Source organism: Lontra canadensis, unplaced genomic scaffold, assembly GCF_010015895.1.
Source record: "Lontra canadensis isolate GAN:19392208 unplaced genomic scaffold, GSC_riverotter_1.0 scaffold9, whole genome shotgun sequence".
NCBI lineage: Eukaryota > Metazoa > Chordata > Mammalia > Carnivora > Mustelidae > Lontra > Lontra canadensis.
In genome coordinates this window covers 37,324,987-37,469,165 of record NW_022631003.1, presented here as the reverse complement: position 1 = coordinate 37,469,165, position 144,179 = coordinate 37,324,987, and the positions used below count along the sequence as shown (strand labels likewise).

Below are 144,179 nucleotides of genomic sequence, written 5' to 3'. Positions count from 1 at the left end.
CACACAAGAATCAGACGGAACGTTCGGGACCGCACCTCTTACAAGAGAGGGCGACCTCTCTCTGTTTCACAGACTAGCTTCTAAGGGCAAAGGCCATGTGGTTGGGCCTGGCCACGCACAAGTGGCCAATAAAATTGTGGTCAGAATTGGCACCCAAAAGGTGCCCTGAAGACGGGGCTCATACTCCTTGGTAACTAGGGAGACAGTATGCGCACCCCCACAGATCAGATGTCTCCACCTGGCTTGACCCACCCTTGTATTTGGGCTTTGTTACCTGGGGCTGGTTTCCGGAACTTGTTTTTGAGTAAGTCCCCTGGGGGAAGGGGAGCAGGAACAGTTTAAGTGTTAAACAACAAGGTTATTGTTTAATGGATGGATGGAAGCACTCTGGCTAAATAGGTCCTTACACTCACCATAATTTTAACTATTCATCTTAGCTGTCCATTACTTTCTACTGGACATGGACATACTTTTATGAAGATCTCTTGATTGTGATTATTAAAGATAAAATAAAATCTAACCATTGAAAAATTAAGTACTCTGTGGCCTGTAGACTGTCATTTAATACAGACCCTAACAAAGTCTCTACTGTCAGACTACAAATGTAAAGAATTAAAGGCCCCAATGATAGTCCATCTTAAGATCAAATGAATGGAAAATTAATTGTCCCCAGAAAGAGACTTTGAGGTAGAAATAACTTACCTAATACCAATTTGGAAATCATCGTAAGGCCAGCATCCTGCTACTGCATGAGTCTAGAAAATGCCATTCCTTTTTGGTAATTCCTACACAGTGATTCTGAGCATAGATAGCATGACAGATCATATCTGATCATATTTATGTACTGATTGATTATTATCAATCCCCTAGAATATAAAATATAAGTCAGGGGCCCAGTCTATCTTATTCTCCACTGTGTTACAGTGCCCATAATCATGCCTACCACATAGTAAGTACTCAATTAAAGAAGATACCAATGTAAGCTTGGTTTAACACCAGATTTTTTTTTCAAAGCCACATATTAAAAAGTACAATATCAGCCAAAAAGAAGACATTAAACAAACTTTTATATCGTCTCTACCACAGATGCCAGGTTTTAACATCACTTTCTCATTTTAATAAGCCATTTTTAAAATAGTACTTCAAATTCCCTAAAGGCAAGTTCAAAACAAGCAAAATTCAAGCATTTTCTTCTCAAAACAATTTTAACTTCAGAAGTATATTTTGGGTTTATTCAACAGCTGAGCTCTTCCTCTTCAATATGCTTAATTGGGAATATGCTTAATTGGGAATATTTTTCCAGTGTGTAGATATAAGCACTAGCAGGAATCTAGATTTATATACAAATGGAATCATCTTATACTACTGCTCTATAATTTTTTTCTTTATGCTTATAATGATATATATCATGAACATTCTTCACTTTCAGTACATGTTGATCTTTCTTATCTTGTTTTTGTCCAAGCATTTTCTGAGTAAGGGAAATTACAGATCATGGACAGATCATGACATTGTTGACTAAAATTTGAGAACTCTCTTCACAACTACCCAACCTCTTGTGCCCAACCCTCTACAAAAAGGAAAAGATATACCTCACTAGAGACAATAAGTATCAATTTTGCTAGAATCTCCCATTCTATCTCAAAGCAGCCATTTGAGACCTTATATCAGTTTGGTAGGGACACCATAGCAAGTACCACAAACTGTGTGGCTTAAACAATAGAAATTTGTTTCTATACTGTTCTGGAGTCTACAAATTCAAGATCACGGTGTTAGCAGAGTTGTTTCTTCTGATACCTCTTTCCCTGGCTTACAGATGGACATATTTTCAGTATAATTTCACATCATTTTTCCTCTGTGCATGTCCACGTCCTAATCATCTTTTCTTCTTTTTTTAAGTTTTTTTTTTTTTTAGAGGTGTAGAGAGAGAGAGAGAAGGATAGAGAGAGGCAGAGGGAGAATCCCATGAACGCTCCACCCTCCCAGCACAGAGCTCAGTGCAGGACCCAGTCCCACAACCCTGAGGTCGTGACCTGAGCAGAAATCAAGAATCAGACACCTAACCGACTGAGCCACCCAGGTTCCTCCTAATCTCCTCTCCTTATAAAGATACAGTCATATTGGATCAGGGCCCACCTTAATGACCTCATTTTACCATTTTAAAGATCCTTTTTTCAAGGGCCCCTCAGTGGCTCAGTCAGTTAAGCATCAGCCTTCAGCTCAGGTCATGATCCTGGGGTCCTGGAATCCAGCCAGCATCAGGCTCCCTGCTCAGCAGGGAGTCTGCTTGTCTCTCTTTCTCTGAGCCACCTCCCCCATGTTCTGTTGCACTCACTCTTTCTTTCAAATAAATAAAATCTTTAAAAAAAAAAAAAAAGATCCTATATTCAAATACAGTCACATCAAAGGAACTGGAGGTCAAGACTTTAATAAATGAATTTTGGGGGACATAGTTCAGCCTGTAACAGACCTGTGTTTAAAAATATATTCATGCTTCCGTAACTTATACATTCAAACATTAATTTTAACAATAGGAACTATGAGACTACAGAATTTTATCAAAATTCTAAATTAAGTAGTATGTACAAGGGAACTACAACTTTGATTAGAGATTCTAGTTATTGGCAGGAATAGAGATGGTTTTGTTAATTATCATTTATAATTTTTTTAATTTGGATTTGCTGCTCAGCTATGCTTTTATTTATCAGAACAGATGCTTACTGGAAAACTTATCTTTCTTTTTTTTTAAGATTTTATTTATTTGACAGAGAAAGATACAGCGAGAGAGGGAACACATACGGGGGAGTGGGAGAGAAAGAAGCAGGCTTTCCACTAAGGAGAGACCCAGGTGCAGGGCTCTATCCCAGGACCCTGGGATCATGACCTGAGCCAAAGGCAGATGCTTAATAGCTGAGCCACCCAAGCGCCCCCAAAAAACTTATCTTACATGTGAAATCTTCGTCAGAAAACAATGGCATCAAGGGCAGCCAGTTGCAGTTGAGGAGACATGATTGTCTAGCTTACTGCACTTGGTAAAAATGAAGTATTTAAAATGCTTAATATAATCACTTATCATTCTGTCATCCAGGCGTTTCCATTTCCCAGTGAGACCTAAGCCTCAATTTCATCTTAAATTTATGCAGTATCTATCACCAATGCCATTTGATATGGCACAACCTTTTCACAAAGTACCTGCTGGGGAGTAATTTCTTCTTGCATAATTTCTACATTGATTTCCAAGACACCAATGGCCTGAATAAAAATCAAGGTGCATATTAATCTCCTGCTTACTTGAATCCTTTTATTCAGGAATTATTTTCCTGTATTAACCTTGGTGTGAACAATTTTCAGCACCCAATCTACAAAAAGGCAATTACAGAGCCAGAGCTCACAGGCAGGTTTGAGCTGGCAGGAACCTCACTCATTTAAGGTCACAATGGGGTCAATGGACCACTTGTTTCAGCCTTTTCATGTGAGCTCAAAGAAAAAGTGGAGATTCTCTACTTATTCTAGCTTAGAAATAGACTCTCATCCTTGATAAGGGAGACACAACCCTCTAGTCTACAGTTGTTGTTTAATTTCCTGTGTGTATGTGTGATAAACATAACTGAGGCTTAGAGTAAAGAACATAGTGGAAGAAAAAGTTCTGAGAAAATTTTTTTCATATCAGAAGTGGTAGTCTGCACAGAGAAAGATTTCATTTCTTCATTTATTTTAGAGAGAAAGAGAGCACAAAAGACAGTTGGGGTAGGGGGGAGGGAGAGGGACAAGCAAATCTTTCACACTAAGCAACCCTGAGATCATGACCTGAGCTGAAATCAAGAGTTGGACGCTAACCAACTCAGCCACCCAGGCACCCACCATCTGTCTTAACACATTGATTCAAGATCTCCAGTCCTTGAACCTGGGATGGTAGAGCAAAAAAGATTTTTCCTCCCTGCAATATCCAGACACACACATATACATGCTGTTATACACACTCACACACACACACACACACACACACACACACACCCTACTCAAGTAGAGACAAATATATATAAGCAGACATACACACACAAACACAGGTGAACAGACCCAGACTTACACAAAGACGCATGCATATGCAATAAAATCCTTACAAACAGACTTAACCAAATTTTTTCACTCTATACAAAATGCCTACACACTATATTCTCTCTTAGAGATGTATAACTTGCTTTAAGGGATTTTATATAAAGAAACGAGCTTAAATTTGTTTTCCAAAGCACCTTACAAAATTATTTGAACAGAACATTTTCACACTGCATTGAGTGTCTTAAAGAACAGTCTTCTGTGGGACGCCCGCTTGGGAAATACTGAGCAGATCTTCCCATGAAGTAGGTACATCAGATTATTTTAGCCCAGAGGGTATCCATATCACTTGGAGAGATTTTTCAAAATTCAGAATCTCAGAATCCATCCCAGATGTATTAAATTGAATCTATGCTCTAACCCATTATGCGTTGATCTCAGCACTAAAATTTCAGAAAACAATGCACTTCTCTAATTTCCCATTTCTCAGCTGGCATCTCACTATTAATCCCACACACATACAAAACTCTGGAATGTCTTTCATGCGATGCTCAACTATCTGTTTCTGAGTTCAGATGTCACCATCCCTCTAAAGCCCTACACTGGCTTATACAGTTGGTCAATCTGATTCTTCTTTCCTATGATGTGGTGTCACTTTACCTTGTAATTTTTTTTCTACTCCTATGTCTGCTATCCTTCATCATAATTATTTGTTTACATGTTTCTTTTATCATACTGCTGTTCTTTGCAGATAAGTTGTCAAATTTATATCTTTATATTCCTAGTGACTTTCAGTGTGTTTAACAAAATATTCAATAATTTTGTTGTTGGTTTTGGTTTGTTTAAATTAAAGTGAATTGAAATCTACTCATCTTATTTGATTTTGAGGTAGTTCTCAGTTATTTACACCTTACATCCACCTACATTGAATCCTCTATGTAGCACATATCACACTTAACATATATATATGTCTCATAGTCATCAGCTCATCCGTGTGTTAAGGACACATTGTTATGGCCCATCCTACACAATTGTGTCAAAATGTATACAGGGATATGACCACAAAGATAATGTTGAATAAGATGTCCACAGTAAGTAAGCATTCAGAACACTATGTTAGTATTTGAATCAGATCTTTGACTCCTAGCTCACTGCTCTGCCAATGGCTACCCCCTCCTGACTGAGATATTTTAGCCATTAGAGAGTTAAGAAGAGTCCAAGTACCAAAAAGGCAACACCAAAGGTTAAAATAATACTAATGCAATAATATAAAAAGACTAAAATAATAATAATAATTAACACTTATCAACTCTTTTTTTTTAAAGATTTTATTTACTTATTTGACAGAGAGAGAGAGATCACAAGTAGGCAGAGGGGCAGGCAGAGAGAGAGGGAGAAGCAGGCCCCCTGCTGAGCAGAGAGCCCAATGTGGGACTCGATCCCAGGACCCTGAGATCATGACCTGAGTCAAAGGCAGAGGCTTAGCCCACTGAGCCACCCAGGCGCCCCCACTTATCAACTCTTACTACTTGGTTGAATGCTCTACATATATTAATCTCTCCTTAATCCCTACAATAACCTTATGATATAGTTATTAGTGTCAGGGCAGAAGAATTTCCTCTGCCATTCAAAGGCCCTTCAAGCTGGAAGAAGATTCAAATTGGCATGAGACAGAGTAATTGGAGGAAATAAAATTTAATAGCATAAGTATGGGGAATCCACACAAACATGGAAATTCCAAAGATAGTTAGGCAAGCTGATGCTTATATGAGCTAAGGAGAAAGGGTCTGAGAATATAATGGGGAGAGAGACCATTAGCAGGAAGGTGAAAGGAGATGTTTGGAAAACAAAGGTTTTCCTATTAAGTTTCCCAGGTAAAGAATCTCTGTTAATAGCTCTCTTCCTCATACAATCAGGCAGTTGACAGGGAAGTAAAAATTTCCTGAATCTGCTGAGTATCGATTGCTTATAACTCAAAATAATGTTTATGCCAGGGAACCTGAGTGGCTCAGTCAGTTAAGCATCCAACTCTTGATTTCAGCTGAGGTCATGATCCCAGGGTCCTGAGATCAAGCCCTGTGTCAAGCTTCGTGCTCTGCATGGAGTCTGCTTGAGATTCTCTCTCTCCCTCTCCTTCTGTTCCTCCCCTGCTCACATTACCCCTCTCTAAAGTAAATAAATAAAATCTTTAAAAATAATAATAATAATCTTCATGCCATAGTGGCCCATGTTGGGGTGGCCTGCCCTTGGCTCCTACATTAGATTCCTCTTTTTACAGATGAGAAAATCAAAGCTTAAAGAGTGTTATGGACTGAATGTTTCCATTCTTCCAATTTCATATGTTGAAGCCCTAACCTCTTTTGTGAAGGTATTTGGAGGTAGGGCCTTTGGAAGGTAATTAAGCTTGGGTGAACTCTTGAAAGTGGGGCCAACTGATGGGATTACTATCCCTGTAAGAAGATTCCTTAAAATGCATTTCATCCTGACCTTTGTCTTCCTGGCCTCTGACTTTCCTTACCCTTATCACATATGCTACATTTTACAATGAGCACCATCATTTTTGCAATATTTAATAAGTATTTATTGTGATCTTCCATTCCAGATGTTGGCCAGATTTGGGGGGGCATCCTCTGTATCTCCTTACTCTCAGCCCCCAATAATTATTATTTCTCCGGATGTACTGTTTACACTTTCCTTAGCAAACAATCTCTCTGAATTGATTCAGCTTTAGAACTTTCTCCTACCTAGCTACACTGTCTTCATACTCAGGGCTTCTATCAAACCTTCTACTAGGATGCTTCCAGATACAAGTATGAACAACAACAAAACTGATTAATGGAGGCTTAAAACAAAAAGATATAACTCATAGTCAACAAAATTCTAGGTGTAAGTGGAACCAAGCAGTTTAGTGACTCAAAGCTGTCAGTGTTCTAGGTTAAAATCTCTGAGATTCTCTTGGCTTTTATGATAAAGTAACAAGATGGCTATTATTATTTCTGTTAGTACTTCCTCCCACTGGTCTGCTGAGCAAAATAGACCCTAGTACCTTCTCACCAAGTGGTCTCTCTGTTAACAAGGAAGAACATATTTCTCACGTATTTTCAGATGGTTTCCCTTATATTCTTTTGCCATATGTAGAACTAAGCCCATCTTCCCACCGGCAAAGAAAAGTGATTGGCTTAGTGAGTTATGGGTCACCTCTCTCAGCAATGGCTGGGCCCCACTTCCCTGAGCCCATTGCTACCTGTCCAATACCACAACAAGGTTCAGACAGCAGGAAGGAAGAGAGGCAATGATTGTTGAGGAGATAAACTGTTGCATTGGCCACAAAACCACTCAAGCCTCCAGAAGCAGGAACCAACAACAGGGCAGCCAGTCTCTATCTACATCACATTTTATCTATCACTTCAGCCCCTTAGGTACTTAGGAATGTTTTGAGTGGATGAAAGGCGTAGGATTGACTTGAAGAGGACGGCAAAAAACAAAAATAGTATTTTATTGCCTGTACATGTGGGGTGTGTCTGTGTGTAGCAAGAGGTATTACGGTTGGATACAAGAAACATGAGTCACACTGATTTCTGAAAGACTGAATTTTTTAAAAGTTGAACAAAAACATGTAATACATGCAAAAGTATATAACAATGCTTATAACTTTTAAAAGTCACATATGAGTATGGAGTGGTATATTATGTGATGATTATTTTTAGGAAAAACTTCCTAAAGAAAATGAATTTTCTAAGGGAGTCCAGAGGAAGGAAAAAACAGAAAGGAAACGAGTGAGAAGAGCACCCAGGGAAGAGACTGAACAAGAATCAGAAATGCCAGTAAAGACTGTTTTTACCCCCTTTATTTTTTTCCTTAATGTCGTTATTCCTCTCCTAGCAACCTCTTTTCATTCTCTGCCAAACTTCTTTTATAAATAATCAACCCACGCTGCTCCACACTCACCTCCTAGTAATTGCTCAATACTGGGCAATTCAGCTTTTAGCATCATCGCTGTGGTACGCAAGCATAGAAAGGAAATACTCTTGTTACCTAGTCTAACACCATCTCTCCTCCTCTTGCTCATCTACCCCAAGACCTGGAATCTTAGGCCAGTGATAAGATGCACAGAGGAGTCTTCCTTTGGATGAAAGTAGGTACTGGAAGAAATTTTGAGTTTTCCTTTAAAAAATGTAGAAAATCCTTAGTCTATCCCATGCTGTCAGTAATAGTTTTCATCCCCAGTGCCAGTTTTACTTACCAAATTTTGCCCATTAGCCTTTCACATTTCCTAAATTGAAGTAATTAGGGGGGGCACCTGGGTGGCTCAGTCGTTAAGCATTTGCTTTCAGCTCAGATCATGATCCCGGGCTTCTGGGACCGAGCCCCGCATTGGGGCTCTCTGCTCAGTTGGAAAACTGATTCTCCCTTTCCCACTCCTCCTGCTTCTGTTTCCTGCTCTCGCTGTCTCTCTCTGTCAAGTAAATAAATAAAATCTTTTAAAAAAAAAAATGTTTAATGAAGTAATTAGGAAAGAGTATTAGCTCAGCATATTTTTAATGGAAAACAATCATGAAGATAGAAAAATACAAGACACAAGCCCAAGACCAAAAGAAGTGTAGAGTATTAGATAGCATTCCAAGAGATTGAATAAATCCCTCAAATTCTTGGGTCTCAGTTTTCCCATATTTAAAACAGGAAGGGAAAAGGAGTTAAAAATATCTCTATAGGATTTTTCAGCCCAAAGGTTTGTAATTGTATCAAAGTTCTGTCTCAATATATCACCAATAACCCTTCTAGCTGTTACATCTAGTATTCTTTGATCTTTTCTGATTTTGCGTTGCCTCTGCAGCAGTTGGTACTTTTGACCACATTTTCTTCTTTCCCTTGATGTAAGTGAAGGGTTGTGATTTCCTTAAGAACAAGTGACACTTCAGAGCACTGCATATGGTGGTGTATGGTGGGTATTTCCCAACCCACTACATCCAAAAGGCATTATTCCACTCAAAGACATCGCATCTATGCATATATTATAAAATGTTTCCACTGATGACAGTAAATGTTCCTGCCCCCAAAAAATTACAAGTGTATTATGATGATTTTCTTTCTTTTTTTTTTTTAAGATTTTTTATTTATTTATTTGACAGAGAGAGATCACAAGTAGACAGAGAGACAGACAGAGAGAGAGAGAGGAGGAAGCAGGCTCCCCGCTGAGCAGAGAGCCCGATGCGGGACTCCCAAGACCCCGAGATCATGACCTGAGCCTAAGGCAGCGGCTTAACCCACTGAGCCACCCAGGTGCTCCTATGATGATTTTCTTTAAAGATAACCTTTTCTAATTCATGTGAAGGGTCTTATAGGCTGGCAGGACATGGTAGCAATGTTGATGGAACAGAATGAGTTCAGTCTCAGCCCAGCTATTCGGACTTGAAATTTTACTGTCATCTCTATTTCCTTTCCTCAACAAATGACCAGTATATATTCAATTAACTTTTTTTGAGCATTCACACTTTCTAAATTTTAAAAAAATAAATAAAAGCAGTAGTTCACACAAGCCAACCCTATTAATTCTACCTTCCTCTTCATTTCTCCAGCCACAGTATTTGTCTGTCTCCCTGCCTTGGTCTCGTCTTCCATGTATATGTCTTCCATACCACTACCAGTTATATCTCCCCAAGACACAGACCTGATCCTGTCTTTTATTTTCTTGACAACAACCACTTATTGCTGAAGAAATGGTAAGAGTCATCCATGATCTGGCCCCACTCTAGTCTTCCAGCTTTATTTCATGCTTAGTGGATCCTTAATATATCTTCATCAGGAGAAAAAAGTTCAGAATGACTTGGGAAAAGGACAATTATTATTGATGTATTGATGTATTAATGTAAATGTTTATGGCCTAAACAGATAGAGTTTTGCTCAATCCATTTTAACATCCAATTGGGTAAAATAAGTGAAAACTCAATCCTCCTATTTGGAGTCTTTAGATAATTTCGCAGAGATTTATAAAGTTTCCAGTATTTCAACCCAGGGACATGTTCTGTTTAAGGCAAAGCAACCTATTATTTCTCATTTTGGAATTGTTTATTACTGAGAGGCTGAAGAAAACTACTCATCAAACTCTCCCTATTATTCACTTATGAATGGGAAATCTAGAGGATGCCTCATCACTTAGTCATTCACAGATTTTAGAACATTTAACTCAAAAAAAGACGCTAACTCATATAAGTTCTCTCCTTGTTATTTCTGATCATTAAATTGTCTGTGGCAATAAATCCGTGACCCACCATATCAGCTGACAGCTGTATTTAGTTTTCGTATAAATTTTCCTTCTGCCAATTGCCTAAATATATCAGGTTTCTACTTATGACTTAAAATGAGTAAGCATTAAGGAGCTAAACTGAGGACTGGTTCTTGCCCCTACTTAGAAGGAGGCTAAATCTAGAATTTGAAAATGCAATATATTCCTTTTTGTTTTCAGAATTTAAAAGCATAGGATAGACATAATGAATAAAAAATAAGAAAATAACATCTAAGAGACACAGGAAGATAAGTAAAGAGCACTTCCCTGTGAGTGGTGGTTTTGTTGTGTGGTTTTCACCTCAGCACGGGTAGCCCGAGAACAGTGGCTAATGGAGAGGTGCATGCAGATGGTCTTCAATCACAGCAGCTAGTTTCCCATTCAGAAGGATGGTCCCATGGGGTGCCTTGGCGGCTCAGTGGGTTAAAGCCTCTGCCTTCAGCTCAGGTCATGATCCCAGGGTCCTGGTGATCGAGCCCTGCATCGGGCTCTCTGCTCATCGGGGAGCCTGCTTCCCTTCCTCTCTCTGCCTGCCTCTCTGCCTACTTGTGATCTATCCGTCAAATAAGTAAATAAAATCTTTAAAAAAAAAAAAAAAAGAAGGATGGTCCCTGGGACCAAGGATAATCCCATTTTTTTTTCTATTTTTCTTTTTTTTACAATTGAGTGTTTTTTTCTTCCAGTCTGTTGGAGCACCACAGTCCAAGTAACTAAATACACTTCTCTTGTCCACTTGCCAATTAGTTGCCCAACTTCCTCCTCTTTTGTTTGTAATTTGGGTGTGTCGCATTCTGCTTAGCAAATCCATTTCTTTAAACAGTGTATATCAAATTTTTATAAACCCAGTCATAGTATAAATATACTGGTGAGGTCATCATTTAAAGAAAATCTTTGATGAATGCTATTATTCGGTAAAAATCCCAAAAGCCACCTCTTAATTCCCTTTTACTATAAAATCCGATTTCCACTTACTGAGTTGCATAAAGCGGGGTAGATCAATAAACATTTTTGGTCGTTGGAATAAGAAAGCTTTCAAATCTACTTTTACTTTAATCAAGACTTTTTGAAAGTTCTTATCCTTTAGATAGATACCTAAGTGTCAGTTCACCACAGATGTTTATGAAAAGGAGCGTTCACCTTCATCTTGGTCTCATGAGTTTACTTGGCACACACCCGAAGTATTCTCATTTCAGTCAAGTTTATAGTGGTTCCTCGTTTCATGAGTCACATTGTTTTAAGACATTCAGTCTTTGCTTCTGTATTTCTTTTTTTTAAGATTTCATTTATTTTGAGAGAGAGAAAGAGAGAGAGAGAGAGAGAGCAGGAACAGAGGAGGAGGGGCAAAGGAAAAATCAGACTCTCTGCTGAGCAGGGAGCCCTACTGAGGATTTGATCCCAAGGTGCTGGGATCATGACCTGACAGGAAGGCAGATGCCCAACCAACTGGGCCACCCAGGCGCCCTGAATCACATTGTTTTAAATATACGGATAGTTTCATCAGCATTATCATAGTTTCTGCATGTAGAGTTGAGTTTAGACTTTTTTTCACTTCACGGAAACCACCTGGTTCTAGCAATAACTAAACAAAGGTGTATGTATTGGATAGCACTCAAAGGATCACATGTCAGGATCAAGTTTTATTTGTTGTTTTTTCATTCTTTCAGCATTTCTGGTGAATGAGGTATGCAGAAACTAAAGAACAAATTGTCTAACTGGTGAGGTGAGGGGGAGGGAGTAAGAAACAAACCCCTGTTTAAGTTAATTCATTTAAATATCAAAGTCCCAAATAAAAAGGAAGATACCCTATAACAACCACTTGATGTCACTGCTGTATCTTATCTCCAGCTTCAGAGGCGGCTAGAAGTTGGCTCCTCTGTAAATAACCAGAAAAGAAAAAGGAGACAAATGGACTTTTAATCTTTTTTCATGGACATTTTTAAAAAGCTGATGATTGTTTCAGTTTTAAATTGGGTTATTCCACCATGCTTTTTTCTTTTCTTGCTCTGCAGAGAAAAGGGAATTCTGTGTAGGGACTGAGCAGATACTAATCGACAAAGACAAATACATCATTCCCATGTCTACTGTTCTCAAATTAACCATGTATCAAAATTCATCTAGGGATCTTTGTAAAAACACAGCTCACTGGACTATACCCAACAGTTATAAAATCAGAATCTCTGGAGCGAAGCATAGGCATTTACATTTTTATAAGTCTCTAAAGTAATCCGAATATCAGCAAGGTTTGGGAATTTCTGTTCCACTTTGTGCTACACTTCTGATTTATAATATTAGGGAATGTAAGCTGACCTTGTTTTCTATATAACTAAAACAGTTCACATTTTCACATCCTTATATGTCACTTAGAACCAACTTTTGGGATACACCCTATCCCTCATTCAAACCTCTCTTTCATCTCTTTACCTTGATATCACCTCTTTATTTTTCTTTTCCTTAAGTGTTACACAGTATATATTCTCATAATTGCAATAATTATATATTTTGCTTTACTTACATGCCTATTTTTCAACTGAAGGAAAGCTGAGCTATGTTCCTTTGCTATTTTATCCACCCTTTTATGATAAGCACTATACTAGTTCCAGCATTATTCCTAATAATAAAAACAAACTCCATTACTAAATTTATACATTGTTATATGTCAATGTATTTTTTAGAAAAATAACTCCCTTTTCTGGCCAGTTTTATGCTTGAGCCTATGTAAACATTTCACACATATTTGTACATTCTCTCATAAAACCCTATGTGACTACCATTAACAGATCTTTACAAATGAAGAAATTGAGGCCAGAATTTTGTCTCCCACCCACACACCCCAAACTTAAAGTCAGAAATTCTAATGCAAATACCTTCTTTGGTTTTTGCTCTCTTTTATTTATTTATTTTTTAGATATTTATTTGTTTGTTTGCTTATTTATGTGTGAGAGAGACAGAAAGAGCACAAGCAGGGGCCACAGCAGAGGCAGAGGGAGAAGCAGGCTCCCCTCTGCACAGGGAGCCACACGTGGGGCTCCATCCCAGGACCCTGAGATCATGACCTGAGCCAAGAGCAGACACTTAACCGACGGAGCCACCCAGGCGCTTCCATCTGTTTTGTCTTATCAGATGTATGTTCACCGTACTGCTGACCGATTTTTTAAATACTCACTTTGCCAACTTCAAGGAAAATTAGACTACAAGTTAAATATAAGAGCCCTGCATAATGATGTAATATGCAATCTTCTTGATGAGACATATCATTTCTGGTTAGTAGGAAAGACGAGTCAATGACAAACCCCAGAACTGTGAGTCAACTGCTGTGTGACAATCCAACACATTTAGGACATTTCCTAAAATTTTGCAGAGTGAGGGACAGAAAAACCCATACCTTGGACAAAGAACATAATTAGTGGCCCTGCCATGAGCTGATAAGTTGAAGACTGTGATGCCTTCTCATGTTCTTTCAACAACTCAGTGGCCTTTCAATTCTTCTGTAGAACACTTCAACGATCTCAAGTTTTTTCTTTGCTTTTAGACTTCAAAGGAGATTTGTGACTGAAAACAGATCATTTATGTAAGTAATACTGATTCAATTTAGCATACTGCTTAATTCTGCCTTTTTCCTGACATAACAACTGGGAAGAATATCAAAGCAAAAATTGCATTGCTAAGTCTGCGAATAGCCAAAACAATGATTATACTAGTACCAGATACTTGAAACACTGCCAACAGAAAGAAAACAGATATCATTCATTTTGCTAACTAGACTAAAATTGAAAAAGAAATTCTGAATCTATGCTAGATACCAGGTCCTGTATCTGGTAATCACCCAGCTATGATTTTTTTTTTTTTAAGTTTAAGTGAAATCGTGTAACATAAAACTGATTTAAAGTGAATAATTCAGTTGTATAGATTACATTCACAATACTGTTCAACCTCCATTTCTAACTAAATTTCAATGTCTTTTTTTTTTTCCAGTTTCAACATTTTTATCACTCCAAAGGAAAACTTTGTACTCATTAAGAACATTCTCCTCTTACCCATCTCCCAGTTCCTGGCAACAAACAATCTGCTTTCTGTCTCTACATATTTACATATTTCCGATATTTCATACAAATGGAATCATACAATATGTGACATTTTGTGTCTGACTTCTTTCAGGTAGCAGACTGTTTCAAGTTCCATCCGTGTTGTAGCATATATCAGTACATCATGCCTCTTTATGGCCGAGTAACATTTTATTCTCTGTGTACATCATGACTTGTTTTTCATTCATCTGTTGATGAGCATTTGGGGTGTTTCCATCTTTGGCTAATTTGATTAGTGCAGCTATGAGCATATATGTATTTGTTTGAATAGCAGGGTTTCCTTTTTTTTTTGAAGTATAGTTGACACACAATGTTACATTAGTTTCAGGTGTAAAACATAGTGATTGAACATCAGTATACATTACGCTATATTCATAACAAGCATAGCTACTACCTGCATTGTACGACAATAATACAATGACATTGACTATATTCCCCATGCTGTATGATTAATCCCCATGATTGATTCATTCCCAGGCCATTCCAGAGATTATAAATAAAGAGATCAGAATCTCAGATTCATACCTCAGAGCACCTTTACTCGCCAAAACTTTCTATGAATGACTCTTCACTGACTTCTACAGTTTTTTCATAGGGTCCCCAGAGACACTTTCCTTTAAAAAAAAAAAAAAAATTCATACATTATTTAAGTTTGAGATGTGGTGTTTGCTGTATAAGGCACAAAATCTACTCCCAACATTAAGGCCTTTGTGAATTCAGACCTCAACTACATTTCTCAGTTTATGGCCTGCTAATCCTCTTTATCTGTGGTTTCCAAACTTGGCTGTTGATCAGAATCTCCTTGAAAGCTCTTTCATGCCCACAGATTCTGATTTAATTGGTCTGCACTGGAGCTCAGGAATCTGTACAATTTTTTTTAAAGATTTTATTTATTTATTTGACAGAGAGAAAGAGAGCAAACATGAGCAGGGGGAGAAAGAGAAGCAGGCTCCCTGCTGTGAGGCTTAATCCCAGAATCCCAGGATCATGACCCGAGCCAAAGGCAGACACTCAACCCACTGAGCCACCTAGGCACCCCAATCCATACAATTTTGAAATTTCCTCCTTGAGAATGTCCAATGGAAAAAAGACAGTCTCTTCAACAAATGGTGTTGAGAAAACTGGACAGGCACATGCAGAGGAATGAAACTGGACCATTTCCTTACACCACACACAAAAATAGACTCAAAATGGATGAAAGACCTCAATGTGAGACAGGAATCCATCCAAATCCTTGAGGAGAACATAGACAGCAACCTCTTCGACCTCAGCTGCAGCAACGTCTTCCTAGAAACATCGCCAAAGGCAAGGGGAAGCAAGGGCAAAAATGAACTATTAGGACTTCATCAAGATCAAAAGCTTTTGCACAGCAAAGGAAATAGTCAACGAAACCAAAAGACAACTGAGAGAATGGGAGAAGATATTTGCAAATGACATATCAGATAAAGGGCTAGTATCCAAAATCTATAAAGAACTTATCAAACTCAATACCCAAAGAACAAATAATCCACTAAAGAAATGGGCAGAAGACAGGAACAGACATTTCTGCAAAGAAGACATCCAAATGGCCAACAGACACATGAAAAAGTGCTTCACATCACTCGGCATCAGGGAAATACAAATCAAAACCACAATGAGATACCACCTCACACCAGTCAGAATGGCTAAAATTAACAAGTCAGGAAACAACAAGTGTTGGTGAGGATGCAGAGAAAGGGGAACCTTCCTACACTGTTGCTGGGAATTCAAGCTAGTGCTGCCACTCTGGAAAACGCATGGAGGTTCCTCAAAAAGTTGAGAATAGAACTATCCCACAGGGGCACCTGGGTGGCTCAGTGGGTTAAAGCCTCTGCCTTTGGCTCAGGTCATGATCCCAGGGTCCTGGGATCGAGCCCCGCATTGGGCTCTCTGCTCAGCGGGGAGCCTGCTTCCTCCTCTCTCTGCCTGCTTCTCTGCCTACTTGTGATCTCTCTGTCAAATAAAAAAAAAAAAAAAAAAAAAAAAAAGAACTATCCCATAACTCAGCAATTGCACTACTGGGTATGTACCCTAACGATACAAATGTAGTGATCCAAAGGGGCAAGTGCACCCAAATGTTTATAGCAACAATGTCCACAATAGCCAAAATATGGAAAGAGCCTAGATGTCCATCAACAGATGATTGGATAAAGAAGATGTGGTTTACATATACAATGGAATATTATACAGCCATCGAAAACCATGAAATCTTGCCATTTGCAACAACGTGGATGAAACTATGTTATGCTAAGTGAAATAAGTCAAACAGAAAAAGACAATTATCATATGATCTCACTGATATGAAGAATTTGAGAAACAAGACAGAGGATCATAGGGGAAGAGAGGGGAAAATGAAACAAGATGAAACCAGAGAGAGACAAACCATAAAATACTCTTAATCTCAGGAAACAAACTGAGGATTGCTAGAGGGAAGGGGGTGGTTGGGATGGGGTAGCTGAGTGATGGACTCATTTGGGGTGTTTCCCCAAATGAGGGTAGGGTAAGTGCTACAGTGGATGCTGTGAATCGTGTTTAAGACTGATCAATCACAGACCTGTACCCCTGAAACAAATAATACATTATATGCTAATAAAAAAGTATCCTCTTTGATTCTATTTTTTTAGATTATATTTTTATTATTTACTTACTTGAGAAAGAGAGAGTGAGTGAGTGAGTGAGTGAGAGAAAAAGAAGGAGCTGGGGAAGGGGGTAAAGGTGGGGGAGAAGCAAACTCCCCACTGAGCAGGGAGCCAAACCCAGGACTCCAGGATCATGAACTAAGTGGAAAGTAGACACTTAACTGCTTAACCCACTGAGCAACCCAGGCGCCCCTTCTCTTTGATTCTAACATTCAACTGGTTTGGGAACACTAGCCAGATTTATTCTAGTCAGACTAGTTTCTTTATCAGTCTTTCAACAATCACACTTTTCCATCTCCACACTTCTATCCACTTCTTAAAACGCTCTGCCGCTTTCCACGTAATTAAACCCTACCCACCCTTAAGATCCAGCTCAATGAATACCCTACCATAATCTCTATACTTCTTGCGCAAACTAGAAAGCAATCTCTTATGCCTGGGATTTAGGAATACTGTTTATCTTTCCAATTTATTTGGCAGACCATCCTGTACCACCTACTTTATTGTTGCTTTGAGTAATTTTTGACATGCTATTGTTATTTAACTTTTAACATGGTTTTGTTTTATCTCCCTATCTATGATGGAAGGGCCTCTAGGGCAAGAATGTGCCTTATTCTTTTTGCATGCCAAGTTCCTAGCTACTATCTTGCATACTGCTGGTTTTACAAAACAATCTGTTACTTTGATGGCATGTATCTAAAAATTCTAAAATATGCAAGGTAATATGTAATATTCACATAGTGCTTTACAGTTTATAAAGAATTTTCCTGCTCCTTTGCTTGTCACATTAACCCTAATAAATATGGTAATATTTATTACCCCCCTCTTCAAGGCAGAAACTAAGGCTTAGAGAAGTCTAGTAACCTAACTAAGGTTAAATAAATATTTACTTCTAATTTAATTCTCATGAGGTAAAACCAAATGATTCTAAGGAGTCTGGGGGGTGAGGCATAGGAAAACCCATAAGAGATGAAGTCAGCCTTGTTATGTAGAGGAAACATTAATTGGACCTTAAAAGACAGGGTAGACATAAACTACACAGTCACTGAAGATAAGAGGAAATGAACACCAACAACTCAGGGAGTGAAAAGAATTTTAGCCTGCCTGCTTTAGAATGTTTGTTCTAGAGTTCCATACTGTCAGATAAAGTCAACTTGGTAGTGTGAGGCTGATGAGAAAGATCTTGAATGCCAGGATAATTAATGCTGGCTTGATTCATCCTGCAACTGATTGCTGATGGGGTCACTTTCCCACTTAAGTACTGTCCTGATAATGTCTTTAAAATTTGACTTACTGAGTCAATAATTGCGTTGTTATTTGTGGTCTCAAAGCTTGATGTTTCTGCTGAAATATATGACATTAAAATATCAGCAAGGCCGTTCAAAGTGCAGACCAAAACATTCTAAACATTTTCATGGAAGCTCTTACACAGTCATTATTTTAAAGGGACTTCCTTTCTTACCTCCTCTTCTGTAACACAGGACAATCACTAGGATTACTAGTTGACTTTGTTTCTATGTCCAGAATATTTCTTCAAAAAGTTTCCAGCTATCTGAGCTATAACACATTAAGCTTAAAAAGAGCAGAACTATGGGACATGTGAGTGGTTCAATCAGGTAAGCGACGGACCCTTGATTTTCGTCCGGTCTGGGGTATGATCTCACAGTTGTGAGATTGAGCCTCCAGTCAGGCTCCACACCGAGCACGGAACTGGCTTAAAATTCTCTTTCTCTCTCTCTTTCCCTCTGCCCCTACCCACCTCCCCGCCCCAGCGCTCCCATGCTCTCTATTTAAAAAAAAAAAAAAAAAAAAGAGCAGAACTGGACAGGAATTTTAGTTGCTGCAAGAAACCTTGGGTTGTAAAAATGAAACAAGGGACCTCAGACATGCAGAAGTATGTGTTCTGTCTAGACCTGTTCCTGAAACCATGGAAATCCAGAGCTTTCCAAAAGGCCTTTGCCCTTTACAAAATTGCCACATGATCCCTCACCAAAAGGGGATAGCTCTAGGAGATTTGCAGTAAGCTCTGGGTTTCAGGTTCCAGGAGCAAAACAAATTGTGAAAACAGATGATTTCTTAATCTTACCTTCATTTAACACATCATTACTCAAAGCTTTAAGTTAAAAAAAAAAAAAATGAATGGCGATTCACAGACCTGTACCCCTGGGGCTAATAATACATTATATGTTTATAAAAAATATATTTTTTTTTGAAAAAATGAAATAAGTAAATCAGAATCCCATCTTTCATTATAAAGCTTTTTTTTTTTTTCCCACAAGAAAAAAATAAAAAAAATTTGTCCTTACAACTGCACTATATTAAAGGGGGTGCCTGGGTGGCTCAGTCAGTTAAGCATCTGCCTTCAGCTCAGGTCAAGATACCAGGGTCCTGAAATTGAGTCCGGAGTCAGGCTCCCTGCTCAGTGGGGAGCCCACTTCTCCCTCTCCTGCTGCCACTCCCCCTTCTGTGCTCTCTCTTTCTCTGTCAAGTAAATAAATAAATAAAATCTTTAAAAAATAAATAAACTGTATTTAAGAAAACTAAAATTAAAATGTATTTCTATTATGCATTCATTTAACAAATCCTGTGAGTTTACTATACATATAGATTCTCAGAATTACAGAAGAATTGGTGAACAAAAAGTTTCTAAACCTATAGAACTCTCAAGTCAACCACCAGATCACGAGAAAGAAATCATTGTTGTTTTAAACTCTAAAATATTGGATTTGCAACTGTGGATAACTGAACTGAGTGTGGACTAGGAGATCTAAGTGTTTTATATTTAGTATCTTGATGAATCTTCTTAACAACGCTGAGAGGCCAATACTATCAATGACAGGACACTCCAAATAAATAACTTGAAACTCAGTGAATTTAAGTAACTTGCCCAAGGTCACCCAGTAAAGCAACAAATCAGATCCAGTACTGTCTGGCCTCAAGAACACATTACATTCCCCTACCATTCTATGAGGATGTTTAAAATGTCATTCTATGATGATGTTTGCAAAAGAAAAATAGTAGAGGGGAGATGGGCTTTCAAAATCCAAGCCAGATTATTAGTATTATTTTTTAACACAGAATGTAATATTTCCATTTCTAGAATTTCAAGGAAATAATAATACACATGGAAAAAAGACACAAATTAAAAATGAAGATAATTTATGAATGAAAATACACATGTATGAATCAATATCTTATAGTCAAATAATTTCCAAAGAATCCAAAAAACATATAATACGGTAATTTTTAAAATTTAAATAATGCATGACATTGTTAGATCCATGTGATGTTAGATCTTCTACAAAGTTATAGAAAATCATTTTTTCTGAATTTATCTGATACATTCATAAAGTTAAAAATCACTAAATGTAGGGGTGCCTGGGTGGCTCAGTGGGTTAAAGCCTCTGCCTTCAGCTCAGGTCATGATCCCAGGGTCCTGGGATCGAGCCCTGCATCAGGCTCTCTGCTCAGCGGCCATCCTGCTTCCCCTTCTCTCTCTGCCTGCCTCTCTGCCTACTTACGACCTCTCTCAGATAAATAAATAAAATCTTAAAAAAAAAAAAAATCACTAAACGTTGTTCCTGTCAATCCCAGTTACAACTGCATCCAAAACCATAAGACACCTAGGAATAAACCTAAGCAAAGAGGTAAAAGATCTATACTCTGAAAACTATAAAACACTTATGAAAGAAAATGAAGAGGACACAGAGAAATGGAAAAACATTCTATGCTCGGCCTCTCTGGCCATCAGATGAAAGTAGTGACAGCCATTAATGTAGCAGCTGTGGTCATTACCCCAAGGAGGTACTGAGCTCATACATGCCCATGAGTCATGATTTAAAGGAAGTGTTTCTCTCTTTTTTTAGGTAAACTCTACATCCAATGTGGCACTTGAGCTCACAACCTTCAAGTCAAGAGTCTCAAGCTCTACTGACTGAACCCACCAATCGGCCCTAAACAAACGGTCTTGAAAGCCTTAGTAACTACGAACAAATCACTCATTGCCAGCCCTTATGGTTGCCCACCTGGTTTCCACCTCTCACATCACATTTGGGGTCTTTAAAAAGGATAATTTCAACCTACATACTGACAGTGTACACCAAATAGCAGACAAGATGAACATCTGCATTAAAGATAAACATCTTAACCCTCACTGGCATTAAAAGTCTCCATCCCAGAGTGGTGTTCCACATGTACATGCTCAGAGCTTCCTTTTCCACTCCTAATTCAGGTTCATTGTATGTGGCTAATGAGAAAACTGTTACCCATTGCCTTGGCAACATACCTATTTGCTGAAGGGAGAAATAAAACCTGAGGTTTATTTTAAATTTTCTATCTGCCAGGTCTCTTACACTAAATTAGGAAATATTTTTTTAAAAACAGTAGATATTAGGGCACCTGGGTGGCTCAGTCTGTTAAGCATCTGACTTGGGCTCAGGTCATGATCTTGCAGTCCTGGGATCAAGCCCTGAGTCAGGCTCCACAATCAGCGAAGAGTTTGCTTCTCCCTCTGCCCCTGCCCTTGCTCTCTCTCTCAAATAAATAAATAAAATCTTTAAAAATAAATAAATAAAAGTAATAGATATTAATAGGCTACAAATAGTAGCAGGAAATTGTTTCATTCATGAAAATGTGTTAAAGCTTTTTTTAAAAATATGAATCAAAGAGTTTTGATGCCATTAATATTTTAATGAAGAACATTATAGAATATTTCTGTTCTAAAATTTATACTATAGTCTTCTAGTAACTTCGAGAATTTTGTGAATATTGGAATTTCCCATATTGGAATTTATAAATGGTAAAAGAAAATAAAGGTTACTCTGAGGACACCCTAACTGTAGATTTGAAAACAATAAAAGATTAGTGTTTTAAGGCTATAATGTATAAATCAGATAAAAATTCAAATTTAAACTCAAGAATTCTTTGAATCCTTATTGCAGATTTTTCAACAGAAGTAACCTAATAATTCAGTTATCTGTTATTTATAATCCACTTCAACATCTCTATGGTTTTACTTTTTTTCCCTTTGATTAATAAGTTTCTATTGATAAATGAAAAACAAAAGAAATGGAAGCATTTTCAAAACAACCAAAATACTAAAAAGTAGCAGATTGCAGAACCCTAGCCAAATATCACAAAAATATTCACAGGACTTTATTTCCATGCCATAATTTGTTGGCCAGAAGCTGCCCTTAGCATTTAATCTTAGGGCTTGCTCACAATTTAGGAAGTCAGCTAGGCAGCATTCCCAGGAAATGCAAAGAATATGACAGGACTAGTACTCTGTTGGAGAAGAAACACATCTATTCTGTGTTTTGGGGGCACAATATCAGAATCTGCATACTTCCTCACCCTGTAGTTAACTATTGCTATTGCAATAGGATTCTCACATCCAAAGAGATCCTTTTAATGAGTTTATATGTTTATCTTAATTTCAAAGAGGTTGTTATACTGAACCATTGAATTATGAAAGTATTCAAAAAATTATTTTAATTTAGTTTGTTATTTATTTACAGGGAATATTACACAGCTAATTGGTAGGATACCTAGAATATATAATGATATCTAAGTGACTTTTTAAAAGATAACAAGTGGGGCGCCTGGGTGGCTCAGTGGGTTAAAGCCTCTGCCTTCGGCTCAGGTCATGATCCCAGGTCCTGGGATCGAGCCCCACATCAGGCTCTCTGCTCAGCAGAGAGTCTGTTTCCTTCTATCTCTCTCTGTCTGCTTCTCTGCCTACTTGTGATCTCTGTCTGTCAAATAAATAAATAAAATCTTTAAAAAAAAATAAAAAAAATAAAAGATAACAAGTTACCAAAAGAGTTCGAAAGCCTAAATAATTATTGCTGACTAACGGTTGTGGCGTACTCACTACATACCGTGTAAAATATTAAGTGCTTTTAGGCAAGATTCATTCATTCATTCACTCAACATATATCTGTTGTCTCCTGTGTGCATTATTCTAGGCCTGGAGAACAGCTGTGAACAAAACAACATCCCTGCTTTCCTGAAGTTTATATTCTAGTAGGAAAAAATCAACAATTAGGTAAGTAAGACATAAAGCATGTTCAATGGAATAAGTACTACGGGAAAATAAGCAGCAAAGGGAGACAGTGAGTAATTCTGTGTGTTTGTGTGTGTAATCTCATTGAGATAAGTTGACATATGAGCAAAGACCTGAAGGAGGTGAGGAAATCCAAACGTGGATCCCAAAAGATATTTGTTAAAGAACATTAAATAAGTACTTATTAAGTGCTCTTATGAACCTCTTATTTAATCCTCACAGCTGCACTTCATGGTAGGTACTTTTATTGCTCCCATTTTATAGGTAAGAGAATTGAGGCTCAATAAATATAAAGAAACTTGTTGAAGGCTGCACTATTCACAAAGGCAAGATCAGATCTGAACCCAGATCTGCCTCCCCCACAAAGGGTGAGTGAGGCTTTTAGCCATCTTCCTCCTGTCGAATCACCTGCATTACCCCATAACAAGATTTCTACAAGTTCAATATCGGTACCTACCTAAGAAGATAGTGAATTACAACATCAACTTAAAAAAGAAAAAAAACCAACTTGAGAGGAAAAAAGTAAACGAAGTTTGGTTCAGTCAAATAAATTTTTAAAAATTCCTCTCTAGTCCCTGGTGAGGGGTCTAGATAAAGGCAGAGCTGTCCTTGTACATTATGGCTCTCCAGGCACAAAATCAAGGATACCTCAACGGGTCTTATGAAGGCTGGTACTGAAATGTCTTTCAGTGCCGCACTATCAGGGCTGCAAGAAGAGGCCATGAGTAGGGAGAGGGAGAGAGAAAAAGGAGAGGACGGGAACTGAGTCTGATGTTGGAAGTCTCTATCACCACTTCCCCTTCAGTTCGCTGATCTTTTCAATTGAATCTCAGCACCAGGGCTGAATGTTTACATCTGGCTGTGGAACTGAACCCTTCACAAGGTAAAATCTACTTCAGGAAGGTCCTGCTGTGAGGAATTAAGATCATCCACAGGACTTCACTTGAGCATTACATTGCCCAAGGCCTTAGGCTTGTGGCCAGCTGAGAAAGACAGACAGAACTATCACCACTCTACTGTCTAGGCTTTGGGCCCCTTGATTCCCTCTTCACTCCCTGGAAGCACATGTACCTGTGCGTGAAGTGTGTGTGTAAGGGTAGAAATGTATGCACAGAAGGGGGAAGCTGTGTTCTCCAGCCACTCCAGACCTGAACAAATGGAGTTTTGCAGTAATTGAGTGATTTGAGGGAAAGTGAACATACAAACCCAAGCAATTAAGGGGAAGATTATCTTACTTAATACCAGGGATAGATGTTTTTCTTTCTGCCTCTCAAGTCCGAAGAGGAAAATCAGGACGAGTGACTTGCTGTAAACTTTAAGGTCAAGGACCCTTTCTGTTGAGCTTGGCTCTCAAGTTCTCAGTAGTCAACCGGGCGTGAAACATAATTAATAGCAAGATAAATATAAGTTGTGGAAGATACAATGGAAAGTCAGAGGCCACTTCCATGGGCCCTCTACAAAAACCCCATCATAAACAGACTTAATCAACGTTAGCAGGGCTGTTAAACAGTATCACCTACTAAAAGCATGCTCTTCTCTAGAGCTCCTATTGGAGTTTCTCTCTGTGGGCGTGTTCGTAAGGGAGTGGGTGAGCAAGAGTGTACTGGGTACAATTTGTGTATTTACATGAGAAAACAGAAGCTCTGAATGAGGAAGAACATATGTTTCTGGGACTGCATCTGTGCAAAAAGTACATAGCCCCTGAAGTTGTACGGGGGGAAAAAAAACAACTTTAAAAAAAGTCTTTTATTTCACACACATCATCTTCTTGGCACCTTCCCCTCCTACTGCCCTTCCTGCCTGACCTTTCTCACCCTCAGGTCCAGGAAAACCATGAAATGTTGAACAGTTTGGCAGAGGCTGCCTAACCAGATAAACTGCTCACTCGGGGATCCCACAAGCAAATCTTAGCACAGGATCATAAGTGACTCTCCAGGGCGCACCTGCCTAGAGGGCGGCCGCTTCTGCAATTAAGCGGAAATCACATCCTCTGCCAGCGCGGCGCGGACGCGGAATGCTGCAACCAGAGCCGGGCGCGGCCCCGGCGGGCGGAATCCTAGGTGACTCGGTGGGTTTGCGCGGCCCCGGGCGGACCGCACCTCGCTCCCATCTTGCCCGCGGGGCGTCCAACCCGCCAGGTGTCTGCGCGCGGGCGGCCCCGCCCCCGCTCCCAGGCCGAGTGCGCGTGCCGGGCCGGAGCCGCGCCCCCTGCCCGGGTGGGTAGAGGTGGGGTTGGGGGTGGAAATCTGGGCCTCTGCTCTCGAGGCCGCGCACTCCCCGGCCCGGGCCTCTTACCAAGCGTGGGGGAGGCGGGGCCGGAGGCGGGGCCGGGGCGGCGGGGCGGGGCGGGCTCGCGCCAGTGCCCGGGGCTCCGCGGCAGCTTCGTCCGCAGGTCTCCCAGCAGGCAAGCGGCTTCGTCGCCCCCTCCGGCCCCATGGCAGCCCCCGGCTCCCCGACTGAGTGCGGCTACATCCGGACAGTCCTGGGCCAGCAGATCCTGGGGCAGCTGGACAGCTCCAGCCTGGCTCTGCCCTCTGAGGCCAAGCTGAAGCTGGCGGGGAGCAGCAGCCGCAGCGGCCAGGCGGCCAAGAGCCTGCGGATCCAGGAGCAGGTGCAGCAGACCCTGGCCCGGAAGGGCCGCAGCTTGGTGGGCAACGGTGAGTGGAGCCCAGCCACACCCCGCAACGCCCCCATCCCACCCCTTATCCCTTCCCCTTCCCCATTCTCAGCGCCCTGTCGCTTCGACTCCCTGCTTTCTGAGGGCGCGGGACCTGGTGTTCTGCCCACCTGTTGCCCGCGGTCCCTTTGTATGACCTGCCGCGCCTCCAGACTCAGACCCACTTACTTCGGGAAAACACTCTTCTAAAATAACCTCTTTCTCAGCTTCTTCGTATACGCATCTACATATATTTATATAAATATGAAAGATTTCAATACAAGATTTTCACCCCTTCCTTAACACTCTCCTCCCCCAACCCCCACCACTAGAATGGTGGACTTAATCTGGAGGCTCTGGGAGTCTGTAAACACTTTGAGATTCTATGCAGAAAACTGGTATGCTCATTTTTTCTGGAGGAGAATGCTCCTAGCTTTTATTAGATTTTTAAGAATCCATACCTCTCTATGAATTTTTTGAAAGAGAAAACCTGAAAGTACTGGCCCTCCCTTCTACAACCTGTAAATTGAGATTGTGGTGCCTCGCCCAGGTATTTCGGGGCGCTCCACCCTGTGTACAGAGAGAGTGGTTGGTCTAGGAAGTGAAAAAATTTGAGTAGGAGGCTCTGGGCCAGGGAACAACTACACCATCCCGCGGAGGAGGAAGGGGACTTTGGCCCCGCCAGCAGCAGCCTTGCCCGCCTTGATAAGGCGAGCAGACGTCCTCTTGGGCACAGCCCTGGTCTCTCCAAAAAAATTAAACTTGGAAGTGAAAGGAGTTCAAAAAACAATAGCACTACATTAGTCATTTATAGGGGAGATGGAAGGGAAGATGGTAAACCAGCTGCGAAAATTAGAGAACATGATATTATCACTTTCTCCTTTGCTAAAAGTCAGATAATCAAAGTAGTAACTCTTTTATTAGTATTTTGATTTATTTTCTTTATTATAAAAGCATTATAGGCTTATTATGGAAAAGAGAAGAGAAAACTAATTGAACAATTAAGTTGGGATATCTGTTTCCTGCCTTGTTGAACTCTTTCTTGAGGACCTAACTTGGGCAATGGCAAATGTAGAACCCATGAGGGAAAAAACCCAGCATACCCTGGGAGGCTATATTGTTTTCAGTTTGTGAAAGAATCCTAAAGAATCAGGCAGTCAATATTTACATACTTGAAAGATAAAGAGAAGATATTTAGTGATCGCAGTTAATACAATTCACTACTGTGTGCCAAGAATTGAACTATGTAGTTTGCATTCATTGTATCAGTAAGTTCTCAAAAAAAATACTTTTGTCTTAGGTGTTTTAATCTCCATTTTACAGATGAGGAAACTAAGCAGTTAACACTCAAGTAAGTAGAAGAATTGGTATTAAAACCACCAAGCCTGAATTTTTAAACCACTTATCAGTTATATTGTTAAGCTTTTTGGTTATTAATACAAAGTGGGATTATTATTAGACCCTGAGGTCTCCCTGGTCTCTTCTCACTTTCCTCTAAGTAAAATTGAGGTGGTTCTGTGAGTAGGGAGGTCTAGACAACACTAAACTGCCACAGTACATGGAAAAAAAGAACCTACATTTGCATTTGAGAGTGTGACAACTGAGGCTAATTTTTGATGAGTGGCGACATTGCACCCCGTTAATCTTTGCAGATTCAGTGTTAAGCTGAAATCAAACAAGGGCGTTGTGCTTGGGGGACACAGGGGATGCACATTAAATGTTATTTCTTACCCTCTGAAAATGGCTAACCAGAAGAGCAACTGGACAGCCACTATTCAATGAGTGGGGAAAATCAACATAAGGAAAGGGATCATCTTGCTGAACATCTACTGTGTGCTTAACACTGTTCTCAAATCTTCATATGTTTGCATTTCATTAAATCCTTAAAACAATTGCATATAAAGAATGCATCAGTCTCTCAATATTTATTGGTTTCTTTGCCCCAAACACACCATGATCTGTCCTCCCTATAACATGGCAAATTCATTTTACTTGATGACTTCAAGAACTATCAAACGAGTCTGTTCGTCATGCAGGGCACTGTGCAGGGGCTGCATTAAAGACTTGTACTTGCTTTTAGGCAAGAAGTTTAAAGTCGAAGAAGGAAACCTCTAAAAAAGTGTTATCACATAAAAAATAGCAAGCAACCCAAAGACGAGCAGCTAACACATTGTGGAGTTTAGAAGTACGAGTCAGACTACTAGCTGAAGGGAATTTTGAAAAGCTTCTTAGAGGAACTGGGATTTTAAATCTCAAAAATTCAGAAGGACTGGAGAGGGGTTGGTGACTGAAGGAAGACCATTCTAGGAGAGAATAGCGGGAATATTCCCTAGTTCAGAGAATGATGTGGTAGGGACAAACGATGTCTTGGTGCTTCAGCTCGAATGCTTAGGGCAACTTCTTGAATGGTTCTGCCTACTAAGAAACAAAGTGTTTGAAATATTTTGATTACAGCAGGAGCTTCCCTGCAAGCCGAAATACACTCAGCAGCCTACACAGAACTGCAAGTCAGGCAGAGAGATAAGGCCACTAACAACACCTACTTACTCCAAAGCCTCGGCTTTCTGAGACTTAAAAAGGAAATCGGCTTCAAAGGAATTTAACATTAACGTGCCATGAAACAATTACCGAGGGTGGTTCGTGTTTGTTAATTAAAGTTCTTTGGAAAGGCCTGGGGGCTTGTGATGGTTGTGAGTATTGTTTTTATTATTTCCGTATTACTATCATGTCTCTAAAGTTGGAACAGACAAGCGGTTGTTGGAGTAGGGCTGGTTGGAAAGAGTCCTGTATCAACACAAGAAAAGTCTGGGAAGAAAGGGCCCCGGTGTTAACTGTTGTTAGTCCCAGAGCCCTGGAGAATTCTGAATTGTTGACATACCTGCAAGATTGGGGCAACAGATAATCTGCTGAAAACAGAGATGTGATAAATGAGGCTGATTTGTTGATAAATATCCTGCAAGGGCCTTGAATACCTCAGTGTATAGGTGGGTGGTTTTCATTGTAAATCATTGTAACCTTTGTTGCTGTTTTAAACTGTGCAGAGCATTTTAAAGTTGGCTGTAACTCTTGGAAGTGTCGAGTGTGAGGGGGCGTGGGTTAGAGGGCAAGGGGGTCCGAAGTGTGTAGCAGCATTGTGAAATGAGTGAGTATTTTGTAGGGAGTTTTAAGACTCACTTTGTAAACAAAACAGAGACATTTAAGAACTGCAAGTATTAGCAAATGAAAAAGTTTAAAGTGTCCATATCCTACTTATTACACTTACTTTGAAAGTACTACTATACTTAACGCACAGTCCCCCCAGGTGCTTGAACGGGGAAGAAAGTCCTGTTTTAAATTGTTTTATGTAATATTTGTAAAACACAGTGAACAATATCCTAATAAAATTTGCAACTTCTTTGGAAATCCACCATAAAAACTTGAAGCACGTCATTTACTTAGTTTCCCTGGCCAAGATGTTTTGAGTATCTGTGAACAGAGGAAATTCTGGAGAAGGAACTGAAAATTGGTTAAGGAAGCAAGAAAGGTTATTGTTAATAGGTGTTATTGGGGAGAGCGGAGTGAGGGGTGGGAAAGCTGTTCGAATCCTGTATGCATTATTTGTTTGCCAAAAAGGAATTCCAGGAATGAAGCAATTCTGGGAGCAAGGTGGCTAGTCCTTCAGAAAGTGGGAGGGATCAGGAGTGGGGGGAGGGGGGGGGACAAAAGAGCTGGATGGTGGGGTGGCAGAGATGTGCCCAGGCTGCTCTGAATGTAGTTATGTCACTAGCGCTACCTGATTTAATGTACCTCCATGTCTGCCTAATATTGCCCATGGGCTACTTTTTGTTTAATGTCTAGCAGATCAATTACAGTGAGTACAGAAAAAGTGTAGGTTTTTAGTTTAGTTTTGTGGTTTTGTTTTTTTTAGTAAAGATTTTTATTTATTTGAGAGAGAGCATGAGCATGCACAAGCAGGGGGAGCAGCAGAGGGAGAAGGAGAAGCAGGCTCCCCACTAAGCAGGGAGCCCCATCCGTCCCAGGACCTTGGGATTATGACCTGAGCCAAAGGCAGAAGCTTAACCAACTAAGCCACCCAGGTGTCCCTTGTTTTGTTTTTTAGAAATTCTTCTGATTATACTTAATAAAAGGAAATAGAGTCTTAGCAAAATATGGTTACAAAAACTATATACCATACCCCTAGAAATAGTGAGAACACATCCTTTATGCATAAGGTCTTGAGTGAGAGTGTAGTAGAAATCTTTCAGAATTAGTGAAACTATAACAATGTTTGATTCTGATTATAAAAATTTAATGCTCTATGTGCCACAGATAAAATGCAAGACATTCCCTTCAAGAGAAGACTGTTATTTAGGTTTTTTAAGAGGCTCCTTTAATGTTATCTATGCCCTGTGCTAGGGATTCCAATGATGGGAACAGAGGGGAATTCATCTGACTTACGTATTTGTGGTATTGTTCACATTGGCTCATTCTTCTAAAGTGTTGTTTTGGTTATTGGCTTTAAAACTTATTTTCTCATGTATTAAAATAAGGATATATACATATGTGCATTATTTTATCTTCAGATACAGTTAACTGATTTTATACTAAAATTGAATTTCTGGTCTGGTCAATAAAAGCTTTCTTTTTTCTTCTTTTAAAGATTTTATTTATTTGAGAGAGAGAGAGAGCTGGTGAAGTGGAGGGTCAGAGGGAGAATCAGACTCCCTGCTGACCAGGGAGCCTGATGCGGGACTGGATCCTGGGACTCCAGGATTATGACCTGAGCCAAAGGCAATCACTTAACCAACTGAGCCACCCAGGCGCCCTATTTTTTCTTTTCTAAGAAAATAAACATGTTATTGGCAACCTATCTAAGAATATAATGAAATATGATAAATACGTTGCTAGAACTTCTGGAATATATAAACCAGACTTGATTAATAAGTCCCATAAAAGATCATTTGTTTTCATCAGATGATATCCAAGAATTTAAAATTATACAGTTCTTAGACAAATGCTGGACTCTAACTATTTTGTGCATGTACACAAATGTATGAAGATGTAAACCATACTTTTCCTGGGGAAGTAAACAGTAGAAGGCAGCGTTGCTAGTGGGAGTAAAAAAAAAATGAGGAGAAAATCTTTGTATTAGAGTGAACCATCTTGCTTTCTTGACTTCTTACGGTAGGAATAACAGAATTTCAGATCCTATTACAATAGAAATATTTAAAAATCTATTTTATATCTTTTGTGTAATGTCATTAGTGGTGATTGGATATTGAACATAAAAAGAGTTGTTATGTTCTTAAGTGCTTAAAATGAGGTAGGGAACCCAATACATTGTCTTAGATTGAAATGCATAATTTGAAGAAAAAAAGCCTTGAGCATTTGAAAACGCAATTTGCCATTACTATTAGAAGAATCCGCATACTTGGGGCGCCTGGGTGGCTTATTCATTAAGCATCTGCCTTCCTCTCAGGTCATGATCCCAGGGTACTGGGATTGAGCCCCATGGGCTGCTTGCTCAGCGGGAAGCCTGCTTCTCCCTCTCCCACTCCCCTTGCTTGTGTTCCCTCTCTTGCTGTGTCTGTCTCTGTCAAATAAATAAATTTTAAAAATCTATAAGGAAAAAAGAAGAGGAATCCATATACTTATATTCTTAGAATAATCAGATTTAGGCTTAATGCTGTTAATCCCATGATCAAAGTACTGAAATCTCTTGATTTCCAGGAGAAAACGTTGCTTATTGGAAGCTTAATAAATTATTCCCACTAAATCTTGAATCTCACTAATACATCCATAGGATGGACATAAGGAGGACCACATCAAAATTATTGTATTGTTACCTTTGTCTCTGATGGAGGAAAACAAATGGGAACTTTTCTTGACAGATAAGGAACTTATAAACCACCAAAATATTACAGGTTAATACTAAAGGCATACAGATAAGAGAGTAACAATAAATATTCAGCATCCAGATGTAGAATCAACCTTGCTAAAAGGAACATATCCTGTCTACTCACTCAAGAAGAGAGAGTCTGCCTACATTAGAGGCAAAGAAATTTTTTCTCCTCTCTATATTCCCAGAATGACAGACACAGGAGAAAATATTTGAACACCTTCCATCCACACCAAGGCAAGAGCAAAGTGTAGGACTGCCGTCCTCCCATTTTGACTCCACTGTGGTGATTCAAAGGATAGATGTGGGCCCGAAGCACTCCGTGCACACTGAATTGGTGTAACTGGGATATTTCAAATGGATAAGGACATATGCCTACTTAACAATGAACTTGTGAAGTGCTGATGCAGGGCTCTGCTAGAAACAGTAGTACAAATGTGATTCTTTATGTCAGGATGCCTAGAAGGTAAGACAAACTCTTCCTGCTTGAATCTGGCCTCACTCCGACTCATTTCTCGCCTCACTACTGGAGTAAACTTTCTGAAGTCTCACTGCATCATTTCTTGATTTGAATTCCTTCAGTTCCTTGCTGCTATCAATGTAGTTATTCCACTACGAGTAAAATTTTCATTCAGCATGACATTCCAAGTTCTCCATGGTGTGATGCCTGCAACTTCTCAAACTTCATCTTATCACCCCTACTCCTACGCCCCCACCAAACAAACACGTGTGACTTATCTTACTTGGTGTTCCTATTTCTGCCACCCTCATTCCTCCCTTCTCCTGGCCTGGTTAACCTCTTCTCCGCCCCCTCAAAACTCAGTAAAGTGGTGTTGGATAGACACTATCTCAGAGGGTAGAGAGAGATCTTGAATGCAAGTTAAAGATTGGAGATTTGCGAGTCACAGAAAATGTTTCAGTAAGAGAGAAATGTGAAAAATGCAGGGGATTTCTGAAAATACATCTGGAAGATTTGGTGCAAGGAGGATTTTAAAGGAGAAGGGACAGCAGCTCAGAATGAGTTGGGAGGGAAGAGATTCGTCCTAAGGAGGATTTTAAAGGAGAAGGGACAGCAGCTCAGAATGAGTTGGGAGGGAAGAGATTCGTCCTGGTACGTGAAAGGGAAGAGGAGGAAATAATGACTTGAGACTCATTACAAAAACCTGTAGTGAATTTTTAAAAGAAAAATAATTAAGTTTGTGAGTTGTGTAAATTCATCTTTTTGACCATTGTGAGTATAATATGATATTTGACCATTGTGAGTATAATGTGATATTTGTCATTGCAGTTCTCAAGTCATTATCAGATATCTCAGCAAATGAGTTGGCAGGAATGCCAAAGTAAGGAGACACGTGGCAGGAATTGATAGATTTAGAAATTTCCAGGATGGATCAACGTAGGACTTCATCAGTGTGCTTAAAATCACATATTCTATGACGACATATTCCGGCTACTCAAATGAAATGCATGCTATAGACACCTGCAGTATATGAGTCCTTTTTAATATGTATTTTTGTGGTTATCTTGAGCAGTAATTTGAGGATTATCTCCTACATGCCATAAACAGATCTATTGGAGGATAACCTGAAGCTGCTTGGGGAGGCTTCTGAAAAAATAAGGCCTTCCTTGGGGCACCTGGGTGGCTCAGTGGTTTAACATTTGCCTTTGGCTGGGGCCATGATCCTGGGGTCCTGGGATCGAGTCCCACATCGGGCTCCCTGCTCACCTGGGAGCCTGCTTCTCCCTTTCCTTCCGGTGCTCCCCCTGCTTGTGCTTTCTCTGTGTCTGTCTCTCTCTGTGTAAAAAATAAAATCTATTTTAAAAAATTGGGGAAAAAAATGAAAATAAGGGCTTCCAGTGGCTGACTGGTATCTGGTGTGAGGGAGAGTAGCCCCAGACTAGTTGCACAGTGGTACATGGCACATGTGGCCCATCGTGTGAGGAGAGTGGTTCTGTCCCTGGCATATTCACCTTCCCACTATTTCCCCAGTTCCGATTCCTGGAATATCAGCTTTGTAAGAAAGTCCCAGCTCAGCCTTTCCAACCGTATACCCAATATATCACTTTGTTTCTCATAGTCAATGACATAAGTTGTGTTACCTGGTCACAATAAGCAGCATTGCACAGTTTTTGTTAATTTTTCAATCAGCAAGAGCATGAATAGACTTCGACCTACTTTGAAATATATCTTTGCCATGGTCTTTAAACCAAATTTCATTCATTTTCCAGCCTCAGCAAGTACTCACCTGATTTCTACACCTATACATGCTGTAGAATTGTGGTTTCCACAAATATCTGGTCATTTTTCTTAGAAAGTAAGAACAGAAGTTAAAAGATAAAAGAGATTGTTGTTGTTATTGTTGTTTTTAATGTAAATCCAGGGAAATAAACCTTGTGTCATAGACACACACAGGCAAAGAAAAATCCTTCACTCATTCCTGATTCCTGAGTCCTGTTGTATGGTTCTTGATGGGTCCTAATGTAATTCATGTTTTAAGCTCCCACTTTTGTTAGTAAATGACTTTAAGGAGCCATTTAAATATGAATTTCCCTATACAGATTTCTTCCAGTAGGTTTCAGGATGCCCTTTCTCACCTGCAATAACATACCCCCAATTTTACTCTTAAGGAAGGAGTTAAATCTTCTTAAGGTATGTGAAGAAAGAGAACTACTATTCCCAGAGGTTGCTGCAAAAAGGCCAAATAAAAGAAGATGATAGCTCTTAGACTTCTGGGCTCTCTTCCCACCAAAAGACCTTTGTCAGCCGACACTGTGAAGGCAATGTCTTGTGACCGGCCCCACAATGAAGTGTAGCATTTAAATCAGTATCAGCAGTGAATGCCTGCTGATGTCTATGTATACATCTAACCATACCTGTTTTCATGGGAATTTCTTCTCTTTCCAGCTCTACAAATTGTCATCTTAGAGCCTAGGGTGAACTAAATCAGTTTTTTAACCATTCCCAGAAAGTACTAGAAGCTTGAGAGAAATTGTTTTGTTTTTTTTTTTTCTTTTGAATTTGAATGCTATTCTAATAGAAGCAAGTTATATAAAGGTTTTGTTTGCTTGTTTAGCAGTTCTCAATCATCTATTTACCATAAGGGCAGCTGTAGTTGATTTTTTAAAACATGCTCAGATATAGCTAAGAGTCACAGAGGCTTGTCAGTTTGATTTTATAAGCGTATTAAATTTAACCAATTAGGTAACAAATCTGCTCACAAAACCTCCAAACAAACAAACAAACAAAAAACTGATTATGGAAGTCAGTTTATTTTTAATCCTAACCATAATCCATTTTTTTGGACAATACTGGCATACATAACCAGAAACCAAGATATTTTACCCCTAACAGCTACTTAGGGAGTCCTATCATTCAGATTCACGTTCGGACCAGGAAAGAGAGAAAATTACATTATCCTGTAAGTTCTACACCTTTGCAGTCTTCTGAACAGTTTGGAATCCTTCCACCATCACAATCAACTCCCATCACCCCATCCCTGCTCTATCATTGCTTTTTATTTGAGAAGATGGAGTTTAAAGTTGTTCTGTAACTACAGTCTTCATTTCTCTTATAAAATGTCTCTGGCATTCTTAGACGGAAAGGTATGGGTAATATTGCCCAATTAATATTAATTTGAAATAGTTCCTATAAATCATCACCTTCTTTAGGAGACACAAGAAGCACATTTGCACACTGTGTAAATGAAATGAATGGCTGGAAAAACCACAGTCCTGCCATTGTGATCCTCAGTAGCTGGGTCAATCACAAATAACCAGAGAAAGTTAAATTCAAGATCACTGGTAAATTTACCAGAATAAAAATTCTGCAGTAAAACACAGTGTAAATTAAAGCATGCACTCTAGTTTATCCCTCTTTTTTTGAACAGATTACTTCATGAGAAAGGGTAAAAAACGAATTTTCATAACCCAAATTCTAAAAAACAGTATCTAATTTTTGCATATAGCTTTACAGTTTTAAAAGCATTTGAATATATGCTTTCTCAGGTAAACCTCTCTCAGCAACTCTGTTAGTAACTAGAATTATGGGAAACTGAGGCATATAAGTGATTTGTCTAGGCACACGGAAAGTAGTGTAGTAGAGGCTCCAGGCCAAGTCCACAGATTTCTTCTGTTTAGGAAGAAAACTGCCTCATTTTGTGATGTGAACAATTTCTTTGAAATATAATGATACCCTAATTTTCCATGTTAGAAAGTCTGAATTTTCGTGTTGGTTTATTTAAAGCAGGCTGTGCCTGTAAGTATGCTATGCTTATTTTCGTTTGCTTTCTTCTTCTGTTTTTGAAGAAGGGCATGGCTGAGTTATTACATATGTTTAGTTATTATTTATTTATTCCTCTGAACAGAAAATGACTTGTCTTAAAGATATGTTTCCATCCTGATATATATATAATTAAATTAAATTAATTATTATTAATTATATAATTATATAAAATTATATTATTTAATATATATATATATTTTTTAATTCCACCCAGTTCAAAATTTCTTTAAAATCTTAGAATACAAGGGCACCTGAGTGGCTCAGTCAGTTAAGTGTCTCCCTTTGGCTTAGGTCATGATCTCAGGGTCCTGGGATCAAGCCCCACATCAGGCTCTCTGCTCAGTGGGGAGTCAGCTTCTCCCTCTCCCTCTGTCCTCTCCCCCCCCAAATAAATAAAATCTTTAAAAACATAAAATCTTAGAATACAGCTGCTAAGAATAAGCTGCTTAGAATACAGCTGCTAATTCATCTTTAAGCCACTATACTGATGGCAAATTCATGACTGCCTAGGCAAATCAGTATGCATTGCTTGTTGTTTGAGACTGGCCTTTTAACCAGTGAAACCTGCAAGCTAAGTACCAGGAGGTACAGGCTTTGCCGCACAGGAAGAGAGTCTGTGATTTAAAGATCCAAGCTTATTTTATTCCTTGTTCCCAACTGTGTTGTAGTTATTTTGGGAACCAGTAAACTGGTCTCAATTCATTCATCTGAAAACTGAGGGATAAATTTCCTTATAAGGACTTATGTCAGCAAATAAAAAATTAATAGTTACAGAGTATTTGGAGTTGCCCAGATGAAGATTCTAGAGGAAAGAGAATGATTGCTTTTGGTTTTCCAATCAAAACCTGTGATAATGATCCCACCAGAGCTTTGGTAAATGGCAGTTCCAGAAAGATTACAATGCAGTCAAACAGCAGAGACCAGTGGAAATGAGGAACCCAGAATTCAAACATGATACAAAATTGCTTTGCAATCTAAAGCAAGTAATTAAGTTTCCTTGTTTATAAAGGAGATGATAGGAGCTGGCTCTGCATCACAGAATATTGGAAAGAAGCATATAAAATAATTGAACTCCTTAAAGAAAAGTAATATTGAGATACAAGGAGTTCATGTAAGTTGCTTTAAAAAGCCTTACAGCCCCCAGCTACAATGTGAGTTAAACATTTTCCTTCAATAAGCCTGATTATAAAACTCACTGATGAGCTATTTTGATAAGATACGTTGTTTAGCTGGATCTTTTCCAAAGATTCTTACACATTTAGAAAATCCTTGCAGGAATCTCAGCTTCAAAATGGAAGTAGTCCCCTATTAACTGTCCCTGAATGTCTGCGGTGAAAGTAGGGGAGGGGTAGTCCTTAATACTGCTGGTGATGATGGGCTAGAGGGGCCCAGGAAAAAAATTTGCATGGTTTTTAAAACTGTGCCCATACATCATCAGCCTTGAAACCGGAATTAATAGTTCTAGCTACCGTCCACATATGTTATTAGTATTTTCCTATTCTAGATTGTCCCTGACTCATATATTCAGTTTTCATATAATCTAAAATTCTGAAATGACTCTTTTTGAGACACGGTAAATTTGATTTCTATACCTCCAGTGCTGAGAGCACCCTAGTCCCCGACCCTTCAGTATGAGAGCCAGGATGTCCCCTAGCCCTGCCCAGCTAGCCTCATTTTGTCCACCGGGAGGTGTGGCCTGCTGCCTGCTTTTCTGATAGCCTGGGGTGAGGAGCCTGGGTGACGGAAGGATGGAAAGGATCAGAAGGATCGCTGAGAGCAGAGCTGGGGCAGCCTCAACCAGCCTTTAGCCGGAGCCCCAGGCGGACATGGAGATTTGAATCTTTAAGGCATTGCAGCCTTTGTTCTGGGGTTGTAAAGAATTCCTTTCCCTCATTCCATGTGGAGGTTCTCTGTCATTGAGGTTAAAACATAGGGCTACCTGACATTTTGCCTGCCCTTATGGAGAAATCAGGCCCCTGTAAAAACAGGAGGTACCTGGCTTACCTCAACTTCCCTGGTCTATAGAAAGGTTACAGTTACAAGCCTACCTACCTCCAGGACCCTTTGAGGCCCGAAGCTGTTTACCAGCCATGTTGTTTGGCTTCAGGAAATAAGACACATGTACAAACATAATTTGGGTGGATTCATACTTTTTAGTTCTCTGGCAACAATCATCCCCCCTCCCCCTCAAAATATGTGATTCTGTAAAAAAAAAAATGTGAATCTATTGTTAGCCTTTGAAATTTTGAGTTTATAACAGTCTTGCTGGGAGAGTATGTCGGTATATTCCAATTGTATTGGAAAGGGACGCCTGTGTTGTTCTATTCTCCACATCCTTCACAAGTCTGAAACCTAGGAGAGTTCATTGAGTATTTTTCCCTCTGATTTTTAAAAGAAAAAGAAATTTTGGTTAAAATCAGGGAACCAGAAATTACCTAGGTTTTGGAAATCTGTGATTATTATTATTATTATTTTTTAAGATTTCATTTATCTACCTGAGAGAGAGGGAGAGAGAGAGAGCCTGAGCATGGGTGGGGAGCAGAGGGAGAGGGAAAAGCAGACACCCCACTGAGCATGGAGCCCGATGTGCTCAATCCCAAGACTCCAGGATCATGACCTGAGCCAAAGGCAGACACCCAACTGACTAAGCCACCCAGGTACCCTGAGATCTGTGATTATTTTGATTAGGTTTTGTTTTGTTTTTGGTAAGGCGGTGGGAGATTATAAAAGAAGAACAAACAGAAAGCTGAGAGAAGGGTAAAAAAGTCGAAGAGGGTCACAACACTGTCTCCTACCACCCCTCTCCTCAAAAAGAACTGTTTTAAGAGACATGCATCCATTGAGAGTCCTTGTAGACCCACAGAGCTGAGCAGGAAACACTGCCTCCTACTCAGTGTTTGTAGGGGAGTGGGCTGGATTAGACCACCATACTAAGATCGAGCCTGGTTCCACAAAAGCACTCATTCGTAGTGCAGAGAATGGTTTCATCCCCTGCCTAACTCACGGTGCCAAGTACCTCAACCCCAGGCTTGGCCCCTTTCAAGTGGATGTTTTCTTTGACTGCACTGACCCACCTTGCTGTTCTCACAGGCTGTCTTATCTACTAGTATTGAGTCACGATTCTGTTTGTCACCATTATATTTATGCACCTATACCCTTCTCAGGAAACTTCAGAATTTCCACCCCAGAAATAGAGTTCTCTTTCCTCCGACTTAAGAAACGGAATGTTTTGTGTTTTTTGTTTTTTTAAAGATTTTTATTTATTTATTTGACAGACAGAGATCACAAGTAGACAGAGAGGCAAGCAGAGAGAGAGAGGGGTAAGCAGGCTCCCTGCTGAGCAGAGAGCCCGACGACGCTGTCCCTGGGATGACGACCTGAGCAGAAGGCAGAGGCTTTAACCCACTGAGCCATCCAGGCGCCCCAAGAAATGGAATGTTTATGCAATGGACCACCTGAGCCAATAAATGACTCCCAAATTCCTCAGTTTCATAACAAACATTTTTGGATCTTTGGGGTTTGTTATTGTTGTTGTTTTTAAAAGATTTTATTTATTTGAGAGAGAGAGAGACAGAGATAGCGAGAGAGAAAAGAGCAGGGAGGAGAGGGAGAACCAGGCTCTCTGATGTGGGACTCAAGCTCAGGACCCTGGGATCATGACCTGAGCTAAAGGCAGACGCTTAACCCACTGAGCCACCCAGGTGCCCCCATTTTTGGATCTTTGTGAAAACTGTCTCTCCTCATTCTTCCTTTTTCTTACAAAAAAACTTAACTAGTATTTTTAAAAATACGTTTTTATTCTTAATTCAACTTTTATTTTGAAATCTCATAAAGAATGTTGCGATAACATTTGGTCATTTCCCATATCTAAGGGTGATGTTAAGCATTTAAAAACACTAATATAAACCTGATACTTGTTATTGTTCTTAATTACTTAAATCCATTATGTAATCTTTAACTACTGATTGGCCCATTTAATATTTTACTATATGCTTGATTGCAGGAAATCTTCACCGAACCAGCAGTGTTCCTGAGTATGTCTATAACCTACACTTGGTTGAAAGTGACTATGCTGGTCGGCGTTCACCTGGTATTAAAACCTATGACGTGCTAAAGGTAGGATAACAAGGAATAACCCTAGTTATCAGATTACCATGAAAACATTTTTAAACTTTCATAGCTTTTTTAAAATTTTGTAGATTTTAATTTTTTTACTTTTTTTTTTTTTTTAAGTAAGCTCTGTGTCTAACATGGGGCTTGAACTCATGACCCTGAGATCAAGAGTCACATGCTCCACCAACTGAGTGAGCCAGGCTCCCCTTCCATAGATTATTTTTTAATGCTTACCTTTCTCAAATATTGCCATTCCCTAAACTAATTATATGAAGATTGATGTTGTGTGGACACCAGGGAAAACTTGGGACTTTATTTTTTTTTTTAAGATTTATTTATTGAGAGAGAGAGAGGAAGAGGAAACACAAATAGGGGAGGGAAGGAAGAGGGAAGGAGAGGCAGGCTTCTCACTGAGCAAAGATTATGATGTGGGGCTCAATTCCAGGACCCTGGGATCATGACCTGAGCTGAAAGCAGATGTTAACTGACTGAACCACCCAGGCACTCCAAAACTGGGAACTTTAAATAGTATCAAATCCTGGTACAAACAACTAGTCAACCCTTTTTTTTTTTTTTTTTTTTTTTTAAGAAAAGTGGCCAACATCTTCATGTGAGACAGAGAAATGGACACCTTATGTAATAGTCCTGGATCCTTGGTCTTTAACAAAGATGAAAACTGACTTATGCCACATTTAAACTTTGTTTCTCTGCAGACAGGCACCACTGCCACTTATGAAAGTCGCTGGGGGAGAGGAACAGCACAGTATAGTTCACAGAAGTCAGTGGAAGAAAGATCCTTGAGGCAGCCTCTGAGGAGACTTGAGATTTCTCCAGACAGCAGCCCCGAGAGGATTCATTACTCGCACAGTGATTACCAGTATGGCCAGAGAAGTCAGGCTGGGCACACTTTGCGGCACCAAGACAGCAGGAGATCCACCCTCCTTCTGCCACCTCGATATGCTCGCTCAGAAATTGTTGGTTTCAATCCCTCCGGGGCCATGAGCAGACATCGCCACTATGACACCTACCACAGACAGCACCAGTATGGGTCTGTGAGTGACACCGTGTTCGACAATGCCCCTGTCAACTCAGTGGTGCTCACGTACCCCAGGCCCGGGACCAGTCACAGCATGGGAAACCTCTTGGAGAAAGAGAACTATCTGACTTCGGGGCCTGTCCCTGGGCACCTCCGGCCACTGGCGCCCCTGCAGGTGGTCAATCAGAATAGGGCCGCTCACTCCTGGCACCAGAGCTCCTTCCGCAGCACCCGCATGGTGAGGGAAGCCGGGCCCAGTGTCACTGTGGATGCAGGCGGGAGGAGGACGCACATGACGGCCGGCCAAGTGGCAGCAGCTGGAAGTGGGAACCTGCTCCTGGACAGAAGCACTTTCACCGACTCCCAGCTCGGGTGAGTCCCCTCTCGGTCAGTGGGACGGCCTGTGCCAGCACATTCTGTTCCCACAGCCCTTCAGGGTGAGCTGGCACTTCTGGGGCTGCCGAGAAAGTCTTCCAGAGAGAAGCGATGAAAACAGTGCTTCTCAGGCAGCTGCCTAATTGACAGATTAGCCTATTTACCTCAGGGACAGGAGCCAAGCTACCTGCTCCTATGGCAGCTTTGTGGGGAAATGTGACATTGAGTCCATCTGTTCCAAATTAGATACTGGCTGAAGGCATGGCCACCCCTTGGCTGTGTGAGAATCTGCTTTGAATGAGCGCTTACTCTAATGTAGACCAAGAAATGTTAATTGCATGCATTGTCTCAATCATTCCTTGAACTAAAGGAAGGTAAAAAGGAAAAAATGCGTATAGCTGGTGCTAAGAGTGAACTTCACCTGCTATTTTGATAACTACTGTTGTAAAACGATGGAGAGCTGGAGACCTAAGTAAGCAAAGGCAGCTTAATCCCCAGGTGTCGCTTTCCTTCCTTTGATGCCTGACGCTTTTACTTTTTGATGCTAGCAGCAGTGATTTGGAGAGAATTTTTTTGGCAGTACTGAATAATTAAAGTAACCAGATTCTTGAAGTCCTTCTTTTGCCTCTCATATTGACTTTCTGGCACGACCAATCCGATCTTTAGAACCTAAGTTTTACTCTGTTTTTTGTTTTTTTTTTTTTTAAGATTTTATTTATTTATTTGACAGAGAGATCACGAGTAGGCAGAGAGAGAGAGGAGGAAGCAGGCTCCCTGCCGAGCAGAGAGCCCAACGCAGGGCTCAAGCCCAGGACCCTGAGATCATGACCTGAGCCATAGGCAGAGGCTTTAACCCACTGAGCCACCCAGGCGCCCCAGTCTTACTCAGGTTTAATGCTGGAGTACAAATTTCATGAACTGAGGAAGTTACTACGAGAAAGGTTGAGAAATTGATTATTAAATCAGTAACTCCAGAAATAATGATGTAGTATTGTTATGGTAAAACATTAAATACATGACTTTTGTTTTATTTCTAAAGTTGCTTAATGGAAGTTGTTACCACTTATCATCCCTTTAAGTGACTTTGTGCTGTCTGCTCATTGATTGCTCAGACACTGGTGATAAAAGATGTTAGGATCATCTAATCTTGAAGCAGGAAATTTTTAAAGATATGTTTATTTGAGTGAGAGAAAGAGGGGGCATCCAGGCAGTGTGAGGGTGGATAGGGGCAGAGGGAGAGGGAGAGAGAGAATCTCAAACAGACTTCCTGGTGAGCACAGAGCCTGATTGGGATGGGGGGTGGGATAGGGCTTGACCTCACAAACCTGAGGTCACGACCTGAGCTGATATCAGGAGTCAGATGCTTAACTGACTGAGCCACTGAGGTACTCCAGGAAATAGTTTTTATAAAACAAAACTGAGCCTGAGACTTTTCACATTTCTTATAGAATGCAGATCTTTGTCACTGTGGACGTACTTATAAAGAAGAAAATGCATGAGGTCATTATTTATGGAAGGAGGCCTTTAAGTGGATAATTTAAAATTTATTAAACGCCTGCTACATTCTAGGATTTGTGCTTGGCACGATTTTCACAAAGTGATTTTAGCAGTAACCGAACTCTGATGCCACATCCTCTGGCAACTGGCATTCTTCTCTTCCTCCATCTCCATGCCCCCGTGCTTCTTGAGGCACCCTCCCACTCCCCAGTCTCTCATCACTCTGCCGTACTTTGGCTTCCATCCCCACCATCTTGTGGAAGTGCTGTCCTCACAAATGGACCGATGACTGCCTTTTTGCTACATCCGAAGCAGATATTTATTCCGTCCTCATGTTACTCAGCCTTTGGACAGATTTGACAGCACTGTCTGTGAAGTTCTCTCTTCTCTCGGTTTCCAGGGCACCAGCCTCTTCCGGTTTTCCACTCCCCTCTCCAGCTGTGTCTCAGTCTTCTCCGTGTGCTCCTTTTCTGCATGCTCAGAGAGGTTGCCTTCAGCAATCCTTCTCCAAGTCTGGGCGCTCTTTCAAGGAGGCCCGTTTACTACACTCATATCTTCGTGATTCCCCAAGTTTTTTCTTCAGAACTGTCCTCTATCCTGAACTCTATCGAGATCTGCATATATTTCTAGCAACCTCTTGGGCATCCCCAACTCAGTATATCAAAACCTAAATGTATTAGCTTCCCCCTACTGTCTACTCCTAACCATCTCCTCAAACTGAAGTCCTGCCCCTTACAAATCTGTAAGTTGTGCTTATTTTCAACCCTCCAGAGTCCCACATTGTATCGCAACCTCCCCAACGGGCCTTAACTTTTTACCCCTCTGTCCATCTCCATTGCACACATCTCTGTACCTCTGGTCTTGCTCAGTCAGAACTGTCCTCTGACTATTAGAATGATCTTACCAAATCCGATTCTTTCTCTGCCTCGATTGTAACCTTTCCATAATTCCACCAAGTTTTTGTACTTTCTAGGATGGGACACATGGCCTAAGCCCGCGTTTTCACCTCTGCTTGTCACTCCAATCCTACTGCCCTCCACCCTTTCTCACTACCGTCCCCCCGCACCCCTACACAAACAGACCACTTGGAACCTCTTCACTTAATAGATATTCATTCGTGTATTTCCTTTCTCCCTTCCTTCTTCCTTTCTCCCTTCCTTTTTTCCATCTATCTATATCCATCTCTCTCTGTCTGTCTGTCTCTCATTATCCCCAGTAGCTCTGGTTTTGACTGGCTCCTTATGGTTCTGGATGTAACTCAGATCCTGCCTATTTCCTGATCACTCCCCTTGTAATCTGGGTGCCCCAGATAGCAGCACTGTGTGGGTGCAGAATAATACATTGTGGTTATTCATTTCATACAGCTTTTCCTCTAGACTTTGAACTTCTTGAGAATGTCTTATATTTGTATTCTCAGTACCCTAAAACAGAGGCAGACCCATTATAGGCACTAAATAAGTGCATGGTGAGAGAATGAAAGAAGGAAGAAAGGAAACATAAAATCTGTATTTTTTTGCCATTTAAGTTCTTTTCTTGCTTACATTCTAGAAGTAGTATTAACTATGCTATTTTTGGGCTATTGTTTTAATGGACAGGGCAGATTTTATTAGACTAAATTATCAAAGAATAGAAGGAACACCTGAGGGTCAAGAAATTTGAAATAAAGGGTAAGAAATCTATTCTTGATGATTCCCAAAGTTGCTATACTAAAGACCAGAATTCATAAAAATGAATTCTTCTTGAAAATTTTCTCTCTGTGTAAAAAGAAAAGAGGGTATTTCCAATAATAGGGAAGTAAGTCCTCAAGGTGGCATCTCTGCCTGATGCCTGTGTGTATGGTGTCTGCGTCTCTTCCTTCCAAGGTGTGCCCCGTGGCAGTTCGGCTCCCAGGGCCATCTCCTGAGAGTCCTGGCTCTAGGACCCCATGTTCTCCTTTGCCCTGCATTCTCTCCCATATCAAACCTTTCAAACCTATCTAGTCCCTGTTTTTGAAATCTACTTTTTTTTTTTTTTTTTAAATGTCTGGTGAAAGTCCTACATATAAAGAAGAGTTCTTTCATGTATGTGGAACATTCCTACAGAGTAGGCAGGTACTATTATAAACCTACATAATAACATAAGGTATTAAATAATGGATCTTTCTTTCCAAAAGAAGAATGGCTGGTCATACAGTTACTAAGGCAGCTGAAAACCAAGACATTGGAGTGAAAAGAGATTCAATATCTGCTCTAAATCAGACTGGTGAAAAAGGTTTAAGAAATTACCAAGTGAAATGTTTCAGATCTGTTTTTCTAAAAATATGATTTTTGTACCTGTTGGGGAGTGGTGGTTCAGCAAATGCATATCAGACTCCTCCAGTGTACCTAGCACTGTAAGAGATAGAAAATGGAATGGACTATATGAAGGTCTAGGACAGGATCGGTGCAAAAGAAAGACACATCATCAGGTGCTAGCTTATGGGAATTCGGAGAACAAAAGAGCATTGTGCTCTAAGATTAGTAGATGGGGCCTGTGGAGAGAGGTTCGATCCCTAGTAGGATTACCAGTCAAGTTCATGATATAGAGCAGCACAGAGCAGAAAAAAACCTTCCATATCCTCTTAATTACCAATGTCTTTAAGTTCTTTGATTCTTCAGGTATCTTTCAACTATATCTTATTTTCCATTTCCATTTTTAATCGCCCAGTTCAAGACTTTATTGCCTCAGCTAAGACTCTTCTATTCCCCTCAAAACAGTCACAAGGAACACATACCCACACCAGAGGCACATTCCCAAAGCAGTACTTTGATCACACTTAAACCTTTGTGATGGGGCGGAATTTGTATTTCCTGAGCATCTGACATCACCCAGGAGCTTTCCATTCATCATGTCACATTGGTTAGGCCCTCCGAGGTGTAGCCCTATTAATGTATGTAATATCTGGGAACCAGCCTGGGGCAGGGCTGCATTGTTAGTCAGCAAGAATGCTGGTTGCTGAAGGATTGCACAGACAAAAAAGTATACCATGTTTTTATTTTTTTTCCTATATCATCTCCTATTCTGACCAAAGATATTTTACACTGCTTCCTCTTGAATTTTTCACTTACATTGAAATCATTTTTTATTATCTAAAATGGTTAAAAAAGACTCAGTTCTCGAGAATTTGTTTGGGCAATAATGGGGCCCAGGGCAGAGTCTCCCCCTACTCTCCACCCCCACCCATCTCCCAGCGCCATCTCACAAGCCACATTTCCACAGGCTTCAAGAAGTGTTTTGTGATTGAGTGGAAAGGGAAGTAGGAAAGAGGGAGGAAGAGAAAGAGAGAGGGAAGGAAGGGAGGAATGAGGATAGAGGAGGAAATTCAGAAAAGATCTAGCTGGGTGGGGATGGGGACACAGGAAAGATTTCAGAGCTGTGGATATTGGAACTGAGTCATGAAGAATGGATAAGAACGAAGTAGAACGATGGGCTTTCTAGAAAAATCAGAGCAGCTTGTGAGGAGGCACACAGTGTTTAGAGAAGGAAGAAAGCTCAATGTGGTTGGCGGATGGGGAAGGCAGACAGAGCAGGGAAGGGAAGGGTGAAGGTGGCACAGAGATGGAGCCAGACTGGGATCAGAATGTAGGCCATGTTACAGAGCTGGACTTCACGGACGGCGAACACAGAATCGACACCCTCACAGCTGTAGCGGACCTTCTTCAAGAGGAAGTCTTCCTTCAGTGTGAGAGTTGTTTTTAATGATAAAGTGAAGTAGCACTGGGTTGACGAGCCGTGGATGCAGAGCTCTTTGTGAATCACGGTCAGGGGAATAAAGGATTAGAGTAATGGAATTATTTGTGGCCATTACAGTGTTGGGAAATGCAAACTTCCCTGAGACATGTGTGACTTATGAAGTGGATTAGAGGCTTACTCTTAAAAAAAAAAAAAAGAAACCAAAAAAACCTGCATCGAACAGAGGCTATTATTCTTATAAGTGATCCTTCATCAGTTAAAACACGTGTAGCGTTCGAGGATGTAAACACTTAAAATTCCCACGAGATGGAGAGTGTTAGAGTTTTGATGTTTCTGTAAAGGCATTGGAGTCCATGCATGTAGAATATTTCCATCTCTTTTTTATTTATTTTTTTAAAAACTATTAATATATTTGAGAGAGAGCGAGCACGCACAAGTAGGGGGAGGGGCAGGGGGAGAGGGAAGAGCAGACTCCCTGCTTAACCAGGAGCCCAACACGGGACTTGTGACTTGTCCCAGGACCCTGAGATCATGACCTGAGCTGAAGGCAGACCCTTAACCGCTTAACTGACTGAGCCACCCAGGCGCCCCTTCATCTCTCTCTCTTTTTTTTTTTTTAAGATTTTATTTATTTGACAGAGAGAGAGATCGCAAGTAGAGAGAGAGAGAGAGGAGGAAGCAGGCTCCCTGCCTAGCAGAGAGCCTGATGTGGGACTCGATCCCAGGACCCTGAGATCATGACCTGAGCTGAAGGCAGAGGCTTAACCCACTGAGCCACCCAGGCAGCCCCCGTTCATCTCTTTTAAAAGCTGTGTTTATACTAAATAAAAATGACTCGAATAGTAATAGCCTACATTTTTTACCCATTAAGTTGATTCCTGAGGCACAACTTTAAAACAGGAGATCATTATATAATTCTCAGTACAGGTGCCCCAACTGTTCTGCTTCATTCTTAATACTTTCATACTCATGAGGTGACACTGGTGTGTTTGAACATGTGTATCGGAAGCACTGGGTATTGGTTTTTAGTCCTGGGTCCCATTATTCTTACCTTCTCACCTGTGTCACATCCACCACACCCAAACACACCATACAACCTACACATACATAAACTCATATCTACACGTGGATTAGTGAGTTAGCCTGTTATAAGAGGGAATTTATAAGCATACATCAAAGGTATGGTGGGTTAGTTTCCAGTCAGCCAAGGTAGAGTGAATATTGTAGTAAAGTGGGTCTAATATGGATGTTTTGTTTTCCCAGTGGACATAAAAGTTCTGCTTACACTGTAATCTATTAAATATGCAATAGCATTATGTCTAAAACAACAATGTACATACCTTAATTTAAAAATACTTTATTGCTGGGGCGCCTGGGTGGCTCAGTGGGTTAAAGCCTCTGCCTTCGGCTCAGGTCATGATCCCAGGGTCCTGGGATCGAGCCCCGCATCGGGCTCTCTGCTCAGCGGGAAGCCTGCTTCTCCCTCTCTCTCTCTCTGCCTGCCTCTCTGCCTACTTGTGATCTCTGTCTGTCAAATAAATAAATAAAATCTTTAAAAAAAAAAATAAAAAAAATACTTTATTGCTAAAAAAATGCTAACCATCATCTGAGCGTTCTGAGAGCGGTTATCTTTTTCCTGGTGGAGGTTCTTACCTCATTGTTCACGGCTGCTGACTGATGGGAGTGGTGGTTGCTGAAGGTTGGGGTGTGGCAGTTTCTTAAAATAAGACAATGAAGTTTGCCCTATTGATTGACTTTTCCTTTCATGAATGATTTCGTTTAGCATGTGACGCTATTTGATAGCATTTTACCCACAGGAGAACTTCTTTCAGGTTTGGAAGCAATTCTCCCAAACCCTGCGGCTTCTTTATCAACCAAGTTGATGTAATATTCCAACCCCTTTGTTGTCATTTTTACAATCTTCACAGCCTCTTCACCAGCAATAGATTCCATCTCGAGGAACCATTTTCTTTGCTCATCCATACGAAGCAACTGCTCTTGCATTAAAGTTTTATCAGGAGACTGCAGCAATTCAGTCCCAGCTTCAGGCTCCCCTTCCAATTCTCGTTCTCTGGCTGTTTCCACCACAGCTGCAGCTGCTTCCTCTACCGAAGTCCTGAACCCCTCCAAGGCATCCATGAGGGCTGAAATCAACTTTTTCCCACCTTCTGTTAATGTTGATATTTGACCTCTTCCTGTCAATCAGGATGCTCTTTATTTTAGTTTAGTTTAGTTTTATTAATTTACGTAATCTCTACACCCAATGTGAGGGTCAAACTCGTGACCCTGAGATCAAGAGTCACTTGCTCTTTCAACTGAGCCAGCCAGGCATGTTGAATCAGGACTGCTATTGTGTGGCACCCAGAATGGTGAATCCTTTCTAGAAGTTTTTCAATTCACTTTGTCCAAATCCATCAGAGGAATTACTATCTAAGGAAGCTATAGCCTTGTGCAATGTATTTATTTTTTATTTTTTTAAATTGAGTGTGTGTAGTCAATGCACAATGTTACATTATTTTCAGGTATATAACATATTGATTCCACAAGTTTATACATTATGCTATGCTCATCACAAGTGTAGCTGCCATCTGTCACCATACAACGCTATTACAGTATCATCGACTATACTTATGCTGTGCCTTTTATTACCGACTTATAAAAACTGTAAATCGCTTCATGAATTTGTATGTCGTCCTTGCACAGAGGCCATGCTAATCTCTGTGTGGTTCCAATTTTAGTACATGTACTGCCAAAGCAATGTATTTCTTAAATAGTAAGACTTGAAAGTCAGAATTACTCATTCACCCATGGGCTGCAGAATGGATATTGCGATAGTAAGCCTAAGAACAACTTTGATTTCGTCGTATGTCTCCATCTGATTTCTTGGTGACCAGGTGCACTGTCAATGAACAGTAATATTTTGATAGGTATTTTTTCTTCCGGGGAGTGGGTCTCAACACTGGGCTAAATATTCAGTAAACCATGTTGCAAACAAATGTGCTGTCATCCAGGGTTTGTTGTTCCCTCGATAGAGCACAGGCAAAGTAGATTTAGCATAATTCTTAAGAGCCCTAGGGTTTTAGAAATGGTAAGTGAGCATTGGCTTCAACTTAGAGTCCCAGCTGCAATAGCCCCTAACAAAAGACCTTGTTTTTTGAAACCCGGCATTGACTTCTCCTCTCTGGCTGTGGAAGTCCTAGATGGCATCTTCTTCTAATATAAAGCTGCTTGGTCTCCATTGCAAATCTGTTGTTTAGTGTAGCCACCTTCATTAATGATCTCAGCAAGATCTTCTGGATAACTTGCTGTAGCTTCTACAAAGTACTTCACCTAGGGGTGCGTGGGTGGCTCAGTCGGTTGAGCACCTGACTCCTGATTTTGGCTCAGGTCACTATCTCAGGGTCATAAGATCAAACCCTGTATCATGCTTCATGCTAGGTGTGCAGTCTGCTTGAGATTCACTCTCTCTCTCTTCCCCCTCCTCCCCAACTTGCATGCACTCTCTCTAATAAAAATAAATTTAAAAACATATATATAGATATATATGTATGTATATACATGTATATATCTATAGATAGATGTATAGATATGTAGATATATAGATAGATATGTAGATCTATATATAGATATGTAGATATATATCTATAGATATATAGATATCTTTAAAAGTGTTTCACCTTGAGGGACGCCTGAGTGGTGCAGTCAGTTAAGCATCCAACTCTTGATTTCAGCTCAGGTCCTGATCGCAGGGTTGGGAGATTAAGCCCACTTAGGCTCTGCCCTCAGTGAGGGGTCTGCTTAAGACTTTCTCTCCCCCTCTTTGCCCTTCCACCCCACCCTGCATGCACTTTCTCTCTCAAATAATTTTTTTTTTTTTTTAAAGGTGCTTCACCTTGCACTTCTATGTTATGGAAACAGCTTCTTTCCTTAAACATTATGAACTGCTAGCTTCACAATTTTCTTCTGCAGCTTCCTCACTTCTCTCAGACTTCACATGGTTGAGGAGAGTCTGGGCCCTGCTGTGATTTTGGCTTTGGCTTAAGGGTATATTATAGCTGGTTTGATCATCTTTCCAAACGACTGAAACTTTCTCCATATCAGCAATAAGGTTGTTTCACTTTTTTTTTTTTTTTTTAAAGATTTTATTTATTTACTTGAGAGAGAGAGCAAGCTAGAGACCAAGCACAAGCAGGAGGCGGTGAGGGGGTGGGAGCTGGCTGAGGAGAAGGGCAGAGAGCGAGGGAGCAGCAGACTCCCTGTTGAGTGTGGAGTCCCATTCTGTGGATTCAACCCCAGGACTCCAGGATCCTGATCAGAACCGAAGGCAGACGCTTAACCCAGTGAGTCACCCAGGCTTCCTGGCTGTTTTACTCTCTCACCATTTGTGTGTTCACCAGAGTGAACTTTCTATTTCCTTGGAAACTTTTCCTTTGCGTTCACTATTGGGCCAACTGTTTGGTGTAAGAGGCCTGGCTATCAGCCTTTCTTGGCTTTCCTCACTGAAGTTAATAATTTCTAGCTTTTGATTTAAAGTGAGAGACGTGCAAATCTTCCTTTTACTCAAACACTTAGAGGTAATTGTAGGGTTATTAACTGGCCTAATTTCAATCTGTGTATCAGGGAATAGGAGGCCTTAAGGAGAAGGAGAGAGACGGATAAACAACGAGTTAGTGGAACAGTCAGAACACATGCATTTATTAGTCAATTTCACCATCTTATGTGGGTGTGGTTCATGGCATCCCCGCCCAAATAGAGTAGTAACATCAAAGATCATTGATCGGGCGCCTGGGTGGCTCAGTGGGTTAAAGCCTCTGCTTTCGGCTCAGGTCACGATCTCAGGGTCCTGGGATCGAGCGCCACATCGGGCTCTCTGCTCAGCAGGGAGCCTGCTTCCTCCTCTCTCTGCTTCTCTGCCTACTTGTAATCTCTGTCTGTCACATAAATAAATAAAATCTTTAAAAAAAAAAAAGATCATTGATCACCAATCATCATAGCAAAAATTTGAAACATTATGAGAATTACAAAATATGACATAGAGACATCAGGTTAGAAAATGCTGTGGGAAAATGGCACTGATAGGCATGCTTGACGCAGGGTTGCTGCAACCTTCAAATTTTTAAAAAAGCAATATTGCAAAGCATCGTAGAGTAAGGTACCAGGTACAATAAGACATGGTATGCCTGTACTCTTTGTGCTTGTTAGCAAATACTGGAAAACACCCTGCCAAGCTATCTTTTTGTTCTCTATTACCAGGAATGAATCAGGTGTAACTCTCTTTGAAGCCAAAGTCCTAGGATACCTTTAAGGCACGTCTTTAGCTGCAATTCTAAGATGTTGACATCCTGAGTCTGCTTTCTCTGAGTCAGTGCTTGAGGAAGCATGAATGTGTTAACATCCACAGTGGTAACAGGTTGCTTAAGGTAGTTCCCCTCTAGGCAGAAATAAAAGGGGAGAAAAAACCAGTTTGATGAGGCATTTAGGAGTTATTATTTTACAAATGGCAATTTTATTTGTCCTCTATCAATTATTCTCTCTTGTGTCAAACTACATCAAATTTCATCATCATTATAAATACCTGCAATTAGTAAAGGACAAAAGTATCTTACTAGATAGACATACACCAAATGTCATGGCAGTGGCAAAACAATGATGACAGAAATTGTTTTCTTTAAGAAAAAGCACATTAATATTATGTTTAATCATTACTTTTCCTAATGGATTCGGTCACATCAGCATGACCTTTGTGAACAAAACAGATTCAGTTTTCCTGGTACTGTTTACATACTGTTTCATTTGTTAGAAAACTTACTGAATGCTCATTTTAAAACTCATTTTCAGGTAAAATAACAGATTCTGAACAGATCTGAGAAAAATCTAATGATTATTGAGGGAAGGTGTTTCATCCACAAGTATAACATTACCATGGTAGAAATATTTTTAATTTTTAAGACCAAATTTATTTTAAATTCCATGTGAAGTCTTATTGTGCCTTTATTTATTTATTTATTTACTTACTTACTTACTTACCTACTTTTTAAATGGCTCCACTGACTGAGCCACCCAGGTACCCCTTATTTTGCCTTTAAAGTGGCCTTTTAATATGCGATTATCATACTACATATTACTTATTTATTTATTTATTTATTTATGTTTTAAAAGATTTTATTTATTTATTTGACAGACAAAGATCACATGTAGGCAGAGAGGCAGGTAGAGAGGGGAGGAAGCAGGCTCTCTGAGGAGCAGAGAGCCCGATGGGGGCTCGATCCCAGGACCCTGGGATCATGACCTGAGCCAAAGGCAGAGGCTTTAAGCCACTGAGCCACCCAGGCGCCCCCATATTACTTATTTTAAACAGAGTTCAGTTTCTTTCTTTTCAGAGGTTAGTCTGACCGGGAATATTTCTACTGCTAGCTTCTTGTACCTTCTGATCTCAGGTGCTGATCTTTCTTTTGGGTGAAGAGAAGCCAAGGCTCAGATGTTCTATGTGCTTTTGGATATAAGCCAAATCATTTCTGGATATCAGGTTGGGAGGCAAGAGGGAGCAGGTCTGGAATTCCGCTGACTCTGTGACTGTTTGTCTAGGAATGCAGACATGGAGATGACTCTGGAGCGAGCAGTGAGTGTACTCGACGCAGACCACACACTGCCACCCAGAATTTCTGCTGCAGCTACTTTCATACAGCACGAGTGCTTCCAGAAATCTGAAGCCCGGAAAAGGGTGAGTGTCATCTTAAGTTCAGTTTAAAATTGCCATGCTTTTACATCTATTACAGGGGCTATGCAAACGGAAACTAATCATTTATTTAAATTTTTAAAAATCCTGGGACACCTAGTTGGCACAGTTGGTTAAGTGTCCACCTGTGGCTCAGGTCATGATCACAAAGGTCCTGGGATCAAGCCCCACATCGGGCTCCCTGCTCAGTGGGAATTCTGAGTCTCTCTCTCTCTCCCTTCATGATATCTTTCACTCTTGCTTTCTCTCAAATAAATAAATAAAATCTTTCAATAAATAAATTTTTAAAAATCTTTACTGAGTTATATATCAATTATAGGTCAATTTTAAATAACAAATTAATAAAATAAAAGTCTTGAGACTTTTTTAAAGAAGGTTTTATTTATTTTAGAGGGAGAAAGAGAGAGTGTATGCATGCAAATGGGGGAAGGGACAGAGGGGAAGGGAGAGGGAGGAAGAACGAATTTCAAGCAGACTCTGCACTGAGCATGGAGCCTGATACGGGACTCTGTCTCACCACCTAAAGTCATGACCTGAGCCGAAATCAAAAGCCAGACTTTTATCTGACTGAGCCACCCAGGCACCCTGGCTTAAGTGTTCTATAGTACAGAACTCACAAAGATGGAATCAATAAATCATTTTATGTTTGTTGAAAAAGTGGTACATTTGTGTAGGAAAAAAATCCTAGTTTGAAAAAGTATGTAGTGAAAACTGTTTCCCTTCCACACCGAATCTCAGCCTACCCCTCATCTCTGTCTTTCCTACTCTCTCACTCTCCTGCCGTCTCTCCTCCTCCTTCCCTTCCTCCTTCTCTCCCTATCTCTGTTTCTCATCACTTTTTGGGTCTCTTTCGAGAGATATTCTATGCATATAGAAACAATTATTGGATGGGTTGGTTCGGTATCCTTTTTTGTTTAAAACAAAATTGCAAAGGGTAGCAGATTATGTATAGTACCCTGCACTTTGTTTTTCTTTAATCCTGTATCTTGGAAATGTTTGGCATCTATTAACCCTACTTCGTTCTTTAAGATTTCTGATACATGATTTGAGAATAACTTTCTCCCAGTTATATTTTATTCTTTTCATTCTTTTAACAGTTTTTAATTTTGATGGAGTCTAATTATAAATTTTTTCCTTTATGGATTGTGCTTTTTGTGGTATATCCAAGAGATCTTTTTGGTCACTCACTCTAAGGTCACAAAGATAGTCTATTCTTCTAGAAGTTTTATAAGTGTCAGATTTCATAGTTAGTTTAAGATCCATTTGGCATGAATTTTTGTATATATTGCAAGATGTGGACTGAAGTTTCTTTTAAAAGATATAAATATATATATATGCACAATTGTGTAGGCACCATTTGTTGAAAAGACTATTTTTTTGGGTCTAAGCTGTATTTGTGCCTTTGTTGAAAAGGAATTGATCACATATATATGAGTCCATTTCTGCACTGTGTATTCTATCTAATCTCATGCTGTCTTGATTACTATAGTTTTATATATTAATAAAGTTTTATATTGAAGATTGCTAGTGTTAGTCCTCTGACTTTGTTCTTTTTCAGGTGATTATGGCTATTCTAGGTCTTTTGCCATCCCATGAATTTTAGAATCTATTTTTTTTTTAAGATTTTATTTATTTATTTGACAGAGAGCGATCCCAAGTAAGCAGAGAGAGCGGGGGAAGCAGGCTCCCCGCTGAGCAGAGAGCCCAGTGTGGGGCTCGATCCCAGGACCCTGAGATCATGACCTGAGCTGAAGGCAGAGGCTCAACACACTGAGCCACCCAGGCACCCCTAGAATCTATTTCTTTATGAAAAAACTGCTGGGATTTGGTTTGAGATTGCATTGAATCCATAGATCAATATATGGAGAATTTTCATCTAAACAATATTGAGTCTTCTGACCCATGACCGTGGTATATTTCACCATTTATTTTGGTCTTCTTTAATTGCTGTCAGCTGTATTTTATAGTTTTACTGCAGTATTACTAAATTCACTCTTAGCTGTAGTAGAATATTTGTAGACTCATCAGATTTTCTACATAGAACATGCCATCTGCTAATAAAGAGAGTTTTGTTTCTTCCTTTTCAATCTGGGTAACATATATTTCTTTTTATTTTCCTATTGTATTGGCTAGAACCTCTAATGCTATATCAAAGAAAAAAAAAAGAGTGGATATATCCTGTTCTTGATCATAGGGGGAAGCATTTGGTTGTTCTTTCACTATTCAGTATGGTGCAACCTGTAAGGTTTTTTTTTGTTTTTGTTTGCGTTTAGGAATTTAATCTGGGGATGTTTATGTAGTTCTTTTTGGAAGGAAGGAAGTTTTATATTCTAGTATTTTTAACACATTTTTCCTGCTCTTTTAGAGTTATAATTAAGTTATATTCATAATAATATAGATAAACATTACTTTCAGGTGTACAACATGATATAATACATATATATATGCATATATAATATATATGCATATATATATATATATTATGCAGTGATTATAGGTCTAGTTACCATCCATACCAGTCATAAATTCTTTTTCTTATTATGAGAACTTTTAAGTTCTACTCTTTTAGCAATTTGAAATCTACAGTACAGTATTAATAACTATCATCATGATATACATTACATCTTCTTAACTTGTTTTATAACTGGAAGTATGTACCTTTTGACCACCCTCATCCATTTCACCAGAGCCAAACCCCCCCATCTCTGGCAACCACCAGTCTGTTCTCTGTATCTTTGATTTTGGTTTTGTATGTTTGTTGTTTTTAGATTCCACATATAAGTGAGATTGTATAGTATTTTCTCACTGTCTTTTTCACTCAGCATAATGCTCTCAAGAGCCATCCATGTTGCTGCAAATAACAGATTTCCTTCTGATTTATGACGGCATAATAGTCCATTGTGTATATATACCACATTTTACTTATCCATTCATCCATCAGTGGATACTTAGGTTGCTTCCATGTCTTGGGTCTTGTAAATAATGCTGTAGTAAACATGGAAGTTTATCTTTTTGACTTAGTGTTTTCATTTCCTTCTGATAAATATCCAGGCAGAATGGCAATCTTCAATATAAAACTTTATTACTACTACTTTATTACTAAACTTATTAGCAATCTTCAGTATAAAACTTGATTAATATATAAAACTATAGTAATCAAGACAGCATGAGATTAGGTAGAATACACAGTGCAGAAATGGACTCACATATATATGATCAATTCCTTTTCAACAAAGGCACAGAAGCAGAATTACTGAGTCCTAAGGTAGTTCTGTTTTTAACGTTTTAAGGAAACTCCATAATGTTTTCAGAGTGCTTGTACCAATTTACATTACCACCAACAATGCAAAAGAATTCCCTTTTTGCCACATCCTTGCCAATACTTGTTATTTCTTGTCTTTTGGTAATAGCCATTCTGACAGGTGTGATATGAGATCTCACTGTGGTTTTGATTTGCATTTCCCTGATGATTAGGAATGCCGAACACATACACCATCTGTATGTCTTCTTTGGAAAAATACCTGTTCAAATCCTTTTCCCACTTTTAATTGGATTGTTGTTGTGTTTGCTATTGAGTCATGTGAGTTCTTTATATATTTTGAATATTAACCCTTTATCAGATATATGATTTGCAAATATTTTCTCCCATTCTGTAGGTTCCCCTTTTCATTTTGTGATGGTTTCCTTTGGTATTTGATCTAGTCCCACTTGTTTATTTTTGCTTTTGTTGCCTTTTCTTTTGGTGTCATATCCAAACTCATTGGAAAGACTGACAGCAAAGAGCTTACTGCCTATGTTTTCTTCTAGGAGTTTTGTGGTTTCAGGTCTCATATTAAAAATTTAATCCATTTTGAATTAATTTTTGTGTATGGTGAAAGGTAGTGGTCCAGTTTCTTTCTTTCTTTCTTTCTTTTTTCTTTTTTCTTTCTTTTTTTTTTTTTTGCATGTGGCTGTCCTGTTTTCCCAACACCATTTTTTGAAGACACTCTCCTTTCCCCATTGTGTATTCTCAGCTTTTTTGTTCTAAATTAATTGACCATATATGCATGGGTTTTTTTCTAGAGTGTTTATTCTGTTCCATTGATCTGTGCAACTTTTTATGCCAATATACTCTTTTTACTACTATGGCTTTTTAATATAGTTTTGAAATCGGGAAACATGATGCCTCCAGTTTTATTCTTCTTATGATCAATTTGGCTAATCAGGGTCTTTTTGTGGTTCCATATACATTTTAGTATTGTATGTTCTATTTTTGTGAAAAATACCATTGGAATTTTGATACGAATTGCATGGAATCTATAGATTGCTTTGGGTAGTGTGGGCATTTTAACTATTAATTTTTCTAATCAATAAGCATGGAATATCTTGCCATTTATTTGTGTCTTCAGTTTCTTTCATCAGTATCCTATAATTTTTAGTGTACAGGTCTTTCTTCTCCTTGGTTAAATTTATTCCTAGGTATTTTTTTATGCAATTGTAAATGGGTTCATTTTCTTAATTCTGATAGTTTATTATTGGTATACAGAAATGCGACAGATTTTTGCATATTGTACCTTACAACTTTACCGGATTCATTGATTAGTTCTAGTAGAGATTTTGGAGTCTTTAAGACTTTCTGTATAATATGTCATCTGAAAATAGTGACAGTTTTACTTTTTCCTTGCTAATTTGGATGCCGCTTATTTCTTTTTCTTACCTAATTGCACCAGCTAGGCCTTCAATACTATTTAGGATAAAAGTGGTCAGAATGGACATCCTTCTTTTGTTCCTGATCTTCTGAAGAAAAGCTTTTAGCTTTTAATCGTTGAGTATGATGTTAGCTGTAGGGTTTTCATAAATCACCATTTAAGTTGAAGAATACTTATCCCTGATTTTACAGAGTTTGTGTTTTAGTTTTTTACTCAGGAATGGTTGTTGGAATTTGTCAAATGTTTTATTTGCCTATTATAATATTTCCGTGTTTTTATCTTAATTTTGCTGCTATTGTAAATTACTTTGATTTTTAAATGTTATCCCATTCCTGGGATAAATCCCACTTGGTCATGATGTACTGTTACTTTTTAAAATTAGATTTGCTAAAATTCTATTAAAGCAATTATGCAGCTATATTTATATTTATTATAAAATTAGATTTGCTAAAATTCTATTAAAGCAATTATGCAGCTATATTATAAAGTTCTATAATTTTCTTTTCTTGCCATGCCTTAGTCCAGTTTTGGATTGAGAATAATACTAGCTTCACATTGGAATGTGTTCTCTCCTCTTCAATTTTCTGAAAGTTTGATGGTAATTGGCATTATTTCTACCTTAAGTAGTTGGTAGAATTCACCAGTGAAGCTAGTTTGATCTGAAATTTTCTTGTGAAACATTCCCAACTGTACCCAGGGCCTTCAGCTCATGAGACTGACACACCACCTACTGCGCTAAGGAGTCTAGCTAGATTCTTAACTGTGAGTTCAAATTCTTTATGATACAGGGCCTTTCGGGCTATGTGTTCTTCCTAGTGAACTTTGGTGGTTTGTGTCTTTGTCCATTTCATCTAAGTTGTTCCGGTGCTCTTTAATTCTTTGTTGTAGATGTTATCTGTTATTTCTCATTGCCCGAAAAATTTTCTTTAACATTTATTCTAGTGCAGGTCTCCTGGTGATTAACTGTTTCAGCTTTTGTAGGTCTGAAAAGGAATTCCGTCTTTGTTTCTGAGAGATTTTCACTAGCAGTAGAATCCTAGAGATTTTCACTAGCAGTAGAATCCTAGGTTGATGGTTTTTTATTCCAGGACTTGAAAGTTGTTGCTTCGCTGTCTTCTTGCTTGCTGTTGCTTTAGAAAAGAAATGATGTGTCCTTTTTATTGTTCCCTCTCTCCACCCACGCACGACGCTTTTAAGATTTTCTCTTTATCACTACTCTTGAGTAGTTTGGTCATAATATGCTTTGGTGTAGTTTTCCTTAAGTTTCTTGTGCTTGAGAGTTCACGGAGTTTCTTAAATTTGTAGATTTTTCCTTTTCATCCAATTTTGGAGTTTTCGTTGGATTTTCAACCATTAATACTTGAAACTTCCTTTGGGAGCTTGTTACATACTTATTTGGCTGCTCAGAGTTGTCTCATAGCTAATCCATATTCTATGCTTTTTTTTTAGTTTTTTTATCTGAATGTTTCCTTTTAGATAGGTTTAGTTGCTATGCTCTAAAGTCACTAATCATTTCTTCTGCGGTGTTTAATATGCCATTATTCTTATTTGGGTTTGTTTTTTTAATGTATATCTTCTTTCTCTGGATGGAACCTGACATGTTCCATCCTTCCTCGAGATTTCCAAACATACGAAAGACTGTTAAAATAGTTGCTTGAGGGGTGCCTGGGTGGCTCAGTGGGTTAAGCCTCTGCCTTCGGCTCAGGTCATGGTCTCAGGGTCCTGGGATCGAGCCCCATATCGGGCTTTCTGCTCAACAGAAAACCTATTTCCCCCTCCCCCTCTGCCTGCTTCTCTGCCTACTTGTGATCTCTCTCTCTGTCAAATAAATAAAATAAAATAAAGCTGCTTGAATGACCTTGTCCGCTAATTCTAATATCTTCTAATTCTAATATCTAATTCAAATATTCTAATATCTTGTTTGCATACCTGGAAATTTTTCATTGAATTCCAGGTATTATGCATTTTACCTTGTTGGATGCTGGGTATTTTTATATTTCTGTAAATATTCTTGAGCCTTGTTCTGGGATGTAGTTATTTGAAAACAGTTTGATCCTTTCAAATCTTGCTTTTGAGATTTGTTAGGTGGGACCAGAACAGCATTTATTCTAGGACTTATTAAACCCCTCTTCTACACTCTGTCTCAGCTCTGCTTTTTGAATTTCAGTTGGGTTTTCTCTAACCACACTATAGCCTAAGAACTCTCTCAAGACAGTGATCTGTGACAGCACTGGGGCTCACCTTGCTTGTTTTCTATCCCTGAGGGATCACTATCCATCATTGTTTCGTGTCCAGTTGTTGAAATCATTGCATGTTTTATCTGTTTTTAAAAATTGTTTTAGGGGGCGACTGGGTGGCTCAGTGGGTTGGGGCCTCTGCCTTCGGCTCAGGTCATGATCCCAGGACCCTGGGATCGAGCCCCGCATTGGGCTTTCTGCTCAGCAGGGAGCCTGCTTTCTCCTCTCTCTCTCTCTCTGCCTGCCTCTTTTCCTACTTGTGATCTCTGTCTGTCAAATAAATAAAAGTCTTTAAAAAAAAAAAAAAAATCCTGGTAGTATTCATCGAAACTTTAAAAAAAATAAGAAATTAAAAAAAATAAAAATTGTTTCAGGAGGTAGGCAAATCCAGTCCTTTTCACTGTTGAGTCATTATCAGTTTTGATAAATAATCCCTAATAAATTCTCCCTGAAACTGTGTAAACTTACACCCTGGTAACATTGTGTCCCAGTGCCCATTTACATGCACCATCACGAGATTATTCTTTATTGTTTGGTTTTGTTAATCTAATAAGCAAAAAAAAAAATCTCTTTATGGTAGAAACTTTCCTAATTTTTTGAAATCAAGACTAATAGTTGGTCATTTAATCAAAGCTACAGAGAAAAAAAATTAATTATACACACATACCACACACAATTACACAGTTTGTCATAATCTTTCTTACACTATGCCAATTATGTATCATCTGCAATTTCTAGTTTCTTTAAAGTGAAATGAGAACTTAATGGCCTAATTCATCTGAGTTCAAATCCTTGTAGATTTTTATATTTTCCCTAGTCTTTTACATTAATTTTGTCAAAAAATCATTGGAGAGCTTTTTAAAGCTGTTTACCTTTATCTAGTCTTTCCAAAGCATAGAGATCAGTTTTCAGAGAGAACTCTTTTCACATTTATATTTCATTCATTTTTAGAACAGATAGATAAATTACATGATTATAGTAACAAGTATAGTTGGCCCAAATACATTGGGAAACACACCTAAGCTATCCTTGGAAAATATGTGACTCAACTAATAGAAATAGAAGTGCAAAGCCCAACATACAGTAACCTACCAGCTTTATTAGTACTCAGGGAATCCATAGGGTTCACAGAGGGAATAATGAGAATGTAGGTAGTCTGGCAGGTCAGTTAAGTAGAGTCAGACAAAAAGGTTCTACTGACTTTTTTTTATAAGATCTGTATTTCCTTAATGATTTGTAGGAGTTCTTTACCTGTTATGCATAATATAATATATAATCCAGTGTTGTGCGTATCATGGTATCTTTCATCATGCAGGATTTAAAAATTCTTGTGAAGTCAAATCTGTAAATATTTCTATTCATGGCATCTGTATTTTAGGTATTTCTTTAAAAAACCTACCCCCATATCTAGAATATTTTTGGTTTTATCTTATTTATTTTTTTTAAGATTTTGTTTATTTATTTGAGAGAGAGCAATAGCAAGAGAAATCACAGAGGGAGAAGGAGAAGCAACTCTCTGTTGAGCAGGGAGCCTGACATGGGTCTCGATCCCAGGATCCTGAGATCCTGAGCTGAGCAGAAGGCAGACGCTTAACTGACTGAGCTACCAGGTGCCCCAATTTTTTGGTTTTAAAAGTTATATAATTATTAGATATTTCTCACTGCTCCTTTGCTTATATGTTTATTCCACAGGAAGAATAAGTAAGGTTTTTTTAAAAAACAATAATATATTTAAGTAGCAATGAACTTTCTTTATACATATAGGTGAAGAGAATTAGGCTAAAAATTAGTCCTTTCTATGTCTAAATCAGATAAATATTTAAATCTTTATTTCCAATTTTGAAAAGCTGGACATTGTTATGCATGTTTTCATTTTCTAATATAGAAATACTTGAATTTTTTCTTTTGCTACTCAAGTTGGACTAGATTTCCTCTATCTCTTAAGTTACTAATTTGATTATAAATATCATTTCGCTTACATACAGGATTAATGCTGTGCTTGCCTTCTTGGCACTTATTCTAAAGCTAGGACAAACACTGGTTTTGAGAATAATGAAACATGAAAATCGCAATGAAACCTAAAAACATATATGCATAGTAGAAAAATTTAAGAATTATGTTATAACCCAAGAACATAAACAAAAATCCTGCTAATATTAAGCACAGTGCTGTAGTGTTTGAATTTATGTATAAAAGACAATTAGAGGGGCACCTGTCTGGCTCAGTTGGTAGAGCATACAACTCTTGATCTCAGGATTGTGGGTTTGAGCCCTATGTTGTGTATAGAAAATCCTAGGGGCACCTGGGTGGCTCAGTTAAGCAGCTGACTCTTGGTCTCAGCTCAGATCATGATCTCATGGATCTTGAGATCAAGCTCCACCTTGGGCTCTGCATGCTTAGCAGGGAATCTGCTTGAGATTCTCCCTTCTGCTCCTCCCCCCATATGCATGTGTGCACATGCTCTCTCTTTCTAAAAAATAAAATAAATCTTAAAAAAATAATTACATTGTGCACATAAAGATCAAAATTTTAAATCATAAATGTTTAAAACCAATGGCAACTTTTTAATCCTTTTTTTCTATTTGATTAGGACTCAACCCATTTAGCATGGTTGATCTCTTTCTTCTCTTTGAAACTTTCTTCTTTGGGCCCAGAGTCTCCTGATTCTTTTTCCACATCTGTGGCACCTTTGGGTTTCTTCTGTGAAAAATTTATCTTCAGCCTGCCCCTTAAATGATGCCTTCCTGGGACTTTTCTCCCTCCACACCATCATCTGACCTGCTTCATCCACTCCTATGACTTTCATTCCCATGTGTTAAAGATCCTTTAACTGCATCTTTAGCCTCTGTCTCTGCCCTGGTATCCAAACCATGTGTCCATCCATTTGCTGGACATCCCACTGAACTCAACATCAGCATTTTGAGAAATGAACACAGTATCTTCTTTCGCTTTTCTTCTCTAGTATCCAACCCTGCTTTTGTACTTGTTCTTCCTACGGGGTTGGAAGGCAGGACCCTAGGCAGTTTGAGCGTTAACTCTCAAGAGTCACTCGGGGAAGGGTGAACCCAGCACCCTAATTACCTCAGTGACCTTGGGCAAGATATTTAACCTCACCAAGTCTCGGCATTCCTACCTTTAAAGTTGAAATAATAGTCCTGCTAGAAGGAATTGTGAGAATGCAGTCAGTGCAGTCAGATAATAGTACAATGCCTGCCCTGAAGTAATGAATCAGAACATATTATTTCCTGTGTGAGTGGTAGTTCACCCAAGTGGTGTGACACAAAAACTTGAACACAGACTTTGAACTTTCTTTTATCCTTACCTCTCAACATTACTCATATTCATGCAGTTTTAAAGACCTATTAGTACTGCTAAAATGTCTTGAATCTATCCACATCTTTTCCTCCCCACTCAGTGCTACTGTGCTCATCCCTTTCTGAGAAGTTTTCTGTTAATCCAGCTGCTTCATGCTTAATTTCCCTTCCATTCTTCACCTCTTCTTCTTCGTCGTCTTCTTTTGTTGAAGATTTTATTTATTTAATTGACAGAGATCACAAGTAGGCAGAGGCAGGCAGAGAGAGAGAGAGAGGAGGAAGCAGGCTCCCTGCTAAGCAGAGAGCCCAATGCGGGACTCAATCCCAAGACCCCGAGATCATGACCTGAGCGGAAGACAGAGGCTTAACCCACTGAGCCACCCAGGCTTAATCCCTTTTCGCCTCACAGCACGGAGGGAGGCATTTCCAATAGCAGCCCCACTTGCCTGTAGGAGAAAGGACAAACCCCTTAATTTAATCTGCCAGTCCCTTCTAAAACTGGCTCTATTTCCATGCCTGTTTCAGATTTCATCACTGGAGTATTGACTGCCATAGCTGTCTTGCAGAATCTTATTATAAACTCATAGGAATTCATTACTTAGAATTTGAGAAAGTAAGACACAAAAAAAGAAAAAAAACATACCCTCAATTCCCACTCTGGTTATCATTTTGGTTTTGTCCTCTAACTTTTAAAATCCGTATATGTACATAGCTGTGATCAAATTGAATATGTAGCTTTGTTTGTATGGATTTTTTTGGTTTGATTTTTTTTTAATGTGCAAATGTATGATTGTTTAAAAAAATAAAAAATAATAAGCTGCTTTCATAACTTATACCGCCATCATTTCTACCAAACACCCTGATTTCATTTCCTTTTTTATGTATGTGTTTAAATGGAAATATATAGATATTTTATAGTTTTTTCAGTAACACTGTATCATAAGCATTTTGTTTTAACATTAGCAGTATTTTGCATACCTCATATTAATGGTGGCATATTAGTGGTGATAGTAGTAGCTACCATGTGTTGAGTGAATACTGTATACCTAGCATGCAGATTGCTAATCTTAGATAATCTCCCTTTGACTGGTGAGAGAACTGTAATGACTAATAGAATACTGGACAATTCTAACATTGCTCTGCCTCTCCCATGGAAAGCTCAACATAAGGATATGTGACAGTCATTAACCAGTCTTCCCCTATTGTTGGACATTTATGGTTTCAAATTTTTCACTATTATAAATAATGTAGTTATAACTATGTGTGTATACATTTCAAATTTTTTCCTAGTGAAGGTTATTGGAAGAGAATATTTTTACAGTTTTTGATACATACTTCCAATTGCCTTCCTGAAAGGTTATACCAATTTACAGGGAGTGATTAATGCTAATGGGAAAGAAAATAGAGAAGGGGGGTGACATTTCACAGAGGTGACATTTGAGCCAGCTCGTGCAAAATGAGTGGGGCTTTGCCAGAAGTTAGGCATAGTGGTCAGAGCATTCCAGACAGGAAAGAAAGAGAGAGCAAAGGCACCAGAACGCAAGAGAGCCGTGGCCCCAAAGGAGTCAGTCTATTACCCCCTGCTTATTTGCCACCGGAAATCCTCATCATTTATTTTGTAGTTGGCAGGAAAGAGAATCAGAATAGAGTCCTTCCATATATTTAGAAACCATTTCAAATGAAAGCTCTTTTGAAGTTCTGAGACATTCATGTTCATCTGTTTCTTTTTTCCTTTCCCCCAAAGAGAACAAATCCCCTAAGGATTCTGTACAACTGGGAAAGACATGCAGCCTCTCTGGTCCCTTCTGCTTCCCTGAATTTAAAGGGGGCAAGGGCAATACATTTGACATTGGCCCTAATGTATATAGGATCCATCTCCAACCGTTCTTCTAGTTATACGCAATAAGGAGAATGTCATCAACTTCCTGCATTTGATACTGATTTTGTATCAATCTGCTTGATAAAATGTATAAAAGTAACTGGTAAAATGTATAAAAGTAACTAAAGGCTATTTTTAAGTTTAGGCCAAGTGTTAGACACTAGGGAGTCAAATTCTCCAGTAACTAGAGCTGTTGCAGATTTCAGCCTTTATCTGAGCATGGTGTATCTGCAATGCCTTCTTTCCCTGGGTGGAGTAAGCGCTGAAAGCCAAAGGGATAGAGGTGACAGGGTAAGGGAAGCCTGCTGTCTGAGCCTCCCCTGCCGCCTGGTCAGGGCAGTGGACGCTTCCCCGTGCCACTTCTCACTAGTTCTATAATCACATCTGGAAGTGAAATATGGCCAGTAAGCCACTTTGCATCATATTTTGAAGAAGGCAACTTATAAATTATAAATTAAGTAATAGAATATTTCTAAAGTTTGCAAAGTACCTTTAGGACAGAGAGGATTTTCTTTTCACATCTGATGGTTATACTGCTGGTGTGAAGATTTAGTATAGGTGGCATTTATGAAGTTTACAGAGTGTCAATTCAGCCACCTTAAAACCTAACTATGAAATAGGAATTGATGGAATTAGGGAACCATGTGGGTTACAGCCTGTTTGAAAATAAATTGTGCCTTTCTGCCTTTAAGGAAGTGTAATAATGAGCTGAAATCAAGAGTCGAATGCTTTCCTTACTGAGTCACCCAGGTGCCCCAAGAGTACTTAATCTCGTAAGATTCTTAACAAGCTATTAAGTAGATAACATATATGAAATCTAACACTGTGCCAACACCTGGAAGTAGGTGGAGGAGTCATTATCTTTGTTTTATTAATGTTATCATGGTTATTATTTTTAAACCTCAACTTTTATTCGTGCCTTGCTTGTCTTCTTCCCAATCCTAACAAAGGAAGATGTCAAATTGGAAGATTATGTCTTAAATACCATTTATCTGTCTATGAAAGGGACCCTGGAGTTTGACGATACAGAGGAAATATGCAAAGGTGTTATGATGCCCAGAGCATGAACTGTTGTGCGGTGATGAACTTGATCTGAAAGGGAAACTCCTGCCGATTCACAACAATAGTTAATATCCTAAAAATTTCTGCATTAAGAATGTGAAAATGACTGAGATCTTTATCAAAAGTTCTTACTAAAAATTTCTGGGGGTGCATGCGTGGCTCAGTCAGTTAAGCATCAGACTCTTGATTTGGGCTCAGGTCATGATCTCAGGGTCATGCAGTCAAGCCCTACGTCAAGCTCTATGCTCAGCATGCTTGGGATTTCTCTTTCTCCCTCTGTTCCTTCCTGATCCCTCTCTGTCTTGCTCTCTCTAAACAACAAACAGATTTTTCTGCATCAGATGTCAGTGGAAGTCTATGAAAAGGAAAACCCTCAGTCTGCAACTTGACATTTTTCTTCAGCAACCTCTGTCCACCTCTTGATTTTTTTAGTTAATTCTTGCAGCCTGAGATACAAAATCACTTTGCTCAGATTGCCATTATTTGACCTCTTCTTGGACAACCATCCGTTTCAGAATCTAAACTATTTTTCTATTCCTCATTCTGGCCCTGTCTGTAACAGATAGCACATTCTTTCCTGCATATTTGGATTGGAGAAATGTTTTTTAAATAGCATCTCAAGAAGTATAAAGTTGCATTATTTACTTAAAATGCTTGCATAATTTTTATATAAACCTTTTTTAAATACCCAAAGCAATTGACCATAAAAATAGCTGGCATTTAGGATTAGTTTGCATTGCTGCTACCATTGCTGTGGTATGTGAATCTTTATTTCTACCATTAATGAAGGTGAGCTGTATTTGTTTATGTTGACCCTAAAATTGTGTCCTGGAAAAAAAACTCATGTGATGTGCTGTTCTCCCATAAAATTCCTTGTTCCCTGCATTCCCATCCTTCTTCATTATGATCCAGGCTTTTATAACTTAATTCTTTCTATCCACTTCACTATCACTTACCCAGCTTCGATCACTTTACCTTCCTCTTCAATTATCTCATAGGCTTCAGTCTTCTCAAATTTATTGTTAGCTCCTGGATGAGAGGTACTGCCTTATAGCAGGTATATATTGTATGCTGTGAGTTTCAGATTGTTTCTCCATTGGTGTTTGATGGGCGTTCTCATATGCACTAGTGAACTTCATCTGTTGATTCGTATTACAACCAGTGTCTTTAATGCCACATCAGAATAAATACACACCCATTTCCTCCCCAGGTTAATCAGCTTCGTGGCATCCCCAAGCTGCTGCAGCTCCTAAAAGTTCAGAATGAAGATGTTCAGCGAGCCGCGTGTGGGGCCTTGAGAAACTTAGTATTCGAAGACAATGACAACAAGTTGGAGATGGCTGAACTTAATGGGATACCTCGGCTGCTCCAGGTGCTGAAGCAAACCAGAGACTTGGAGACCAAAAAGCAAATAACAGGTAGTGCTTACAGAATATTAAAGGATGTAGAACAGGGTACCCCAGCTGGTTATGTTATGCCATCTGTTTTTTCTTAAGCTTTCTGAAACCAATGGTTGATGAGCTCATCATTATCCGAAAGGTGGATTTCAAGGGACTATCACCCTGCTGAGTTAGACCCCAGATTCAGGTCAGGTTTGAACTCCTTTTTACCTGAAGGGGAAATTATTTTGAGCCTTTTGCTCAATATTTTCATTAAAAACTGTGACTTTGACTACATGTTTTTAAAACAACTTTGCAAGGCTCACTGCCTGGAAACCCTGCATCAGTTTACTAACGGCCAATTGTGTAGTTTGAGGATGTGTGAGCTTTCAGAATTGCCTTGGGTGTCCAAGGCATTCATTCTGAAGAGAACCAATAGGAACCACACCCAGTTATTTTTATTATATACTCCACAATCCACTCGCTGGATCTATGCAAAGAAAGCACATCAGGGCGTGCCCAAGTGTAGAGGGTCAATTTAATCAAATATTCAAAATGCAAGAAATGTTGTTTCCCAATCCTTCCATTGTCTGGACCCCTCAAAATACCTGCTCCCTAGCCCACCTGTCCCTGCACCCTAAAAAAAAAGAAAAAAAGATGAGAGTAGCTGGTTGTGTTTTTTAGTTGGTCCGAAGGTTGTGGGTTATTGTTAAACTGCCCAAGAGATTAAAAGGATGAAATAACCTGAGAGCATTAAAGCAACAGTTTTAGTAATCCTTGAAACATAGAGAAGAGAGATCTAGTTTCATTTAATGAACATTACTTACGGTAGAGGAGAAAATATTTCATTGATGTTCAAGTTCACCTTCCTCGCCATCATCATCAGCTCCCCGCTGGTGCTCCCTGCACACATTGCAGACAGCAGTTGTCAGTAGGATTGCCCTGGGGAAACTTTAATTAAGTAGCATCAGTGGCCCAGGTGGTAAACATACATTTTTAATTTAATTATCACGGAAAGGTTTTGAGGTATTTTTAGGTATTATTGGGTGATTAAATCTCACTTTTATAGATGAGGAAAGTAAAGCCCAAAGAAGTTAACCCTTTTTAATATATCCTATAAGAGTCCTTTTAAGTAATAATGCTTGAGAGTGTTATTTATTTTCAAGGGAGGTATTTCACAAATACTATTTTAAATTGAATATATTCCACACCTCTGCCATCCCCACTTTACCATAGAGCAGTTCTTTTTTTCTGTAGAAATGTTGTCATTCTATCTTCTCTCCCCATTTATATCTTAAAATAATCACATATTTTTCTATCTTGCTATATTTTAATTTTATAAATCTATATGAAGGGTCATACCATGCTGTCCTTCCGCCAGCATGCTATCATGTCCCATGAAAAATTTCCTTCCATATTTGTGAATTACATTAAAATACCTACAGAAATTAGGAGTGATCTTACTCGTTCATTGATTCATTCATTCATTCAGCCGGTATTTATAGGGCTGCCTTCCAGTGCCAGGCAATGAGAATCAGTCTAGAGAGGTTGTAGATGTTCTCTTCCCTCTACTAAAAGATGAACAATTATGTGATGATAGGCACATTAAAAAAAAAACAAAACAAAAGCCATACCTCATAATTATAACCTAACATTTCCTTCATTAAAATATAGTAATGACAACCATAAGAGAGAATCAAACAGATAAACTGTTCTACAGTCAAAAAAAGAGTTCACAAAGGAGATATGTTTCCTTGTGGACTTTAAAAAAAGGCTAGGATACCCATTTACTGGTGTTTTGAAGGAGAAAGAAAGTTATTCCCAGCAAAGTGAACATCATTAGCAAAGCAAAAAAGCAAAAAGAAGCTGCTGGTCATTTAGAGGGAGTTGTATAATAGAGTACTGAGGTTAGGGTGTATTGTAGCTAGAGAGCTTGGGAGGATTTGTGGGTGTGTGTCAAGGAAGTAATCCATTGAACCACACTTCCTCGTTTTTGTTCTGCTGATAGGAAACTACCGTCAGAGAACATTCTGTGGAATTAATGCCATAGGAACTGTTATCTTTAGATAACTTACAGAGCTGATAAATAGAGGTTTATTGTGCAATTTCTCACGATTTCTAGAACAAGCCAAACACACCTACCAGAGGGTGCTCATTACATGCTAATTGAATTGAGTTGATACTTGAATGTTTGATACAAATCCTTCCAAATAACTTCCTGTAGCTCTATTAATAGAAACAGCTAAGTAAGTGCTTTCAGGACCTTAGAAATAAATTGTTGACTTAATGTAGACCTGTTTATATCTTTGTTTAGAAACACAAAGTGAACAACCATATATGTGAATCTTTTCTTATCTATTTGGTGAATATCTTTTTATTGAGCCCCTTTTACGTGCTAGTCCCTAAGTTAGGACTTTACGTTTTGCATCTTTGTGTCCCCTGATATCTCCTTAAGGCATTATTGATGGTTGCCACATGATCAGCAGGGGGAAGCTGATTGCCCAGGATTACACAACTGACAGAGCACAAGGCCCAGATGCGAACCTAGCTTTATCTGGGTGTTTTGCTCTGTGAAAGTGGCTCCCACCTACTGTTTTGAGGGCAGAGAGTGGCTCATTTTTACACTTCTTTGGGAAAGGGTTTGTCTTTAAGAATCTCAGATCAAGAGCTCTTTCCCACTTCTCTGAGCCTTCCTCTCTCCCCACTTACCACTGGCATGCTTCAGTCGTCTTTACGCCTCTGGTTTACTATTGCAGTTGCTTCTTACCCGTCCTCTGATTCAGTATTGTGCATTCCCACTCGATTCACCACTCTGAACCTAGTGATTTCTTTCTAATATGAAAATACTGCCCTACTGTACTCCCCATTAGCTCTAAGACAGAGTGCATGCTGTGGAGTATGCCACGCAAAGATTTTATAATGTGAGCCAGGTGACCAGGGGCAGCAGTGTTTCCTCTCATACTCTTCCAGCCCAAGTTCTAAAATCCTAGAGGATTAGCTGGTCTGTTCCATGTCTTGGTGTCTTTGTCTCTACTGTCTCTTGGACTAGAATCCTTTTCCACACCTTGATCACCTGGTGAATCCTCTCATCCTTCGAAAGGCGTCTTTTCCTCTGAAGCATTTTCAGACGCGATCCTATCATACTTTCCTCCTGTCTCCCGCCATCCCCCCCAGCTGAGTTTTGAAAGAGGGGGCTCCTAATGAACTACTTCTGCATCCTTTAATATTAGGATGTCACTTATTTCATGCCTGTATGTTTATTGCAGTAAAAACAGTGCTACTCTTCTAAGTTTCTCAACAGCTATGGCTGTATGACTGACTATATAAAGGAGAGTTGTGGGGGCTTCCGGGTGGTTCAGTCTGTTAAGTGTCCGACTCTCAGTTTCACTCAGGTCATGATCTCAGGGTCCTGAGATTGAGCTCCATGTCAGGCTCTGTGCTTACTGTGGAGTCTGCCTCAGATTCTCTCTCCCTCTCCCTCCTACTCACTCTCTCTCAAATAAATAAATAAAATCTTTGGGGTGCTTGAGTGGCTCAGTTGGTTAAGCGTCTCCCTTCAGCTCAGGTCATGATCTCAGGGTCCTGAGATCCAGCTCTCTGCTCAGTGGGAAGCCGACTTCCTCTCCCTCTGCCCCTCCCCCTCACTCATGCTTGATCTCTCCAGTGCTCCCTCCCTCTCTCTCAAATAAATAGTTAAAGAATCTTAAAAAATAAATAATTAAAATCTTTTTTAATGAAAAAAGGGAGACTTGTGACCTGGGAATATCTGGATTACACACAAATAAGAGAATCAAGTGTGTTTTTAGATAAGACCCTGATTTTTCTGGCCAAGATATGAAGCAGTTAACCATCTGATTTCTATATATGCATAAAAGAAGCTGCAGAGCTTTGTTTATGGGGAAAGAACATCAACTCACTGACCTTCCTGGCATTTTCAGTACCAGCCTAGGAGGAAGCCCTTTCCTTTTCAGATAAAAAGACTTGAGGATCAAAGAGTTTCCCTCTGTGAGATTATTCCCCCTCCCTTACCAAGTGAGCATGGTAATGTACTTTAATTGAAATGAGAACAGTACATACTGATCTCAGAGGTTCATCTTCAGGGTCACCGAGTGATGAGCACTTTCAGGAGTGAGTAGGGCTCTGCCTTGGTAAGAATAAAGCAGGAGATTCTTGTCCTTCTGCTTGTTACATAAGGAAGGGTCAGGATGATTGTTGATGAAATTTGTTGAAAATGCATATTGAATTCTGCATATTTTATGGAAATATTTAATAGTATTGCTGTATTTTAGTAGCAGAAACATTCTACTTTAAAATATTCATTATGCACCTTTTAAAAATATATTTTTTTCTGCCTTTGTAAAGTGCAACAAGTTACCTTGGGTTCATATATAACTTGGACTAAATGGCCTTTGCAATAGTGTGGTATTTCAGGTAAGATTTGCAAAACTTAGGTGAAAGGAGCATATCCATGCAAGGGAAATTATTTAAAAAAAAAAAAAAGAATCCTCCTGGGGCGCCTGGGTGGCTCAGTGGGTTAAAGCCTCTGCCTTCAGCTCAGGTCATGATCCCAGGGTCCTGGGATTGAGCCCCACATCGGGCTCTCAGCTTAGCAGGGAGCCTGCTCCCCCCCACCCCCCCGCCTGCCTCTCTGCCTACTTGGGATCTCTGTCAAATGGATAAATAAAATCTTAAAAAATAATAATCCTCCTGTGACCATTTTGCAAAATGAGGCTAAAACACACCAGTTCTCCTTTTCCTCTTCCTGCTCCTCTTTCTCCTTCTGTACTGATAATAAGGATTCATTTAATCATAATACTTGCAGATTTTGCTATCAAAGTATCATGCAGACTTTGCTAAATAACTATATTTCTAGTCCTAAAGGACAATATTATAAAACATGGATTTTAATATCTTACAAGATCCCTTTACTAAAGTTAGCTATTTTTTGCAAATATCACAGTTGGCAATAAATTTCTGGATAATGCAGTTATTATTATCTCTGTTGTAAGTGCTAATTATTCAAAGTATATCCCTTACCAGAATCCATTTCTCTTTCTTTTTGGCTCAAATGAGAACTTAGTGATAGAAAATGACAGGCTTATCAGCTGCAACAAAGAACTATAATAGAGATCTGGGTGCTATGAATAAATTAACTAGAAATTAAAGGTGAGACCAATGAAAACCTAAACCCTAATACTATCTCGAGGCATCTAGAATCAGGTCATTGAAAGGAACCTCTATCAAGGGTCATTTGGTCTGTTTGTTTCTCAATGCCAGAAATGGGAATCATTTTTTTTAAGTAAACCCAGTATGGGACTCAAATTCATGACCCTGCATTTAAGAGTCGTGCACTCTACCAACTGAACCAGCCAGGTACTCTGGGAACCTTTTTTTTTAATTTTTAATTTTTAAGATTTTATTTATTGACAGAGACACCATGAGAGAGGGAACACAGGCAGGGGAGGTGGGAGAGGGAGAAGCAGGCTTCCCACCAAGCAGGTAGCTTGAAGCAGGGCTCAATCCCAGGACGTTGGGATCATGATCTGACCCAAAAGCAGACACTTAATGACTGAGCCACCCAGGGGCTCCTATTGGGAATCATTTTTAAAATACAGATTCCTAAGATCCATTCTGAGATTCTGGCTAGTGAATTTGGGATGTGGCCCAGAAATATGTGATTCAGATATGCCACGAGTTTCATTTAGAAACTGCTAGTCTAGTGTAGCACTCTAGCTTTGGGATAAAAAACCCCTTGTCAATGTTTCCCCAAAGGATGAGCTCATTTTTTATCAGCTCCAGCGATAGAGCTGGATCTTACAAGCAGATCTTTCTCTTTCCTTCAAAGCTCTCTTAGAAGTTTGTATTTCCAGTGAGCTAGAATCTTTTTCCCTAGAATTTCCACTCATTAGTTCTGGTTTTGCCTTCTTATAGTCACACACACACACACACACACACACAAAGATATCTAGGTGTTAAATCTGCATTTCTTTCATTACTATGTGTATTAGATTCTAATATTTTTTAGCTTGGATTAATTTTTCAAGCAATTGAAACTTTAGTGACTTATAAGAACTCTGTATTAAGGAAATTAACCTTGTATTGTCATACGTATTTTCCCATTCCGTAGTTGGTCCTTTATTGATTTTGTATGTACATGTAGGAGGAATGTTTTAAGTATGTGTAATCTCGAATCTCTAGTGAACACTTAAGTTCCTTCCTAGCTTCGTGCCATACAAAAATTTGGCAGGCATGATATTTCTATAAGATATCCTACGTTAAAAATTCAAAAATTATACTCACACTCCCAAACCGGATTCTTTTATAGAAGTAATACCACATGCCAAGCTATAAAGGACATCCGACTTTTGAAGGAAAATTCCACTCCCTTTGTTTAAAATTAATCCTCTTCTGGTTTTTATTGTAAGGTATACTTTTCCTTTGAGTGCCGTGTGTGGTCCTTTTTAAAAAGGAGGAAATGTCATTATGCTTTACATCTTTAAGCCTCTGGCAAGCAGAGACTGTTAATTTGTTTATTTATTTAAAATAGGAAGCTATTTTTTTTTTCCTTTTCTCTCTTTTCTTCTTAACTTTCTTTAGTGGCTTAGTAACCACGCAACTCAACCTCACACCTGCCTCTAAATTGTTTTCAGCCACCTTTGGAGTTTTATTCTGTCACTCCCCCATCCAGTGCCCCTCAAGATGAAGTGGGAGTAATGAAGTAATTGTGTTGCAAATCCTGAGACTGAGAGACGCTGCTCCTGGCTAAACCCCAAAGCCAGTTGGAGCAGGAGAAGACCTCCTCCTGAGCCAGAATGCTGGGCCTCGCCAGACACTAGACCCAGTGTCACTCTATCTGACGGAAGCTCAGCGTAGGCTGCAGTGGAAATTTGGTTATCGTTTCAGAAATTACGTACTGGTACACAGCCAAAGTAAACTGATGAAGGTCAGGAGACTGTGTCTGGCCTCGAGTGTTCTAAATGGTGGGCCAAGTATTAGTATGGTCGAATAATTTGCACACTTTAACTGCACAGATGATTATTTCAGTCATTAAAATCAGGGCTGATGTTATCACCACTGAATTAAGCCCCGCCCCCACCCGAAAGAGCACCTTTGCTTTTTTCACTGAGTAGACAGTCCTGTATACCAGTGCTTCCTCTTTCTTTTTTGCAGACAAAGCAGTACATTTTAAAAGTTGGAATTAGGTGGCGCCTGGGTGGCTCAGTGGGTTAAAGCCTCTGCTTTCGGCTCAGGTCATGATCCCAGGGTCCTGGGATCGAGCCCCACATCGGGCTCTCTGCTCGGCGGGGAGCCTGCTTCCTCCTCTCTCTGACTGCTTCTCTGCCTACTTGTAATCTCTGTCTGTCAAATAAATAAATAAAATCTTAAAAAATAAAAAAATAAAAGTTGGAATTACTGACTGGGTGGTGAGGGGAATGAATAGGGAAGAAAATGAAGATCCCTTCTCTTTCAGCCCCTTCTCTCTCTCTGCCCTCCTGGATGCTAGTGAGTTAGTCATTTACTGAGGTGTGAAGGAAGGTAAGGCAACTTTACCCCTCCTGGGAGTCACTGGAATAGCCAGCAAGAGGGGCGTGGTCCTTGCACTGAATCTGAAGTATTTGAATGCCTCATTTGTAAGAGAATCAAATCCTCAATGTATGTGCCACTTTGCATTCTTTCTGAGATACCCAGCTTCAGCCTCTGTCTCACAGATGCCCTGGAAGGTACAGTACGCTGTTATCTTCATTTCTTTCAGTGTTGGCTAATATAGCCTTTCTCTTTAATGGCGGGTCAGGGGAGAGGTTTCAAGAGGAAAGGGAAGTTGAATGAGACAGTGGTACCAGCCTTAGACCAATGCTTTAGGCCATACACGTTGGCAAATTGATCAAATACTCTTGTATCTCCTTCACTGCCAAACCGTAATATAGGAAATACACGAGGTATCTAGCATAAATTCCAGGAGGACAGAAAGTCTACCATTGGGTAGGATTTAATAAATATTAACTGGCGATGTTGATCAGCCTACTGGAGACAGGTGTGGGTATAGGCAAAGGTTTTCCATGGGCCCTTCCTGCTCTCACTGGGTGGCAAATATCGGGCAGAAGTTGCAGGTAGTGGGGAGCAGGAGGCAGAGGGAAATATTCTCTCCCTGTTTCTACAGGAGAAAAAAATACGACCCTTTAAAAACACTGAAGTCTTGGTCTTGTGGTTGTGAGTTCGAGGCCCACATTGGGTATAGAGATTTTACTTTTTTTAAAGATTTTATTTATTTATTTGATAGACAGAGATCACAAGTAGGCAGGCAGAGAGAGAGGAAGGGAAGCAGGCTCCCCGCCAAGCAGAGAGCCCAATACGTGGGACTCTATCCCAGGACCCTGGGATCACAGCCTGAGCCCAAGGCAGAGGCTTTAACCCACTGAGCCACCCAGGCACCCCTCGAGATTACTTTAAAAAAAAAAAAAAAAAAAGTTAAATCTTTTTTTTTTTAAACTAAGTAAATAAAAATAAAAACATTGAAGTCTTGGGGTGCCTGTGTGGCTCAGTGGGTTGAGCCTCTGCTTTCGACTTGGGTCATGATCCCAGGGTCCTGGGATCGAGCCCTGTGTCGGGCTCTCTGCTCAGCGGGGAGCCTGCTCCCCCTCCCTGCCTCCTGCCTCTGCCTACTTGTGGTCTCTCTCTGTCAAATAAATAAAATCTTTAAAAAACAAAACAACAACAACAACCAAACTACATTGAAGTCTTTATTAAAATAGGATAATTTTCAGCCTGTGTATTGGTGAGACCAGAATTTATTCTCTCAGTGAGGTCAGCCTAATGGTAGGATCTTTTAAGAGAAACAACATAAATGTTAAAGGATTTCTTTAACGGTTAATTTAAGCTGGCATACTTTTATATCATGAATCTCTCTCTCTCTCATTACGGATCAGCTTCATTGCCATCTAACAAACTCAAAACCGATTCTTTTGGTTGGAAAAGTTCTGTCTCCCTCCCCCTTTTTTCCCAATAGCTAGCCACAGCCTGGGGGGTATGGGCTCTAATGCATCTTTTCAGCAGTCATTTGACTCATCCCTGCACTGTTTTGATAGTACTCTTTGCTTTTCTAGGTTTGCTGTGGAATTTGTCATCTAATGACAAACTCAAGAATCTCATGATAACAGAAGCCTTGCTTATCCTGACTGAGAATATCATCATTCCCTTCTCGGGGTGGCCAGAGGGAGACTACCCCAAAGCAAATGGTTTGCTTGATTTTGATATATTTTACAACGTCACAGGATGCTTAAGGTAATGCCACTCTACAGATCTTTTTTTCTGTATACCTTACATACTGCATCTGGGTTTCTAAAGCTCTACCTCATTACCTGGAGATCTCGTGCTTCCCTTCCTCTCTCTCTGCCTGCCTACTTGTGATCTCTGTCGGTCAAATAAATAAATAAAATCTTAAAAAAAAAAAAATCTCTATACCCAATGTGGGCCTCGAACTCACAACCACGAGACCAATAAAAATTATAAAGGTCCTTCTAAATATAAGAAGCACAAGAAGCGTGTCCTTTCCCATTGTTACCAGTGGGGCGTGTGGAGACAATGAGAAAGGGAAAGTAAGAACAGAATATTGTTTCTAGGCAAGTTTGATTTTGTCAGCGACCCACATTAGCTCACAAGAGAGAGGCTATCAGTTCCAATAAAGAAAACAGAGATGTGATCTGAATACCCAGAATCCCAGGCAGACAGGCCTTCTCTATCTCCCAGGGTTCAACATAGGCTCCATGATATTTTTTAATTTACAAAAATCTAATTGACTGATATGGTTAAAATATCATTTTAAACCTAGTGCTTTTATTCTTCTATCTTATACATTATACTAGTCATAATGATTCAATATTTGTATATATTGCAGTCACCACAGTAAGTTGAGATAACATTCATTGGCATGCACTGTTACAGAATTTCTTTTTTCTTGTGTGGAGAACTTTTAAGACTTTTCTCTCTTAGCAACTTTCAAATATGTAATATAGTATTATTAACTATAGTTATAGTTAATAATTTATTCTTCAGGATTGACTAAGTTGTTTATGGCATATGAAAAATTTATCTCCTTTATGGTTTATTTCGACTTCGTTATTTTATGACTAGAAATTGTAGCTTATGACAACTTTTACCCATTTTGCCTACCCCTCTTGCTTCTGACAATCCAACCAGTTCTCTGTATCCATGAGTTTGTTTTTGTTGTTAAGTAATCTCTATACCCAACATGGGGCTCAAGCTTACAACCCTGAGATAAAAGTCACATGCTCCACCAACTGAGCCAGCCAGACACCCCATAACCTTGGTTTTTTGTTTTGTTTTGTTTCTTTTAGATTCCATTTATAGATGAGATCATATAGTATTTGTCTTTCTCTGTCTGATTTATTTCACTTAGCATAATGCCCTCAAGGTCCATCCATGATGTTGCCAGTGGCAATATTTCATTCTTTGTTGTTGCTGAATAATATTTTCTATATATATATATATATATACATACATACACACACACAGATACCTATGTGTGTATATATATATCAGATTTTATCCATTCTCTTGTTGAGAGATACTTAGCTTGATTTCTTTGCTATTATGAATAATGTTTCAGGGAGCATGAGGGTGCATATATATTTTCAAGTTAGTGTTTTCCTTTTCTTTGAATAAATACCCAGAAGTGGAATTGCTGGATCATATAGTAGTTCTGTGTTCGATTTTTTTGTAATGTTTTCCACAGTGGTTGTGCCAACTTAACATTCCTACAGGCACTGCACAAGGGTTGCCTTCTCTCTATATCCTCACCAACACTTGTTATTTCTTGTCTTTTTGAGGATAGCCATACTAACAGGTGTGAAGTGATATCTCCTTGTGGTTTTGATTTGCACTTCCCTGGTGATGTTGAACATTTCTTCCTGTGCCTGTTGGCCATCTCTGTATCTTCTTTGGAAAACGTCTATTCAGATCTTCTGCTTATTTTTTAATCAGATTGTATTTACTATTGAATTGCATGTTCTTCATATATTTTTGGATATTAACCCCTTATCAGATATATGATTTGCAGGTATTTGCTCCCATCCCATAGGTGGACTTCTCATTTTATTGATGGTTTTCTTTGCTGTGCAAAAGCTTTTTTGGTTTGACACCATTCCACTTCATGATTTTTGCTTTTGTTACCTTTTTTTTTTTTTTTTTTTTTTTTTTGGTGTCAGATCCAAAAAATAATCACCAAGATTGATGTCAAAAAGCTTACTGCCTATGTTTTCTTATAGCAATTTTATGGTTTCAGGTCTTATAGCCAAGCCTTTAATCCATTCTGAGTTAATTTTGGTGTATGGTGTGAGATAGTGGTCTAGTTTCATTCTTTTGCATGTGGCTACAGTTTTCTCAGCACCGTTTATTAAAGAGATTTACCTTTCTCCTTTCTCCACTTTCCCCAAGTATTCTTGACTTCTTTGTTGCAAGTTAATTGACCATATCTGCCCAAGTTTATTTCTGGGCTCTTTAGTCTATTGCAATGATCTTTGTGTTTGTTCTTATGCCAGTACAACCTGCTGTTTTGATTACTAGAGCTTTGTAATATAGTTTGAAATCAGGGAGTGTGATGCCTCTGGCTTTCCTCTTCTTTCTCAAGACTCTTCGGTTATTTGGGATCTTTCGTGATTTCATACAAATTGTAGAGTTGTCTGTTTGATTTCTGTGAAAAATGTGTTTGGAAACTTCATAGGGATTGCATTGACTCTGTAGACTGCCTTGGGTAGAATGGACAATTTAAATATATTAATTCTTCCAATCCATGAGTATGGTATATCTTCCTCTTTATTCATGTCTTCAATTTGTTTCATCAGTGTCTTATTGTTGTTAGTATAGAGTTCTTTTGCCTACTTAGCTAAATGTATTCCTAGATGTTTTTAAATAGCTGTAAGGCAACAAAACCTAAAGGGACAGAAAGTTTCGCCATAAGAACAGCTACCAAAGAAGTTAATTTGATCAGCTTTTCTAAATAGTGGGATGAAAAAGTGCTTGAAATATTTTCTCCTTTGGACTGTCAGATGCCAGCTAAATCAAGAGAAAATAGAAGTACATGCAGGAGGAAGAAAAATGCTAGTCTGAACTTATCTAAGATCATGCATCTCAAGCTTTCTTATATTTGAAAATAATCATTGTGCTTTACGTGCAAGGATTAAAAGAAATCAAATGGAAGATATAATCAAGGGGCACCTGGGTGGACTAAGTCAGTTAAGCATCCAACTGTTGACTTCAGCTCAGATCATGATCTCAGGGTTGTGAGATTGAGCCCAGGCTCCACATTTGTGCTCTCTCTCAAAAAAAAAAAAAAAAAAAAAAAAAAAAGATGTAATTGAATTAGGCAGCCCATGAGAGGTTATAATATATTCCGCTTTTGATATTTTCTCTAGTTACAGTTCATTTTTTGAGGGAATCTAGATGGTAAGTAAGAGAATTTATTATGGTAAAATATTTATCTTATCTCCATAGTTAATCAAACACCGTATCAAAATACCAATTTTGTATAAGCTTTTATGTTACTTATGGAGAATTCACAAAGATGAATAAGAAAATCCTTAGGGAACTGTTAACCTACCAGGGGCTACAGATGAGCAAAGGAAAGAGAACACAGCTTATGATGAAATATGTTAGACCAATGGCTCCTGGAGCATTACCACCTGCACCACGTGGAACCTGTTAGAATCCTCGGGTTCCACCCCAGACCTTCTGATCAGAAACTCTAATGGAGGGGAGGGGGCAGCAATCTAGTTTTAACAAGCCATCCAGGTGATTCTGATGCAGCTGAACCATGGTGTCAGAGGTACAAGGGAAGTGCTGCAGGAATACAAAACAAAGGACCATTCATGCCAGCAGAGTGGAATCAGAAAGATGCTATAGAAGAGGTGCCAAATGAACTGGGCTTTGGTGGATTATTTCAACAGTCAGAAATTCTCTAAGGACTAGGGACTCAAATCCTTGAACAGCAGAAGAGGTGCCTAAACGGTCTCTTTGACTCCATCTTCTGTACAGTTTGCTAGATCTGCTTTTTTATTGCACTTTTGATCTAATAACACATTTTGATCTATTTCAAAACATTTTGCATCTCAGAATTTCTCTGTAGCTCCCATTGCCGGACTGTGTTACATCAGAGTTCTTAAAGTATCAGTCAGGACTCTTTCAACTCAAAATGAGATTTTCAAACTTGCTAAAGCCAAGTAAGGATTCATTGGCTCATGTGGGTGAGATGTTGATGGTCACTTGTGGAAGGGAAGGAAGTGCACTAGGAACCATGACCTCAAGGACTAGGACAGAAACTCAACATTCATGGGACTCTGTTTTTAAATTTATATCTCTTCTCCACTTGCTCTTCTTCTTTCATATGTTGGGCTCATTCTCGACAAATGTGAACAAGCCTGTGTATTCCTTTTACTTTAATCCCTAATGCCTAGCAAACTTCTGGCATACAGTAAGCAACTATAAAGTATTGAATGAAAAAAATAAAAGAAGGAATGACCAAATGGAAATGCCTGATGAACTGAGTGCATAATCAAGTCTGGTGAGAGCATCAGATTTGAGATGGGAAGTAATCAAACAGAAGTTGGAAACATAGGCTAAGGTCTGATTGTGGGGGCCTTGAAGGTCATGTTAAGGAGTTAATTTTTTTCTTCTATAAGCAAGATTATCTAGGGTGGGAGGATAGAAATATGAAGTTCTGTGTGAAGAGTAATTATAATATTAACAGGAAAGGTGTATTGAGAAGGTGAATAATGTAAGAAAGACAAAGATGTTAGTTTCAAATCTTCCTGCTGTTTTTCCTTATGAATGAGGAATAAAAGACTTGGATGGTTTGAGTGAAGCATGCCTTAGCTGACACACACATTCCAGAAGATGTGATAGCTGAATACACTCCCACCAGTATGACACCATTTTAGTGTTTGCAAAGCCAATTCAAACCACTGATTTGAACTACTTTTAGAAGCAGAATATAACAAAAAAATCTACCAAATTGAATGCCAGTAGTACATGCTTCAATATGTCTTATTTCATTTGTGTATCTAATTTGCAATAATAATAGCTGACATTTATTGTATATTATGTTCTAGAAACTTCTGAATGCTTTATGAGAATTTTCTTAGTTTATTATTACAGTAGGCCTTGTAAAACAAGATTTCCCCATTTTATAGTTAAGGGGTTCAGATAGGTAAAGTGGCATTTCCAACATCATGCAGCTAGCAAGAGACAGCTGAAATTCAAATCCAGGAAGCCTATCTCCAAAGCCACATATTCGTATGTTCGTGTTTGTCACATTTCTACAGACTGTGCTGATGTGGATAAAACCTCTACCCTTGGGCACCTGAGTGGCTCAGTAGGTTAAGCCTCTGCCTTTGGCGCAGGTCATGGTCTCAGGGTCCTGGGATCGAGCCCCGCATCGGGCTTTCTGCTTGGCAGGGAGCCTGCTTGCCCCTCTCTCTGCCTGCCTCTCTGCCTTGCCTACTTGTGATCTCTCTCTTTCTCTGTCAAATAAATAAATAAGATCTTAAAAAAAAAAAAAAATCTGTCCTTCACAGCCTTGCAACCTCACACAGCTGGGTAGACCAATTTATACTCACATCCAAGTCTTCTTAAGGGCATTGCATCTGTGTCTCATTGGTTTTATAAGTTCTATGCAAATGGAACTCTGCATTCCATTTCACAGAAGCGAGAAGATACAAAGGATGAAGCCTATGAAGTGGGAGACATTTCCAGGGAAGGAGAAGGCATTGTAGGCAACAATGTTAGGTTAGACATTGTCACAAAGAGTATAAAAGCCACTAGGAGAAACCCGCAGAATGCAAGAAGAGCCTTCTAGGGAACCTGTGATCAAATAGTCTCAATTTCCATAACAATAGAGGTATCTGCTCTGTAGTTGCTTATTTATGACCACAGCTTCTCTAAACAGATTTTAAGATGAATGGTAACTGGTTCTTAGAAAAGTGAATCTTGCTGAATAAGATCATGATGTTAGCAAGTATCTTAATTGCTCTAAGTTTATTTGAGGTATTCTCTCCTGCAGTGGGTGCAGAGCCAACAATGAATTGGCAACATGAGCAACATCTTTGGCACTGTGGTTGACTCAGTGCAGCTAAATTTTTTTAATCTCCTCAAAGAAAAACTGCATACACCAGTGACTTTTTTCCTTTATTAATGTGACACTGAGATCAGTTTTGAGAGGGGCTTCGCTTGGTCTGCCTAGAGCAATGGTTTAGTGAATCTGCTCTGCAGGTAAGATTTTGCGTTGTTAATGAACTTGCTTTGCAGCAGTGGCTCTGGCTCTGGCCACCTGGAGCTGGTACAGTGAGACTGCATTCCCACAAGAGAACGTGCAAAGTTTATCCTTTGAAAAGACCAGCACTGTCAGTTCCAGGATATTTGTCAGGTATCAGACTTCTCTACAGGATTAGCATCTGTCTGCAGCAGCATTTTCCATGCATGGGCCTTGGTGATTTCTTTAGGTCCCTTTGGAATTAACATACTTACAACAACTGAAGTTACTCACTGAAAGGTGATACATTGTTTGCAAAGAGGAAACATCTTAAACAATATTATGCTAGCAATAATAAGTAGTAAACTCCAAGCTAGGAGAGGAGAAGTAAAATGGTACATTCCCAATTTGTGCTAGAGCCAGCAAAAGCAATAGTCCGCATTTCTTAATAACTCCACAGACAGTGACATCATGTTGGTAGTTTGAAATCGGCCACAGTGGGAGTATTTACACCACAGAAATTGGCAAATGCTACAAGTCAGAGGTCTCCCCACCCCCTTGCCCCTAGAAAACTGTTGGGACACCTGAGTGGCTTAGTTGATTAAGCATCTGCCTTCAGCTCAGGTCATGATCCCTGGGTTCTGGGATTGAGCCCCACATCAGGCTTCCTGGTTGGCAGGAAGTGTGCTTCTCCCTTTGCCTGCCATTCCCCCTGCTTGTACTCTCTCTCTTTCTCTCTCTCTGACAAATAAATAAATAAAATCTTAAAAAAAGAAAGAAAAAAGAAAACTGATTCTTGAATAAAAATCTACCAGCACGCCACTGGCACTGAATTTCTGTTCGTTAATTAACATCAAAATGTGGGTAATTAGAGTATAAGCATATTTTTTTTCTATACATATCCCTTTTCAAAGAAGAAACAGTTCCTTTGTTTTCTTGGAAGGTATCACAAAGCTTCAGCATTTTCCTTTTTTTGAGTGGAGAAAACATGTTAAAATGACCCATTCATTATTTCCAAATTATTTTCATTTACTTAAGGCGAGAAGTGTGCCATTATTTGACATTTGATAATTTATTGCAATCAATAGACTACTCCTTCGGATATTTCAGATTCCAAAAAATTTATGTGACAATCATAGAATTGTAAATTACCAAAAAGCATGAGCTGTCTTCTTTGATTTGACACCCCTCCTACATGCACACTCACTGTGATGAGCCCCTGCTTTTCTATTTAGTATGGGTAACTTCTTAGGAGTTGATGTGACATCGCTGTCAAATCTGTGTGTTCCACCTCGTGGATTGGCACACCTTTGGAAAACCTTTGGATGTGACAAATAAAACCAATAGTTATTATCAGGAGGAAGTTTGAAATTTCTACCAAAGATTTATCATTACTTCTCCATTCCTCCATGTCATTCCCATTGTTTCTTTCTTCCTTTTCTTTCTTTCCTTTCTCCTTTCCTTTCTTCTCTTGTCTTTCCTGATTCTTTGCTCTCTTAAAGAAGAAGAAGCTGAAAGAACCTACAGGTTAGAAATTAAAGTGTCTCCAGAGTTCCGGTTGGACTGAAATGGACAGGTATAAGACCATGGAGAATGGTGGAAGCTGTCAGAGAATGGGAAATATATCCTTTTTCCAAGAGCAGTGAGGTTCAAAGTTCTGGAAGACACAACAGACTGAACACAAACACATCTCGGCAGTCTTTCTTAGCAGTCTCCTTCTTCATCTTGAAGAAATTGACAGTGACTTGACTCTCCCAAATTATAGAACCATTATCAGAAATTTGAGAAAGGAAACTAGTCCAACTTTCTTGATATTTTACCATTTGATCTGTCTTTCCTCTTCCTCTTATCTAACACTGTATTTGTTCCTTGGATGCCTGCTATATTCAAATCTCTTCCCGCTACAGCAGAGGGACGCCCTTACAAAAGGAGATTTCCCTTACAAATTGTAAGGGAATGTAAATGTCTCTCAGGAAAGGGTGACTTCCGCTTGGTTTGCAGAACTTCTCCTGTGTTTGCTATTTCTTAAAAATAACCAGCTTAAAATAACATGACAAAGAGGCTTATGGGTGTGGCAAAATTTGCTCCCCTATACCATAAATAATAGAATTGGCAATATTTCTAGCAATGTTATACTATCAGTCATAATTGTATTTTATATGTTGTGTATTTTAGATATTGTGGGGGCCAAGGATAGGCCACACTAAGATGGGCCACTTGACATGAAGATTATTTTGAGCTGAAGGCAATCAAGACCCTGTGTGCTCAAGAGAAATTTTTGCCTCTTTGTTAACTACATAGAAAACTCTAAATTGGCGGTCTTTCCCAGAATAAAGGTTATTAGCAGCGATAAATTTTATCTGAGTGTCCCATCTGTGTGGCAGGACAAACATCTAATTACCAAACATCTGCTCTTCTTTTCATCCTGTCAATTGCATTCCTTTCTTCTGAAGTCCCAGGCCCCTACCCCTATATCCTCAGTTTAGAATAACATATATACTTCATTTTGCCTGTCTTTAGAATTTCCATGGCTATGTGGACTCTCTGTACATATGCTATTTGATTTTCTCCTCTTTTTCTGTCTCTTTTCAATTTGATTTTTCATCCAGCTAAAAGGACCGCAATTGGGACAGGAACTCTTGATCCCTAATAAAATACAAACAAATGTCTAGTTTTATGAGATAAATTGTTGTGTAATTTTCTCTTCAAGTGAATTTAAAAGATGTAAGTGGTATTTAAATAGGTATATAAAATCCTGATTTTTAAAAAATGATTGTTTATAAGTAAAATATCAGGGTTTTTAGGTCATCTGTTTGAAATCTCTCAACAGTAATTAAGTTAGTAAAGCAAACAAATCAAACATCAAACCAAGCAAATACGGCTATGCTAACCTGATCACCCCTCTCTGATCTTCCTGAATCCAGTGCTCTTAAGAGTTTAGGTCGCATTAGAATTGTCAGTCAGCACAACTACACTTGCAAATGTCTCAGTTCTTCAAACTAAATTTTCCACTATCGTATTCATGCCCTTAGCAGATAGGCTCAGATTAGGAGTTGTACTTCTCAGTAATTATATGACATTTCTCTTTACCAAAGAAACTCTTTACTGGTATCCCAGGCTCAGCCTTGGGATGATTATTAAGAATACATGAATAGGACTAATGTGGAGGCAGAAAAAACAAGGTAGCAGAAGAATAATTTTTATTATATCAAGAGGACTGTATTTGCTTGCCTTTCTGTGTATCAGTCAGTATGTGACTTGGATCCTGAACAACAACAAAAAATTCCCAAGAATGACTTTGTCAGAGATTTTTAAAAACATCCTATGTTTGTTTGTTTGTTGAGGTATAATCGACACATTAGTTTCATTACAACATAATGAATTTATATTTGTAGACATTATGAAATGATCACCACAGTTAGTCTGATTAACATCTGTCCCCATGCTAGTTAACAGATTTTTTTTTCTTATGTTAGACCTTTTAAGATTCACTCTCTTAGCATCCTCATGTTTAAAAAAAAAAAAAATCTGGTATAGCTTAATTTGGAAGTAGTTTATTATTAACTATATCTTATGTCACTGAAAATCTTTTTTTAAAAAAAACTTGACTATCGTCCTAGAACTATTAAAAATTTTGAAACTCATCATGATTAAAAAATGAGCAGGTTGATATATTTGGATAAAGCAGCTGATGACTTTTTTGCTATCCTGTGGTGAAAAATCTGTGCCTGTACTGGAGGTGCAGACTGTCTGAGCCTCAGATGCTTTTACTCTAAGTCTTAAGCGTCTTCATCAATCCTTATCTGGCATCCAAGACATCTCCTTTAGGTGCCAAGAATGTCTATTCAAGTTCCAGTGACTCCCAGGCATATTTTAAAAAATTAGTTTGCTGTTTATAATTGATTCCAAATGGAATTTGGCATTCTACCTTGAAGAGCCAGCTAAATCCAAAGGAAGTGACTGTTACCTACTAACCAGATGATTACTGGCTACATTGATTATTCAGAATAATTTTAGATGATCTGAAAAATACAGGAAAGCAAAACCAAAGGATTTTTTTTTTAAGATTTTATTTATTTATTTGACAGACAGAGATCACAAGTAGGCAGAGAGGCAGGCAGAGAGAGAGGAGTAAGCAGGCCCCCCCGCTGAGCAGAGAGCCCAATGCGGGGCTCGATCAGGACCCTGGGATCATAACCTGAGCCGAAGGCAGAGGCTTTAACCCACTGAGCCACCCAGGCACCCCCAAAGGATTTTTTTTTAAAGATTTTATTTATTTATTTGACACAGAGAGAGAGAGAGAGAGAACACAAGCAGTCAGAGTGGCCGGCAGAGGGAGAGAGAGAAGCAGGCTCTCCGCTGAGCAAGGAGCCCAATGTGGGACTCGATCCTAGGACCCTGGGATCATGACCCGAGCTGAAGACAGACGCTTAATGAACTGAGCCACCCAGGCGTCCCAAAACCAAAGGATTTTTAAAGATAGATTTTCTCCTCTACCTTCTGGTTTCTTGAATAGCTTTTCTTGTAATAGATGCTGACATATCTTTGTTCGGTTAATGTTCCTTGTCCTGGAAGGAACAAGACGTGTAGGAGGGAGAGCTTTGTTCTACCTCCCAATGATGCTGCTTTTTGCAGACCAAACAGTTGATTTGACTGCTGTGTGCAGATACCTTCGGGAACTGATACTGACTTTCAAGGTAACAGACAAGCCCTTTTCTTGGCAAAGAGTTTTTGTCCCTCTGCCAGTTCAAATGAGGTTCCCCTTTTGTTCTATGCAATAACAAGCTGCCTCTGCTACTTTCTCTGGGTTCATCACAGACAAGGCCCAACTGTTTGATATATATCAGCTGAAAGATAAACAAAAGCCCAGACCTAAATCTCAAATAACAAGAGGAAGAAGGACGTCTCCTTATCCACCAATCTCTTATCAAGTGCCTGTTGGGTCTTAGAATGGACTCTGACCAAGCACTTAGGGGACTGAGGCCTTATTGCACAGTTTACGATACACGATATTGAAATCCTATAGTTGTTGGTGGATATGAAGATGTACCTACAATATTTGTAAAATCATCAAGGTGATCACTCTCTCAGTATGCTAGCTAGACCATGAAGACTGGTCCCATAGGCAGTAGGTCTTGCATGTGACACACATGTAAACTGTGCATTTGTAGGAAATTACACCTATTACCAGTAGATATCACCCCATTTAAAAAAAAAAAAAAATCTCCGCCTCTTAGAATTACTTGTTGTTGAAGTGTTTTGAGAAGATTCACTTTAACCATATTATTGTGCTGTCTGCTAATCTCCTATCTCGTGAGTAATTATAGCCTTTAACTTTATTTTTTTTTAATTTTTTTAAAATTTTAATTCCAGTATAGTTAACATACAGTATTCATTTCCCCAGGCTAGTTGACCATACACCACACACTAAGCTTTGGACTTTCTGTGTCGAAACAAACCTCTTTTTGGTGCTGGCCAACTAGCTGTTAACAGTATGCCTGCACACAGATAACTTCTTATGGAAGGGCCAGTAAAAAGCCTATTAGAAGCAGGTAATTCTGATTTTGGTGTTTTGTTTTTTTTAAGAGTTTACTTATTTATTTATTTATTTATTTATTTGAGAGAGAGAGAGAAAGCCAGAGACAGATCAAGAGCAGAGGGGGAGTGGGAAGGGAATGGGCAGAGGGAGCAGGAAAAGCAGACTCCCCATTGAGCAGGGAGCCTAACGTGGGACTTGATCCCAGGACCCTGAGATCATAACCTGAGCTGAAGGCAGAGGCTTAAGTGACTGATTTTAAACAAGAGTCACAGGTCAGGATTCCAAATGAAATTTTAGTATGCCCTAATTTGGAGAATTTTGTGAAATTACAGATAATAGTGTTTATAAAGTACCTACTATAATGTCTATCTAAGTTGCAGTTGACTTTGTCATTTGACATTTTCCATTCTTTGGTTTGCCATATGAATTTAAGGTTTAGTCACCTGTCATTAATCTTAAACAAAGACATGCCATTCTTCCTTTAATTCTAGCAAAGTCCTGGGTGTTTGTTTTCTTTTCTCCTTTTCATTAGGACACTCAGGAATGTGTGAGATAAGTGGTCGTAAAGAGAGTCATGAATCATTGATTTGCTTTTAGATAAAAAACACCTGAATCTTCCTAAATCTGTAAAGTTTTGTTCAGAGACATACAGAGGTTCAGATTCTATTTTTTTCCACCATTTACAAGTCCTATTACCAGAAAAATTCTTCCTCATATCAAGCATAAGTAACCAATCAAGCTGGTGTTCCCCCCATTCTGGCTCATGGAAGGTGAAGAGTTCCAAAATAATTCTGCTTTTGTGTGAGAAGTTTATATTCCCCACTTCTCCCTTCTTCTGAGGCCAGGTTACCAACCTCCAACCCAAGTCCAAGGATCTGGTTTTTCAATTTCAGTGTACAACAGCATACATATTTTAGTTGGCTAGATGTTGCTGATGTATTAACCCAGACTTTGGCTAGATTATACCAAGAGAAGTAAAACCATCATCTAATTGAGTTGAAGTCATAGATACTAAATTAAACATTTCTAATATATTCATTGGTAACTCTGATAATCAATTTTTATTGAGTAGTGTGTATGCTCATTCTCTTTTACTTTTCAATAAGATAATTGTTGCCATGTATAAATATTTGATACTATTTCATTTATAATTGTGGGATATTTTCCATATTAAACCTCTTTTGGGCTACCTATAGGAAATAGTTATAAATAAATATTTCTCAGAATTTGGGAGATAAATTGTAAAAGCTTCCATTCTGCCTAAGATTAGCCATGGTAATTCTCTGATTCCCACAAACTTAAGTACTAGCTATTGAAAAAAAAATTTTAGTACCTTACGATAGATATATCACTTTCATAATTACTGCTTATTTTCAGAGTGGTACAATAACAAATTCCTTTCTGACTAGGGACTTCTATTCATGGATGTAGTGCTATAAAATCATCCACCCTTATCGTTCATATTTCTGGGCAGCTGAGTAAGGTAGGAACTATTTTTGATATGCAGGAGCAAATACTGAAGCAGTGGGGTTGCCCTTTCTGTCAACAAAGGTATCAAGTGCCAGAAAACCCTGATAAGTCCCATTTCAAGCAAGTAGAGTCTGGATAATACCAAACTACAAGACAAGAGTCCGCGCCTGTGAACTGGCAGTCCCGCCAAAGCGAATTACCATTCGCACCCAAAATAAACGCCCTGAAGTTTAACAAAGCTAGGTCATCCATCTGCAAGGTATGTGGCGGCTTTAGCTAGTGAGAAACCTTTTGGTTTGTCAAAGCAATTTTAAACTACTGCCATTTCTCCAAGCCAGAGGTTGAAAAGGTCAAGGGGAAGCTTTAAAACATGTGATAACGTTGTCTTGGAGTTGGGAGACATCTGGTATTTGCTAAGCAAATGGCGGAGTGAATGAACGCTGATGAGGTGTGCTCTAGTCTGCAGCCGCCCCTGAGAACAGAATGAAGAACGGCTCTCCCATTCTGACTCTACTGGGAGAAGTGACAAACTCTTTGGACCTCTGTTTCTCCATGTGTAAAAGAAGATGACTGGAAAAGATGCCTTTTCATTTTCTGTCAGGCTTCTTCAGAGAATAGATACAGGATATTGGTTGAAATGATCATTTCTTGAGAAAAAAGCGATAATAAAAATGGTTTGATTTATAGTTTCTAAACCCACGCATTATCTTTTTTTAATGGACGAAGTGTTGGTTTTTCAGGTACAGTAAAAATTAAGGAGGTAAATCTTTAGTTGGAATAGTCAAATGAAAACCAAAGTCACAGAAAGGATTTTGTTAAAATTAAAAATTCATTGTATCAATCCAGAAAACATTAAATTGTTAGTGTATTCCCTGGTTTTATATATATTAGTCTCATCTCTTCTAGTATTACATTGAATCATGAAATTGCATTTCTGTGGGTTAAAAATAGTATTTTTCATCAAGTTCGTCCTATAGATGTGATTTTCATGGGAGCAGGGTACAATGCTGTGTGTTCCTTTTTTCTTCCCATTACTTCTTGATACCATGCTGTGTACATTTGTTCTCTTATACAGTGTGTATTCAAAGCAGTATTTTGGGGCAGAAAGGCTTTTTGAAATCACCTAATGCAACTTATTATTTTAAAGATGAAGAAAATAAGACCCAAAAGTTCTCAGAATTGTAGTTCTTTTGCTGTTCAGAATGACACAGACATTATAAACAAATACTTTGAATACTCTGCCAGCAAAGAAACCAAACAAACAAACTGATCTGATAAATTTTATAGGAATAGTTCTTAGCAATTAAAGTTAACAAAAGGGAATAAGTAAAGGTGGTTCTCAAAATTCTAAAAATCTGAATGTGCTATTCTTTTACCATTTTTGTTGACAGAAGTATTAACATTTTTGGAGGAAAATTTTTTTAATTGTTGATGCTAACAAAACCTTAATCCAAAGGAACATAGTAATAATAATAATACTAGAATATAAACATCTGAATTTGAAATTTGATCCCCAAATAAATTACTTTGCTATATTTGATAAGTTTCAATCCTCTATAAGGAAGCGACCTCCACTTGTAGATGTAGTTACTGTTTATAGAAAGGTGTCATGGCCTAGCAAAATTAGAAATAGACTAAGTGCAAAGATATTTATAGGTCATGCTTTTGACTTAGGTCTTCCACACTGTGGAACTTCGCATTCTTGTCACATCTCTCTGCCATTTTATAGAGTCATCACATTTTAGAACATCTGGTTTGATATTTGTCAGTGATTGTTTACACTGAAAGCTACAAAACCCCAAAATAATAGAGTCCAACATCATGTCTTTACAAATGAGGAAACAGTCCCAGAGAATTTAAGTCACTTTAAGTTATTTAGAGTTAAGACACAGAACAGGTTGGTACTTGGACATCTAGTATACCACTATGTCGAATGTGCCGTTTGTTCTTTTAGTTGTGAAGTGTTTGCTTCATATCTACCCTCTCAAAAACTGATTGCAGATTAAGTAAATGATGCTGTGACCTTGGTGCTTGGAGTGAAGTAGACAGAAAGCTTTTATTGACACACTGACATGTTCCAGGAATATAGTTAGAGATTGTGTCCAGATTTTATGACCATCAATTGATAATGAACTGATCCCGTGTCTGCCCCACTTTTACCAATTTGTCAGTTTACCAAACACTTGGAAGAAGCATCAATCAAGTAAAACTTTAAAGCAAAGGCCTATTAGATACACAGCTTAAATATTATGGTTATTTGTTTTTCCTGATAGAAATATGAGCTCAGCTGGGCCTGACGGGAGGAAGGTGATGAGAAGGTGTGATGGGCTGATCGACTCGCTGGTCCATTATGTCAGAGGAACCATTGCAGACTACCAGCCAGACGACAAGGTGATCCGTGTATTAAATATCTCTTGTTTGAATTACTTACTTTGTCTTACTAGGATACTTCGGAAGATTCTCAAAGTATTCTCTTTGGGTTTAGATTTATTCATTAGCTCACTTGCTAAGCTTAAGGTTTCCCATCCGTACTTAGCAATATTAAAAGTCTACCTACCCCCATTTTTCTGTCTACTTTCCAGACCCAAATTTACAACTACCTGTTTAACAACTCTGTGTAGATATTTCAAAGGAGCCCAAGTGCTCCATGTGCAATAATGTCATCTATTCCTTTATTCCCAAACTTGTTCCATGTCTGAATAATCCTTTTTAATAATTATCCTCACCCACGAAATGAAAGAAGAAACCTGAGTAATCTGACTACCTTCCTTGCTTCATGTCCTTTAGCCATCAAGCAGCAAACCACGTGTATTCCACCTCAGAAATGGCCCCCAGTTGGTCTGCTCCCCTGCCCCCTTGTGCGGTTCCTACTGTCCTGGTTTGTGCATCTTTCATACTTACCATGCAGTAGCCTCCTAACTGGTCCTGCAAACAATATCTTCTGTTTTCCACCTCCATGTGGCTACTAAGTTATGTATCTTAAAATAGGGAATCGTGTGAACACACTCTTAAAAATAAACTAGAAAGGCTGTCCAGTGGTTTAAGAAATTCAGCCTCTACTCCTTAGCATTGTGCTCATAACCATTCGTGATCTAGCCATCCTCTTTCCACTTCCCCGGACACAGTCCAAGCACACCCCACTGCATCCTTTAAACTGTGAAAGCTTAATACATCCTGTGGTATCACACCTGCAAAGGGATGTCTGTATGTGTATGATCAAGATTCATGTCCTGTTTTCTCAGGCCACAGAGAACTGTGTGTGCATTCTTCATAACCTCTCCTACCAGCTGGAGACAGAGCTCCCAGACAGATATGCCCAGAGTATCTATATTCAAAACCGGACTATCCAGACTGACAACAACAAAAGTATTGGGTGTTTTGGCAGTCGAAGCAGGAAAATAAAAGAGGTATATTGGGAGGACTTTGAAAGAAAAAGTGTTTATCTGTGTATTTCTGAGTACTTAGTGTATGTCAGGCACTCTTTTAAGTTGTTTTAATCCTTATATCAACCCTACGAGGTGTGTATTATTAATATCATTTACTGACAAGGAAACAGAAGTACAGAATGGCTAATTAATTTTCCCCCAAAAAATCCAGGAAATTGTAATAGAGGGGATGGAATTTAATCCCAGGCGGTCTGGCTCCAGATTTGCCTCGTTAGCCACTATATCATACTACTGTATGCTTTGTAAGTTAGGAAATACGCTTAATACAGCATAGCCAATGGTGTATAAATCGTTTAACTTTAAAAGCAACCCTGATGTTTGGCTCTTGGTAGCCTAAAAGTATATCCATACAAAGGAATACTGTCCCTACTGGCATTTCATGAAAGCTGGAAGAATGTAACCCCTGCTATTCCTCAGACTATCATGGTACATATTTGTGAACTTGGAGAACAACTGGTAAATTTAGAATGCTGATGCTATCCCAGACAACTTTCCAAGACTGAGGGAAGAGGCCTGTTTTTCTTATCTCCACAGTGGTTGTGACTAAGTAAGCTTTTACCTTAACAGCAGCCTGAAAACGATTCTAGAACAGTCTATGCTTCATTCTCGAGTTTTCTCTCACTATGAAATGTAAAGTTGGGGTGTTGTTAAGAAGAAACAGACATTATGAGCTAAAAGTTAACTAACTGGAAGTCATACACGTTTGCTTTTTCGTTTCCTTATCAGGGGCTTGTTATTAGGGAAATTGTCAGTCTCTCCAGACAAGATGGTATTTCTGTTCCCTTAGTTTGGGCATGGAATTGTAGAAATCACTTGAAGGCATTAATTCTGGATTTCACTGTGTATATGGTTAGCAATATCAGGACATGCCGATGCCAGAAGAAAAGAGCAACCCGAAGGGTGTGGAATGGCTGTGGCATTCCATTGTGATACGGATGTATTTGTCCTTGATCGCAAAGAGTGTCCGAAACTACACTCAGGAAGCGTCTTTGGGAGCTCTGCAGAATCTCACAGCAGGAAGTGGACCAGTGAGTATCACTCCTATTCTTCTGCTTTTTAAAAATAATGGCATTGTAGGACATACCTACATTAGGTTCAGAGATGAGACAGTGAAGTAAGAACAAGATTTTTCTCTTCTGTCAAGACAGTTCTCAGTAATTGCCAGCAAGGTGTCCTGCTTTGTAGGGACTTTCAGCCTCAATTTCTGCAGACCCAAGTAAGGCTGTGAGTGGAAGACTCCTAGATACTTATATTAGAGCTTTTTCAGTTATGAGTCTCAGAATCCTACCTACACTGCCCTGGGCAAAAAAGAGAAATGTCTTGGCTCGTTTAACTGGAAAGTCAAGGTGGGTCTTCTTTCTGTCATGGTGGGTAGGTGCCCAGAAATTGTAATTATAACTCTATCTCTGGGTTCCCTCTTCCACTTTTTTGTTTTCAAAGGCTCTTCTCATATGACAGCAAAGGCCACCAATGATTTCAGACTTATATTTTATCCACCCAATGTCCCCACAGTAAAGAAACTACTATTTTCTCAATAGCTCCATTTGGAACTCAAGAAATGAGTCTCACTTGCCCATATCTGAACCAGTACCTGTGGCTAGTAGCCTGTGATGTTGTGACTAGCCAGGTCTGGGTGATGGGCCCACCTATGAATTTCAGGGGCATGGGTTTGAACAGGCGGGCTCACTGCCACGGGGACTACATGGACTGAAATGCTAAAGTAGCGACTCATTAGCAGAAGAAGAATGAGTGCTGGCCAGGCAAAAACAACAGATGTCCACCGTGTATGGAGTAGGAAAGGACATCTGTGCTTTTACGTCCCAGAAATTCAACAGAAAATAAAGAGCTGCTTCTCTTCCTGAAGCGCTTACTTTATACCAGCAAAGTCAAAATACATAAAACAGTAAAAGCTTATTCCCCACCCCAGGTATTTTACTTCTTATTACACAGTTTAGTTACTTGAACTAAGCTTGTATTCTTTGTCTTAATCATGAAGTTATTATAATAAGTCCCCCCCCACACAAAACTGTTCATTTTATGTCCAGTTTCCAATTATCCATCCCCGTAGAAAGATTACCCTTTGTGGATAACAAAAATATTATTTATTCTTAAGAAACCATATTCATGGGGCGCCTCGGTGGCTCAGTCAGTTAAGCATCTGCCTTAGGCTCAGGCCTTGGGTTAGATCCCAGGGTCCTGGAATCAAGCCCCGCATCGGGCTCCCTGCTTGGTGAGAAGCCTGCTTCTCCCTCTCCCTCTCCCTCTCCCACTCCCCCTGCTTGTGTTTCCTCTCTCACTGTCTCTCTCTCTGTGTCAAATAAATAAACAAAATCTTAGAAAAAAAGAAAGAAAGAAGCCATATTTGTTCTTTAATTAATGTGTTTACACAGAAGCTTGCTCTATTTTGAACAAAATTGTGAAATACTAAAACCAGTATTTCTCTTACCTTGGCACTGTGATTAAGAATATGAACAAACTCAGGGCACCTGCTGACTCATTCAGTAGAGCATGGGACTCTTGATCTCAGACTTGTAAGTTTGAGCCCCATGTTGGGTGTAGAGATTACTTAAAAATAAAATCTTAAAAAAAATAAAACCAAACTATAAACTCTTTGATTTTCTGCAAAATTTACTTGTACACAAAAAGGAAAGAACAAGAAACTACCAGGGAGCCCTGAATGATACATAATCATTTTACCTTTCCATCTTCCCATGCGAGGTTTCCATTTCTTTCACTTTCCCAAACTACAGAAACCCTCTCATTAACTCCCAGCCAACTTAAAAAAAAATGTTAGGAATTAGCGTGGTGTGCACGTGTGTGTGTGCATATCTGAGTTCCCTGTGCTCCAAGTAGGGTTCAGTATGAGCTAAACCTTTAAGCCTGGATTTTAGCCCTCTTTCACTCCAAGAGCTCTCATGGAATCCAAGCAGTCCAGAGATGTTTCCACATTCCCGAGAATAGATACAGAAATATTGTGCCACACAAGTTCTGAATATATTAGTTTATTACCTAGATCTTAAGTTCCTTCATTCATCTTTTGGGCATCTACTATATAGCAGGTACTAGCCTAATGCTAAGTATGTAGCAATGAAAAAGACAAAATCCCTGTATTTGATAATAATCCAACGATAAACAAATAAACAGAATTCTAAGGTACTGGGAGATTCCCAGTCCAAAAGGAATCCAAACATTGGAGATATCCTCATAACTGTTCTAATTACGTCAAGGCATTTTAAATAATACCTAACATTAAACCAGTCTGGTCCCCTGAAAGGAGGCCTACTCTGATCTGGTATTAATCTATACTCAGAGTTGTTAAAGTTTAATTTAACTGGAGATCTATAGGAGAAAATCATTAGCACCATGGGACAGTGATATGTTCTTTTTTTTTTTTTTAATTTAACTTTATTTTTTTTTTCAGTGACCCAAAATTCATTCTTTATGCACCACACCCAATGCTCTATCCAGTACATGCCCTCCTTAATACCCACCACCAGGCTCACCCAACCCCTTACCCGCCTCTCCTCCAAAACCCTCAGTTTGTTTCTCAGAGTCCACAGTCTCTCATGGTTTGTCTCCCCCTCCAATATGTTCTTTTAAGTAACAAAATTCTTTTTATTAAAATTTTGACTTATATATCCTTTCTAATTATTACTTTTCTTAATTTTGTTATACTTAAATATTATAAAAAAATATTTGTTTTTATCATTTTTAAAAAGAACCGTTGAATAGGAAAACATGAAAAGCAAGGCATTTAAAATAGTTTCAGAAAATATCTAGTGAATAACCTTGTGCTCATAACTGAGATATCACTGAATGATTGATGGCCATGTGCCTGAATTGACAAAGAACCTAAACTTAAATGAATAGCTTCCTAAAAGACAGGTTTTATAATTATAAACCTAAAGCATATAGGTTTATATAACCTAAAGTATAAAATTGTGACAGTAATTTCTAGTTAGTAAAAGTATATTTATAAACTTTATTGGTTCAGATATAGTTCAGATAATAAAGAAAGAGAAAGGATTAATTAAATTTACCCATTTAGCAAACTCTGTAAGTACAGTATAAATTAAAAGTATATTATAAATTAAAAGATTAAGGTACAGAAAAAAGAAAGAAAAGGTTAAGGTACAAGCTTTCAATTATAAGTCCCGAGGATGTAAGGCACAGCACGGTGACTATAGTTAGCAATACTATGTTGTATATTTAAAAGTTGCTGAGAGAATATATCTTTTTTTTTTTTTTAAGGATTTTATTTATTTATTTGACAGACAGAGATCACTAGTAGGCAGAGAGGCAGGCAGAGAGAGAGGAGTAAGCAGGCCCCCCGCTGAGCAGAGAGTCCGACGTGGGGCTCAAACCCAGGACCCTGGGATCATGACCTGAGTGGAAGGCAGAGGCTTTAACCCACTGAGCCACCCAGGTGCCCGTGAGAGAATATATCTTAAAAGTTCTCATCACAAGAAGAAAAATTACAATCATGTGTAGTGATGGGTATTAACTAAATTTATTGTGGTAATTATTTGGCAGTATGTAGTTATATCAAATCATTATATTTTACTCCTAAAACTAATACAGTTTTATGTGTCAGTTATATCAATAGAAATAAGTTAAAACACCACATAGTCAAAGTTAAAGGCATTGAAATAAGTACTTTTCAAATTTCTAAAACACTTTAAAAGCATTTAAGTATCTGCTGGAAAAAAAAAAACAAACAATATATCCCTTAGCCTCAGACCTTACTAGAAAGCAAGTTCTAGCATCAATGAGATTTAAATATGAAAGACAAAACAGTAAAGCTCGTGGAAGAATATCCTCATGACCTGGAAGGGGAAGATTTTTCAAAGTGAACGCAAAAAGTACTACTATCAAGTATGTATTTTATAAATTGACTACATTAAAATCAACAACTTACGCTGTTACGCTATCAAAAAACATTGTTAAGACAGTAAGAAGGCAAAACCACAGAGTAGAAAAAGATTTTTGCAAGATACGTAAGTGACAAAGGTTGGTGTCTAGGAAACATAAGAAAACTCATCAAGTTAACAGTCAAAAGCTAACTTAATAGAAAAGCGGGCAAGAGACTTGAACGGGCCCTTCACAAAGAATAATATAGAAATGGCCAATAAACACTTGAAGAGATGCTTAAAACCTCTTTAGTAATCAGGACAATATGAACTAGAAGTACTATTTGCAAATAGCTGACCAACTAATTAATAGTCATTCTCACATATTCCCTAGAGCTGGAATATAAAAAAATCTCTATTTGGTAAATCTCTTTACTTTCCTTTTTGAACAGATTATAAAAACCGTATCACTTTGGACTTTATCATTTCCCTCAGTGAAACAGAATCAATAAGACTAATATGCTGTGCTTTCAATCCTGGTTGATTAAACATCATTTGAGGATCCAGACTTCATTGGGTCTTATATGTTCAATCTTTTTTATACTAGCATCAAAGTGCTTTATTATATATAAGAATATATCATTAGGTGGTATAGTATGATATAGAAAGCAAGATTTTAATTTTAAAAGCATCTTATGTCTTAAAAATTTTAAGAAATCAATATCTTGTGAGTTTTTAATCCATCTTGATCTCCTGAGATGATAGTAAATCTTTGGGAAAACTTGATAACGTATTGTTCATATAGTTCAATTCAGTAAACATTTACATAGGACCTCTCATGTTCTGGGTACCATACAAGGCCCTGAAGGGGAGAAAATAGGTGGATAAGATCTATATCCTCCTTCAAAGGAGCTTATGTTCTAATAAGAGAGATCGCAATTTAGTATAGTTGTAACCCAGAGAATTAGGGAGTAATGATAAGGAAAGAAAGGAAAGTGCATGCCAGGCCATCTGCAGACAACTGAACATCATTCTGGAGACGATGGAGAGTCATTATAGGGCTTAATCCTGAGGTGGAATATAATGAGATCGAATTTTAGGAGGATATTTCTGGTGTAAGCCTTTGAAGCCCAACAGGCATTTTAAAAAGTTGACTGGCAACATTTGGTTCCTAGTGAAGATTAGAGACCATAAATTTGCAGAAATACCATTCCACAACTGCACTATTTACTCTAACAGTGTTTGGTCGCCCGGTATAAAATCAGTTTTGTAGTTTTAATGGATGGGTGGAAATAATCTGGAATGACAGAGAGTTAAGGGTATTGAAAGATAGTTTTTGATGTGTTGGTTCATGTACCTTAGTCTAAATAAGAAAGAAAGGTAAGGCAGAGAGGATTGACAACTTGAGGTGTGGGGAGTAAGGGTTGAGATAAAGGCACTGGAGTTCTTGATGAGGCTGAGGAAGAAATATGGTAGGAGTGAGGGAGAGAGAGCAAAAAAGTACAGGAAGTTGCATTCAGAGTCTAACACTGGAGTTTATGTTTTCAGACTCAAGGTATTTTGGAGGTGAATACAGGTTCTGTATGATCCGTGGAAGTGATTGGCTAATGTATAGGAGAGATTTCTTAGGAAGTTTAGGAACTATGATGTAATTAATGTCCTCATCTACAGTGAACAGGAGATGGAGAGGGCTCTCAGCCAGGCTCTGAAGCCTCCAGTGGATGTTGGGAAAGGACCAGTAGGCCTTGAGATGACAAAGAAAAAGGGCTGGATGACAGGACTCAGAAGAGCAGAGCTTTTGCATGTTTGGGAAGACATTATCTAGACAGGACACTGGGAAGAGAAAGGAATGCTAACCTACCTCTGTACCCAAATCACAGGAGTGGTAGAGAATAAGTAGCCTCCTCTCCGGATGGCTATAGAGGAAAGATTCTTCTCAGATTGGAGCAAATAGTTTAATGGAATGTTCATCAAATTAGTAAAAAACAAAGTGTAACTGGTTTCCAACAAAACATTCTAAAATAATGAGTGTTAAACTTCTTTGGAGTTTTGGACACTTTGAGTATCTAATAAAAGTTACATATCCTTTCCCTGAGAAAGTTTATTATAAACACAAAAATAGGCTTCCTTTTTTTTTTATGAGTTTTTTTTATTTTTAAGTACTCTCTGTACCCAGCGTGGGGCTTGAACTCACAGCCCCAAGATCAAGAGCTGCAGGCTCCACCAGCTGAGCCAACCAGGTGCCCCAATACAAAAATAGTTTTAAGGACCTCCTGTTCCCTCCCTGAAACCCATCCTAGGCCCTATATTAAGAACCCCTGTTCTACAAAGTAGAGTGGTGAATGTAAGGAGAGAGGACTACAGGAGGTGGGGGAAATAAGCAGTGCTTAGATAAACAGAGAAGATAGTCACCCTTAACAATGGTCAAGAATTCTGGGAATATCTGGCAGGTGGCCTCAAGTTAGCTTCAGATACAAATCTATAAAGTTGCAGACACAAACCCCAATATTAGAGGTTTATTGATGCTCGGAAGGTTCTGGTCAGTACTCAGACCCCCTGAAAGTGGGTGGCCAGCTTGATTCCAAATAAGATTTGCACATACAGCCTCTGATTGAGAACGTAGAATTAGGGTAATCTAACTAGCCATGCATTCTTTAAAAGCCCAGCATATCTTTTCAGAGTAAGTTGGCTTCCATAGAAATGAATAAGTTTATTAAAAATAGAAAAAGTGCCAAAATGTGAGCAAGAAGGTGACCAAGGCAACAACCTACAAATACACTGAAATATTAATTAAACAAATAGTTCAAGAAAACAGAGAAAGGGAAAACATTATGCAACTAGTTTCTTGACACTCATGTTTGATTCTAAAACGTCGTCCTTATATTCTTTTCACGATGCTGAGCTGAAAATGTGAATAAAGAGGAAGGAAAGGAAAAGACAGGTTTTATTTATAAACGTGCAAAAATATAGCAACTTGCCAAATCCAATATTCTATTTAAAAATACCAAATAAACTTTTTTTTATCCTGTAACAAAATTGAAAACATAGTAAGAATTTTTATTTTATTTTATTTATTCATTTGAGAGAGAGAGAGCATGAGCAGGAAAGAGAGGGAGAGGGAAAAGCAGACTCCCCGCTGAGCAGGGAGCCCCATGCAGGACTCGATTCCAGTACCCCAGGATATGCTCTGAGCTGAACACAGATGCTTAATGGACTGAGCCACCCAGGCACCCCTGAAAGTGTAATAAGAATTTAAAGGAAATATCTTCAGACTAGTTTCACCACAGCCCTAGTTTTCAAAACATCTTGCTCAGTTTCTAGTAATCTATAGAAACTTGATATTATCGTGTGAAGTTAATGCAATAGTATTAATAAGACATGCCTCATGCAACAGATGCCGACGTCAGTAGCTCAGACAGTTGTCCAGAAGGAAAATGGCCTTCAGCACACCCGCAAGATGCTGCATATCGGTGATCCAAGTGTGAAAAAGACGGCAGTCTCCCTGCTGAGAAATTTGTCTCGGAATCTTTCTCTACAGAATGAAATTGGTGAGTCAGCAAATGTGTCTGGATGTCGCGAATACATATTGAAAATACAAATGCAAGGAACCATTGTCTTTATCACATTTTCTATAGTGATGAACCGAAAATGGGACTTAGGGGTGAAATGTGATAGACCTGGCTTTTGCATCCAAGCATCAAGGTAGGCTTTCTCCCTGGGTCTCAAATAGGGATTTTCTTAATATTCAGCATTTTTTAAATTGTTCTAATTACTATGGAAGAGAAATTAACAAGGTAGGTAACTTGTCTGATGTTTTTCAAAAGCCTTTGGCTCAGCAGTCGGTGGAGCCTTTTTAACCTGCGCAGTTAGTTCAGACTGAGTAAGCACTGCTCTTCTAAAACATGGAAAATATACACACAGTGGTCCTCCCTTTAGAAGGTTGGTCCCTGTTGCACTAGAAAAAAAATGGACGGATGTGCAAAAAAGGCAGAAAGGTGGAGTCACTGAATATATACCGAATTGGCATACATTTGCAACAGTGTGATGGAACTAGAGGGGATTATGCTAAGCGAAGTAAGTCAGTCAGAGAAAGACAATATCATACGATCTCTATGATAAGAGGAATTTGAGAAATAAGAGAGAGGAGCAAGGGGAAGGAAAAGAAAAATAAGATAAAAACAGAGAGGGAAGCAAACCTAATAATACACTAAAGCTATAATACACTATATGTTAGTTAAATTGAATTTAAATTAAAAACTTTTTTAAAGATTATTTATTTATTTATTTGACAGATCACAAGTTGGCAGAGAGGCAGGCAGAGAGAGAGAGGAGGAAGCAGGCTCCCTGTTGAGCAGAGAGCCCGATGCGGGGCTTGATCCCAGGACCCTGAGATCATGATCTGAGCCTAAGGCAGAGGCTTTAACCCACTGAGCCATCCAGGCGCCCCAAAATTTTTTAGATTAAAAAAAAATTGGCATAGACATTTTTAAAGTGAATACAATGAAGTATTTGCTCCTTTTTTGAGAGTCTGTATTATTGACAAAGATAACTATGTTACACTATCAAATAATATAATGTTTTGTTCCTTTGCTTTCTACACAGAAATGTCTGATGAATGTTTGAATTAAGTCAAATACTATAAAATGAGATAATAGGAAGATAACGCCAAAATCAATCATGTTTCCTAATGCTGCATAAATCAGTCATTCCTGATAACTCAAAATTCAGTTTTTCACAATCTTCCACTAAAATTATAAACAAATTATTGTTTGGTTTTAGTGGATTGGATTAGTTTGGAATACACACACAGACACACCACACCAGAGATACTGAAGTCTGGTTATGTTTTACTAATGTCATTTCCTAAGCCGGCCAGTAGCATGTATTGGACAGGCGGTTTCATAAATGGTTTCCTGCCCATTATAAATACAGAGAGAGCCTGGAAACTTTTCATGAATCTAAAAGAAACCTTGCCCTAGGCACTCTGAAAAATATGAAAGTGTTCTCCTCATTGTCCTTTGTGGACTTTTGTGCTGCACTTTAATCAGGTGTATTGTCCTTTGACTTTTTTTTCCCCCCAAAGGATAGATGGCTCCATCTTTAAACAGTGCTGATGGAGGTAACTGGCACTCAACCCATTATACACGTGCCTTCAGGGCAGAAATACTGTTGTTCCTGTGTTCTACCATCCTCTAAACTGTTGGAAAGATAGAAATGTAGCCCCACACTTTACTTTTTTTTTTTTTTTTTAATAAATAAACACTCTATTTAATTCTTCAGTTGAGCAGGAAATGGCCTTGGCAGAGTCAAGGTTTTTTTGCGTTGCACTACACTTAATGTTTATTTATTTTCTTTGTTTGCCTACTTTGAGTGAGTTCTGGCTTTGATACATTGCATCTCAAATTTTGTTGGCTCCCCTGGGTAATTATAATATTTATACTTTTTTTCCTCTTAATATTTAATGGCTTAACAATGTGACTTCTCTTCCCGTATTTGTCACTTTCAACCAGAAGCTAGATAAATGGAAAATCATTGTTTTGGATGGTTTTATTAAAGAACAACAACTTTAATTTTTTTAAAGATATATGCTCATTTAAAAAATTCAAGCAATTAAGAAAAGCACCACAAATAAAGCAAAAATACTTCCTCTTATCACTCAGAAAACAACTCTTGTTAACCTTAGGTGAATATCATTCCAGACATCTGTCTATGCCTATAAACAGATGAAAGTTTAGACAGAAAGATGAATAAATGATATTAAAATTGGATCGTACAACATCTAGTGGCCAATAAATCATTAGAATTAGTTTTAACAAAAGCAAACTGAATGACATAGAATCACCGAACTTTGGATAAATTTTTCACTACATTTCAGACATGTTTTAGAAACTGTGGGAACATGTACTCAAGTTTGTCTCAGTCCTGATTTCTAACTCTTGGCCAAACCTAGAGGAATGTCTTGATTGCACACGCAGCAATATTAGTCTCCTCGATTTCTAAGAGTTCCTCTTTTATAACTTGTGTAGACGTGCGTGTAACACCGCCTGTAAAAACATAAAATGGAAAGAAAGGAAAGAAGAAAGGGAAGGAAGGGAGAGAGGGAAAGAGAGAGGAAAGTTTCTTTTCCAATGTCTGTATTCCAGTTTGTCATTTTAGTGGTCCTCTTAACTAAAGTGCCATGTAAACTGTAGGGGATGCCCACTGAGCATTATAGGGAGGACCAGTGTTTTGTTAAATAGGTCTGGCCATGTCCTGTATTATGGAATAGCTCCAAAGGACCATTATGGTACAGTCGTATCAGAATTTATTATGACCGGCCTCATCCACATCCTCTCACTAATGAGGTAGTTTGCACCAAAAGTCTAGTTTTGTTCAATTTATTTTATGGAGCCTGTTATTGTAGTGAGGCTTGTATTCATAAAATTCTAATGAGATCATCTTTATTGGATTCTTCGTAATTTTTAAAATTTTAATTCTGGTGTAGTTAACATGCAGTGTCATTTGTTTCAGGTGTACAATGCAGTAATTCATCAAGTCTATACATTACTCAGTGCTCATCACAGTTATCTGTACTCTTTTTTTTTTTTTTTAAGATTTTGTTTATTTATTTGACAGAGATCACAAGTAGGCAGAGGGGCAGGCGGGGGGAAGCAGGCTTCCTGCTGAGCAGAGAGCCCGATGTGGGGCTCGATCCCAGGACCCTGGGATCATGACCTGAGCCGAAGGCAGAAGCTTTAACCCACTGAGCCACCCAGGCGCCCAGTATCTGTACTCTTAATCCCCTTCACGTATTTCATGCATTCCCCCCCCACCTACTACCCTTCTGGTAACCATCAGCTTGTTCTCTGCAGATAAGAGTCTGTTTTTTTAATTGCCTTTTTTTTTTTCCCTTTTGTTTATTTTGTTTCTTAAATTCTATTTATGAGGGGCACCTGTGTGGCTCAGTCAGTTAAGCATCTGCCTTCGCCTCAGGTCGTGATCCTGGGGTCCTGGGGTTGAGCCCCGTATCAGGTTCCCTATTCAGCACGGAGCTGCTCTTCCTCACCCTCTGCTGTTCACCCTGCTTGTGCGTGCTCGCTCTCTCTCTCAAATAAATAAATAAAATATTAAAAAAAAAAGAATTCCACATATAAGGGAAATCATATGGTATTTGTCTTTCATTGAGTGACTTATTTCACTTAGTGTTACACTCTCTAGTTCCAACCATGTTTTTGCAAATGACAAGATTTCATTCTTTTTTTATGGCTGAATGATATTCCATATAATACACACACACACGCACACACACACCCCACATTTTCTTTATCTGTTCATCTATCCCTGGGCACTTGGGCTGCTTCTATAATTTGGTTATTGTAAATAATGCTGCAGTAAACATAGGGGTGCATGTATCCCTTTGAATTAGTGTTTTCATATTCTTTGGGTAAATACCCAGTAGTGCAATTACTGGATAGTAGGGTAGTTCTATTTTTACGTTTCTGAGGAATTTCCATTCTGTCCTCTACAGTGGTGCACCAGTTTGCATTCCCACCAACAGTGTACAAGGATTCCTTTTTCTCCATATTCTTGCCAACACTTGGTTCTTGAGTTTTTTCTTTTTTTTAATTTTAGCCATCTGACAGGTGTGAGGTGATATCTCATAGTGGTTTTGATTTGCATTTTCTTGATGATAAATGATGATGAGCATCTTTTCATGTGTCTGCTGGCCATCTGTTGTCTTTGGAGAAACGTCTGTTCTTATCTTCTGCCCACTTTTTAATTGGATTATTTGGTTTTTGGTGTTGAGTTGTATAAGTTGTTCATATATTTTGGATAATAACCCTTTATCAGATATGTCATTTGCAACTATCTCCTCCCATTCAGTAGGTTGTCTTTTAGTTTTGTTTGTTGTTTTTTGCTGAACAGAAGCTTTCTCATTTGATGTAGTCCCAACAGTTTACTTTTGCTGTGTTTCCCTTGCTGCAGGAAACAGATCTAGAAAAATGCTGCTACAGTCAATGTCAGAGAAATTACTACCTGTCCTCTCTTTTAGTAATTTTATGGATATTTAGTCAATCTTATTTTTGTGTATGGTGTAAGGAAGTGGTCCACTTTCACTTTCATTTTTTGCATGTTGCTGTCCAGTTTTCCTAACACCATTTGTTGAAGAGACTGGTATTTTCCCATGGCATATTCTTACCTCCTTTGTCGAAGATTAATTGGTCATATAATTGTAGGTTTATTTCTGGGTAGCCCCCTGCTTTCATAAGATGATCCACTGATAAAACTCTACTCATTTCAAGGACAGTATCGAGAAGAGGTTCTGCAAGATAAATGCAGTTTTTAAGTTCCAAGTCAGCTTTATGTCAGATAAATAATTTGAGTGACAGGACCCATCTTGATTCAGAGTAGTCATAGCCAGGAATAAATGAAAATCAGTTTAAAATACATGAATCGTGTTTCTCATGAGAGACTTCTAGACTAAAACGTTCCATATGCTGACCTGGAATGAAATCCTCACGTATTACTTAGATTTACAGAAATAAACTTAAAACTTTTATTTTCTTGGGGTGCCTAGGTGGCTCAGTTGGTCAAGCATCTGTCTTCAGCTTAGGTCATGATCCCAGGGTGCAGGGATCGAGCCCCACATGCAGCTCTCTGCTCATCCGGGAGCCTGCTTCTCCTTCTCCTTCTGCCCCTCCCCCTGGCTCAGGCATGCACACTCTCTCAAATAAACAAATAAAATTTTTTTAAAAAACATATTTTCTTACAAATTTAAAGATAGGCACACTTGGTATGGTGACAGAGTAATAGAGCTCATGCAGAAGACACGGATCTGCGTCCTACAAGGCCACTTTGTCACTTAAACCACCTTGGCTAGTCATTGAACTGCTCTAACCAGAATGAGATTAATAATCACTACTTCATGGTGTTTTGACAAGGATCAGATAAAATAATGTATTTATAAGGAAGTATTTGGACACATCTTGAGATTCTCAATTCCCATTTACTCATATTTACAGATGTTTTCTTTTTTTTTTTTTTTAAGATTTTTATTTATTTATTTGACAGACAGAGATCACAAGTAGTCAGAGAGGCAGGCGGAGAGAGAGGGGGAAGCAGGCTCCCTTGCCGAGCAGAGAGCCCGATGCGGGGCTCGATCCCAGGACCCCGAGATCATGACCTGGGCCGAAGGCAGAGGCTTAACCCACTGAGCCACCCAGGCACCCCTACAGATGTTTTCTGACATCCAACTAATGCCTTGGCTTTTTAAGACATTGAGTTTAAGGATTAAGTAAAATCTCCCTCAAAAACATGACATTGAGCTGTAACTCTCCCAATAACATGATAAGGCCTTTAATTTTGTATTTCATTATTAAAGATCCCATTTTAATTGTCCCAAAATATATTTATCCAGGCCCAGTCATGTGTGTACGTACATAGGCATACATACATATGCTCTTTCTTCTCAGGTTTCTTTTGCTTATTTTCTTTCCTGATGTTACGTGTATGCCGTTATGTATGTATGTATATTACCAACCCTGTGAAGTCGATACTATTATTCCCCCATTTTACAGATTAAGGAAACGCGGCATGGAGAGGTTAAGTAGCTTGCCCAGACCACACAGCCACGGAGTGGCAGAGACAGGACTGAAACTGAAAAGTGTGACTTCACAGACTAAACTCTGAGCTCTGAACACTGTGCCTCGATGTTTCAACAACAGTGAAAACCAGAGCTCAGGTCTTTGAGCAGAAGGTGTGTCCTTCCTGTCAGTCAGGTCCCCGTATTATCAAAGGATGACAAGTTGCTCAGTCCTCCTATTGCATCTGTCTCTGTTTTAGACATAGCGCCCAATGCTAGAAGTCCAGGAGTAAACGTGATGATTGTCTTCAGGAACCCATAGCCGCCTTTGGAACTCAGACAGCACATGACTGAGTACAATGCAGTGCCCTAGAGAGAGGAGTGTGCTTTATCATGACACATAAACTCAGATGAAGAAACAACAAAACGAAGCAGAAGTATTTGTTATACAACCATGATAAACACAACACTGTATTAAAGAGTTGTGAGGAACAACAGGAGCGTGCTCTCTATCATTGAAGAAGGGTCCAAAGTAGTAAGAGAAAAAGAAGAAAATACACATGAAAAGAATCATTGCAAAAAATCAAGTATAAATCTATATTGCCTAAAATATATACCAATATATTTAACAAGTTACAGTCAAATCATCAAACAGTAATACCTCCTTTGTTACTACCAAAAAAGCCAAATTAAAACCCTACAACCTAGAACTTACATATAGAGTGAAAACATAAATTTAAAATAGTGTTGCTTTTTTTTTTTTTTAAATAATAGTATTATTTGTGCACTGAAGAAACTAAGCAGTACACATAATTTTTTTGAAAAATTTTTAGGTCACCATCAATACTATTGTCAAAAAACAAGTCATTAACATTTTAATGTATTTCTTCTCAGGTTTCTTTTGAATATTTTCTTTCCAAATGTTATATATTATTTTTTTAATATTTTATATATTCTTTATAAATAGCTGTACTTAACTTTCACACAGAATACTATATAAATATTTTATTATACATGTTTCACAAATATTTTTGAGATACATAATCTTTGCAGATGTGTTTTAGATAATCCTATTCCTATTATTAAGTTATGTAAGCTTTTTATAATTTTTCACTTATATATAGTACTATAATAAAAACCTCTGCATAAGGCTTTTTCTGTTTTTAAAGTAAATGTCTTTAGGATGAATTTCTAGAAGTGGAATTACTGAATCAAAGAATGTGAAAAAATTTTAAATTCTTGACACTTCTGTCAAATTATCATTGTCATTTCTGTCAAAAGATTTCCAATGTACTGAGAAGAGAATATCATCTTTTTGGGGGTGCTTGGGTGGCTAATTTGGTTGAGGGTCCAACTCTTGATTTCAGCTTACGTCGCTCTCAGGGTCATGGGACATTGGACTCCCTGCTCAGCAGAGAGTATGCTGGGGAGTCTCCCTCCCCCCACTCACAGGTCCCTGTGCCCACATGCACTCTTTCTCTCTCAAATAAATGTTTTTTAAAAATCACCTTTTAAGAATCTTTTTAAGGGGCGCCTGGATGGCTCAGTGGGTTAAGGCCTCTGCCTTCAGCTCAGGTCATGATCTCAGGGTCCTGGGATCGAGCCCCACATCGGGCTCTCTACTCAGCAGGGAGCCTGCTTCCCCCCTTTCTCTCTGCCTCTCTCTCTGCCTGCTTGTGATCTCTCTCTGTCAAATAAATAGAAAAAATCTTTAAAAAAAAAAGAAAGGTCTTTTTAAAATTTGAGTATCAGAGATTACGTCTTTCCATATGTTCATTAACTAGTTGTGTTTCTTTTAAAAATGTTCTTTACCCAAAATGTATTGGGATCTTGAGATTAAGGAATAATCCTTCTAATCAAATGTTGATTTCTTTCATTTTGTAGCCAAAGAAACTTTGCCTGATTTGGTTTCCATAATTCCTGACACAGCCCCGAGTACTGATCTTCTCATTGAGACTACAACCTCTGCCTGCTACACTCTGAACAATATAATCCAAAATAGTTTCCAGAATGCACGGGATCTTCTGAACACTGGAGGCCTGCAGAAAATCATGACCATCAGCTCAGCCGATGTGTAAGTCTTACAGTATCTGCCTGTTGGCTATCTCCCCATTCCTCACCATCCCTCCCATATGGAAATCTAGTTTTGAATGTCCACACATTGAGAACCATGGGTATTATGGCCCAAAAAACAAGACTGTAAAGTTGAGCCAGATCGTCTGGTTCAACTCTTGATAATCAAGCAAGTGAAAAACTGAATTCTCCAAGCCAAATAGTTGCCCATTCACTTCTAAAATATCCAGATAGTCAAACTCCATAGTTTCTCTGGGTAGTATGTGGCAACCTTTTATTGACCCAATGAATTAATTTGTTTCCTAGAGCCACAGCTGTGATTTAAAACCAGGAAAATATGGGTGCCTGGGTGGCTCAGTAAAGCCTCTGCCTTCAGCTCAGGTCATGATCCCAGGGTCCTGGGATCGAGCCCCGCATTGGGTTCTCTGCTCAGCAGGAAGCCTGCTTCCTCCTCTCTCTCTCTCTCTCTCTGCCTGCCTCTCTGCCTACTTGTGCTCTCTGCCTGTCAAATAAATAAATAAAATCTTTAAAAATATATATTTAAAAAAAAATAAATAAAACCAGGAAAATATAAGTAAAGTGGGAGTCCTGTGGGCAGGGACTGCCCCTTTCCTCACTTAGATCTAGAGCCAGTGTCACGCCCGGTGCCTTAGAAGAAACAGTGATAACACAAGAAGTAGGAGGCAACGTAATCAGAAATTCCTGCTTTCTCAGTTTTCTCTATCACATCTCTTCCATCTCTTATTCCCTTTTGAGAATAGGAGATCTAATTACAGAAGACATCCCACATCCCTGTTCCTGTGTCTTTAAATTTTTTCCATTAAAAAAAAAAAAAGGTGATAAAGAGAATGAAAAACCTTGTGTAATGAAATTAATTACTATTAGTTAATTTACAGGCATGGAATCCAAAGAGGGCATCTTTTTCTCTATTTATACAATTCTGAATTGTTTGAGTTGTTAAATATAAGTTACTTTTGTAAGTAACTAAGAAAGAGACGAAGTGTTATACCCCAATTCTAATGAGTTGTAAAGCACATGGACTTCACCCCTGTTAGACAAATGTGTGCCTGGCCCCATGGGGAAGCACAGGAGTCTGTGGGGTCCTGGAGTCAACACACATCTCCTTCCCCACTCAGATAGGCCCTTGTGCTCTGCAGCCCCATTCCCAAACCTCATGGGGAAGGAAGACCATATTCAGAGTCAAAGAATTAAAAGGAGTGCTGGTTAGAATGTCAGTTCACCAAGTCACAATATTCACCTGTCCCCAGAGTCTGGCAGAGAGCAGTTGCTCAGTCTTTATAGAAAGATTGAATGATTGCTATAAAACAGAAATGACTTTCGAGTAGTCATCCATGCTTCTAAGCAAATCTCCATAAGACCATATGATTTTTATTATTTGAGTAATCGGGCATTAAGAAGTGCATGAGAATATACCCTCACTTTTGGAAACTGCTTATAGCTTAGCAACATATGGGGATGTGCTACTCTGTTCTTTTTTGCCCTGAGTGTCCATTTGCCCGGGCTCAAAAATATATATATATCAACATGGAGCTTCTACCAGTTGTGCCTGCTGTTCCTTCCTTGCTAAGTGTTGTATAGCTGACCCGTAATTTAAGGGCTAGCCTGGAAATTAGTTGCCATTTATAGCATTTTTTTCTTTGAGTAAATGATTTCCAAGTGCCAAACAACCAGCTTATAAAGAAGCTGTGATATGAAACCCTTGCTATTCAAAAAACATTTTCCAGTTTTAAATATCAGAGACCCATAGCTGTCAAGGATTTATTAGTATTTCAGTATTAGCAAGTGACTCTGAAAAGACCATGAAGTACTAAAAAAAAATCTGTAAAGCGCTGATTTGATTTTCCCTTAATGCAAGACTGGCGTGGAAGAGAAAGGCTTTTAGCTAATGAATGAACTCCAGATGTGCTTTTCCATACCATATTGCATTTTCTGTTCATGGTTCCTTTTTGTAAACTCCTATGACATGAAAAATTAAATGTTTGTTTCTTTGTTAAAAGAAAAAACTCAGCTGTATGCTAGTTCAGGTGATGGAAGAGAAAGAGCTCTAAGGAAGCATAGATTCTTAGCCAGAAACAGGATGTTTAAGACAAATGTTTTGTTTTGTTTTGTTTTTATTTAAATTCAATTTAATTAACACATAGTGTATTGTTAGTTTCAGCGGTAGAATGTAGTGATTCATCGGTTGCATATAACACCCAAGTGTTCATTACTTCAAGTGCCTTCCTTAATGCCCATCACCCAGTTACCTCACCCCCCAACTCACCTCATTTTAGGACAAACTTAAAAGCAAAACATCAAAAACTAAGTATAGTGTCGAGGTACCTGGCTAGCTCAGTGGGTGGAACATGTAACTTTTGAGATCAGGGTTGTGAGTTTGAACCCCATGTTGGGTGGAGAGATTACTTAAAAAATAAAGAAGAGGGACGTCTGGGTGGCTCAGTCGGTTAAGTGTCTGCCTTTGACCCAGGTCATGTTCCCAGGGTCCTGGGATCCAGCCCCATGCTGGGCTCCCTTCTCCACCAGGAGTCTCCTTCTCCCTCTGCCCCTCCCCCTGCTCGTTCTCTCTCTTTCTCACTTTCTCTCTCAAATAAATAGTCTTTTTTTTAAATTGAAGGAAAAAAACTTAAGTACAGTGTCCAGTATTGTAGTGACTTGGATTTATAACGGGAGTACATTTTCCATTCACTCTATACAAAAACAAAGAAATTTGGAAGCTATTTTAACAAATATTTCAATAAGAATTTATTATATTAGCTTAAAAATATTACTCTTACTCTCGTAGAATCACTAAGTCAAGGAGGTAGGTATATTTTTCACTCATGCTTTCCCAAATTTGTATTCTACGTATATGCATTATAAATGTACAAATATATTTCTATTCTATAAATAGCATATATAATATTTAATATAAATATATTTAATTTATTTATTAATAGAATATAAATAAATGTAAATAATGTATATAAATATATAAATTGTATTCTATAAGCCAAAGATTTATGAAATCTAAGGATATATTCCTTGTAAATATCAGGAATATGCTCTATAAAAACTATTTGGCCTGTGCTAGTGGTTTTAAGATTTTTTTTTAATATATATATATATTTTTTTTTTTTTGTAAAAACCCAGTGTGGCCCCTGGCCTTCAAAGCTCACCATCTAATTCTCTTGTCATGGTGAGTTTCCTGACTTAATGGATGGCTGCCAAGCAGCAGCAGTTAGAGAAGATTTATGGAACGTCCAAAGACAGCATCCAGAAGCCTGACACGTTTTTCACTGATCTCGGAATGCCTTTTTCCTCTTTTCAGCTATGGCTCCAACAAAGCAAGTAAAGCTGCTTCTGTTCTCCTCTATTCCCTGTGGACGCACACGGAGCTCCATAATGCCTACAAGAAGGTAAGAACACTAAAAAGGTATGGGTTGCAGTTAACAACCACATCGTAATGGCCCGTTTGTCCGCCCCTGGCGACACAGCACTAAAAACTCCATTTTCTTGTATGAAAATGTTGTTACCTTTCACATTTCTGTTTGTTTATTCCAAAGGCTCAGTTTAAGAAGACAGATTTTGTCAATAGCCGGACTGCCAAAGCCTACCACTCCCTTAAAGACTGAGGAAAATGAAAAAGTGCTTTCAGAAATCTCAACCTCACCATTCTCAGCCACAAAAAAAGCCTCAAAGGAAAACGCCTATTTTTCTACTTCCCAGCCCAAGAAACCTCAAAAAAGCATGCCCTGTTTCTTAGCCTTTTCTATTTCCAAGGTCCCCAGAATCTAGAAGACACATAGGCAGAATATAATTTTATTAGTCTTCCAGAAAACTTTTTCAAGTCTACTACCAGTAGGCACTGGCAACAGCCTCGCTTTTACCCTCCACAGACTGTGGTCCTTGTGATCAGGATTCATGGTGCAGGGCCTCCCGGAACTGAAATGCGAATTCATGTGGAATGAGCATTAACAACAAACAAGGAAAGAAGGAGGCGGTTCTATTACCAGGATTTTAAAAGTTTGATTTACGCTTATAGTCCTTTTCTGGTTTCCATATTTTGTCACTCATATGCACATTGCTTCGCCATTGGCCACAAGTGTATTGTTCTGCAGTGTTGAAACAGAATGAAAACGACGAGAAATATTTGCAGGAGAAAATTTAATGGCAAAATTATATGTTTGTTTACTTTGTGCTTATTTTTATCCTCTTGAATTTTTTTCTCTGATTTGAAATGAACTGAAGAAATTTAGGTCACATTGAGTGTGCATGACTCTAAGAAAACGAAATTGAAATGAAGTGATCATAGCAAATTTAAAAATCTTCTCACAGAGAACAGCGACTATGGTTATGAAATTCCGTGTTCCCTCTAACACTTAAATATGAGTCTTGCTCAAGGAAATACCTAACCTATGACAACATCATGAAATGCAAATCTCTCCAGAATAGTAGGATTCATTACCCGGACTTTTTCAGCAACTTCAGTGGGCTGATAGAAAACAGACTCTATACTCTTCAGCTACAAAAGGAAATGAAAAACCTCTCAAACTGCTGCATGAGCCCAGGGCACTGAAAACAGCTCATTTAATAAATTACATTATCAATCAGCCCAACTTTGCCCAATATTTTAAAAATACCACCTTAGAGAGCCTCTAAATCTCATGTGATCTTCCTCAAGCCATTATTTTAAGTCAAGGAATTTAGCAAAAAAATGAAGACACTGTGTTAAGGAAAAATATGTCAAGGCCATGCAGAAATGATATGGGATATACTAGTGTTGAAAAATTGACATCATCTGTTGAAGTGAATCTGTTACAAGTGTTCTTTTAACTGAGCGATGATTAGTACCATTTACGTAAAATTAGTCTTCTCAACTACAGTTCTGTTATATTTTGCTTTAAAAAAAAAAAATCTGACAATGTTTGCTATAAGAAAGTAAGAAGGAAAAAAATCCTTCAGCTCCCTTTGGCCAGAGAAATGTAATAGAAAAATAAATGCCCATTTTCAAATTGAATGTGTATTTAAGTCTTTATTATATTGAGAAGACAAAATTCTTTTAATTTTAAGAGCTTGATGGAGAAGACTCAGAATACTAACCTAGTTCAAAATGAAATTGTTAGATACCAATTTTTAAATACTGAAGAGAAAAATCATTTCTTTTTCTGGAGTTTTGATGAATAACGTTTGGAACATTTTTTATTCCTCCACAAAACTGATGGATGTTCAGAAGTTTCTGTGTTCTTTAATGCATTAGTAGAGCCTTCAATATTAAACACAAAAGGAGGTCAAAATAATGTTGCCTGCATTGGTCTGTGTACATCTGATTTATTTCTGTATCACGGTATATGTGCTATGATTGACATGGCATTTGAAGATTTGACCTTATAAACTTACATTGCTAAGGGTTTAATACTTTGTAATTGTTTCTATTTCTTCCCTACTTAAAAGCCTAGATTCTTTACAAAGAAACAGTTCCTGTAAGAAAACTGGAATTAGCTAATGACTAAAGCATGCAACAATGGAGAGACATACTAATGTGGTAGATTTTAGTAAATTGAGTGGGTCTGTGACCCTGACAAGATAGACTGGTTTGATCCGCGTGTCCTGCTTTGTTCACTCTGCTTACTAAAAACCTCACTATTTTACTATCTTTGGATACCTCGGGGGGAGGTCCTTGTGTGTTGAATATCAGTTTTGATCTCAGGTCCACACAAAAAGCTTTTTTTTTTTTTTTTTTTTAATATATGTCCCATCCTTCCCCATGTCATCAGGAGAATTGACAAGCTGAGTGGAGCCTTTTTTGTGTATTTGTGCTAAGAGTTCCAAAGGACTGCTTCCTTGTCAAGAATTCTTAATGATGGTGTGGCATATGGGAGGTCACTGCCCTGGCTTTCTGTCACTGGAAACATTTGTTTATACCTGATGGAAATAACCAAGGGGTTATCTGGCAAGATAGGGGATTAACATGTCAAATGGGGAAATACGCAGCATGAGTAGATAAACCACTTTGAAATGAATTTAATCACCCTCTGAAGAAGCAATTTCTCAGAATAAAGAAAAGAAATAGGAAATAGACATATTTCAATATCTTTATATACCTATAATTTATTTGTACTGTATTATAAATGAAATTTCCTCTAAATAAAACGTGTCATGAACTTATTGTGCTTTGGAATGAGGTCAACTTCAGTATGTTTGTACTTCCAACAAAATTGCAGAAGCCTCGAATCATGGAATCTGAGGATTAGGGGGGAATTTAGAGGACATCTGGTCAAGTCCTTCTTAAAGTATTGAATGCGTCAGAAAAGATGCAGTTCTTATCAAAGTAACAAGAGAAAAATTTTCAGTCATTCGTTCAGCTAATGCTCACATGACCCTGTAATGCACCCATTTTAAGACTCAGTAACTGTTACATCAAGTTATTTGTTGTGGAAGAGAAAATAAATAAAAAAGGAAACAAACTTTTCAAAATAAAATCCTGCATTACATTTAATGTTTTAGTTTGTAGTGGTACTGACAACTTCATCTCTTAGGAAATAAACTTCAACCTTTTAAGGACAGTAAGAGAAAGGAAAACTCTCTTTTTATGATATATTCAGGAAAGAAAGATCAAAATGCTCTATGTTGGTCAAAGAGCTGTTTAAAGTATGAGAGGAAGGGAGAGCATTCTGAAGCCATCTGGGAGACACACGTAAAGAATCCAGCAGTAGTGAGCCTGGAAGAAAGGTGCCATGTTACCTGTCTTCAAATATCTGAAGGACCTTTGTATAAAAGATGACAGTCTTATTCTGAGTAGAGCAGAGACCAGGGCCAATAGGTAGAGGCTTGTGAGACTAGCTTTGACTGAACAATAGTGGACATATATTTGAGCACTCCTCACAGCCTCCTCATGAAGGATACAGTTTTTCTTTTTTCTTTCTTTTTTTTACATTTTACACATGAAAATAATGTGAAGTAGAAAGAGGTCACCTTCCAAAGGAGTACAGCCAGAAATTTCAGGGATGCCATAGAAAGTCAGGTGGGATAGCTCCTCACAGGGTCTACTTGGAGACCAAAGAATGGAAGACGTGTCTCCATGCTGGGGCAATGTGGGGGATCTGTTTGGCTTATCTCTCTCTGGAGAGTTATAAGGGCAGTCTGGCATAATGGTGAAGAGGACTGATTCTAGAACCAACCAGTCTGAGCTCAAAGTGTGACTTCTCCTTTTTAATAGCTGGAGTGAGTTTCTTACTTACTCTGAGTCTCAGCCTTCTTTAGCTGTTAGGTGGGAATGATAGTAGTAGTTACTTCTACTGTTGGGTTGTTTGAGGATTAAATGTCTTCTTAATTGTAAAGCACTAAAAACAGTCCCTGACAGTATGTACCCAACAAATGCTAACTACATTACTTGGAGTTCCCTGGTTTGAGGGTTCTTTGCTCTTTTTTTCTACTCCATCTCTTGAGTTTCTCTTTTCAGATATGGTTGATTTAGTTAAAAGCCTCAACCCCTTCCCCCAGCTACCCATTTTACACACACACCATCCCTTAGAAGGCTAGGCGAAAAAAAGAGGAAAAAAAATATGGCCCAGTCAAGTGATCCTGAATGTCTCTTCCTCAGGAAACGAGTCTTTTGGGAGGTATTTGTAAGTGTTAAATGAAAAGAAATATCCCCAAATCAAATAAGTTTGAGAAGGGCTGGATTATACAGAGATTGATTACAAGGCTTCTCAGAGTCTCTAACATGCACTATGCATTGTGAAATAGCCCAAGAACGGGAGACTTTTATTTGAATCAGTACAGCCTTTTTCCCTAGATGACTCTTGAAGCTGTGCTTCTGTTGTGGGCGCTGTGATCTGGGCCAGAGCCAGGAGGACGAGAGGCTTTCCTCTGCTTGGCAGCCTCGTCCAGTTCATCTCCTGAGGCCTGGACTACTCAGAAGCCATACCTGGGCTTAGTCATGATTTAGTGAAATCAGAAAGTCAATGATTTCAATAGATTAAGGACTGGTTCCTGAGTATTTTGTTTCTTTCCCACCTGGAGTGTGCTCATCTACAGGCAAGAAAGCAACTCAGAAGGCAGTTAATAGCCCTGAGGAGCATGTTGAGGCAGCAACAGACATCCCTACATCCAGCTGATCAAACCCTGTCCTAAATCTCACGTCAAGAAGCAGTTAAATCTCTCAGAGGCCTGACTTTCACCGTAAACTACTAACATACAATCCATCTGGTAAGGAACAAAAAACAAGTTAAAACTTGCAGATTTTCCTACAGCTGTAATTAAGATGTTCTTCCCAGGAATAAGCAATCCTTTGGAGTTTTGTTTTAGAAAAAAAGGAGGAGTTCCACTTTCAATTCTCTTTCAGCGTACATGTATTGAACGTTTATTCCTGGAGCTGACGACCAGTGAGATGCAGCTTTGCAAGAAAGTGCTCACACATCTGAGCAAAACAGATGTCTGTGTGATGGAAACTTGTACAGTTTCAGTATCCTTTGTGGTATCTGGAAAATGAAAAGTCATCATCTCGTTTCCTGGGAAATGAACGTCGTCATTCTACAGGGTGAGAGTTGGGGAGCTCTAGAGCCACACAGACCTTCTGGAATAGGTCTCTCATAGAACAATGGTTAGCCTGAGAGACAAAGAACTAAAAAGAACATACCTGCATTTTTAGCCAGGAGGAGTTGTCAGAATTGATATCCTTTACTAAGAATGTGTGAAAAATTTAATATTTAGAAAATTAACAAAGATTTTTTTCTCCAATTTGTTTTACCTCTTGCTCTAATTGGAGGTTTTTGCAGTTCCTAATTGAAAAAATAGAAGTAATCTATTTTTGTGGTATTGCTGAACAGCTCTTTATAAGAATTATGTGTGAACATACTAAGTAGCACATTGCCACTTCTTCTGGTGGCTCGTACCTAAAGTGACCCACTTCCTCATCTCATGGTTCTATTTCTCCTGCTTTGGTTTATCACTTAAGATGCTTCATTTGCATTCAGGTAACAAAAAAGTTCAGCTCAAGTGGCTTAAACAATAAATGTATTTATTTTGTGTAACAGGAAGACCAGATTTAGGCTCAGGCTTGGTTATTCCAGCAGCTCATTGAAGTCACCAAGAATCTAGATTTCTGGGGATCCCTGGGTGGTTCAGTTGGTTAAGCATCTGCCTTTGCCTTGGGCTAAAGTCATGACCCTGAGATCAGGGATAGAACCCTGCTTCAGGCTCGCTGCTCAGCTCTCTTGCTCTCTTGCTCACTTTCTCTCAAACAAATCTCAAATAAATAAAATAAAATAAATAAAATCTTTCTCTCAAACAAATTTTTAAAAAATATTTTATTAATTTATTTGACAGAGACAGTGAGAGAGGGAACACAAGTAGGGGCAGCAGCAGAGGGGGAGGGAGAAGCAGGCTTCTTGCTGAGCAGGGATTCCAGTGTGGGGCTCAATCCCAGGACCCGAGATCATGACCTGAGCCAAAGGCAGACGCTTAACGACTGAGCCAACCAGGTGCCCCTAAATAAAATCTTTTTTGAAAAAACATCTAGGTTCCTTCAGTCTTTCTGCTCTGCCATCCTCGGCATTTTTGCTTTTGTCCCCTGGTTGATTTCTCCATGTTGACTAAATGGTTGCAGCAGCTCCAAATGTGTCACCTTTATAGGCCATGTCTATAGGCCAGAAGAGCAAGCAATCTTTTCTTGCATCCTTTTTTTTTTTTAAGTGTTGTTTTAGTTTTTAGTTGGGTTTTTTCTTTTTTGTTTTTTTTTTTTGAAGATTTTATTTATTTGAGAGAGAGAAAGTGAGAGAGAGTGCATGAGAGGGGCTAAGGTCAGAGGGAGAAGCAGACTCCCCACTGAGTAGGGAGCCCAATGTGGGTGGGACTCGATCCCCAGACTCCAGGATCATGACCTGAGTCAAAGGCAGACATGTAATCAACTGAGCCACCCAGGTGCTCCACTTGCATGCTTTTTTTTAATAAGTAAAGAAAAATTTCCCAGAAGCCTCCATCAGATATCCTCATTTTATATTGCCCGGAATTCTTTCACCTGTCCCTTCTTAAATCAATTCCTGGTGAGAAAAATGAAACTACTGTTCCTTTCTCAAACCGATCACATTTAACCCAAGGCTGGGCCTACCTCCACTGAGAGGCAAGGGTGGGGAACACTTGAACAAAGCCGGGGTTTTATTGAACAAGAACAAAAGGGGCGGCAGAGTAGTCAACCAACACCGCCTGCCATCTGTAAGGACATCTGAAGAAGAAAGAATTTACCTTTTTTTTTCTTTTTTTTTAAGAATTCAACATTTTTTAGCAATCTGACTTCATTTGGCCTGTAGGAGAAGTGTTGTCTCAAATGCCACAGGACAAAGGACAAGTGTGTCTGTTGCATTGCATTTAGGACAAAGTCTGTGAGGGTTTGTGGATGAAGAATGATGGAAGAGTTGGGAACTGCAGTTAAACCAATAATCATGATTTCGAGGAGAAAAATGAAGATGATGGCCAGCTGAACAGTAAGGTGGAATAAAATCATTTTGGAAATACTGTGCCTCTTTTTAATTTTCGTGACATCTACCATTCCTCACCTTTAACTAGTAATTATGGACCCCAAGTTTTACCTTCATGGACCACATCATCTTAGAACATCAGGCCGGAGCCCGAGGTATCTGTATAATCTCATTTCCTCAGTGAGACATCAATTTGGCCAGTAGACACAGCGTGGACTGGAATTCTGACTTTACCCTTCCCTGGCTGCATGACTCTGGGGAGTTACTTTAACTTTCTGAGTCACTGGGAAAATGGAGTGGACAACTACCGCTTCACTGGATGGTTCAGGGAATAAGATGAGGTGATGTTTTCATCATGCTTGGCTCCTGGGCATTCAGTACAAGGTAGCCTTGATGGCCTCCTATAGACTGGTCTGTCACCCAGGGGTTCCCCAGACTTCAGCTTCTCCAGTCTAATTCCCCTGCTTTTCACAGTGGCCCAGGAATCATCTTAGAGCAGAAAGCAAATTCCATAGTGATGAAACAGGAACTGGGAAGAGAGATGAACACTTTCCTGTTGAATCTCCTCGTCTCTCCAGCCCCTCCTCGTGCCTCCTGGTTCTGCTCACTTCACTTCTGCTAATCCATAATTCACACCAAACTCTATCCTGAAGAACTCAAATCAGGGAAAACTTGCAGGAGCACAAAATGAAAGGACTCCCTTTACTACTAGGGTTGCAGTGGGAGATAGTATGTTCTTGCTAACCCCGGAGGAAATATTGAATAAGCTTTTCTATTAAAGAAACACATTTGTGCTACTTAGGGTAAATAATGCATCAGGTCAAACAGTAGCACTTAGCTTCCTTTTCTGGAAAGAAAAAAAAAAAAAGGATTTTTTTTTTCTTAGAGTATTCTGATACTTTTCTGAAGTTAATGCTTTATGTGTATATGAAAGTATGGGTGTGACATAGACTGCTCATTACCCTCACGACGTCCTTTCTCTCCTCCCATTACAAGAGAATTTTTGATAGGACACGCGGTGCCCAGTGTAAAGACTGTATTTCCCTGACTCACATGGCAGCTGAGCTGAAGGCATGTGAGTAAATGCTAGCTTGCAGCACGGAAGTAAAGTATAATCCTACAGCCTCTCAAAACCTTCCTTAAAACAGTGGGCACATACCTACTTTGCCCTCATTTATCCCCTTTCTCCATTCTGCCTGGAATGCTGACATTACCTGCCTTACCACAAGGAGGAAGGCCACACTCTGGTGTCGTGGGACAGTGATCTCAGTGGAACCCGGTCATACCAGTTCAGGGCCACTTACCTTCAGACACTGCACACATGAGAGAGAAATAAAATTTTATTGGGTGTAAGCTGTTATTATTTTAGTTTTTATATATCTCACAATCAAACTTAATTCTAACCATCACTTCTTAACACTACTATAGAGAGCAAAATGTTTTAGTTTTTGTATCTCACAATCAAAATTCTAACTATCACTTCTTAACACTATTATATAGAGCAAAACCAAATCAAGAAAATTTCCAAACCAGAAGATACAGTGTTTCTGTCCTAGATCAAAATGCCAACTAGAAGATTAAACTGCTTGTGAGAATACAGAAAAAGAGAAGTAAATTTGGTGAGTTAATTTTGGACTTCAGATTTATTTATTCTGTTGATAAGCCTTTTTACAAAGCAGTCTTCAGCCACATTGTGAAATTATTTCTACTCAATAAAAAAATACATACATTTCCAAGAGGGAACTGGAAGGCACAGTTTTGACCTAATGGTGTCATATTTCCCCTGGAAAGCACACTCTGGGGCATATTGCCCCATAAAATCGTAGTGCTGAAATATAAACCTTGTAAAACCATGTGAGAAAGAAACCTGTTTTATACGATGTATTTGCTGACAAATGTCAAGAGGAAATAATTTCTACAAAATGAAAAGAACCATTAAGTAGTCTAATTAGGTCACAAACATTTTTAAAACTTCTACTGGAAAACCACCTATGGTTGACTAATACTCTGTATCCCCCAGATGCTCTATATGATAAAAGGCACCCAATTTCTGACCTGCATTCTATGATATTAAAAAATAATGCTATGTCATAATAACCAGGCCTGTATGGATTTGTGGCCATTTTGCTTCACAGATCTTGCCTTTGGACACTCAGCACCCAGTCCTACCTCTTCTAAATTCCCTCCTGTGTCCTAGGCACTAGGAGGCAAGAAGCTACCTTTTTCACTCTCTCACTGTTAGAGTTTAGAATACAGCTTGGGTTCTGCCAGTACGATGCAGGCGGGGAGGAAGGTGGAGGCCATGTTCCAGCTGCTACTGCGTTTGGCAAGCAAGTCCCAATGGATGTAAGTGTACCAATGTCTGGTCACCAGCTCCATGCACGTTGGTAGCTGTGATAGTGACTGGTGTGATGGTAGGACCAGCAGCAGCTGACCTTCTGACTTCCACTTGTCCAGCTCTTGCAGGAGTATGTGAACACCCAAAGTCCTTTCTACTTATACACTGTTGTATGGGTAGAAATTCTACTCTGTTAGAGTGAGTTCTGTTTTCTGTGCTGAACCCTAAGAGAGTATTCTAGTCACTCATATATTTGCCACGAATTGGGGAAATTAGTTTCCCAGAAGAGCATAATCATTTAACTGAGTTCTTTAATGTTAAAAAGGGATCTTTGGTATATCATAAAGATTGGTGTTTCTTAAACATTGAACTCAACTTAAATATTTGGTTTTTAATACACATATAATTTTTCTATAAAATTTTTACTTGATCTTTGATTACTATTTCAATAAGTAATAAGTTTAACAGTAATTTATCCCAAATAATTAACCTTTAATTAATTATATGTTGGTTAAGCATGATAAACAATAATCATGCTTATTCAGTGTATCTCAAGGCCTTCATACACCCAACATATTAGATCCAAATATTTAATTAAACTTGACTAAGTTAAATGGTGCTAAGAAACCTGAAACATACAGACTTGAAATATCCAATTCCTTTAGACAGTCAAATACTATTTTCAAACTATATCAAAAACCTTCCTCATAAAAATCATAAGACTAATATTAATTAAACATATCAAATTAAAATCACAAGTACAGGGGGATCTGGCTGGCCCAGTTGGAAGAGCCTGGGATTTTTTTTTTTTTTAAGATTTTATCTACTTATTTGACAGAGATCACAAGTAGGCAGAAAGGCAGGCAGAGAGAGAGAGGGGGAAGCAGGCTCCCCGCTGAGCAAAGAGCCCAATGTGGGGCTCGAACCCAGGACCCTGAGATCATGACTTGAGCTGAAGGCAGAGGATTTAACCCACTGAGCCACCCAGGTGCCCCAAGCATGGGATTCTTGATCTCAATTTTGGGGTCATGAGTCCGAGCCTCACATTGGGTGTAGAGATTACCAGAAAATAAATAAAACTTAAAAAAATAAATAAAATTACAAGTACAAAATGCCAGATCTCCTTAATTGTATTAAATATATTAAATAGCAAATAGAGGCAGATTATAATGATTTTTAAAACTTCATCTCTGGGTGTATATAGAAGTATTAATATTATTTTGATTCATGTCATCATTTCTATGATGGCTAGAGCCTTTGCAAGGTTACAAAATCACCTGTATAACTAAAGAAAGCAGTACACCTGAAACTAATATAACACTGTATTAAACTATACTGGATAATAAAATCAGTTATATAGGAATGCCTGGGTGGCTTAGTTGGCTAAGCATCTGCTTTCTGCTCAGGTCATGATTCCAGAGTCCTGGGATGTAGCCCTGCCTCATCTCCTCAGAGGCCGCTGCTCAGTGGGGAGTCTGCTTCTCCCTCTGCCTCTCCCCCTGCTTGTGGTTGCATATGTGTGCATTCTCTCTCTCTCTCTCTCTCTCTCTCTCTCTCAAATAAATAAAATCTTTAAAATAAGTTACATAAATAAATAAAAATAAAGAAAGCAGATGGTAGTCTAAGTTCATTGGTATGAAATCCAGGACCAAAATGCTATCTCGGTGTGATTATAGGCAGAGATTCCAGATGTGGACAAGGGGTCTAGATGCTGGTCCCATTTGATTCTACCTGAGCCACCCAAACCTCAGATGATCTCCCTCTGCCTTTTCTCACAGATTATCCTTCTTACAGTAATAGGACTTTGGAAGCACATGCTTTGTCTGATACCTGGACCCCTTCCCCAATCTCTAACAACATTTTATTGTCTTGCTTGGGTGGGGTGAACGACTTACTCAGACACACACACAGTCTCACACACGAAGCAAGATGGTGGCAAGTTTCTCCTGCTGGATTAGAGTTAACGGAGTCCTGCAAGCACACAGAGTAATTAATGTTCTTATGCGTTACTTTATTACCTTTAAAGCCATCATACTGTAAACATTGTAAGGAAAGCTCTAACTTTGGGCCCTGATACAAAAAGTCTACAATAAATAAAAATTAGTAAACAACACTCCTTTGAGGGAAACACACACACACACACACACCTTCTTCCTTTTTCCCTCCTGGGGGGGAAAAACATTGCTCCTGACAGCTCAGTGGATTTATTTATTTTTTTTTTTAAAGATTTTATTTATTTATTTGACAGACAGAAATCACAAGCAGGCAGAGAGGCAGGCAGAGAGAGAGGAAGGGAAGCAGACTCCCTGCCGAGCAGAGAGCCCGATGCGGGGCTCGATCCCAGGACCCTGAGATCATGACCTGAGCCGAAGGCAGCGGCTTAACCCACTGAGCCACCCAGGCGCCCCAGCTCAGTGGATTTAAACTCATTGGAAATGAAAGGCACTTCCAGATCTTGAATTTATATCCTTCAAAGAAATTTATCTGAATCAAGAATACTAAGCCATTTTAGATGTTTTAAAATCATTTTTGAACAAACCCCTGTGGGGGCATTTGCTTTAAAAAGTTTTAGCTTAATTTTGGCAAGCAGATAATTAAAGCCATTGATTTGTTCTGTCGTTAGCTCCTTGAAATTATACTGAGGGCCAGATTGTCTTGTAGGAATTGCTTCTTCATCAGGAAAACCGTTAGAGAAAGGTTATTTCCAGCAATGCTATATTTAGCAAATTAATCTTTTTTGAAAAACTATTCACATTAGTGTACTGTAAAATCCCAAGCAACTAGTCAAATTCCTTATTGTTAGAGTTGTTGGCTGAAGTTCAGCATCTTGTAATTCACTGCCTATGATTCATCATCTTGAATAGGCATGTTCGGGGCTGAGGTCCCATGTTTGATAATCACAGCAATAAAACTCAAAGGATCAGAGTTATTTGTGAGATACTCATACACAAAATTTGTTTTTATAGACCACAATTATTATTGATTTTGCTGATTCTTTTAACATCATTATTTTTTAATAACACATAATGTATTATTTGCCCCAGGGGTACAGGTCTGTGAATCATCAGTGTTACACATTTCACAGCATTCACATACCTAATACACATAGCACATACCCTTCCCAGTATCCATCACCCAGCCACCCTCTCTCTACCCTCCCACCCCCCAGCAATCCTCAGTTTGTTTCCTGCGATTAACAGTCTCTTACGTTTCCTCTCCCTCTCTGGCCCCATCTTGTTTCGTTTTTTCCCTCTCTACCCACCACGATCCTCTGCCCTGCCTCTCAAATTCCTCATATCAGAGAGATCATGTGATAATTGTCTTTAAAGACAGGATTCCTTCATATATCTTTCTAATGTAGAATCACAGTTTATCAATTATAAAACATTTTTATTTCATTTTTGAAAAATTTTTATGTTAGGTATGCTCTAACTAAAACCAACCATTATAGATTAACAGACTCTAATGATTAAGTGGAAGACATTTCTATCAAAACAAAAAGTTCCTCTGTGAAAAGGATATTTCTGTCTGTTTTGTGCCGTTGCATGGAAGTCAACAACTAGAGATTTAAGGCTTTGGTCAAATACAAAACCTCTTTTAAAAAACAAACTCTCATAGACAAGTTAGTACCCAAAGTTCCAACCAACAACATCAGACAATATAAAAGAAATCAATGGCATCGCTCATCATATAATGGAATAATATACAGTAAGAGAAAAGAACAAGCTGCCGCTATAATCACCAGTAAAAATGAAAACTAAATTAGATCATGTTAAGCAGGAAGAGACTGAAGTAGGATAAGTCCATTTAAACTAAACTAAAAAATATTTTTAGGAATATTTATGTGTCTTTAAAAAGCCATAAAGGAATGCATGAGAGAAGTGTTTTTAAGAACACATGTCTGAGGGTTTTGAAGGGGTGTGGGGGTGGGAACTAGGAACCAGGTGGTGGGTATTGGAGAGGGCACGGATTGCATGGAGCACTGGGTGTGGTGCAAAAACAATGAATACTGTTATGCTGAATAAATAAATAAGTAAATAAATAAATAAATAAAGCTGGGTGGCAGGGGGGAAGAACACATGTAAAGAAGATCTTTGTAGGGGTGCTCCCTGCTTGCCATGTCAAGAACGGTGTCATATCCGTGAATGTAATGTCATATCCATTCTGTAGTGTGTGTAGAGAAGTATTTAAGCACATGTGAAATAAGATGGTTATAAGGGAAAAAATCATGTTGCAGGTTGAATGGTTTCCTTGAGCCCAATCTCACTGGTGTCTTAATTTTTAAAAAAAGAGGAGCTATGAAGAGTAGCCAGTAAATGATTAACATCAAATGTGGCTCAGCAGTTACCTCTGTAGAGGATACAATTAAGGAGATTTATGTAGGGGTTTCCAAGGTATTGGAAATGCTCTATAATATAGTAGATAATATTGTAAGTTCTCTAGTGTGATATATATCATGATTAAAAGTTTAAAACTAATTTAAAAATTAAAGATGATCTCAGGACACCTGTATGGCTCAGTCGGTTAAGCCTCTGCCTTCCACTCAGGTCATGATCCCAGGGTCCTGGGATCTAGTCCCATATCCGGTTTCTTGCTCAGCAGGGAGTCTGCTTCTCCCTCTGCCTGCCGCTCCTCCTGCTTGTGCTCTCTATCTGTCTCTCTATCTGACAAATAAACAAAATCTTAAAAAAAAAAATTAAAGATGATCTGCCATGATTTGAAAGTGAACAGGGCCAGAACTCTGAGCGGAGTCCCACTTCCATCTCTCCTTAGAGGCCAAGTTATACCACCAGGATACCCTACCTCAGGTTTGGAGCACACCCATCCAGCATCTGGGAGTGTTAGCAATCACTGTCTCTGAGCTGATACCCTCTCTGGGACTTGCCTTTGACTGAAGACGGCCATAACCTTGAGATCATGCCCCTTTCCCTGGAAAAGCCCGTATCTCCAGACCGGTTAAGTTGAGATTACAGGAATTCTTCTCTTTTGCACTTTGCTTTATTGCTCTTTCCAGATACCATGCTTTTTACAAGTTGAAGGTCTTGGCAACCCTGCATCAAGCAAGTCAATTGGCACCTTTTTGACAATAGCATTCTCTTCACTTCATACCTCTGTGCCATATTTTGATAATTCTCACACTATTTCAGAGTTTTTATTATACTTGTTATGGTTGATCTGTGATCAGTCATCTTTGATGTTATTATTGTCATTGTTGGAGGGTCCTATGAACCCTACCCAATAAGACAGCAAATTTAATTGATAAATGTGTGTGTTCTGACTGCTCCACCAATTGGCTATTCCCCCATCTCTCTGTCTCACCTCGGGGCCCCCCTATTTCCTGAGACACAGATTGAAATTAGGCCAGTTAGTAACCCTACAATGGCCTTCAAACGTTCAAGTGGAAGGAAGAGTTGCACATCTCTCACTTTAAATCAAAAGCTAGAAATGATTGAGCTCAGTGAGGAAGGCACGTTGAAAGCCAAGACTGGCTGAAAGCCAGGCCACTTGCACCAGTTAACCAAGTTGTGAATGCAAAGGAGAAGGTCTTGAAGGAAATTGAAAGTTCACTCCAGCGAAACATGAAAGATAAGAAAAGCAAAACAGCCTTATTGCTGATAGGGAGAAAGTTTCAGTAGTCTGGATAGAAGATCAAACCAGCCACAACATTCCCTTAAGCCAGAGCCTACTCCACAGGAAGTCCCTAACTCTCTTCCATTCTGTGAAATCTGAGAGAGGTGGGGAACCTGCAGAAAGGAAGTTGGAAGTTAGCAGAGTTTCCTTCATGAGGTTTAAGGAAAGAAGCTATCTCCATAACATAACAGTGTAAGGTGAAGCAGCAAGTTATCAAGATCTAACTAATGGTCACCTGGGTGACTCAGTCTGCTAAGTAAGTGTCTGACTTTGGCTCGGGTCATGATGTGGGGTCCCTGGGATTGAACCCTGTGTCAGGCTCCCTGCTCAGCAGGGAGTCTGCTTCTCTTTCTCCCCTGCCCCTGCTCATGCTCTTGCTCTCTCAAATAAATAAAATTTTTAAAAAAATCTTGCTAAGATAACTAATAAAAGTAGCTACACTAAACAACAGATTTTCAATGGAGACCAAGCAGCTTTATATTAGAAGAAGATGCCATCTAGGACTTCCACAGCTAGAGAGGAGAAGCCAATGCCGGGCTTCAAAAAACAGGCTGACTCTTTTGTTAGGGGCTATTGCAGCTGGGACTCTAAGTTGAAGCCAATGCTCACCGACCATTTCCAAAACCCTAGGGCTCTTAAGAATTATGCTAAATCTACTTTGCCTGTGCTCTATCGAGGGAACAACAAACCCTGGGTAGTAGCACATTTGTTTACAACATAGTTTACTGAATATTTTAAGCTCACGGTTAAGATGTACTCAGAAAAAAAAAAAAAAAAAGATTCCTTTCAAAATATTACTGTTCATTGACAGTGTGCCTGATCACCCAACAGAACAGATGGAGACATCCAAGATGAATGTTGTTTTCATACCTGCTGACGCAACATTCATTCTGCAGCCCATGGACCAAAGAGTAATTTTGACTTCCCAGTCTTCTTATTTAAAAATTTCATTGTGTATGGGTATAGCTGCCATTGATAGTGATTCCTCTGAAGGATTGGGGCAAAGTAAACTGAAAGCCTTCGGAAAAGGATTCACCATTCTAGAGGTCATTAAGAACATTCGTGACTCATGGGAAGAGATCAGAATATCGACATGAACAAGTGTTGGGAAGAAGTTGATTCCAACCCTCATGGATGCCTTGGAGGGGTTCAGGACTTCAGTAGAGGAAGTAACTGCTGATGCGGTGGAAACAGCCAGAGAACGAGAATTGGAAGGGGAGCCTGAAGCTGGGACTGAATTGCTGCAGTCTCCTGATAAAACCTTAATGCAAGAGCAGTTGCTTCATATGGATGAGCAAAGAAAGTGGTTTCTTGAGAAGGAATCTACTCCTGGTGAAAATACCATGAGCATTGTTGAAAGGACAACGAAGGATTTAGAATATTACATCAACTAGCTGATGAAGCAGCAGCAGGGTTGGAGAGGAATGATTCTAATTTTGAAAGAAGTTCTGCTGCATCAGGCTCCCTGCTCAGCGGGAAGCCTGCTTTTCCCTCTCCCACTCCCCCTGCTTGCATTCCCTCTCTCACTATCTCTGTCAAATAAATAAATTTTAAAAACTTTTTAAAAAAAGCTAGTTAGATATTGAAAACAGATATCACTCTATAAAGTGGCATATTATCAAAATTAGACTGTATTGAACCTCTTCACTTTGTGAGGTGTGGGTTGTTTTTTGTTTGTTTGCTTGCTTATTTGTTTAGAAATATTTTTTTCTTATCAGGGACATTTACTTATTTATTTATTTATTTTAAATTTTTTTCTTTAAAGATTTTATTTACTTGAGAGAGAGGGCATGAGAAGGGAGAATGTCAGAGGGAGAATCAGACTCCCTGCTGACCAGGGAGCCTGATGCAGGACTCAATCCTGATACTCCAGGATCATGACCTAAACTGAAGGCAGTCGCTTAACCAACTGACCCACCCAGGCGCTCTTATCAGGGACCTCTTAAAGGAACAAAGATACTCTAACATTTTGAATTTGAACCTCCAAGATGGAATTTCCAGGTTTGTTTATGTAGATGTGAGGCATTGTTTCTCAAATATAATGAAAACAAAATATAAAAGCCTAAATTTTGCCTTCTAAAGAAATAATAACAATTCCAATGATCCCATGTCAGTGATGGGACCTCTTAAACAGGCTGGTGTTTAGGAGCTGATATTTAGAGGTGAGAAAGTAAAAGCAAAGGTACCAATATCTGGTGCATGATCCCAGCATTTGTTTTTCAGTGCTATTTGAGAATTAGCTGGTAACTTCCAAGCTCTGCCTTAAATAGAAAATATCACTCTTCTGTCAGTTCTGCTTAACAGCAAGGGAAGCTCTGCAGGGACCTCCTAGATTATGCAATAATGGGAACGTTTGAGAGAGGCACAAAGGATCTATTTTGGCTGAAAATGGAAAAGAGTACAGAAATCATCTGAAGGCTGCTGGGTTTCATGTTGAAAGGAGGAATGTAAAACTGCACTATCATTTGGGTTCCTTCAGTCTTTCTGGTAACAATGTCCATTCAGATGTGAACTCTATGAACCTACCCATCTGGAATTTCTAAGAATTTCACCTGTTCAAGGAATTATCCAGTGACTATTTCTTTCTGAAAATGGTGCTAAGGAATATTTTTTAAGATGTTATTTATTTATTTCTTTGTTTATTTTTAGTGAGAGAGAGCACAGGCCAAGGAGGAAGGAGAGGGAGGGGGAAAAATATCTCGAGCAGACTCCACTGAACATGGAGCCTGATGCAGGGCTCGATATCACGACCCTGATACCACGACCCAAGCCGAAACCAAGAGTCAGATAGTCAACCGACTGAGCCACCCAGGTACCCCTGTACTAAGGAATATTTAGTGGGAAAGCATGACAGTTGATTATCTCAGTGTCAACATAAAGAAGCCGATGTATCCCCCAAATGCTTATCAACTTGCCCTTGGATTATGTTAAGGTTATGCCATCTTTGAGCATGCCCAAACCTTTTCAATACCATTCCTTTCTTTCTTCTTTCATTTAACAGATAGTTATTTGGTACCTGCTATGTGTCAGATACAGTGCTCAGCACCAGGAATATGTTGAAAACATAAAGATGACCCTACAGCCATCTACCCTTATAGAACTTAGGTTTTGTAAGTCTACGGCTTCATTGAGAGTTGACAGTTTCTGTATAACATTGACTGGCAAAAAGCTTTACGTAGTTATCTATCACCCACTGCATAAAGTGGCATTTTTTTTCTTTGTTCTGAAACTATTTCAAAAACTGCTCACCTCTCCGCAGACATACCGCCACCACATACGACCCTCCCAAACTGATGGTTCATCCAACATAGCTTATTTCAAAGGCCTTTCTCTAGAGTTGTTCTGAAGAAGGCAGTAAATTCGATTACATGTTCCAAGCAAGTCCCCTGAGATCAGAGCAAGGTTAACTCTCACGTTGGGGGTTCACACTGGGTGCCAGGCATCGTGCTACACTTTTCACTGCAGCGTCTCCACGACGCACCTCTCCGTGCCTCCATTTTCTGCAGGAGGTAGTTAAGACTCTGGAGGTTACGTTGTTCCTGGCCACATAGTGAGTAAAATGGCGGAGCCAGAATTCAAACCTCAGACTCTGAGACTCCAAATGCCATACTCTCTTCTCTAGACATGTTCTCTGAAAGGAAATCCAAGAGGATTGCATAGATTCTTCTGTTGATTCATTCTGTTTGTTCTACAGTGTTTTGCTCAGTTTCATCTGGACTTCAAGAAAGCTCTTACCACTGCTGTCTCAGGCTGAAGTGGTCCGCTTGACTATCTCTTTGTTGTCAAGACTTCCTTAAACTCTGGAAATGATAAGCTTGGTTATATTGTTCATCTTTCTGCTATGAAGTTGTTTTTTATCTTATCTTTAATAATCCCTGTCATATACAGAAACTTTCACTCTCTCAGACCCAGCCTTGCTCAACTTGCTTTCCAGTCTGGCATTAGTGTACATGGAATGTACTTGTTATAATAACTATTAACAATTTCATTGTAACTAGCTAGTATAACACAGCTGACCCTTGAACAATAAGGGTTGGAACCGCTTATCTGCTCTCCATGTAGTTTTTTTTCTGATATGTACATTATAGTACTATAAATGTATTTTCTCTTCCTTGTGACTTTCTTAACATTTTCTTTTGCCTGGCTTTATGGTAAGAACAGATATATAATATATACAACATACAAAATATGTGTTAATTGACTGTTTATGTTACTGGTAAGGTTTCTGGTCAATAGTGGGTCATTAGTAGTTAAGTTTTTAAGGAGCCAAAATTCAGATGCAGATTTTCAGCTGCACAGGGGGACAGCACCCCTCACCCCCGCATATAGTAGCCACTACCCTCGGTCCTCTAGCTAGAACCATGCTAACTTTACACAGTTCTCCAGACCCTCCATGCGTGTGCTCGCATAATTCTGTGTCTTTGCTCATGCAGTGCCATTCACCTGAAATATCTTCTGCCCTTTGTTTTCATCTGGCAAACCTCCTCTCTTCTCCTTCTAAAAGTTCCTACAACTCAAGGAATTATTGTGATTGTATCCCAGATACGCCAAGTTGAGTTGCTTGTTCAAACTGTTGTGTTAAGGTTTTATGGTCCTATTACCTGTCCATTATATTGTAGACATCTGTGTACTGTCTCCCCTGCCAGGCAGTTAATTGATTGAGCTCATGAGTGGTGTCTTATCTATGGATATGTAACATCTCATGCAAGGCTTGGCACAGAACAGGTGTTCAATAAATTTTAATTATTGAACAGGTGAAGTGGTACAGATTTAATGCTTATATTTTGAAATAAATATGTCTTTTGCTGTATCTTATGTAGTGACCTGCTACTTTCCTTTCTCCTCCTCTCTACTTAACATGTGAAGATACATGAGGGGCTCCTGGGTGGCTCAGTTGATTAGGCCATTGCCTTCATGACTCAGGTCATCTCAGAGTCCTGGGATTGAGTCCCATATTGGGCTTCCCCTGCTCTGCAGGGTGTCTGCTTCTCCCTCTCCTTCTGCCTGCCACTCCCCCAGCTTGTGCTCGCTCTCTTTCTCTCTGTCAAATAAATAAGTAAAATCTTAAAAAAAAAAAAAAAAAGATATGTGAAATGATTAAAACTTCAAGCCAGGCTGTGGGAAAATAGTGAGTTGATTTTTTTTCCCCACAGAGACATCCTTTTGACTCAGCCCCTCAATTTGACTTACCTCCTTTATCAACATTATTTTCCAATTTTAAAGCATGACCAGTATTGTTTTCAGTATTGTAATTTACTGGGTGTGTCCTTTGGTCATTACTCTACACATCTTACCCCCAGTTTTTTGTTTGATCGTTTTGTTTGTTTGTAGGATCCTCAGGTTGGCCTTTCTGTGCCCTTCCCTGACTCCCTGGCCCTTTTTCCCCTGCCAATTTGATCTCCTGGGATACTGTGGAGGTTATAAATTCTCCAGAGGGGAAAAACTCAAACGATAATCCAAGTCCTTTACACAAAAGAGAATGTCTTTTCCTTGCACTAAAACCATCTAAATCCTTTAGGGAATATAAGCAAAATGCAACGGGGCAAATGCAGTCATTCATTATAAACAAACACAAGTGAATCAATGCAAGAAAACATCTCATAGATCTATGTGTATGAGGTAGCACAGAGGCTGAAATTTTGGTTCCAAAGCCAACCAAATCTAGGTCCAAATTCCAAATCTACACTTACTGTATGAGTTACCTCAATTTCATCATCCATAAGATTGGTATCAAAATTAAACTTATGTCAATTTCTAGCATCATGGTCTTGGATCATCATCTGTTGAGTAAAGCATTTAAACCAGAAGAACAGCAAGTTTCTTCTAAGTCTAAACTACTCTGTGATTTTGTTGCATGATGCATTTCTGTATTTCTTCTCTCGGTTTCTTCCTCAGATTTATAAGAGTAAAGGAGCTACCTATTATAGTTTATTGCCAGCGTTTTAGGCTTGCCACCGATTGATATTTCCCTGTCTTTCCGAACTCCAAATCCCCACAGGCACATACACAAGAACTAGTTATAGACTTCTGACAACTCTCAAAGCAGCTAAACAGCTTTCTCTTGGGCAGGGGGATTCCTACATCCAAGTTTAAATTGGAGATTGTTTTTTGTATATCAGAAATATAGGTGATAAAGCATCAGACAAGATAACTACAGCTATAATGAACAGTGGTTTAAATCTCACTGGAAAACTGTGATCACTAGGTTATTTTACTTAAAAATATGGAGATATTTAAGAATTCAAAGTACTATGCGCTATGTGCTAGGGTGAGTGCTGTGAATTGTATAAGACTGATGAATCACAGACCTGTAGCTCTGAAACAAACAATATATTATATGTTAATAAAAAATAAATAAAAGTGGGAAATTTTTTTTAAAAAAGGAAGAATTCAAAATGCCCTTCAACAGACGAATGGATAAGGAAGATATGGTCCATATATACAATGACCATATCTTCCTTATCCATATATATACAATGGAGTATTATGCCTCCATCAGAAAGGATGAATACCCAACTTTTATATCAACGTGGACGGGACTGGAGGAGATTATGCTGAGTGAATTAAGTCAAGAAGAGAAAGTCAAGTATCATATGGTTTCACTTACTTGTGGAGCATAAGGAATAGCACGGAGGACATTGGGAGATGGAGAGAAGTGAGTTGGGGGAAATCGGAGGGGGAGACAAACCATGAAAGGCTGTGGACTCTGAGAAACAAATGGAGGGTTTTGGAGGGGAGGGGAGTGGGGGGCTGGGAGGGCCTGGTGATGGGTATTATGGAGGGCACATATTGCATGGAGCACTGGGTGTGGTGCATAAACAATGAATGCTGGAACACTGAAAAGAAATAAAATAAAATGAAAAAAACTAAAAAAAAAAAAAGGAAGAATTCAAAGTAGCATCAAGCCACTGAAAAACAGAACATCCAAAAACATTTCTAAAAATTAAAATCTTTTAACTTGGTAAGAAGTGCCAGAAGACAAACTTAGTAATGATCATCAGACTGGAAAGGCTTTTGTCGAGTAGCAACTAACAATCCTGAATCTCTCTTCAGCACAGAGCAAGAAAACACCCCTTTTGAGTGCTTGGTGTCAACAGTTGCACTTGTTACTTCTCCTCATGACCTTGTGCACAAAATAGTCTGATTTCCTTATCTGCAGTTTTGTTGGTCTGTACATTAACTAACGTTTATTGGCCTTCTCAAGGTAAGGATATTCATGATGAAAGAGTAATTTCTTTTTTTTTTTATGTTTTTATTTATTTATTTGACAGACAGAGAGACCACAAGTAGGCAGAGAGGCAGGCAGAGAGAGAGGGGGAAACAAGCTCCCCGCTGAGCAGAGAGCCCGACTTGGGGCTCCATCTCAGGACCCTGAGATCATGACCTGAGCTGAAGGCAGAGGCCTAACCCACTGAGCCACCCAGGTGCCCTGAAAGAGTAATTTCTAATATGCTTTCCTCTTACACTATTATTAAATCCCAAGATAATAGGACTGTGGTTATGTGAGCTCTGTGCTCAAAGCCTACATTTTCAAAGTCAGCAAGACCCCTGTGAAAGACCATTTCTTTTTTTTTCTTTTTTTTCTTTTTTCTTTTCTTTTTTTTTTTTTTTGACATAGAGATCACAAGCAGACAGAGAGGCAGGCAGAGAGAGAGAGGGAAGCAGGCTCCCCACCGAGCAGAGAGCCTGATGAAGGGCTCAATCCCAGGAACCTGAGATCATGACCCAAGCCAAAGACAGAGACTTAACCCACTGAGCCACCCAAGCACCCCTGAAAGACCATTTCTAGCACTGAAAGAAGAGTTCAAGCTGAGTCCACCCATAGGAGACCCTCCCCTTTGACTGAGGAGAAGGTTACTTGGGCCATACTCCACAGCAGGCTTAAGAACACGTCTGTCTTTTACTCAGGATTGTGAAGAGGAAGAATCTATCTACCTGTAACATAGGAGGAGAAGAAAAAGGAGTATTTCCCCCTCATGTCTTTAATACACAAGTCATCAACACCGCCACAGCCCTCACAGATTGGAGGGGAAAAGTCCCGGTTAAAGGTGGCTGCAGGATAGAGCAATAAAAATAAAGTGTATAGAACCCGTCAGCCTTTGCCAAAAATGTTACGCACATTATTGCTTCTGCTCTTAACAATAAAACCTCATGACACTAACACTGCTGTCACCATGTTACAGATGAGAACATTGGAACAAAATGGCTAAGGGGCTTGGTGAAGGTGACTGCTGGAAAGAATCAAGCTATGATTCAAGACTATATTTGTCTTGCTCCAAAGCCTGTATTTTTCCTGCACTCTGTGGCTCCCTAGACTCCGAGAGAACTCTCCTCAGGATCCCAGAAGGCCAGTAAAGCTGCAAGAGCCAGACTAAGGCTCTGGGGGTCAACACTCACCAGCTCTCAGAGAGAAGACGTGCGTGGCTATCGTGACTTGTAACAGCAAAGCAGATACCGAGATGCAGGTGTTGAACTGCCCCTCACCTGAGGCCCCCTGCACAATTCAGATTGTGGGCCAGCAGGTCAACGTGAAGAATGAAGCCCATAGGACTAAGACCACAGATAAGACGTCGGTGTGCAGTGTGGCCTGAGCTAAGCATCGTGGAGGGCAGAGTCGAGGCTGATTTAAGGCTTAAGCCACCTGTGGAAAAACAGGAGTAAAACTGAGTTTAGACCTGTTGGGATTAGGTCAGCATCACAGAATCACAGAGCAATAATTGCCAATACCTATTAAAGCTAAAACCACTCTTTGACCAGCAATTGAATTCTAAGAATTCATACTACAGACATATTAGTACGTACATAAAGTGGCACGTGTAAGATTATTCCTGCAGCAATATTTGTAATAGCTAAATGCTGGTGCTGTTGATCATCAATATTGGCTAAATAAATGATTGACTAGATAAATTATCTTACAGCTGTTCATGAAACTATAAAAAAGAATGAGGGTCCTCTTCCTTTACTGACTAGAAACTTTGCTAAGATATAATTTTGAATCAAAACAAGAATGATGCAGGATGGTCTATATAGTACATTTTTAGTGGCATTATATATGATGGATTGGAAAAGATGCAAAAGAACTGGTAACAGAGGTTGTCTTCTAAAAAAAACTATATGTCTTTAAATGTCTCAAATTTGACTCATAAGGTTTTGTTTTTTTTTTTTTTTTAAACAATATGCTGCTTTTTACTGGCTGTCCTATAGGCTTTTGACATCCATCCAGGATATGAAGGCCAAATTGCTGAGATCATAGCTCTTATTATGTATTAGATAGTTATTTCTAGTGAAAAATAGTACAGGTTTTATTTCTATTCATGTTTCTTTTATATATTTTTATATGTGGAAAATCCCAATGTCCTTTACAGTTTTTCATCCAATTGTCCTTTTATCCCATCTCTGAAAGGCTTCCAGGTCCTTTCCATCTTGGGCCGAATCCAAACAGAATCTAAAGGAAATTCCCTCCCTCCTTGTTTGCGTGTGTATCCCATCAGTATTGCTAGAAACAGCATTTTGTAAAGTCAGTGTAAATTTATATGCTTTAAGTGTTAAAATATGTTGGAAACAGATTGCTTGAGAGAAAACAAGACTGCAAATACAGAGAGTAAGCAAAGGAAAAGAAATACGGTAAGTCAGAAAAGAACAAGAAAAATCAAGGATTAAGTTAGTTCTGGCTTGGTATAAGGACTACTCATGGGCATAAAGAAAATAAAAAGCCATTAAAAACTAGTTTTAAAATATTCCTATGGGAGGAGCCAGAGCAGATTTATCACTGCAGGAGGTCAGCTCCTTTGAACTTTGTTCTGAACTTCAAGGCATTCATCTTAGAATGTCGTGTGTGTACCCCAGTGGAGAGTGCATATTCACACAATGGGATACAAGATTTTTAAAAAGCAGAATTTTTATTTGTATATTTTAATTCAATTTGTGGGTGTTTTATGAGGTACATAATATTTTAGTAGTACATGTTGCACACATGTGTACACACACACACACACACACACACACTGTGAGATAGTGGCTGCTCAAACTTTCTTAGTTAGGGAATGCATGACCACAACGATTTGGAGACCACCGGACCACTGCTCCAGGCTAAGAATGAAAGAAACTGGATGGGAAGAATCTTTGTTTATTGGTGTCCCAGGATTCCTGACAGAAGGCAGAAGAAGATTTTTTTTTAAAGATGGTATTTATTTATTTATTTATTTGAGAGAAAGAGAGTGTGCGCAAGAGCACAAGCAGGAGGAGTGGCAGAGGGAGAGGAAGAAGCAGCCCCCCTCCCCCCAGCAGGGAGCTGAACACCAGGACCTTGGGATCATGAGCTGAACTGAAGGTGGACGCTTAACCCACTGGCTACTCAGGTGGCCCATATGTTGAATCACTCCAAAAAGGTCAAACTTGTACAAACAGTAGAAAAGTGGTTGCCAGGGCTCAGAAGTTGGGGAAATAAGGAGAGGCTGGTAAAAGGGTACAAGTTTTCAGTTAAAAGATGAGTAAGTTCTAAGGAACTTCATTCATTCATTCATTTATTTATTTATTTATTTATTTATTGTAAAGGAGAGAGAGAGAGTGTGTGAGGGTAAACCCCCATGTGGGACTCGATCTCATGACACCAAGATCATGACCTGAGCTGAAGTCAAGAGTCAGCTAGCTGCTTAACCAACTGAGCCACCCAGGTGCCCCATATTAAAAACTCTTAACTCTGAAAAAGGTTTTGATTAACTGGATTTTGAGTAGAAACTTTAGAAACTTTAGATAGAGTGACCATATAATTTATTGTCAAAATAGGACAATTTTGAGAGTAAAAATGGTCATATTAAGAATTCGGCTGAGACAAGAGGCATCTAAACCAGGGCTCATGGTCACCTACTAACAGGGTACAGTCTCAAATGTGTAGTGTCAAATGATATCGGCAGTCATAGGGAAAGTGTCCCAATTGACGATATGTGCTGTGTATTTGGTCACATCCTGACATGAACTAAAGTGTCCCTGATTCCTACTCCCCAGACCTTCCTTAAACTCTATGCTTGAAGAAGAGTTATGTGTGATGCATAATGGAAAGAGGGGCACAGGTATGTAAGATTTTTTTCTGGTTTCTAGGAAAACAGCTATGAGCAGAGGAATTTTTCTCATCTGTTTTTTTTGTTTGTTTGTTTGTTTGTTTTTTTAAGTGAGACCCTTCCAGTTTGGTCTTCACCCATGGACAAATGTTAATAAAATTAGTGGGTACCGAAACTACTTGAATTTGAACACAGCTACTTAGGTCCTGATCAAACATTTCTGCAAACAGGATCTGTGTTTCATTGATTAGTGGTCCTTTTCTAAGTCTTTTTTTTTTTTTTTAAGTAAACTCTTACACCCAAACATGAGGCTCGAACTCACAACACTTAGATCAAGAGTCACAATCTCTATCCACTAAGCCAGCCAGATGACCCTGTAAATCTTCACTTTAAAAAAAAAAAAAAAAAAGATTTTATTTATTTATTTGACAGAGAGAGATCACAAGTAGGCAGACAGGCAGGAGTGGGGGGAGCAGGCTCCCTGATGAGGAGAGAGCCCCATCCCGGGATGCCAAGATCATGACCTGAGCCAAAGGCAGAGGCTGACCCCACTGAGCCACCCGGGCACTCAAATCTTCACTTTTTAAACTTGTCAGCCATGTAGATATTACTTAAAATGGCTTCTACTTCTTAAATGAACCAAGTAGAGGAGGAAATAGATAAACATGCTTTTAAACCTCTTTTCTAGTGTGGCAGCTTAAATAGCAAAGATAGGTATCTCAGAATTTTAGAGCTCACTGGGGTTCTAGAGGTAACCTAATCTAGCACACACACCCCATTTTTTTTTAAGTTTGTTTACTTAAGCAATCTATCCCCACTGAGGGGCTTGGACTCACAATCGCAAGACCAAGAGTCGCATGCTCTGCTGAACCAGCCAGATACCCTCGCCCCTTTATCTGTAGAATGAGGACACCAGGGCTGAGAGTGTTGAGTTATCTAAGGTGTACAGCTAGTGGGGACTGAGCTGAGATGACTAAACAGGTCTATGACTCCTACTCCAGTGTGCTCCCGTACCACAGCTCCGAACCACATTTTGTTGCCGTTATGAAGATGCCAGAAGTAATGTCTGAATTTTCTGTGTGGGGCAAATACTTGGAAGGGATTTATTCTCATGCTAATGGTATAGAAGAGTAGTTAGGAGATATTTCTGGACTTGCTTCTCGTTAGATTATTGACCATACAGTGCTTGCCACAGGAGCGCATAAAGCCTGTATGGGAGACACTGAAAAGAAAAGGACAAAAATAAATTGAATCAAAGTGGAAACACTCTACAAAATGTAGACTGATTGCTTATTATTTGACTTCTTCTCCAGTGGAGACATAAGTTCAGTTGGCCTTGATGGAAGGAGAATGATGAGTTGATTAGTCAGTCCACTTGTGCTCTATGTCAGAGAGACCAGAGAAATACTCAGGCAACTTGAGAAATAGGCAAATTCCGAAATTATCTGGTCTGAAGACATTATCCTTTTGAACTAAGCTCTTCAAAAAACAATCACAACTGGTGTCTCCAAGCTTCTGTTTCTAGGAGACAAGCCTGCTTGTTCTCATCACATTAGCACACAGACAAGCAGCTCTTGAAGGAATCCTGGCAAAGAGCCTGTGAGACAAAATATTGGTGTGGACTGCACCTGCTATCACCAAACCTGGAGCAGAAAGGGAGTGTGTTGGGGAAAACATCACCTGAGGGAAAAAGTCGGTGCAGCAGTGGTGAAGGAAGACAGAACTGCAGATCCAAAGAAGAATTATGTGAATTCTGTGGCCCAGGATCCTGTTGGCTGTATGTCTCTATTAGCACTCTTCCTCAAGGTGGGGGCCTTCCCTTGTCATATTCTCCACAGTGTTTCTCTCCTTCTGCCCCATCCCAACCTGCATGTTCCTGAACAGTCACCCAGGACTCATTCCCTCTCTCTGCCCCAAGGCTGGGGTGGCAAAGGGCTCTGCGTCAGAAGGAGGAAGTCAGTGAAGAACAGGACTGCTCAGAGAAGTATGACTTCAGAAAATAATTTCATCTCCATGAGGGCAGGGATCCTCTTTTTGTTCATGAATATGTCTAAGCCATTAGAGAATAGTACCTGACTTATCAATTGCTCTTTTTTTAAATTTATTTTTTTAAATAAACATATAATGTATTTTTATCCCCAGGGGTACAGGTCTGTGAATCCCCAGGTTTACACATTTCACAGCACTCATCATAGCACATACCATCCCCAATGTCCATATCCCCACCACCCTCTCCCATCCCCCCTCCCCGCAGCAATCCTCAGTCTCTTTTTTGAGATTGAGTCTTTTATGGTTTGTCTCCCTCCCAATCCCATCTTCTTTCATTTTTTTCTTTTCCTAGCCCCCAACCCTATCAATTGCTCTTAATAAATATTTGTTAAATAAATTTTTTTTAAAGATTTTATTTATTTATTTGACAGAGAGAGATCACAAGCAGGCAGAGAGGCAGGCAGAGAGAGAGGAGGAAGCAGGCTCCCCGCTGAGCAGAGAGCCCGATGCGGGGCTCAATCCCAGAACTCTGAGATCATGACCTGAGCCGAAGGCAGCGGCTTAACCCACTGAGCCACCCAGGCGCCCCTTGTTAAATAAATTTTTAAATGAATGAACACACTTCTGAGTCCTAAACCCACCGTAATGGTGGCAAACTACTTCAACATTATTGAGCTCCACAGAAGAGGGAATCTTCCAGGATTTCTAAAATTTGATCATCTTACAGGATACCCAGGAAAGAACAATCTTCTATCTATTCTGGAGATTAGATCTGATTAGATCTGGATTCCGCCATCCTTGTTGGCCAAGCCCACAGGGGTTCTCTGAAGCTTCCAGATGGCACTCGGGCACTGCACGGCCTCAAATGGAGCAGAGGAACCTTCTGCGAGGCCAGGATCCCCAGGCCTGAAGTGCATCAGCTCTTTGAGGCCAGGAAGCAATGCCCAGCTCCTCTTGCAAGTAAGGCCAACAGCCTGGGCTCTCTTGCTAGGGTTGGTGCCCTCATTAATAATAAAGAGAATCGTGTCTCTTTCTCTTCTGCTTCTCCAAGCTTATTTTCTCAGAATTTATCCTGTCTCTAGGTTTTCAACTTTTGGAAACAAAAGCCAATAAAATTTCCAGACTTACTCTGCATTCTTCCCTGACTTCCCCCAGGAACTGAGACACAGAGCTTACTACCAACTTAAATGGTAGAATGGAAAGGGGAAATGAAGGATGGGGGGGAAAAAAAAAAACAACCCATAAATTTCTCAAAATACTGTCCAGCCATATGGGTTTTGAATCAGGTGCATAGAATTATGGCAATTGTGAGCCCTACAAGTCATTCAACTGACTACAAAAGCAGTTTAAAAGAAAGAACAGTTGTGTGTATCCTTCTCTGATATTACCAATGTAGAAAGGAAAGGGACTTTTTTTTTTTTTAAGATTTTATTTACTTATTTGACTGAGATCACAAGTAGGCAGAGAGGCAGGCGGGGTGGGGTGGCGGGGGTGGGGTGGGGAAAGCAGGCTCCCTGCTGAGCAGAGAGCCCAATGTGGGGCTGGATCCCAGGACCCTGAGATCATGACCTGAGCTGAAGGCAGAGGCTTAACCCACTGAGCCACCCAGATGCCTGGAAAGGGACATTTAGTAACAGGTTTTTTTAATTTGGCTTTGTTTTGTTTTAGGGTCTAATATCCTCCTATAACCAACAGCTCTGAAGAAACTATTTCTTCTAAAAATTATAATGATCAGAATTTCTTAGACTCCTTTCTGCTGTGATTTTGCTATGGCCTTTAGACAGCTTATATTTTAGCCCCAGTCACATCTTTGCTGTAATTTGAATATGTTCCATACTACAGATAGAGATCAGAATTCAATAGGACTGCCTAACTTTAAGCTTGGGCATAACCTGTGAGAAATCAATTAAAACAGTATTAATTATTACTCTTTCTGTGCCTTTTGGATACCTTTGTAATTTTTTTTTTACATTTTGAAACCAAACTGTATAATATAGGGGTGCTTTCAAAGTGAGTATTTATTTGGTTTTCTGTTGCAGGAAAGGGTAATTGAGAAATTGATGTGACTAATTCAAGGTCAGCTAACTTTGAGTTATCACTGTTGAAATAAGTCATGCTTTCTAAAATACTTTTTAGGGGCACCTGGGTGGCTCAGGTCATGATCTCAGGGTCCCACATTTGGCTCTCTGCTCAGTGGGGAGCCTGCTTCCCACTCTCTGCCTGCCTCTCTGCCTACTTGTGATCTCTGTCAAATAAATAAATAAAATCTTTAAAAAATAAAATACTTTTGAACATTATTTATTTCCTTTTTAAGCCAGTAAAAACTGTAAGAATCAACTATGCACCTTTTCTCATGCCAAGCTCAAGCCATAGGTCCAGGCCCATAAAATTTTAGCCATGTAATAATTCCCAAGGTTGAAATGTCCCCCCTTCTTCTATTGCTCCTATCTTTTGGAGACATATGACTTCCTGACGTGACTAAGTAATTAAACCACAACATGAAGTCAT

The 144,179-nt window shown here is 39.1% G+C and overlaps 1 protein-coding gene and 2 pseudogenes across 1 annotated transcript; 2 read left to right on the top strand and 1 right to left on the bottom strand.

Annotated features, from left to right (window-relative positions):
* The first annotated feature begins 25,505 nt into the window (after positions 1 to 25,505).
* Positions 25,506 to 115,920, top strand: PKP2 (plakophilin 2). The gene is made up of 13 exons (XM_032855339.1): positions 25,506 to 25,796; positions 39,959 to 40,071; positions 40,782 to 41,476; positions 53,273 to 53,408; positions 67,814 to 68,021; positions 77,084 to 77,261; positions 92,524 to 92,641; positions 93,493 to 93,657; positions 94,551 to 94,724; positions 101,941 to 102,094; positions 109,993 to 110,182; positions 113,510 to 113,597; positions 113,745 to 115,920. Exons 1-13 carry the CDS (start codon positions 25,574 to 25,576, stop codon positions 113,811 to 113,813), a joined length of 2,511 nt encoding a protein of 836 aa, XP_032711230.1. The 5' UTR covers positions 25,506 to 25,573; the 3' UTR covers positions 113,814 to 115,920.
* On the bottom strand, positions 49,346 to 49,445 carry LOC116866476 (annotated as a pseudogene).
* A 12,453-nt stretch (positions 115,921 to 128,373) lies between the features above and the next one.
* On the top strand, positions 128,374 to 137,216 carry LOC116866053 (annotated as a pseudogene).
* The last annotated feature ends 6,963 nt before the right edge of the window (positions 137,217 to 144,179 follow it).

Bases quoted from the DNA above. Each gene is read 5' to 3' on its own strand.
- PKP2 (XM_032855339.1), top strand. From the start codon at position 25,574: ATGGCAGCCCCCGGCTCCCCGACTGAGTGCGGCTACATCCGGACAGTC. The intron at 77,262-92,523 runs GTAATGCCACTC...TTTTCCTGATAG, and splicing joins AACGTCACAGGATGCTTAAG to AAATATGAGCTCAGCTGGGC. The intron at 102,095-109,992 runs GTGAGTCAGCAA...TTCATTTTGTAG, and splicing joins TTCTCTACAGAATGAAATTG to CCAAAGAAACTTTGCCTGAT.